This window comes from Bufo gargarizans, chromosome 9 (genome assembly GCF_014858855.1).
Source record: "Bufo gargarizans isolate SCDJY-AF-19 chromosome 9, ASM1485885v1, whole genome shotgun sequence".
Classification (NCBI taxonomy): Eukaryota; Metazoa; Chordata; class Amphibia; order Anura; family Bufonidae; genus Bufo; species Bufo gargarizans.
This window is the reverse complement of record NC_058088.1, coordinates 40,098,565-40,242,743: the sequence shown is the minus strand read 5'-3', so window position 1 is coordinate 40,242,743 and position 144,179 is coordinate 40,098,565. Positions and strand designations below refer to the sequence as shown.

The window sequence follows — 144,179 nt, the reverse complement described above, 5'->3', positions numbered from 1 at the left end:
ACCATTATTTTCCTGACAAGGTTGCAGCGTCTTACTTACGTGGTTTCTTCTAAGTAAATATAATTATGCTGCAAAAAATGCTGCCACACCTGCTGGGTATAATGCAGTGAGCCGGACAGCAAGGGGAAACACATGAGGCTCACAGTGGGCCAATGGGGGTAGTAGTTTATGTACTTACGGATAGCAGAGTCTCCCTGGGCCGGCAGTGCAGTGGATGGGAAGACAGCACTAAATCCTCCATGGCACTCTCTATTGCAGGGAACACCAGCCAGATGGAAGTTGAGGTGCCCTTGATGGTAATGGGTGTTTAAGGTGCTTTGGTGGCTGGGCCCCTGTGATCGTGACGCCAGCACCGTAAGGTGCAAATGTTAAGTGCAGTAGTAGAAATTATGAAGCGGCAGTTGTAATCAAACAGTCGAACATTTACTGAATCAATTGTCTTCCGGTAGTCAGTACAGATACAGTTTATTTGTATGGCATGAGTGATGACTCTATGAAATAGGTTCAATAGTAATGCTTTTATCAGGTTTAGGCAATTGTCAGTTGAGGAGTTCTCTTTAAGGCTGACACTTTACAGGTAAGACTTCTGTAATTATTCTAAGTCCAAACTATAGCACACTGGTCCTAAATATGCTGTTTGCTACTTATCTTGAGCTATCCAATAAAGGGGTTCTCCCTTGTGGCAGGCAAACTCTCTGCATCATTATTTTCAGGATGCTCACCTGAAGGATTCAGGTTTTTAGGTTTCCACTATATCCCAGAAGGCTTCTAGTGAAAAAGGACAATTCTGCGCACTAATTATCCATTCGTGTACTGGCACTCCTAAAGTTGCTCTAAGGCCCTTGTGCTTGTGAAGTCCATAGGCTGGATTTAGCTGTAACCCTCACTAGGCTTGCTTCATATTTAGAAATAGACTTACTGTTTTGTGCTTGGCTGCTGTAGATAAATGTTCGCTGTACTCCCTTAGCCTGGCCAGAACCAAGGGGTAGAAATAGCAGACTACATGGTGGACGATGCCTGTTTCTCTCCTCCATACACTTGTTTTCCTCCTACAACACTTCAATACACTCTACTCTACATTCTGTTCTCTCTCTGCTCTAAGCTAGACACACCCCAAACTATATAAATTAGTGGCGCCAGCACCACCTAGTGGCGAATGGGTGCAATGACAATGCCAGCCTGATAAATAGGAAATACCATACAATGCAAATACATTAGATACATAGGCAGATGTTTAAAGTGTCCCTTTTACACACATATGTGGGAGGCTGCAATAACAATAAGCAGTGTAAACAGATCAAGGGCCTGATCTGAGGTCTTAATAAGGGGGTCTTATTTATATTTGGGCTCTTTTCTGAAGTCTGATTGGGAGTCATGCACATTGGGGTTTGAGCTGAGTTCTGACTATGGGTCTGATCTGAGGTCTGAATGAGGGTCTTATTAACATTGGGGGTCTGATTGGGGCTGTGAGCTGAGGTCTGATTAACATTAAGGGTCTGATTGCTGATGTGATCTGAGGTCTAAAGAAAAAAAATGTTTTCCTTTTTTCCTCTTCTAAAACCTAGGTGCGTCTTATGGACCGGTGCGTCTTATAGGGTGAGCAATACGGCGTGTGTGTGTAAAGATATAGATATACACAGACACATACTTAGTATGGCCAAATATATCTATATTTTTTAAGCACAGGTCCTTAAAGGGAGAGACGTGAAACCAGCCTTAGGTTACTTTCACACTGGCGTTTCTGGGTCCACTTGTGAGATCCATTTCAGGGCTCTCACAAGTGTCCCTAAACGGATAAGTTCATCCCCAGGATCCGTTCAGAATGCATCAATTTGGCTGCGTTTGGTCTCCGTTGCGCTTTTGAGGCGGACACTAAAACGCAGCTTGCAACGTTTTTGTGTCCGCCTGATGATGCAGAACCAAACGGATCCGTCCTGACTTACAATGTAAGTCAATTGGGACGGATCCGTTTTCACTGACACAATATGGTGCAATTGAAAACGGATCCGTCCCCCATTGACTTTCAATGTAAGTCAAGATGGAACCGTTTTGACCTAGACTTTTTTTTTTATGAATAATGCAAACGGTTCTGTTATGAACAGATACAAGCATTTGCACTATCGGTGCGGATCTGTCTGTGCAGATACAAGACGGATCCGCACCAAACGCGATTGTGAAAGTAGCCTTAAAAGGGTTTGTTTCACTTCAGCAGTAAGAATTTATTATGTAGAGAACGTTAGTACAAGCCACATACTAATGTATTGTTCCAATCCGTATTGCTTCCTTTGCTGGCTGGATTCATTTTTACACACTATAGGAAAAAGCTCTGGCCTATGTGCGCTCCTAAGGTCCAGGCCACCAGAGGGGTCGGCGCTTTTTCCTCTAGTGTCCAAGCACAGCCACCGCTGCTGGATTGCAGGATAGTCATAGCCATGGAAACGAGCATGTGTATAATGCAATGGAAAAATGAATCCAGCCAGCAAAGGAAGCAATATGGACAGTTACAATACATTAGTAAGTGCCTTGTATTAACTTTCTCTACATGCAAAATGCTACTTGCTGAAGTGACACAGCCCCTTTAAGCATGTGCGTGTCTGATTATTATTCTGAAACTAGTACTGCTATAGTGTACCGAAGCGCTGAAGTTGTGGCCTTTGAGGCCATAGACTTTGGATACTGAAGTAGCTGGCCACTGGAACCAAGACTCATCCCTAACAAGCTACAAACAGAGGAATTTGTGAAGCTGTTTTTGAAATATTACATATGTCAAGAGGTTGACCGTTTTTTTCACCCTAAATTACAGTTTCCATCCCATATGAAGGTGGAGCTCTACTAAAACAAATGGCATTTTTAAGTCTTGGAGCTTGAAAAACATTCTTTGTACAGTTATTGCTTGAGCATTAGAGAAGCTGTTTAGAGAATGCTATGCATGAACGCCTCTGCTGATCAATCAATCCCAGGCAGGAGAAGACTTCTGGCTGCAGCAATAACAAACCTTCTGCTGGAATTCAAGACCTTAATTGTATGTCCTGTACAGCAAACTGTGTGTGCATAACATTTCATTGACTTGCAAGCAGATTCCACGCCCAAAATGATCCTGAACAGTCTGAAGGATAATATGGAACATTATTTGGATAAGAAATACTGACTTTAGAGAAATGGGAGTTTTGCAGGATAAATATTTATACCGCTAAAAAATCAACTCAAGAGATTTATCTCGTCAGCATAGTCACAGAGCTATGGTAGGCAGACACTACAGGAATAGGCCCCAATGCAAAATCTGTATCAGCCCCCCCAGCCCAACCATTAAGTGGCACTAATAGTACTGCTGTCACCTTAAATGGAAGAGGGACCTTTAGGCCCTATTCTGAATGAGAGGAGAGGGTTAACTGCATACCTACTTCATCAGTATACACCCTAAGGCCACCTGCCCACATTGTGGATTACACACTGTGTAGTGGAGCGCTAGTGCGACATAGACTTTCTCCGCCGGTATTCCAAGGGTTACTTTAGGATCAGGTTATTAGCACAGGAAGCACAGCATCAGTAGTAAATAAAACCATCCACGAATATCCCATCACTCTTCCCAATAACTGGATGACACACAGTATCAGGAGCAGGACCCTGTTTAATGCCACATACCCTACTTTTATGCCACTCTCCCATGCATGGGAGACACCTACAGAAAATTATCCATTCTTTAATCACAGACTGGTTACAGCCCACATATCCCCTCCCCTCAGCCTGAGAAGTAATTCAATCAACAGTCCAGTTGAGAAATACATTGTTGCCATTGTGTTTCTACCGCACAACCAGACGAATGCTCAGCAGGTTACTGATTACTTTTTGTCTTAGGGCTCTTTCACACCTGCGTTCTTTTGTTCCGGCATAGAGTTCCGTCGTCGGGGCTCTATGCCGGAAGAATCCTGATCAGTTTTATCCTAATGCATTCTGAATGGAGAGAAATCTGTTCAGGATGCATCAGGATGTCTTCAGTTCAGGACCGGAACGTTTTTTGGCCGGAGAAAATACCGCAGCATGCTGCGCTTTTTGTTCCGGCCAAAAATCCCGAACACTTGCCGCAAGGCCGGATCCGGAATTAATGCCCATTGAAAGGCATTGATCCGGATACGGCCTTAAGCTAAACGTCGTTTCGGCGCATTGCCGGATCCGACGTTTAGCTCTTTCTGAATGGTTACCATGGCTGCCGGGACGCTAAAGTCCTGGCAGCCATGGTAAAGTGTAGTGGAGAGCGGGGGAGCAGTATACTTACCGTCTGTGCGGCTCCCGGGGAGCTTCAGAGTGATGTCAGGGCGCCCCAAGCGCATGGATCACGTGATCGCATGGGGCGCTCTGACGTCATTCTGGAGCGCCCCGGGAGTCGCACGGACGGTAAGTATACTGCTCCCCCGCTCCCCACTACTACTATGGCAACCAGGACTTTAATAGCGTCCTGGCTGCCATAGTAACACTGAAAGCATTTTGAAGACGGATCCGTCTTCAAATGCTTTCAGTTCACTTGCGTTCTTCCGGATCCGGTGTGTAATTCCGGCAAATGGAGTACACGCCGGATCCGGACAACGCAAGTGTGAAAGAGCCCTAACAAGTAATGAACCATAGGGAATTAAACATAACATTGCAAATCCAATCAACAATCTAGCAATCCGCTACACATGGATTTTCTGTATGGATTCTCGTGCGGAAAAACCACAGCATAAGGCCTCATGCGCACGAACGTATTTTATTTCCGTGTCCATTCAGTTTTTTTTGCGTACCGTATACAGAACCATTAATTTCAATGGGTCCGCAAAAAAAACGGAAGTTACTCCGTGTGCATTACATTTTTGGATGTCCGTATTTCCGTTCCGCAAAAAAGTAGAACATGTCCTCTTATTGTCCGTATTACGGACAAGGATAGTACTGTTCTATTTAGGGGGCCAGCTGTTACATTCTGCAAAAATATACGGAATACACACGGACGTCATCCGTATTTTTTGCAGAATCCGTTTTTTTGCAGGACCGCAAAATACATACGTTCATGTGTAATGAGGCCTAATACAGTACCAGCAAAGTGCATGAGATTAGAAAAATCTCATGTACACGTTGCCTTTTTATTCCATGCTGAACTTGACCTGCTGCGCAAATTTAGAAATTTGCAACACATCAATTCTTTATGCGATTTTTTGTGTGCCTGATTTCAATCTTTTCCATGTAAGTGTGAGATCTAAGGGCAAAAACCTAACAAATCTACACTAAAAACCGTAAGTAGCACATGCATTTTTGTGCAGATTTGGTGCGGAAATGCACAGAAATCCCCATGGAAATTCGTGCAGAATTTCTGCAAGACAGTCCCGCACCCATGTGCCACTTTCACACAGTCAGGGCCCTTGCATACGACTGTATGCCCTCTGAGACATATGGTCTGTGAGCTGGTCATATGTCCCAGGAGCGGCATTGATCGTGTACACGGGAGCACACAGCATCGTAGGATTACAATGATGCTGTGCACGTCGGGTCGCCCGCGGTGGTATCGTCCTGCACTCCTAAGATCATATGAGTGCGGGGCAATAGAACCTCAGGCGGCCCGACGTGCACAGCATCATTCTAATCTATGATGCTGCGTGTTCCCGTGCACACAATCAATGCCGCTCCGGGACATATTGCCCGCTCACGGACCGTATTTCACGGAGGGCATACGTTCGTGTGCAAGAGGTCTAACACAAACGAGAACTTATCCTTATATCTTATTTCTGCATAGGCTCTGTTTCTGGTTTTGGCTCACAATCACGGAAAGAAATCACTGATCAAACACTGACTGTGAAAGTGGGGTATGCAACATCCCGTCAATATGCTCAATACAGTATGCTTAACCCATAGCCATTTTATGCATACACTTTCACATGAGCGATACAGATTGTATCAGTATCTGCTAAGGGTAAAACTGATGGTTTTGCACGCAAGTTCTATCAGTTTTGTCTATGACTGCGTTCATTGTGTGCGTTTTTCAGTACGGATTGCATGCATTTTTTCTGTGCGTAAAAAAAAAATGAATACCCTAAAACAATCTACATCTCCTAGCAACCAACAGTAAAAACGTATTGCATTCAGATTTCTGATAACTGGCTTGTGCAAACGTGCCCAAACGTGCCATCGATCACATGACAAACGCTTGTTTCTTAGCTAATGGCACCTTTCATACGTTACCAAATATTACCATGTGTTAGTCGGGGATGTGCTGCTGACAATATGTCAACTGAAGGGTGGGACAACTATCTTAAAAAGCTTGACTTTGCATCGGGCACCGATTGTCTTGTACATCATCAATCAGCATGGCAATTTCCCCATCTAAAAGGACCTGGAGGCATATGGCAGAACAAATGTCTGAAAAAAACACTACCTGGTATTCTGGTTCTACGTATTAGCAAGTAGTACACAACATAATAAATAAAGTAAAAAAAAGTAAATAGACGAGGTATTCGCTCACCCTTGCAGCAGTACCGCACCTCTTGGCTCTCAACAGTGCTCTGGAGGAAACCAGCATTGGCTGTGTCAGTTCTGTCCACCCTTTATGCTGTGAATCCTGGACAATGACTTAATGGGATGGAAGAATCACCTTCCGGCTTCCCACTTAAACCTCCCAACTTCCCCTAAATAACACACCAGCCGTTATAGTGGTAAAATATGGCCGTAGCGGCCACCTTTATTAACTTATATAAAACATACCTTTTATTTAACATAATACACATTTTCAACCATAATAAATAACAGATCATCATTTAAACTTGTAAAACCGCTGTTAACCTATTCGAGAGATCCTGGGAGGCAACCCCAAACACGTTGTATTCCCTCATCCAATTCCTTATGACTTTCCTTGCCCTTGGCCGCATTTCACCGACCCAAGGACACCTGTTCCACAAACTTCCAAGTATTCAACTCCCTAGGCCTTCTTAGCCCACAAGAGCCGCACCCACCATATTTACCTCCAAGAGACGCGTATTACACTATATAACGCATCTCTTAGCCATGAATTGCCCCCCAGGATCCCAATATCCAACACTGCCACCGACGACCACCGGTGACACCTCACCTGCGGGCGTCCTGCCACACCTTGAGAGCCAATTCCAAACCCTCCTGAATCCCCAGGGCCCACATATCAATCCCCAGGTCATTCAGATGCACCCCGTCCGCCCTCAAAAACGGAGACGAAGCAGCCTCCAGCTCTTGATGACGCACCACCAATCCACCCTGACGACGGACAAAACGCCCCACCTCTTTATTGAGCTTCGCCCGCGCTTTGTTAATGCGATCGACGGACCGCGCAAACCGCCAACTCCTCCTAGCCACCACGTCCGACCAAACCACGATCAAATCCGGAAATTCCGCCAGCAAACGGAGAACATCCAACTTTATATCCCGAATAACGTCCCGGGACCTTCAAACACCTAAGTCGTTCCCATCCACATGGAACACGACAATGTCAGGCACCCGGTCCAACGCGACATTGGCGTGAAATTCAGGCAGCACCCGCCCCCACAGGAGGCCCCGCAAACCAATCCACCGGACCCTGAGCACAGCCGGGGAAAAACCCAGCTGCCTACCATTCCGCCGCACGTCAGCCCTCAGGGCACCCCAGTAGACGTACGAATGGCCAAATATCCACGCCAAGCAGGTCGCCGCACCTACAAAACAAAATAAGAACATTCGCTTAAAAACTACCCCCATGATGAATCAACAAACAAAAGACCCCAACAGAAACAGCCCATCTCACCACCCTCAAAGCAAATGGGGCCGCACATACGCTTTAAAACACGATGACTCCCATCGACCTATTCTCTTTATCACCTTCTCCTCCAACCCCCATTTTGCTGCCTCCGTCGTCGTGCCTATGCGAAAGGAATGCGACGCATATTCCAACGACGGCAAACCCGCCGCCCTCAAACATTTCCGAAACACCGCAACAAATTGGAAAACCGACAAACTGGAACCGTCCTGATGCACCAGCAACGGGATAGGCCCAGCCGGCCGCACCGCCAAAAACTCCTCCACACACCGCACCGGGCACAACGCCGAGCCCGCCAAAGACCGCAACCACAACACCGCGCCCTTACCCTCCTGGTCAGTTTTTTACCTCCGCAACCGACACCTCAAAACACCGCCCTGTATATCAACATCCTCCCGCAACAAACCCCCGGTACCCCTGCGAGTAGCCTAAACCAACTCGGATATCCGAAACGCCCCGAAAAAGGCCAAAGAAAAAGCAGCCCGGAACAAAAGAACCTCACCATACGACACACAGATAACCCCCAGCTGTCCCCACAATTGCAACAATACCTCAAAAGAAACCGGACGACGTGCATCCCGATGCACCCTCCCCCGCCGATAACCCTTCAAGGCCTGCTGCACCAAAAACCCTTTCGTCCCATCCACCAATCCCCGCAACCAGAAAGATACAGCCGCAACACGCTTAGAGGCCACCGAAAACTAAACTCCCTCGCCAAACATCGTCCCCAACCAGTATATCAACAGGGTCTGATGGTCCGCAACTGCACCACCCCCCCCCCGTCCGTTCCACCAACTCCTCCCACAAAGACCAAACCGCAGAATAAGCCGACCACGTCGCACTACTCACGGACCGCCGAATCAACTCCGCCGAGACCCCAAGGCCACGCTCCAGAGCCACTGGGGGCATGACAGCCCGTCCACCTCCGCCTCCGGCGCCAACTCCTGAAACCGTTGCCACTGAAAACGAGAAAGGGCGTCAGCATTTGAATTCTCCACCCTCGGAAGATGCACAGAAACAAAACAAGCATTCAATCTCAAACCATTCAACACCAGCAACGGAAGCAAACGCAGCGCCGGAGGAGAAGACGCAGATTGACTATTGATCGCCTGCACCACACCCAAATTATCGCAGTAGAAACGTACCCACTTATTCCGCAACCTGTCTCCCCACAGAACCGTAGCCAGTACGATCGGGAAAAGCTCCAACAAGACCAGATTCCCCAGAAAAGCTGCCTCCCTCCACTCAGCCGGCCAGGGCCCAGCACTCCACTGCCCCCGGCAATAAACGCCGTACCCACACGAACCTGAAGCATCCGAAAACAACTCCAAGTCCACGTTTGAAACGGGAGCCTCCATCCACAGCGCACGACCATTAAAATCCGCCAAAAACACCTGCCAAACCCGCAAATCCTCTCTTACCTCCCCTGACAACCGCAAATAATGAAAAGGGGCAGAAACCCCCGCAGTGGCCTGCGCCAGCCGACGACAGAACACGCGCCCCATGGGCAATATTCTACACGCAAAGTTCAACTTGCCCAAAACCGACTGCACCCTCCTCAATTGCACCCTCCTGGCTCGAACCATAAAAACCAACTCCGCAACCAAATCCTGCACCTTATCGCCCGGCAGGCGTCACTCCATAGCCCCGCTATCTATTTCAATCCCCAAAAAGCGCAGCACCGTGGAAGGACCCTCAGTCTTGTCCCGCGCCAACGGCACCCTGAAACATGCCGCCACCCGCTCCATCGTATGCAACAACACCGAACAAACCCGCGAGCCCGCAGGGCCGATAAACAGAAAATCATCCAGGTAGTGTAACACCGAGTTCCAACCCGACTCCTGCTTCACCACCCACTCCAAAAAAGTACTAAAACGCTCAAACAACGAACAAGAAATTGCGCAACCCATTGGCAAACAACAATCAACATAACCCCCCCCCCCCAATGAAAACCCAACAGGTGAAAAGTATCAGGGTGGATGGGCAGCAAACGAAAAGCCGCCTCTATGTCCGTCTTGGCCAATAGCGCCCCCTGCCCAAAACGCCGAACCCACCGCACCGCTGCGTCAAACGATGTGTAAGAGACAGAACACAAGTCATCCTCAATACCATCGTTCACCCCCCCACCAGGCGGAAAAGACATATGGTGAATCAACCTAAATTTGTTGGGCTCCTTCTTGGGGACCAACCCCAACGGCGAAACCCACAAATCCGACAACGGCGGCTGGCTGAACGGACCCACAACACAACCCGCCGCGACCTCCCTAGCAATCTTCTCCGACACCACCTCCGGATAACGCAACGCCGATGCCAAATTTCTCGGAACCGCACCACTACCCACACCCTGACACGGAATCCAGAAACCCCCCTGGAAACCAGCCAACAAAATCTCAGCACTCTCCCTATCTGGATACTTCTTTAAATAGGGTGCCATCTCTCCCACCTTCACCGGCGTCGCCCCTTTTTGCAGCAACCTCGGGTCCCTTCCCCTTTCCCCTTCGAAAACACCTGGACAGACTATGCGCTCCGCCACACCCGGAGCACTCATGTTTGAACCTACAATCGGCCATGAACCGGCAATGGCCCTCGTTAAATTGCCAACAACACCCCTTTCTCCCAGACCCCTGTGCGTCGCCGGCCGATGTACCCCCGGCCCCGCCCCTAAAGGGCGGCGCACTCCCTTTTGGCGCCGTCATCAACCTCATCCAAAGACTAATGTCCTTGTGATCCCACCGAATGCAAGGCCTAACCGCTTTCCTCTGCCGAAACTGCTCATCATATCGCAGCCAAGCAACACCCCCATACACTCGATGAGCCTCCCCAATAGCGTCCATATAGCAAAACAACGCAGAGCAATGCTCCGGCGCCTTCTCACCAATCACACTGGCAAAAATGGCAAACGCCTGAAGCCAATTCTGAAAACTCAGCGGAATAAGCCTATACCGCCTCTTTTCCTCATCCTCCCGTTTACTGTCATCCGGCCTACCCCTATCCAAATTGAACTTCTCCAACGGAAGCAGCGAAAAAATCTCAATGTACTCATCACGCCAAATCTTATCCTTCACTTCCAGCTTTAGATGGGCCCCAGTGGGCCCTCCAAACCGCCGCGGGAGACGGCGGCGCCCCCTGCCCCAACCGCGACAACAAGGCCAACATCCCGGACAATAACTCCTGCGCTACACCCGCCGACCCAAAACCCGCCCCCAGTCCTGGCACACCTGCTCCCGCCCGGCCGTCACATCACCACCCGAAAGGACACCCCCCGCTACAGCAGGTGAGTCCGCTACACGCCGCCGGCCGCGCGCCCCCGCCATCCGGCGCAGCACCCCCGCTCCAGCACCTCCTCCAGCCAGGGGTACCGGCCCAGGGGACGCCCGCTCCTCTCTCATCGCACTCCGCGCTCCCCGCCTGGAAACTGGTGCAGCCGCCGACCCGACCGGACGCCACTGCTGGGAACCGGAGGGACTCCGCATCCTCCTCCTCACACGTGGGGTCGCCTCAGGGCTGAGCCGCTCCGGCGGTACCGAACGGCGCGTCCTGGTCCTCACCTCTCTCGGCCCCCCAATGGTAGGAGCCACAGCCAGGGCCCCTCGCAGTCGATCCTGCAGCCAAGCCGTCCCATGCTGCTGCGCCGCATCCCGCACCGCCGCCATCAATGCCTCAAACTCCGCCATCCTAATTTTCACCTGCTCCCTCTACCCCTTCCTGCACTTCCTTCCCACTCTCTCTATATCCTGCCCGCGAACTGGTTCCCTGACTCCACCCCCCACTCTAACTTCTGTCTAACCCTTCTCCCATTTAACCCCTGCTCTGCCTACAGTCTTCCCCCCAAGTCAATAGCGCATTCCGCTATGCTGCGCACGCTCCATTGCTTTTCATCTTCTGGCACTTGTGGTTAAAAACTCCAAATCTTTATTTCAAGTGCATAAAAACATCATCATTAGGGATGAGCGGACCCATGGATGTTCGGGTTCGACCGAACTTCGGAGCAAAGTTTGGGTTCGGGACTTGAACTTGACCCTGAACCCTATTGAAGTCAATGGGGACCTGAAGTTGGGTGCACTAAAATGGCTGTAAAATAGTTGTAGTAAGAGCTAGAGGGCTGCAAAAGGAAGCAAAATGGGGGTAAGAGCAGGACAGTTGCCCTGCAAACAAATGTGTATAGGGAAATGACTAAAAATAACATAGAATATAAAAAAATAAAAAATAATAATCTTGAACTAGGAGGCGGAGGTCAAAGTACAGGTAAAATATATGGGGTTCGGACCGCGCTTCTGATCCAGGTCAGTATATAAGTTCTTAATCTTTCTTCCTTCTTCCTTTACCAAGAGAGCCGAGGGCTGCAAATATCCCTTAAGTAGATATCCTGCAACTAATAGGATTATAATAGTGTGAGTCCGTATGCAACAGTGACCTGCATTGCACAGATTATACTCACACAATGCTGTAAAGACAAGGCGTGAATACGATCCCTCCGTAGTAAGTTGTTCTTATTCTGTCGGAACAGCTACGTTCTTATGCAATCCGGCTGGATCCCCACACGGACTCAGGTAAGGTATACCTCAGACAAATCTGCATTCCTTTTCCTTGGATTCCTAAAAATTTCTGTGGACAAGAATGGCTTCTGCAATAGTGAAGCTCCGTAGATATTTGTTTAAAACTTTTTATTTGTCCATACTCACAAGACAACTTTTTTAAAACGCATTTAAAGTCCCAGCTGGACGGCCCGCACGGCCCGCACTTTCTGCAGCAGCTCTGACATATCGGGGTAATTTTTCAGGAACCTCTGCACCACCAAATTCAGCACATGCACCAGGCAAGGGATGTGTGTCAAACCAGCTATCCCTAGAGCTTCTACGAGACTTCGCCCGTTATCGCACACCACCAGGCCAGGCTTGAGGCTCAGCGGCACCAACCACTCATCGGTCTGTTGTTCCATGCCCGTCCACAGCTCCTGCGCGGTCTGGGGTTTCAGAACAGCCTGCTGTCGTTTCCCCCTGGCTGTGCTGAAGTTGCTGGTGAAGGTGTCACGCTGACCAGATGAGGAGGCGGTAGAGGAGGAAGCAGAGTAGGAGGAGGAGGCAACAGGAGGCAACGAGAAATGTCCTGCAATCCTCGGTGGCGGTAGGACATGCTCCAAACAGCTATCCTGCCTCAGACCCGGCCGCCACTGCATTTACCCAGTGTGCAGTTAGGGAGATATAACGTCCCTGCCCGTGCTTACTGGTCCACATATTAGTAGTTATGTGGACCTTGCCACAGATGGCGTTGCGCAGTGCACACCTGATTTTGTCCACCACTCGGTTGTGCAGGCCAGGGATGACTCGCCTGGAAAAGTAGTGGCAGCTAGGAACCACGTGCTGTGGGACATCCACCGCCATAAGGTTTTTAAAAGTCTTTGTCTCCACCAGACGGAATGACAGCATTTCAAAGGCCAGGAATTTAGAAATGGCGCACTGGCAGAGGCCAGGCGCACTGGCAGAGGCCAGGAAGACGGTGCATGCGCACTTCTATGCCTCTGCCAGTGCGCCTGTGCGATATTGCGGCGCTTCTCTTCAATTTCACAGAGGCAAGTGCAGTGAATAAATTAGCTAGGAGGCGGCGCTGGGCGGGTAGATTGCAGGCACAGGCAGCATCACTTTGCTACCTGTGCCGTTCGCAGCACGCCCTGCGCTGATAAAGTCTGGTCACTGCGCAGGCCGCATGACACGGCTTCACGGGCCGCATTTTGCCCGCGGGCCGTAGGTTGGGCATCACTGGTATAGTAATGTCAGGTATTACTCACGGTCTCCTGCAGCTCTTCAGCCGGCTTGTGTTCTGGTCTCTGAACGCTGTGCATCTCACAGCCTGCTACGGATTGCTCGCTGCAGTCGCTTTAATTACGCAGCACAGATCCCTGCTATCCCTTTCTCGGCTGTGTCTTTACCAGCGCATGCTTTCTGAGATTACTGGAACGCCGACTTCAATTGGTGATAATGTCCGTGTTCGCTTTGCTTGTAATATGTTCCCATACACACTGCACTTTCACCACCGCCACCAGATGCGTTTCGGTACACGTATGTACCTTCCTCAGTGGTGCAAAATTCCCATTTCCTATATGTTTTTTTTTTTTTTATCTTTTTATGCGCGAGCTCCGCATTGTAGAAGGACCAGTTTTATTAATTTATGAATTTATTGTGAATATAGTTTGGGGGATTCACAGTATGATATATTGTTCGAAATGGTTTTATATATATGTTTTGAGTAAAAATACTTGCATGTTGTGAGCCAGGCATTCTTTTATATATATTTGTGACGAATCATCATGCAATAAAACAAAACAAAACATAAAATAGCTATGCATTTTGGATGAAACACACCATCCTCCAGAACGCGTAGCTTTTTTATTTTTTATTGCATGATGATGTTTTTATGCATTTGAAATAAAGATTTGGAGTTTTTAACCACAAGTGCCAGAAGATTTGTCCAGGATTCACAACACAAGATAATAGAGCAGGGACTGTGGAAGGTGTTATTGGACTACGTCATGTTTTGTTTCTTCTAGTCTATGTGAATTTGAGCTACTAGTCCTTTGTTGTGCATTAAAGACATTGTGCTATGCCTTCAGTTTTACCTATTGGGATTGGGTAATGTATTGTCTCGGGCTGGGAAATGTGTAAAGCTGTGTGATGATCTACTGGGACTGTGGAATGTTTTGACTACTGGATTGTCCAATGTTTTGGCTACTGGGACTAAATTGACTCCTACGGTTGAGTGCAGATGTTAGTGCCAGCTTTGTGTAATGGGCAGATCAAGGGCAAAGAGTGAGGACCATGCATTACAAGGTGCACCTGGATCACCATGGATAAAGTTTTCTACATGTTCACAGATGTTTCGGTGGTTACATATTCTGTACAGTATATTGTATTTTTGTCCAGATAAGTGTTCTCCGAATACTCGATTCTCCTACCCAAACCATGATGCAGTATAAGCATAATTGCTAGAGTATCAAACGGACCAAAGCATTTGCATAGCGCCAACATAATCAGAAGCAAAAAACAAGCAAATTGACTAGTAAAATAAAAAAATGCAAGACAAAAAGTGGAGAGGCTTTTGCCAATAACAACTTACAATCTAAATGCAATCTTTGATGGTAGCAGTGGCGTCATTAGAAATGACTGGGCCCAACAGCAAATTTTTGAACGCCCTACCCCCCAACAACTTCTTAGCAAACCTTTCCTTTTGTGCAACCCCCACTCTTGTGGCTAGTCGAGATAGCTCTCTCAGACCAGGCCCAGCAGCCACTCCATCCATTACCTGCACATACATACTGTCACTGAATATAATGTCATTGTATAATACTGTTGAGGGGAAATGACAATAAAATCTTTTAGTCCTTCTTCTGGGTGGGCCCCTTCTGAGTTAGGGCCCCGTAGAAGCTGCTTCCACTATAGCTACACCCCTGGATGGAAGCTTGTATTAGACCTAAAGTCCCCCATACATGTTAGTGAATTGTCAGCCAAACCTGCCCAGGGACCTGTAGGGTTTGGCTGACAGTCTAATCTGTATGTGGAGCTCTCAACTATCTAGACAGATGATGATGGGGAGAGAAGGATCGGGCAAACTGCATTTTTTTTCCCCGACAGATCCTGTTGTCTTCCCAGGAAATAAGCCACCAGAAGGGTATTGGGGTGGCTTTTTCCTCTGTCCTCATTGACAGCACATACACGTCCGACAGCTATTGAATGTCTATGGCCAGCCTAACGTTACACATTAGTAAAGCAATCTCAGGTCTAAAGTTGCTGGTAAATGATCAATAATAAAATAAATGATCAATGACTCTGGAACATATGTATTCCTTTGGGACTAGGTACATTAGTGATTTACTACCGAGAGTAACTCAATGTCCCAAACTATTTACTTTGCTAACTGACACTTTTTGGTCTCTCTAATATGGAAAGCAATTGAGTGTTTAATTGATGTAGTGTATTTTTAACAAGAACTGCGGTTTCCAAATGAGTTCATGTGTCACCTTAACAAACGTACATGGATGTATTCCGGCTCTGTACGACTACTGAGTTGTACACTGCTGTAAGGGTACAGCCACACGGCCAGGTTTCCTAATGCAGTTTTGGAAGCCAAAATCAGGAGTGGATCATACAAGGAGAGAAGGCATAAAGGACAGATATGACTTGTCTTTTTCTAAATTCACTTCTGATTTTGTCTTCCAAAACTGCATCAGGAAACCTGGCCGTGTGGCTGTACCCTAAGAGGGCACCTAAGGGTACCTCCCTTTAAATTTCATAAAATGGCATACAAAACTTATTCTGTCAGATTCTATCCAGGGGTGCACCTCCAATGAGACCAGGTCAGGCAGCAAGACCTAGAGAAAAGTGGGGGCGGGGGCAGGGCTGTGAGAAATGAGCGCTTCCCTCGTTGAAGCGCTCATCTCTCTATATTCAACTGCTCCACAGTATGCATTCAACATTAAGGCTGGGAGGGGGGGGGGGGCGCCATTTCAATTTTCGCCTCATGCAGCAGAAAGGCTAGGTGCACCCCTGATTCTATCACATAATATATTACAGATGTCATTCTCATGAAAGGTATTGAAAGGGGCCCCTTCTCAAGTGTGACTCATTTTAAACTATTTCTTAAAAGTTGGAAATGTTATAGGTTTGCCTGCGGCTAATCTTTTATTTTGTTACAGGAAAGAACTTTACTGGGGCTGTTTGTTTCTCTTTGCTATACTTGATTTTTATTGCAGTGTGTTTAATGCTTCAGGACCTGTGGTCACATGTTCATTCTATGCAGGTCCTCAAGTCAGAGAGACACGCTGTTGTAGAGAAACTGTGATGCAGTATTGTGGAGACGCGTAGGGCAGCAGACTGGTGGGGGTCATGCTGAGCCCCAGGAAGCAGGAGCCATGAGAGCATGTCATGATAGGGTCAGAGATAACATGATGTGAATGGGGTCCAAGTGTCTGAGGTGGCGATAGACTTGCCATGTGACCTGAGAGAAAGATTGATTCAGGCTGTTTGTGGTGGGGTTGCAAAGAGTAGGCTCCAACTGATTAGCTGCAGAAGGCCACGGCATGTAGCAAGTGTGTGAGGCCTAAATTTGGGGTTAGATGCTAGATGTGCTTGCAAGAGGCTGTAGCTAAGAACTGTGCCTACTGTGAAACCAAGCATACGTATTGTGTCTTCGAACGGGGCTGTTCGCATAGTGGTTTTTGCCCCGGATTCCACACCAAAAAGCCACTGGCTAACTGCACAGTGACTACCTCTCAATGTTTTCAATGGGATACTGTGCGGCTGATCATGTGGCCGTGATTGATTGTCACAACCACACCAAGAAAGAACATGTTCTTTCTTGACATAGTCCTGACCATAAATAATGCCATCCACTGAATTTTTGGCACGGAATGCATGTAAAATTCTGCCTGCAAAGGACATTTACCTCTTTTTGGTGTAAAATTGTTGCATGACCCTCTTTTTTGTGACTTTTTAACGCAGTATTCAACAAATAGGAATGTTGAGGGAGTGCTAGGGGCATGGCCCTTACTCCAAACCCAGCAAATTGACAAATTTTAAAGCAGGAAAAAGGTGTTAAGGATGCCAAAAAAACTCTGCCAAAGATTATTATTGAAGGGGTTGTCTCATATTGCTGTTACTAAGGCGAGATGAGACACAGTCCTGACCATCTCCCGGCCGGGAAACACCAGAGCGCATGAGAGCTACAGAAAAAGTGTAGCACAACAAGCTATGGTGTTTCTGTGTTAGGGCTCATGGACACGAACGTATTTTCTTTCCGTGTCCATTTCGTTTTATTTGCGGACCGTATGTGGAACCATTCATTTCATTGGGTCTGCAAAAAAACGGAAGTTACCCCGTGTGCATTCCGTATGTCCCCATGTCCTTTCCGCAAAAAAATAGAACATGTCATATTATTGTCCGCATAACGGATAAGAATAGGACCAGCTGCAAAATACAGAATGCAAGCGGACGTCATCCGTATTTTTTGAGGATCCGTATTTTGCGGGACACAAAATACATACGGTCGTGTGCATGAGCCCTTAGAGAAACACCGTAGCTTTCTGTGCTACCCTGTTTCCGTATATGGGAGCTACTGAGACGGCGAACGCTGGAGCGCTCTGCTGTTTCTCGGCCTGGATGTAGCAGATTTTGTAGCTGAAAATTCCATGACTGAAAATCAGTTCCATTCATTTCCAGGATTTCTGCAAGCCCCATTGAGGTGAATGGAAATGATTTTCAGTAGCGGAATTTACTGCCACAAAATCTGTCGCGTGTGAAGGCCCCCTAAAAGATTTGCCTAATTTATGACAAGGCACAATTTCCATCATAAATTAGGTGCATCTTCTGGCAACAATACCAGCATCATAGATCCAAAAATGCTGCCAAAAATTACAGTGTTAATAAACGACCGCCACCATGTGAATACCCCCTTAGACAGACTTATAACTGCCAAGCCTAAGCTTTGTTATAATAACCTCCATGCCAGTTGCAAGAACTATGCTTCCGTCTTATCTCTTGTGCCATTTCAGGCCTCTTGCCTACGCCATACCCCAGTTCGGACACATTACAACTTAAAGCATTATTCCTATAGGACAAAATCTCGGACACACAGGGAGGCCTTATAATTAGCCTTATTTCTCTCATTTGAATAACAGGTTGTCGCGCTCACATAAAAATGTTGTCACTCTATCTAGTCGTTGGATAAAATGGCACATACTTTGGTCTGCCCGGTCCCATACAGAAAGCTGTGCCAGACTGAATAGGTCTTTAAATCAGCAAAGAGGACCCACGTCCCCCAAGCAGCTGCTTTGCGAGCAGCTCTGTGGTCCTGACTCCTGACAACATTTCCTACTTGCAATACTTTCCATCCCCTAAGCTCTGGCTCCATCCTCCTTTGGTCTAGCTGGAGGGGAGATAGGAGATTAGTGAGGAATGTGGAACAGATGCTGTGGCTAGAAAGGATAGGGGGCTGGGATCCAGAGGGGTGGCAAGAGAGGAAGGACTGGGTCAGGGATTTGTCAGCCGCCAACAAAGGTCAGCTCTGCCAATGGCAATTACATGGTCCTCCTCATTCAAGCCCTTTAAAGTCAGGCAGCAACCCCTGCCCTCGTAGGTCATTGTTGCCTTAGGAAACCACTACATGCATAAAATGAGGATCATCCCCCCCTTCCCCTTTACACATGCAAGACGGGGGTACTTATGAAAAGTACAGAGATCATTTAAGATTATGAGCCCAATCTCTTAGAAATGAGGCTCTGCTCGTGTACTATAGCTTATGCCTCTTACATCTGCAACTTTCTATTTTAATTATGTCACTTTAACCCCTTAAAGACTGGGCCTACTTTCATTTTTGATTTTTCCTCCTCACGTTCTAATAGCCCTAACTTTTTTATTTTTCTGTTCAGATTGCTATAGGAGGGCTTATTTTTTTGTGTGACAAGATGTATGAGGGCTTATTTTTTTTGCGTAATAAATTGTCGTTTTTATTGGTACCATTTCTGTGGTATGTATGTCTTTTTAATTACTGATATTCAATTTATTTGGGGGGGACAAGATGACTAAAAATGGTGAATCGTGTTTTTCATTTTCTTTTTTCCATTATGGTGTTCACTGCACAGGAAATTATTTTTATATTTTAATCGCTCAGACATTTTCGGATGCAGCAATACCTAATGTGTTTATTTTTCTATTGTTTATATATTTTTATATGTAAAATTGGGAAAGGGAGGTGATTTATACTTTAAATATGTTGGTGTTTTTTTTTTGCTTTGTTTTTTTTTACTTTTTATTTAATAACTATTAGCCCCCTTAGGGGGCTATAACCTGGGATCTTTTAGATCCCTTGTCCTATTCACCCTAATAGAGACCTATTAGGGTGAATAGCATTCTTAGGCTGAATTTACACTGTCCGTGGAAAACGATCCGTGAGATACCGGACTGGCATCCCGCTTAGTGAAACATCCAAAGTCGATTCACATAATACTTCATTTGAATACTGTACGGAGCAAGCGCTCCATACAGTATTAGAATGTATCGGATCCTATGAGCCAAAGTTATTATTTCATAAATCAATTTCTACTGTAAAAAAACATTTCCCGAACTTGGGTTCAAACAAAGTATTATGCGAATCGGCTTTGGATGTGTTACCTGAAGTCGATTCGCTCATTCCTAATCTTAGCCCCACAAGCACCAGACAGGGAAGGCACAAGCATTCAAGGAGCAGTGCATACACAGGCTACCAAAACTACACGTTGCCAACCAGCATACACGAACATTAACCGCAGCCAGTACGCCAGAGTGAGCAACATGGAAGCCATGTCACAGTAAACCACACAGAGACCGTGACACAAAACTAACTGGCTATGCAGGGGCTTAATTATGTTGAAGTCCTTTCCTGTAACATAGCAATAAAGAGCACAGGGGGCTTAGCTACATTAAAGTCCATTCCCTGGCATAACTGAGTGATCCAGCCAGGCAGATGTGAGTGATTGTTCTGAGGCAATATTATGGCGCTCGGCTAGAAATATTAGTGGACTCAATCAAATCTTGGGTAATCCATACTGAAGAAGGAGAAGTCAAAACTGGATTATATATTCATGCAACATCTGATGTACATATTTTTAGGTTGGGTTCAAGATGCTCTAAAATAGTTGCAAAGCGCTCAATAGATTTATCAGAGGGAGCTGTTGCTGAGATGTTTGGGGATTTGGATTGCAGCAAAGGTAGAAGTCTGAGAAGTAAATAATGCGTACAATGGGTCAGAACTACTGCATAGCTTGTGCTTGTTTTACGTTTGTTGTATCATACTGACACAAACGGCATATGTTAAACTGCATTTAGGTTCATGTTTTGTCCATTACTGTGTTTTGTATTTTTTGTTTTTGTGACACTCGAAATGTTACTTGATGTTTTAGGACCTTGCATATAGTGCACTAATAAAATGCTGAACAGAGCATGGCGAAATGAACATACTGTTTTCATATTAACTAAAAGCATCTCATGTGTCTCAACCCTTGAGGCTCGTATACACAAGTACATTCAGGTTCCATGAATTGTGTGCAGATACAGACCTAATGTTAGTCCGTGGTAGCTAGGAAAACTGACATACTTCTAGACACAGTCTATATCTAACAAATCAGACCATGCTCTATCACAGTGGTCAGCAACCTTTGGCACGCCAGCTGTTGTGAAACTACAATTCCCGGCATGCTCCATTCATTTCTGGGAGAGTTCTGAGAAGAGCAGAGGAAGTGGTGCATGCTGGGAGTTGTAGTTTCACAACAGCTGGAGTGCCGGAGGTTGCCTACCCCTGCTCTATCAGATACAAGTCAAGGGTTCACCATAAAAGTCAATGAAGGCCTAAAAATGTTTATATCCTATATATGGGCAGTGTCTCTATAAAGCAAATCTGAACACATGGCAGAGACCACTGGACTTAAGACGCTCGTACACCCATTACAAGCTCTGTGCTTGTCAAGCCAATAGTTGGGTAGAAAGGGCTCTACACTGTGACTCTCATGCCCAAAAACCCACATATAGGGCCTGTCCTGTAAACTGAACCATAGTAAAGATCTAAGCGCCTCCTGGGTAATTGCCATATTTTGTAAATTCTGATACTACAACATGCTAAACATGAATCAGAAAAGACCCCTTTTCATGGAGCTTGGCATTTACCTGTATCATCGATTGTCCTGTCTGAAAGCAATCTGCTACCCAGAAGCAATGGCTCACTATGAGGATGACAAATCGCAGAAAAGGAGATGATTGCAGCATTTAAATGCAACTCTCACCTCCTGTGACGAAAAGGCAATTTTTGAGAACAGCCAGTTTGTTCCCGATAATTGCCTGCTGTGCAAGCCTGAGGGCCTTAAAGGGGTTCCCTTGGAATGATTTAAAATGGGTCCAAGCCACCAGTCCTAGAATCTGAGCAGGCCTAGGAGCTCTTCAAGTGGAGGCAACCAACCCTGCTCACAATCTAGAACATGTTGCTGGTGGTCATTTTAAATAATTCCCAGGGAACCCCTTTACTAGATTGCTATTATTTTTAACAGATGTGCTCAAGTAGTTACTTACCTAATGCACATCTTCCCCATGCTTTTTATCACTTTGGACTCCCCTGCAAAACGGAACGGATCCGTTATGAAGCTCATAGACTTCTATTATGATGGAATGAATAACGGAATGTCTCTAAAGGCATTCCGTCATAGAATTGCGTTATGGTCCGTGGTAACGGAATCTAAAACGCAATTCTGCTTTTACCACCAAATGAAGCGCAAACGAATTTCAAAGTATGAAATTTGCTCATCTCTACTCCTGAATAATTTTTACCATGTAAACAAATTTCTCTGGTTTCACATCCATATGTAGCACTTCCTGTTACTGTGTCCAACCAAACCCATGATGCACTTCTCCTTCCTCTGCCACAGCTCCAGCACCGCCCCTAACAATGACCAGCTAGTTTATAGCTCCTCCCACCCAGCTAGTTACATAGACACTGCCCTATCACTGCCCCTAACAATGCCCAGATACTTTATAGCTCCTCCCACTCAGCTAGTAACATAGCCAGTCCCCTCTTACTGCCCATGGACATGACATCACAGGAAATAAGACAGAGCTGCATAGACATGGTCATGTGATTATAGCCCAGAATGGGAGATAGAAGCGAAAAATGTAAAAGAAATACAAAAAAATTACAGCTACCCTCATAAAGGATTATTTTAAAGGATGTTGATGCAAACCGTAAAACCCCTTTAACCACTTAGCGCTACGCTAACGCCGAAAGGCGTCATCTCTGCGGCGCTCCCAGGCTACGCTAACGCCAATAGGCGTCATCTCGCGTGAGCCGAGATTTCCTGTGAACGCGCGCACGCAGGCGCGCGCGCTCACAGGCACTGCAGGTAAGCGAGTGGATCTCCAGCCTGCCAGCGGCGATCGCTCGCTGGCAGGCTGGAGATGTGATTTTTTTAACCCCTAACAGGTATATTAGACGCTGTTTTGATAACAGCGTCTAATATACCTGCTACCTGGTCCTCTGGTGGTCCCTTTTGTTAGGATCGACCACCAGAGGACACAGGCAGCTCAGTAAAGTAGCACCAAACACCACTACACTACACTACACCCCCCCCCCTGTCACTTATTAACCCTTTATAAACCACTGATCAGCCCATATAGACTCCCTGATCACCCCCCTGTCATTGATCACCCCCCTGTCATTGATCACCCCCCTGTAAGGCTCCATTCAGAGGTCCGTATGATTTTTACGGATCCACGGATACATGGATCGGATCCGCAAAACGCATATGGACGTCTGAATGGAATTGGTTTCTGGGTTTCTTGTAGCCTCCCACCCTGCGGCTTCTCCTTCCCACTGGGAGGAGCTGGATGCCTAGCTCATATATATAGGAGGTCTGTGGCTTCAGTTCCTTGCTTGGTCCTCCTGTGTTCACATGTTTCTAAGACTGCTGCTGCTTCTGGTTCCTGATCCTGGCTTCGTCTGACTACCCTGCTGGTTCCTGATCCAGGCTTCGTCTGACTACCCTTCTGGTTCCTGACCTCTGGCTTCGCAAGACCCTGCTTCGGTTTAGCCATCCGTTTGGACTTTTGCCTTACAGCTTGGTTTTCAATAAAGCCTTCTTATTTCCACTTATCTCTTGTTGTACGTCTGGTTCATGGTTCCATGACAGCGGACGTCTGAATGAAGCCTTACAGGGGGGTGATCAATGACAGAGGAGTGATCACCCATATAGACTCCCTGATCACCTCCGTCATTGATCACCCCCCTGTAAGGCTCCATTCAGACGTCCGTATGATTTTTACGGATCCACGGATACATGGATCGGATCCGCAAAACACATACGGACGTCTGAATGGAGCCTTACAGGGGGGTGATCAGTGACAGGGGGGTGATCACCCCATATAGACTTCCTGATCACCCCCCTGTCATTGATCACCCCCCTGTAAGGCTCCATTCAGACGCCCGTATGTGTTTTACGGATCCACGCATCCATGGATCGGATCCGTAAAACGCATACGGACGTCTGAATGGAGCCTTACAGGGGGGTGATCAGGGAGTCTATATGGGATGATCACCCCCCTGTAAGGCTCCATTCAGACGTCTGCATGTGTTTTACGGATTCACGCATCCATGGATCGGATCCGCAAAACGCATACGGACGTCTGAATGGAGCCTTACAGGGGGGTGATCAGTGACAGGGGGGTGATCACCTCATATACACTCCCTGATCACCCCCTGTCATTGATCACCCCCCTGTCATTGATCACCCCCCTGTCATTGATCACCCCCCTGTAAGGCTCCATTCAGACGTCTGCATGTGTTTTACGGATCCACGCATCCATGGATCGGATCCGCAAAACGCATACGGACGTCTGAATGGAGCCTTACAGGGGGGTGATCAGTGACAGGGGGGTGATCACCTCATATACACTCCCTGATCACCCCCTGTCATTGATCACCCCCCTGTCATTGATCACCCCCCTGTAAGGCTCCATTCAGACGTCTGCATGTGTTTTACGGATCCACGCATCCATGGATCGGATCCGCAAAACGCATACGGACGTCTGAATGGAGCCTTACAGGGGGGTGATCAGTGACAGGGGGGTGATCACCTCATATACACTCCCTGATCACCCCCTGTCATTGATCACCCCTCTGTCATTGATCACCCCCCTGTAAGGCTCCATTCAGACGTCTGCATGTGTTTTACGGATCCACGCATCCATGGATCGGATCCGCAAAACGCATACGGACGTCTGAATGGAGCCTTACAGGGGGGTGATCAGTGACAGGGGGGTGATCACCTCATATACACTCCCTGATCACCCCCTGTCATTGATCACCCCCCTGTCATTGATCACCCCCCTGTCATTGATCACCCCCCTGTAAGGCTCCATTCAGACGTCTGCATGTGTTTTACGGATCCACGCATCCATGGATCGGATCCGCAAAACGCATACGGACGTCTGAATGGAGCCTTACAGGGGGGTGATCAGTGACAGGGGGGTGATCACCTCATATACACTCCCTGATCACCCCCTGTCATTGATCACCCCCCTGTCATTGATCACCCCCCTGTAAGGCTCCATTCAGACGTCTGCATGTGTTTTACGGATCCACGCATCCATGGATCGGATCCGCAAAACGCATACGGACGTCTGAATGGAGCCTTACAGGGGGGTGATCAGTGACAGGGGGGTGATCACCTCATATACACTCCCTGATCACCCCCTGTCATTGATCACCCCTCTGTCATTGATCACCCCCCTGTAAGGCTCCATTCAGACGTCTGCATGTGTTTTACGGATCCACGCATCCATGGATCGGATCCGCAAAACGCATACGGACGTCTGAATGGAGCCTTACAGGGGGGTGATCAATGACAGGGGGGTGATCACCCCATATACACTCCCTGATCATCCCCCTGTCATTGATTACCACCATGTAAGGCTCCATTCAGACGTCCGTATGTGTTTTGCGGTTCCGATCTATGTATCCGTGGATCCGTAAAAAACATATGGACGTCTGAATGGAGCCTTTCAGAGGGGTGATCAATGACAGAGGGGTGATCAGTGACAGGGGGGTGATCACCCCATATACACTCCCTGATCACCCCCCTGTCATTGATCGCCCCCCTGTAAGGCTCCATTCAGAATTTTTTTGGGCCCAAGTTAGCGGAAATATTTTATTTTATTTTTTTTCTAACAAAGTCTCATATTCCACTAACTTGTGTCAAAAAATAAAATCTCACATGAACTCACCATACCCCTCACTGGAATCCAAATGCGTAACATTTTTAGACATTTATATTCCAGACTTCTTCTCACGCTTTAGGGCCCCTAAAAAGCCAGGGCAGTATAAATACCCCACATGTGACCCCATTTCGGAAAGAAGACACCCCAAGGTATTCCGTGAGGGGCATATTGAGTCCATGAAAGATTGAAATTTTTGTCCTAAGTTAGCGGAAAGTGAGACTTTGTGAGAAAAAAACAAAAAAAATCAATTTCCGCTAACTTATGCAAAAAAAAAAAATATTCTATGAACTCGCCAGGCCCCTCATTGAATACCTTGGGGTGTCTTCTTTCCAAAATGGGGTCACATGTGGGGTATTTATACTGCCCTGGCATTTTAGGGGCCTGAAACCGTGAGAAGAAGTCTGGGATCCAAATGTCTAAAAATGCCCCCCTAAAAGGAATTTGGGCCCCTTTGCGCATCTAGGCTGCAAAAAAGTGTCACACATCTGGTATCGCCGTACTCAGAAGAAGTTGGGCAATGTGTTTTGGGGTGTCATTTTACATATACCCATGCTGGGTGAGATAAATATCTTGGTCAAATGCCAACTTTGTATAAAAAAATGGGAAAAGTTGTCTTTTGCAGAGATATTTCTCTCACCCAGCATGGGTATATGTAAAATGACACCCCAAAACACATTCCCCAACTTCTCCTGAGTACGGCGATACCAGATGTGTGTCACTTTTTTGCCGCCTAGGTGGGCAAAGGGGCACACATTCCAAAGAGCACCTTTCGGATTTCACAGGTAATTTTTTACACATTTTGATTTCAAACTACTTACCACACATTAGGGCCCCTAGAATGCCAGGGCAGTATAACTACCCCACAAGTGACCCCATTTTGGAAAGAAGACACCCCAAGGTATTCCGTGAGGGGCATGGCGAGTTCCTAGAATTTTTTATTTTTTGTCACAAGTTAGCGGAAAATCATGATTTTATTTTTATTTATTTTTTCTTACAAAGTCTCATATTCCACTAACTTGTGACAAAAAATAAAAAATTCCAGGAACTCGCCATGCCCCTCACGGAATACCTTGGGGTGTCTTCTTTCCAAAATGGGGTCACTTGTGGGGTAGTTATACTGCCCTGGCAATTTAGGGGCCCTAATGTGTGCAAAGTAGTTTGAAATCAAAATCTGTAAAAATGGCCGGTGAAATCCTAAAGGTGCTCTTTGGAATGTGGGCCCTTTGCCCACCTAGGCTGCAAAAAAGTGTCACACATCTAGGTATCGCCGTACTCAGGAGAAGTTGGGCAATGTGTTTTGGGGTGTCATTTTACATATACCCATGCTGGGTGAGATAAATATCTTGGTCAAATGCCAACTTTGTATAAAAAAAATGGGAAAAGTTGTCTTTGCCAAGATATTTCTCTCACCCAGCATGGGTATATGTAAAATGACACCCCAAAACACATTCCCCAACTTCTCCTGAGTACGGTGATACCAGATGTGTGTCACTTTTTTGCCGCCTAGGTGGGCAAAGGGGCACATATTCCAAAGAGCACCTTTCGGATTTCACAGGCCATTTTTTACACATTTTGATTTCAGACTACTAACCACACATTAGGGGCCCTAGAATGCCAGGGCAGTATAACTTCCCCACAAGTGACCCCATTTTGGAAAGAAGACACCCCAAGGTATTTCGTGATGGGCATAGTGAGTTCATGGAAGTTTTTATTTTTTGTCACAAGTTAGTGGAATATGAGACTTTGTAAGAAAAAAATAAAATAAAAAAAATCATCATTTTCCGCTAACTTGTGACAAAAAATAAAAAGTTCTATGAACTCACTATGCCCATCAGCGAATACCTTAGGGTGTCTACTTTCCGAAATGGGGTCATTTGTGGGGGGTTTCTACTGTCTGGGCATTGTAGAACCTCAGGAAATCATGACAGGTGCTCAGAAAGTCAGAGCTGCTTCAAAAAGCGGAAATTCACATTTTTGTACCATAGTTTGTAAACGCTATAACTTTTACCCAAACCATTTTTTTTTACCCAAACATTTTTTTTTATCAAAGACATGTAGAACAATAAATTTAGCGAAAAATTTATATATGGATGTCGTTTTTTTTGCAAAATTTTACAACTGAAAGTGAAAAATGTCATTTTTTTGCAAAAAAAATCGTTAAATTTCGATTAATAACAAAAAAAGTAAAAATGTCAGCAGCAATGAAATACCACCAAATGAAAGCTCTATTAGTGAGAAGAAAAGGAGGTAAAATTAATTTGGGTGGTAAGTTGCATGACCGAGCAATAAACCGCTAAAGTTGTGGAGTGCCGATTTGTAAAAAAGGGCCTGGTCACTAGGGAGGTATAAACCTGTGGTCCTTAAGTGGTTAAGAAATACAAAACTCAGTTGTTGCATTTTATGCTTGATTAGTACTGTATGTTTTTATAAAGTCATGTGTATGTGGTATAGAGTCGGGGTCATATACAACCCTTGCAGATGTGTTGCACATTTACATTCAATGTTTTTCCTAATTTAGGATTGAAATACAAATGATCACAGTTCGCCACACCAGACGCCACTACTGTGACTGCTCAAGCAAACACTATCCGCCCTCTCTATTACAAGTCCTATTTGGGCTCATACATGTTTTGTTATATACATGACAATCTAAAATACCAACCCCAGTTGCAGTCTCCCGCCATCTGACATTATACAAAGAAACACATATTTTTTTCTTATTCTTCATATGCAAAACGCAAAGCTGCAGAAGCTATTATCTTGCTCGGTATGGCAGTGTTGATTCACAGCACTGGCAATTAATGGGACAAATTGACATTGATTTTGAAAACAGATGAAACCCAGGCTAGAAATCAAGCACATCTGTTAACGAAATAAAGAAATAATCCATGCCGCCAGTCACCAGCATTGTTCTCTTTTACTGGAAGTTTTCAATGCTTCAGCAATTAAACTTGTGACAAAATACAATAGATTGAGCGCTGCGCTATCTGTACAGAATGCAATGAACTTATCAAGACAATACTCCTTTTCAGCACATTGATTACCAAGATTACCCGACTATCTGATTCCAAACAGGTGGAAAGGCACCCAGATCATTCAGCTCTTCTGATAATATGTTGTTAACTGTGGCTGCATCGTACACGTTTATTTTCAGTTATATCTTCCAAGTGTTTGCAACGTCATCTCCGATTTCACTCTTACACAGTGTTTCTTTTTATCTGACTCTATGGTTGGTCTTATTTTCATCCACTGATATGTCATTACTTAAAGAGAACCTGTCACCAGTGTTGGGTGAGGATGCTCGGCCATGTACTAGTTCGGCTCGAGCATCGCTATGCTCGGCCGAATATCGCGTGTGCTGTATAATTAAATCTAATTTAGCCTCTATTTCTAAAAGGTTTCTGCCAGAATTTGAACTCACAACCTTCTACATTACTCCCAAGAATGTTAACCACTACACTATAAAGCTGCATGGCCAGTTACTTAAAAGAAAAAAAAAAAAAGATGAGACTTCTGCTGTAAAGAAATACTAGTAGTAAGTATTCCTATACAGCAGAAGCCTCATATTTAATTTTTTTTCAGTAACTGGCCATGTAGCTCTATAGTGTATATATAAATAAATAAAAAGAAAGAAAGAAAAGGGATGGCAGCACCGTCACAACAGAAAGCAAGTGGGTGCAAAAAGCCCAAATGGGGATAAGCAAACCCCATATATAAAAAACAGAAAAACGGGCAGCACTCCAGAGAATAAAGTGAAAAGAAATGTATTCACCCATAAGGCATTGCCTTAGGGGTGAATACATTTCTTTTCACTTTATTCATTTTCTATATATTCAGTACAGACCAAAACTTTGGACACACCTTCTCATTCAAAGAGTTGTCTTTATTTTCATGACTATGAAAATTGTAGATTCACACTGAAGGCATCAAAACTATGAATTAACACATGTGGAATTATATACATAACAAAAAAGTGTGAAACAACCTAAAATATGTCATATTCTAGGTTCTTCAAAGTAGCCACCTTTTGCTTTGATTACTGCTTTGCACACTCTTGGCATTCTCTTGATGAGCTTCAAGAGGTAGTCACCTGAAATGGTTTTCACTTCACAGGTGTGCACTGTCAGGTTTTATAAGTGGGATTTCTTGCCTTATAAATGGGGTTGGGACCATCAGTTGCGTTGTGGAGAAGTCAGGTGGATACACAGCTGATAGTCCTACTGAATAGACTGTTAGAATTTGTAAAAAAAAGAAAAAAGCAGCTAAGTAAAGAAAAACAAGTGGCCATCATTACTTTAAGAAATGAAGGTCAGTCAGTCCGAAAAATTGGGAAAACTTTGAAAGTGTCCCCAAGTGCAGTCACAAAAACCATCAAGCGCTACAAAGAAACTGGCTCACATGCGGACCGCCCCAGGAAAGGAAGACCAAGAGTCACCTCTGCTGCGGAGGATAAGTTCATCCGAGTCACCAGCCTCAGAAATCGCAGGTTAGCAGCAGCTCAGATTAGAGACCAGGTCAATGCCACACAGAGTTCTAGCAGCAGACAAATCTCTAGAACAACTGTTAAGAGGAGACTGTGTGAATCAGGCCTTCATGGTAAAATATCTGCTAGGAAACCACTGCTAAGGACAGGCAACAAGCAGAGGAGACTTGTTTGGGCTAAAGAACACAAGGAATAGACATTAGACCAGTGGAAATCTGTGCTTTGGTCTGATGAGTCCAAATTTGAGATCTTTGGTTCCAACCACCGTGTCTTTGTGCGACACAGAAAAGGTGAACAGATGGACTCTACATGCCTGGTTCCTACAAGCATGGAGGAGGAGGTGTGATGGTGTGGGGGTGCTTTTCTGGTGACACTGTTGGGGATTTATTCAAAATTGACGGCATACTGAACCAGCATGGCTACCACAGCATCTTGCAGCGGCATGCTATTCCATCCGGTTTGCGTTTAGTTGGACCATCATTTATTTTTCAACAGGACAATGACCCCAAACACACCTCCAGGCTGTGTAAGGGCTATTTGACCATGAAGGAGAGTGATGGGGTGCTGCGCCAGATGACCTGGCCTCCACAGTCACCGGACCTGAACCCAATCGAGATGGTTTGGGTTGAGCTGGACCGCAGATTGAAGGCAAAAGGGCCAACAAGTGCTAAGCATCTCTGGGAACTCCTTCAAGACTGTTGGAAGACCATTTCAGGTGACTACCTCTTGAAGCTCATCAAGAGAATGCCAAGAGTGTGCAAAGCAGTAATCAAAGCAAAAGGTGGCTACTTTGAAGAACCTAGAATATGACATATTTTCAGTTGTTTCCCACTTTTTTGTTATGTATATAATTCCACATGTGTTAATTCATAGTTTTGATGCCTTTAGTGTGAATCTACAATTTTCATAGTCATGAAAATAAAGAAAACTTTTTGAATGAGAAGGTGTGTCCAAACTTTTGGTCTGTACTGTATATGAATGCATAATATGTGGGTAAACTACTACTGATGTGTTAGCCATAATATATTTACATATATTATAGTATGTTATATATTCTAAATATATAATAATATATGTAAATATATTAGGGATAAAAACTTATATATATATATATATATATATATATATATATATATATGTTTAAATTTAATTTAGCCTCTATTTCTGACGGGATATAAACTCACAACCTTCTACATTACAGCCAAGAATCTTAACCACTACACTATAGAGCTGCATGGCCAGCTAGTTAAAAAAAAGAAAAGAAAAAAAGAAATATGTGACTTCTACTGTATAGGAATACTTATTAGTAGTAAGTATTCCTATACAGCAGAAGCCTCATCTTTTATTTTATTTTAGTTACTGGCCATGCAGCTCTATAGTAGTGGATACGATTCTTGGCTGTAATGTAGAAGGTTGTGAGTCTGAATCCCACCAGAAACTTTTCAGAAATACTGGCTAAATTAGATTTAAATACACTGGGTCTCCCCAAGCACTGACTCCATATATGGAGTCAGAGCAGGGACTCCTTAGGGTACTTTCACACTAGCATTTTTCTTTTCCGGCACTGAGTTTCGTCATAGGGCCTCAACACCGGAAAACAACTTATCAGTTCTATCCCAATGCATTCTGAATGGAGAGCAATCTGTTCAGGATGCATCAGGATGTCATCGGTTCAGTCACTGAACGGTGTTTTGGACGGAGGAAATACCGCAGCATGCTGCAGTATTATCTCCGTCCAAAATTCCGGATCAGTTGCTGGAATGCCGGATCCGGCATTAACCTCCTCACGACCGCCGTACGCAGGATTGCGTCTTCTCGGCGGTCGTGCTGCTCTGGGTGGACGCGCCGGTGCGTCCTCTCGCGAGACGCGAGATTTCCGGGTATGCCGGCCCACGCATGCGCATCGCGGGCCGGCAAAATTCAAAGAAGAAGTTCGTCATCAACCTGCCGGCCACGATCATTGGCTGGCAGGTTGATGATTTTCTAAAAATACAATCAGCAGCCATTTAACCCCACATATTAGTAAATATGATGGGGTTATATGGCTGCTGTGCTCCTCTGCTCCTTCTTTTGGTCGGTTGGTTCCAGGAGAGGAGCAGAGGAGCACATCATCACTGTGAGTACCCACTACAGTACACTTAGCCCCCAGATCACCTCCCAGCACCCAATTAACCCTTTGATCACCCCTTCTTGCCCCTGTCAATCACTAGTGAAAAGGAAAAAAGTGATCAGTGCAAACTGTCACTTTTTTTTTTCCACTGGTATTGACCGTTAGGTTTTAGGTATAGTTTAGGTCCCTTGGTTAGGTAGTTAGCGATCAGTTAGCGCCCAGCCCACCGCACTGCAGTCCGTTATTCGCTGATTAGCGTATCGCTAATCAGCATTTGTACTTTTATAGTATCTGAAAGTGATCAAAACTGATCACGGTCAGATCTATAATAGTACTAGTGTCACTTTAGTTCGCCCTCCACCCAAAACGCAGTGTTTGCCCGATCAGGCCTGATCGGTCGCCCACACGTGCGTTCGCCCACGCCCGCCCCACCGCAGTGACAAAAAAAAATTTTTTTTTTGATCACTGCACATTCACTTTACACGCACTGCGGCGATAAAAAAATCAGTTTTGATATTTTTTATCAACCGCAGCGGCCTCCGGTACTTCGCTAGCCTCCCCTTTGTAAGACAGGCTTGTTTTTTTTTTTTCTTGGGTAGTCTCAGGGAATACCCCTAAATTTAGTTGCCCACATGTCTAACAGGGGGTATTCTTCTGAAGAGGCCTACAGGCTTCTGACTCAGTCGGATGAGGAGTGGGAACCCTCATCTGATGAATCCAGCGGGTCAGAATACGAACCTGTAGAAAGCAGTGGCTCTCTGACCCAAAGTTCGGACGAGGAGGTTGAGATCCCTGATAGCAGCAGGCGTACCCGGCCCCGTGTCGCTAGACCGCAGGTTGCGCAGGATCCGCTTCAAGAGCAGCAGAGTGGGGCTGGTGCTGTCGGATTACGTGGTGAGGCATACACCAGCAGCCCAGCCCTTCCTGGACCTAGTACCAGCACTGCCGTACAACCTGGTGAAGTAGCGAGCACCAGAAGGGCAGTTGAAGCTGGTATGGTGGCACGTGCAGTAGTGACCCCGTCGCAGCCACCGCAAAGACGTGCCCGTAGAGCCCCTAGAATCCCAGAGGTGCTGGCAAACCCTGATTGGCAGTCCCCAACTTCAGCCGCACCCGTAGTTTTCCCTTTCACTGCCCAGTCTGGAGTTCGGGTTGAGACAGCTCAGATCGGTTCGGCCCTGGGATTTTTTGAGCTGTTCTTGACTGCGGAGCTTTTAGACTTAGTTGTGGCCGAAACAAACAGATATGCCACACAATTTATAACCGCTAACCCGGGAAGCTCTTATGCCCAGTCTTTCCGGTGGAAACCAGTCCAAGTTTCCGAAATTAAAACTTTTCTGGGCCTGACAAAAAAGCATGAATTGCGGTCATATTGGTCCATGAACCCAATTCATCACATGCCCATGTTCTCTGCTGCTATGTCCAGGACACGATTTGAGACCATCCTGCGTTTCCTGCACTTTAGTGATAACAGCACCTCCCGTCCCAGAGGCCACCCTGCTTTTGACCGGCTCCACAAAATTCGGCCCCTCATAGACCATTTCAACCTGAAATTTGCAGATATTTATACCCCAGAGCAAAACATCTGCATAGACGAGTCCCTAATACATTTTACCGGGCGCCTTGGCTTCAAACAATACATCCCAAGCAAGCGCGCCCGGTATGGGGTCAAATTGTATAAGCTCTGTGAAAGGGCCACAGGCTATACCCACAAATTTCGGATCTATGAGGGAAAAGATCAGACCCTGGAGCCGGTCGGTTGCCCTGACTACCTGGGGAGCAGTGGGAAGACAGTTTGGGACTTGGTGTCACCCTTATTCGGCAAGGGGTACCATCTTTATGTGGACAATTTTTACACAAGTGTGGCCCTCTTTAGGCATTTGTTTCTAGAACGGATTGGCGCCTGTGGTACCGCGCGAACTAGTCGCGCGGGCTTCCCCCAACGGCTCGTTACCACCCGTCTTGCAAGGGGGCAGAGGGCCGCACTGTGTAACGAAGAACTGCTCGCGGTGAAATGGAGAGACAAGCGTGACGTTTACATGCTCTCCTCCATTTACGCAGACACGACAATACAAATTGAGCGAGCAACCCGTGTCATTGAAAAGCCCCTCTCAGTCCACGACTATAACCTCCACATGGGAGGGGTGGACTTCAATGACCAGATGTTGTCTCCGTATTTAGTTTCCCGACGCACCAGACGCTGGTATAAGAAAGGTGTCTGTATATTTAATTCAATTGGCTCTGTACAATAGTTTTGTTCTCTACAGTAAGGCTGGGAGAACTGGATCCTTCCTCAAATTTCAGGAAGAGATCATCGCGAACCTCCTGTACCCAGGAGGTTCCGTGGCCCCATCCACCAGTGTAGTTAGCCGTCTACACGAGCGACATTTCCCCAGTGTCGTTCCTGGTACCTCAAACCGACCGCCACCCCGAAAAAAATGTCGTGTCTGTAGCAGGAGTGGAATAAGGCGTGACACCCGCTATTTCTGTCCTGACTGTCCTGACCACCCTGCCCTATGCTTTGGAGAGTGTTTCCGGAAGTACCACTCACAGGTACACTATTAGCATAGGGATCATCTCACCAGGATAGGCACACAGGGCTATTAGGGCCCATTCACTCACAGCTGCTGCAAACGTCTCCTTTCACATGGGACAAAGTGCATAACACACTTCGCCACATCTTTGGGCGATTTGCGCTTTGCACATTGACCCATGGGGAAGGAGAGGTTTGTTCTATAAAGGTAAAAAAAAAAAAAAAAAAAAAAAAAAAAAAAACACCAGTAAGCAAACACGTTAATGTTTAGTTCAAAAAGTTAAAGTTACATGTTCTGTTCCAAAGTTAATAAAATTATTGCGTTGTGGTCTGGTTTTTTCATTTTTTATTTTTTTTTGTCTTTTTACCTTCCAGGTGGACCAACCGATCTACTAGCTGCAGCACCGATGTGCCTTCTGACAGAAGCATTGTGCTGCTGTCAGATTACACGCAAGTCGGTGTATGCGGCGCTGCAAGACGGGATTTTCTCCTCTGCAGTGACAGATACGTTTGCCGAGGCATACGAGCTGAGGAGGAGGCGGCGTTCCTATGCTTTGGCAAACACTTTGTATATATATAAAAAAATAAAATAAAAATCCCGGCAATGATTTATTCATCCACATCGATTGATGCGAATGGAGAAATCTGGTTTGCCAGGGCATACGAGCTAAGTGGGTATGGATGTAGGGCGGAGCTCCTATGTCCTGGCAGACGCCTTTCCCCTCCATTTTTTTTTTTGGGGCAGAGATTTTTTCATCCACATTGATCGATGCGAATGAAGAAATCTGTGCCGTTCATTTTTTTCTTTCAGCCCAGAGGCTGAACGGGAAAAAAAATCTCATTACCTGTATGCTCAATATAAGGAGAATAGCAGAAACTCCTAATTTTTTTTTTGATCACTGCACATTCACTTTACACGCACTGCGGCGATAAAAAAATCAGTTTTGATATTTTTTATCAACCGCAGCGGCCTCCGGTACTTCGCTAGCCTCCCCTTTGTAAGACAGGCTTGTTTTTTTTTTTTCTTGGGTAGTCTCAGGGAATACCCCTAAATTTAGTTGCCCACATGTCTAACAGGGGGTATTCTTCTGAAGAGGCCTACAGGCTTCTGACTCAGTCGGATGAGGAGTGGGAACCCTCATCTGATGAATCCAGCGGGTCAGAATACGAACCTGTAGAAAGCAGTGGCTCTCTGACCCAAAGTTCGGACGAGGAGGTTGAGGTCCCTGATAGCAGCAGGCGTACCCGGCCCCGTGTCGCTAGACCGCAGGTTGCGCAGGATCCGCTTCAAGAGCAGCAGAGTGGGGCTGGTGCTGTCGGATTACGTGGTGAGGCATACACCAGCAGCCCAGCCCTTCCTGGACCTAGTACCAGCACTGCCGTACAACCTGGTGAAGTAGCGAGCACCAGAAGGGCAGTTGAAGCTGGTATGGTGGCACGTGCAGTAGTGACCCCGTCGCAGCCACCGCAAAGACGTGCCCGTAGAGCCCCTAGAATCCCAGAGGTGCTGGCAAACCCTGATTGGCAGTCCCCAACTTCAGCCGCACCCGTAGTTTTCCCTTTCACTGCCCAGTCTGGAGTTCGGGTTGAGACAGCTCAGATCGGTTCGGCCCTGGGATTTTTTGAGCTGTTCTTGACTGCGGAGCTTTTAGACTTAGTTGTGGCCGAAACAAACAGATATGCCACACAATTTATAACCGCTAACCCGGGAAGCTCTTATGCCCAGTCTTTCCGGTGGAAACCAGTCCAAGTTTCCGAAATTAAAACTTTTCTGGGCCTCCTCCTCAACATGGGCCTGACAAAAAAGCATGAATTGCGGTCATATTGGTCCATGAACCCAATTCATCACATGCCCATGTTCTCTGCTGCTATGTCCAGGACACGATTTGAGACCATCCTGCGTTTCCTGCACTTTAGTGATAACCGCACCTCCCGTCCCAGAGGCCACCCTGCTTTTGACCGGCTCCACAAAATTCGGCCCCTCATAGACCATTTCAACCTGAAATTTGCAGATATTTATACCCCAGAGCAAAACATCTGCATAGACGAGTCCCTAATACATTTTACCGGGCGCCTTGGCTTCAAACAATACATCCCAAGCAAGCGCGCCCGGTATGGGGTCAAATTGTATAAGCTCTGTGAAAGGGCCACAGGCTATACCCACAAATTTCGGATCTATGAGGGAAAAGATCAGACCCTGGAGCCGGTCGGTTGCCCTGACTACCTGGGGAGCAGTGGGAAGACAGTTTGGGACTTGGTGTCACCCTTATTCGGCAAGGGGTACCATCTTTATGTGGACAATTTTTACACAAGTGTGGCCCTCTTTAGGCATTTGTTTCTAGAACGGATTGGCGCCTGTGGTACCGCGCGAACTAGTCGCGCGGGCTTCCCCCAACGGCTCGTTACCACCCGTCTTGCAAGGGGGCAGAGGGCCGCACTGTGTAACGAAGAACTGCTCGCGGTGAAATGGAGAGACAAGCGTGACGTTTACATGCTCTCCTCCATTTACGCAGACACGACAATACAAATTGAGCGAGCAACCCGTGTCATTGAAAAGCCCCTCTCAGTCCACGACTATAACCTCCACATGGGAGGGGTGGACTTCAATGACCAGATGTTGTCTCCGTATTTAGTTTCCCGACGCACCAGACGCTGGTATAAGAAAGGTGTCTGTATATTTAATTCAATTGGCTCTGTACAATAGTTTTGTTCTCTACAGTAAGGCTGGGAGAACTGGATCCTTCCTCAAATTTCAGGAAGAGATCATCGCGAACCTCCTGTACCCAGGAGGTTCCGTGGCCCCATCCACCAGTGTAGTTAGCCGTCTACACGAGCGACATTTCCCCAGTGTCGTTCCTGGTACCTCAAACCGACCGCCACCCCGAAAAAAATGTCGTGTCTGTAGCAGGAGTGGAATAAGGCGTGACACCCGCTATTTCTGTCCTGACTGTCCTGACCACCCTGCCCTATGCTTTGGAGAGTGTTTCCGGAAGTACCACTCACAGGTACACTATTAGCATAGGGATCATCTCACCAGGATAGGCACACAGGGCTATTAGGGCCCATTCACTCACAGCTGCTGCAAACGTCTCCTTTCACATGGGACAAAGTGCATAACACACTTCGCCACATCTTTGGGCGATTTGCGCTTTGCACATTGACCCATGGGGAAGGTGAGGTTTGTTCTATAAAGGTAAAAAAAAAAAAAAAAAAAAAAAAAAAAAACACCAGTAAGCAAACACGTTAATGTTTAGTTCAAAAAGTTAAAGTTACATGTTCTGTTCCAAAGTTAATAAAATTATTGCGTTGTGGTCTGGTTTTTTCATTTTTTATTTTTTTTTGTCTTTTTACCTTCCAGGTGGACCAACCGATCTACTAGCTGCAGCACCGATGTGCCTTCTGACAGAAGCATTGTGCTGCTGTCAGATTACACGCAAGTCGGTGTATGCGGCGCTGCAAGACGGGATTTTCTCCTCTGCAGTGACAGATACGTTTGCCGAGGCATACGAGCTGAGGAGGAGGCGGCGTTCCTATGCTTTGGCAAACACTTTGTATATATATAAAAAAATAAAATAAAAATCCCGGCAATGATTTATTCATCCACATCGATTGATGCGAATGGAGAAATCTGGTTTGCCAGGGCATACGAGCTAAGTGGGTATGGATGTAGGGCGGAGCTCCTATGTCCTGGCAGACGCCTTTCCCCTCCATTTTTTTTTTTGGGGCAGAGATTTTTTCATCCACATTGATCGATGCGAATGAAGAAATCTGTGCCGTTCATTTTTTTCTTTCAGCCCAGAGGCTGAACGGGAAAAAAAATCTCATTACCTGTATGCTCAATATAAGGAGAATAGCAGAAACTCCTAATGCTGGCCATACATGTAATGATTGCGGAGACCCCCAAATGCCAGGGCAGTACAAACACCCCACAACTGACCCCATTTTGGAAAGAAGACACCCCAAGGTATTCCGTGAGGGGCATATTGAGTCCATGAAAGATTAAAATTTTTGTCCTAAGTTAGCGGAAAGTGAGACTTTGTGAGAAAAAACTAAAAAAAATCAATTTCCGGTAACTTATGCGAAAAAAAAAAAATTTCTATGAACTTGCCAGGCCCCTCATTGGATACCTTGGGGTGTCTTCTTTCCAAAGTAGGGTCACATGTGGGGTATTTATACTGCCCTGGATTTTTAGGGGCCCTAAAGCGTGAGAAGAAGTCTGGGATCCAAATGTCTAAAAATGCCCTCCTAAAAGGAATGTGGGCACCTTTGCGCATCTAGGCTGCAAAAAAGTGTGACACATCTGGTATCGCCATACTCAGGAGAAGTTGGGGAATGTGTTTTGGGGTGTCATTTTACATATACCCATGCTGGGTGAGATAAATATCTTGGTCAAATGCCAACTTTGTGTAAAAAAAATGGGAAAAGTTGTCTTTTGCCAAGATATTTCTCTCACCCAGCATGGGTATATGTAAAATGACACCCCAAAACACATTCCCCAACTTCTCCTGTGTACGGCGATACCAGATGTGTGCCACTTTTTTGATGCCAAGGTGGGCAAAGGGGCACATATTCCAAAGTGCACCTTTCGGATTTCGCAGGCCATTTTTTACACATTTTCATTGCAAAGTACTTCTCACACATATGGGCCCCTAGAATGCCAGGGCAGTATAACTACGCCACAAGTGACCCCATTTTGGAAAGAAGACACCCCAAGGTATTCCGTGAGGGGCATGGCGAGTTCCTAGAATTTTTTATTTTTTGTCGCAAGTTAGTGGAATATGAGACTTTGTAAGAAAAAAATAAAATAAAAATCATCATCATTTTCCGCTAACTTGTGACAAAAAATAAAAAGTTCCATGAACTCCCTATGCCCATCAGCGAATACCTTAGGGTGTCTACTTTCCGAAATGGGGTCATTTGTGGGGTTTTTCTACTGTTTGGGCATTGTAGAACCTCAGGAATCATGACAGGTGCTCAGAAAATCAGAGCTGTTTCAAAAAGCGGAAATTCACATTTTTGTACCATAGTTTGTAAACGCTATAACTTTTACCCAAACCATTTTTTTTTTTTGCCCAAACATTTTTTTTTTATCAAAGACATGTAGAACAATAAATTTGGTGAAAAATTTATACATGGATGTCGTTTTTTTTGCTAAATTTTACAGCTGAAAGTGAAAAATGTCATTTTTTTGCAAAAAAATCGTTACATTTTGATTAATAACAAAAAAAGTAAAAATGTCAGCAGCAATAAAATACCACCAAATGAAAGCTACATTAGTGAGAAGAAAAGGAGGTAAAATTCATTTGGGTGGTAAGTTGCATGACCGAGCGATAAACGGTGAAAGGAGTGTAGTGCCGAAGTGTAAAAAGTGCTCTGGTCATGAAGGGGGTTTCACCTAGCGGGGCTGAAGTGGTTAATTTACATTTAAATGTATTAAAAATACCGCTATGCGCAATTTGAAAAAAATAAATAAAATAACGGATCTGTTTCTCCAGATGACATCCGGAGAGACAGATCCGCTCACGCAATGCATTTGTAAGACGGATCCGCATCCGGATCCGTCTACAAATGCTGCCCGTTTGCATGCAGATTGCCGGATCCGGCAGGCAGTACCGGTGACGGAACTGCTTGCTGGATCACTCTGCCGCAAGTGTGAAAGTAGCCTAAGCCGAACTAGAGTCCCGATACCCTCCCCTCTTCAGAGCAGGGGGTGCCTGGTTTAATGCTTGGGTTCTCCAATTGACTTCCATTGCTCTCTGTAGAGCACATGAGCACTTTGTTCTCGACCAACACTACCTGTCACCACGAAATGCAGTGCAATCTGCAGGATGCATGGTGTAGAGTAGTGATGAGTAGTGTTGGGAGCGAATATTCGAATCCCGAATTTTAATTGCGAATATCGCCACTTCGAGAATTTGATTTAGAATATAGTGCTACCGTGTTTCTCTGAAAATAAGACAGGGTCTTATATTATTTTTTTCTTAGAAAAAAGGGTTAGGGCTTATTATCGGGGTAGGGCTTATTTTGGCTCCACGAACAACAATCCCACATTTATTCCAGGGAGATCCGGCACGAGAGATGACAGGGTGCTGATTGGTGGAGGCGGGGGAGGGAGCAGGACGCGCTCACCACCAATCAGCACCTCCAGCTCCAGGCAGCAGAGAGGAGAAGGACGTCCTCCTGCTGCCTCATTGTTAGAACGTGCGGGCTGGCAGCAGTTCAGGATAGAGAAGCCGCCCAGTCCGCCCAGCGATGTACCCGTGCGGTAGAAGGAAGCACGGCTGCCGGCATAATTTTGCATTTAGTGAAGCCGCCAGACGCGATGTATGCGCAGGCTAGCGGCTTCACTGAAGGCTAAGTGCTGGCAGCCTGCCCTGCTGTAACTCCTGCCCGCCTCCGATCAGCTGGGAGAGTGGAGGTTTCCGGCGCCGAGGTCCTGCCCGCCCACCCTGGCAACTCAGGAGCCATTAGTGAGCGCTCCTGAGCTGCTGAATCACCCACACTTCCATAAATATAACATTTATCTAGGGCTTATTTTTGGAGAAGGGCTTATATTTATTCGTATTCTCGAATATTCTAGATTTTTTTTTTTTCATCAGTAACCTCTGAGCTTAGCAACATCCATAACAACTAATAGGAAAGTTGCCTACCCCTTACTATATAAGAACCTCCCCAGCAGCCATTTTCTGTAGTTTTATGGAGTTCTGAGAGAGACAGTCAGGGAAATGTCAGCTCCAGTAAGCAGGGAACCAGGAGAGCAGGGCAGGCCAGACAGGTGCTGGTAGTGGGAGACTCCATTATTAGATAGGGACAGGGACAGATAGGGAAATCTGTCACAAAGACCGTCATGGCCAAACAGTGTACTGTCTTCCTGGTGCTAGAGTTTGACACATCGCGGATCGGGTTGACAGATTACTGGGAGGGGCTGGAGAAGATCCAGCGGTCATGGTCCATATCGGAACCAATGACAAAGTTAGAGGTAGGAGGAGAGTCCTTAAAAATTATTTCAGGGATTTAGGTCAAAAGCTTAGGGCAAGGACCTCAAAGGTAGTATTTTCCGAAATACTGCCTGTACCACGAACCACACAAGAAAGGCAGCGGGAGATTAGGGAGATTAACAAGTGGCTCAAGAACTGGTGTAGGAAGGAGGGGTTTGGGTTCCTAGAGAACTGGGCCGACTTCTCTATCGGCTACATGCTCTATCGTAGGGATGGGCTGCACCTCAATGGGGAAGGGGCAGCTGTGCTGGGGAGAAAGATGGCTAGAAGGTTGGAGGAGTGTTTAAACTAGGGACTCGGGGGGAGGGAAATTACATTACAGGAGGGGAAGATAGGGCAGATAGAGACCGGGGGCAAGGTAGTGGGACTCGGGGAGGAATAGAAGGAGGGACTAGAACAGTTAAGAAGGAAAGGTGTAGGGTAAAAAATATACATAAACCTCTCAAATGTATGTATACTAATGCCAGAAGCCTGACTAATAAAACTGGGGAACTGGAATTAGTGATGTGTGAGGAGAACTATGACATAGTGGGAATAACTGAGACATGGCTGGATGATAGCTATGACAGTTGGAATAACTGAGACATGACTGGATGATATCTATGACAGTGGGAATAACTGAGACATGGCTGGATGATAGCTATGACTGGGCAGTTAATGCACAAGGTTACAGTCTGTTTAGAAAGGATCGTCAAAACCGGAGAGGGGGAGGGGTTTGCCTATATGTAAAGTCTTGTCTAAAGCCCACAGTTCGAGAAGATATAAGTGAGGGACATGAACATGTGGAGTCAGTGTGGGTAGAGATACATGGAGCTAAAAACAACAATACATTACTAATAGGAGTTTACTATAAACCACCTAATATACCAGAGTCCACAGAAAATCTACTACTAAACGAGATAGACGAGGTGGCAAATCATAATGAGGTGGTTATTATGGGGGACTTCAACTACCCAGATATAGACTGGGAAACTGAAACTTGTATATCTCATAAAGGAAACAAGTTCTTGGCAACAACCAAAGACAATTACCTCTCCCAACTGGTTCAGGGCCCGACTAGAGCGACGGCCATACTGGACTTAGTATTAACAAATAAGCCTGACAGAACAAAAGACGTGCAGGTTGGGGAACACCTGGGAAATAGTGACCATAAAGTAATAACCTTCCAATTATCATTCAAAAGAACGTTTCTACAGGGAGGAACAAAAATACTAAACTTCAAAAAAGCTAAATTTAGCCAACGAAGAGAGGCCATAGGCGTAACTAACTGTGACAAAGTCCTCAAAAATAAAAATACAGCCACAAAACGGGATATCTTTAAAAGCATCCTAAAATCTCATTGTGAGAGGTACATACCGTATGGGAATAAAAGGTTAAGGAACAAAAAGAAACCAATGTGGATAAATTGAACTGTAAAGAAAGCAATAAATGAAAAATAGAAAGCATATAAATCACTAAAACAGGAGGGTAGCACGGAAGCACTGAAAAACTATAAGGAAAAAAATAGAACATGTAAAAAACAAATAAAAATGGCTAAACTAGAGACCAAGAGATTAATTGCCAAAGAGAGTAAAACTAACCCTAAAATGTTATTTAATTATATAAATGTTAAAAAGTATAAATCTGAAGGTGTCGGCCCTTTAAAGAGTAATGAGGGGGGAGTTGCAGAGAGTAGAGTTGAGCGGACACCTGGATGTTCGGGTTCGAGAAGTTCGGCCGAACTTCCCGGAAATGTTCGGGTTCGGGATCCGAACCCGATCCGAACTTCGTCCCGAACTCGAACCCCATTGAAGTCAATGGGGACCCGAACTTTTCGGCACTAAAAAGGCTGTAAAACAGCCCAGGAAAGGGCTAGAGGGCTGCAAAAGGCAGCAACATGTAGGTAAATCCCGGGCAAACAAATGTGGATAGGGAAATGAATAAAAATAAAAATAAAATAAATAAAAATTAACCAATATCAATTGGAGAGAGGTCCCATAGCAGAGAATCTGGCTTCACGTCACCCACCACTGGAACAGTCCATTCTCAGATATTTAGGCCCCGGCACCCAGGCAGAGGAGAGAGGTCCCGTAACAGAGAATCTGTCTTCATGTCAGCAGAGAATCAGTCTGCATGTCATAGCAGAGAATCAGGCTTCACGTCAGCCACCACTGCAACAGTCCATTGGCATATATTTAGGCCCAGCACCCAGGCAGAGGAGAGAGGTCCCGTAACAGAGGATCTGGCTTGATGTCAGCAGAGAATCAGTCTGCATGTCATAGCAGAGAATCAGGCTTCACGTCAGCCACCACTGCAACAGTCCATTGTCATATATTTAGGCCCAGCACCCAGGCAGAGGAGAGAGGTCCCGTAACAGAGAATCTGTCTTCATGTCAGCAGAGAATCAGTCTGCATGTCATAGCAGAGAATCAGGCTTCACGTCAGCCACCACTGCAACAGTCCATTGGCATATATTTAGGCCCAGCACCCAGGCAGAGGAGAGAGGTCCCGTAACAGAGGATCTGGCTTCATGTCAGCAGAGAATCAGTCTGCATGTCATAGCAGAGAATCAGGCTTCACGTCACCCAACATTGGAACAGTCCATTGTCATATATTTAGGCCCAGCACCCAGGCAGAGGAGAGAGGTCCCGTAACAGAGGATCTGGCTTCATGTCAGCAGAGAATCAGTCTGCATGTCATAGCAGAGAATCAGGCTTCACGTCAGCCACCACTGCAACAGTCCATTGTCATATATTTAGGCCCAGCACCCAGGCAGAGGAGAGAGGTCCCGTAACAGAGAATCTGTCTTCATGTCAGCAGAGAATCAGTCTGCATGTCCTAGCAGAGAATCAGGCTTCACGTCAGCCACCACTGCAACAGTCCATTGGCATATATTTAGGCCCAGCACCCAGGCAGAGGAGAAAGGTCACGTAACAGAGGATCTGGCTTCATGTCAGCAGAGAATCAGTCTGCATGTCATAGCAGAGAATCAGGCTTCACGTCACCCAACATTGGAACAGTCCATTGGCATATATTTAGGCCCAGCACCCAGGCAGAGGAGAGAGGTCCCGTAACAGAGAATCTGTCTTCATGTCAGCAGAGAATTAGTCTGCATGTCATAGCAGAGAATCAGGCTTCACGTCAGCCACCAGTGCAACAGTCCATTGTCATATATTTAGGCCCAGCACCCAGGCAGAGGAGAGAGGTCCCGTAACAGAGAATCTGGCTTCATGTCAGCAGAGAATCAGTCTGCATGTCATAGCAGAGAATCAGGCTTCACGTCAGCCACCACTGCAACAGTCCATTGGCATATATTTAGGCCCAGCACCCAGGCAGAGGAGAGAGGTCCCGTAACAGAGAATCTGTCTTCATGTCAGCAGAGAATCAGTCTGCATGTCATAGCAGAGAATCAGGCTTCACGTCAGCCACCACTGCAACAGTCCATTGGCATATATTTAGGCCCAGCACCCAGGCAGAGGAGAGAGGTCCCGTAACAGAGGATCTGTCTTCATGTCAGCAGAGAATCAGTCTGCATGTCATAGCAGAGAATCAGGCTTCACGTCAGCCACCACTGCAACAGTCCATTGGCATATATTTAGGCCCAGCACCCAGGCAGAGGAGAGAGGTCCCGTAACAGAGAATCTTGCTTCATGTCAGCAGAGAATCAGTCTGCATGTCATAGCAGAGAATCAGGCTTCACGTCAGCCACCACTGCAACAGTCCATTGGCATATATTTAGGCCCAGCACCCAGGCAGAGGAGAGAGGTCCCGTAACAGAGAATCTGTCTTTATGTCAGCAGAGAATCAGTCTGCATGTCATAGCAGAGAATCAGGCTTCACGTCACCCAACATTGGAACAGTCCATTGGCATATATTTAAGCCCAGGCACCCAGACAGAGGAGAGGTTCATTCAACTTTGGATAGCCTCGCAATATAATGGTAAAATGAAAATAAAAATAGGATTGAATGAGGAAGTGCCCTGGAGTACAATAATATATGGTTAAGGGGAGGTAGTTAATGTCTAATCTGCACAAGGGATGGACAGGTCCTGTGGGATCCATGCCTGGTTCATTTTTATGAACGTCAGCTTGTCCACATTGGCTGTAGACAGGCGGCTGCGTTTGTCTGTAATGACGCCCCCTGCCGTGCTGAATACACGTTCAGACAAAACGCTGGCCGCCGGGCAGGCCAGCACCTCCAAGGCATAAAAGGCTAGCTCTGGCCACGTGGACAATTTAGAGACCCAGAAGTTGAAATGGGGCCGAACCATCAGTCAGTACGTGGAGGGGTGTGCACACGTACTGTTCCACCATGTTAGTGAAATGTTGCCTCCTGCTAACACGTTGCGTATCAGGTGGTGGTGCAGTTAGCTGTGGCGTGTTGACAAAACTTTTCCACATCTCTGCCATGCTAACCCTGCCCTCAGAGGAGCTGGCCGTGACACAGCTGCCTTGGCGACCTCTTGCTCCTCCTCTGCCTTGGCCTTGGGCTTCCACTTGTTCCCCTGTGACATTTGGGAATGCTCTCAGTAGCGCGTCTACCAACGTGCGCTTGTACTCGCGCATCTTCCTATCACGCTCCAGTGCAGGAAGTAAGGTGGGCACATTGTCTTTGTAGCGTGGATCCAGCAGGGTGGCAACCCAGTAGTCCGCACAGGTTAAAATGTGGGCAACTCTGCTGTCGTTGCGCAGGCACTGCAGCATGTAGTCCCTCATGTGTGCCAGGCTGTCCAGGGGTAAGGACAAGCTGTCCTCTGTGGGAGGCGTATCGTCATCGTCCTGCCTTTCCCCCCAGCCACGCACCAGTGATGGGCCCGAGCTGCGTTGGGTGCCACCCCGCTGTGACCATGGTTCATCCTCATCCTCCTCCACCTCCTCCTCATCCTCGTCCTCCAGTAGTGGGCCCTGGCTGGCCACATTTGTACCTGGCCTCTGCTGTTGCAAAAAACCTCCCTCTGAGTCACTTCGAAGAGACTGGCCTGAAAGTGCTAAAAATGACCCCTCTTCCTCCTCCTCCTCCTCCTGGGCCACCTCCTCTTCCATCATCGCCCTAAGTGTTTTCTCAAGGAGACATAGAAGTGGTATTGTAACGCTGATAACGGCGTCATCGCCACTGGCCATGTTGGTGGAGTACTCGAAACAGCGCAACAGGGCACACAGGTCTCGCATGGAGGCCCAGTCATTGGTGGTGAAGTGGTGCTGTTCCGTAGTGCGACTGACCCGTGCGTGCTGCAGCTGAAACTCCACTATGGCCTGCTGCTGCTCGCACAGTCTGTCCAGCATGTGCAAGGTGGAGTTCCACCTGGTGGGCACGTTGCATATGAGGCAGTGAGCAGGAAGGCCGAAGTTACGCTGTAGCGCAGACAGGCGAGCAGCGGCAGGATGTGAACGCCGGAAGCGCGAACAGACGGCCCGCACTTTATGCAGCAGCTCTGACATGTCGGGGTAGTTGTGAATGAACTTCTGCACCACCAAATTCAGCACATGCGCCAAGCAAGGGATGTGCGTCAAACCGGCTAGTCCCAGAGCTGCAACGAGATTTCGCCCATTATCGCACACCACCAGGCCGGGCTTGAGGCTCACCGACAGCAACCACTCGTCGGTCTGTTGTTCTATACCCCGCCACAACTCCTGTGCGGTGTGGGGCCTGTCCCCCAAACATATGAGTTTCAGAATGGCCTGCTGACGTTTACCCCGGGCTGTGCTGAAGTTGGTGGTGAAGGTGTGTGGCTGACTGGATGAGCAGGTGGAAGAAGAGGAGGAGGAAGCTGAGTAGGAGGAGGTGGCAACAGGAGGCAAAGAATGTTGCCCTGCGATCCTTGGCGGCGGAAGGACGTGCGCCAAAACAGCTCTCCGCCTGTGGCCCAGCTGCCACTATATTTACCCAGTGTGCAGTTAGGGAGATATAGCGTCCCTGGCCGTGCTTACTGGTCCACGTATCTGTGGATAGGTGGACCTTGCCACAGATGGCGTTGCGCAGTGCACACTTGATTTTATCGGATACTTGGTTGTGCAGGGAAGGCACGGCTCTCTTGGAGAAGTAGTGCCGGCTAGGAACAACATACTGTGGGACAGCAAGCGACATGAGCTGTTTGAAGCTGTCTGTGTCCACCAGCCTAAATGACAGCATTTCATAGGCCAGTAGTTTAGAAATGCTGGCATTCAGGGCCAGGGATCGAGGGTGGCTAGGTGGGAATTTACGCTTTCTCTCTAATGTTTGTGAGATGGAGAGCTGAACGCTGCCGTGTGACATGGTTGAGATGCTTGGTGACGGAGGTGGTGGTGGTACATCCCCTGTTTGCTGGGCGGCAGGTGCCAACGTTCCTCCAGAGGCGGAGGAAGAGGCCGAAGCGGCAGCAGCAGAAGAGGCCGAGGCGGCAGCAGCAGAAGAGGCCGAGGCGGCAGCAGCAGAAGAGGTAGCAGGGGGAGCCTGAGTGACTTCCTTGTTTTTAAGGTGTTTACTCCACTGCAGTTCATGCTTTGCATAAAGGGTGCCTGGTCATGCAGGTTGTGCTAAGGTTCAGAACGTTAATGCCTCGCTTCAGGCTCTGATGGCACAGCGTGCAAACCACTCGGATCTTGTCGTCAGCACATTGTTTGAAGAAGTGCCATGCCAGGGAACTCCTTGAAGCTGCCTTTGGGGTGCTCGGTCCCAGATGGCGGCGGTCAGTAGCAGGCGGAGTCTCTTGGTGGCGGGTGTTCTGCTTTTGCCCACTGCTCCCTCTTTTGCTACGCTGTTGGCTCGGTCTCACCACTGCCTCTTCCTCCGAACTGTGAAAGTCAGTGGCATGACCTTCATTCCATGTGGGGTCTAGGACCTCATCGTCCCCTGCATCGTCTTACACCCAGTCTTGATCCCTGACCTCCTGTTCAGTCTGCACACTGCAGAAAGACGCAGCAGTTGGCACCTGTGTTTCGTCATCATCAGAGACTTGCTGAGGTGGTATTCCCATGTCCTCATCATCAGGAAACATAAGTGGTTGTGCGTCAGTGCATTCTATGTCTTCCACCGCTGGGGAAGGGCTAGGTGGATGCCCTTGGGAAACCCTGCCAGCAGGAGTCTTCAAACAGCATAAGAGACTGCTGCATAACTTGAGGCTCGAGACAGTTTCCCTGATATGCATGGGGGTGATGTGACAGACTGATGGGGTTGGTTTTCAGGCGCCATCTGTGCGCTTTCTGCAGAAGACTGGGTGGGAGATAATGTGAACGTGCTGGATCCACTGTCGGCCACCCAATTGACTAATGCCTGTACCTGCTCAGGCCTTACCATCCTTAGAACGGCATTGGGCCCCACCATATATCGCTGTAAATTCTGGCGGCTACTGGGACCTGAGGTAGTTGGTACACTAGGACGTGTGGATGTGGCAGAACGGCCACGTCCTCTTCCCAGCACCAGAGGGTCCACTAACACCACCACGACCATGTCCACGTCCGCGTCCCTTACTAGATGTTTTCCTCATTGTTATCGTTCACCACAACAACAAAAATATTATTTGGCCCAATGTATTGAATTCAAATTCAGGCCTTTTTTTACAGACACCTAACACTATCTGGCTATCTATTTAGGTACCGTATTACACTAATACAGGCACAGCAGTAACCACAGATTTAGCTGACTATGAATTTGAGGCCTAGTATTTAGGCGCTGGGTGACAGGTATACGTTTTACAGACAGAATTAGACTGGGATATGCACAGTAGTGAAGTTATTAAGAATGACCCTATCAGCACCTTGATTCTGATATACCCTTTTAGGGATGTATTTAAAGTAGGCCTGATACAGCAGAAACCACTAAATTAGGAAATTGCTAAATTGGGAATTGTATTTCAACCCAGAACAAAAAATGTGCTTTGACGGACACTAAATAACTTGCCCAGCCACAACAGTACAGCAGTAACGACAGATTTAGCTGGATATAAATTTGAGGCCTAGTATTTAGGCGCTGGGTGACAGATATAGGTTTACTGACAGAATTAGACTTGGAAATGCACAGTAGCGTTTGTGTGAAGTTATTCAGAATGACCCTATGTGCACCTTGAATATTATATACCCTTTTAGGGATAGATTTCAAATAGCTCTGATACAGCAGAAACCACTAAATTAGGAAATTGCTAAATTGGGAATTGTATTTCAACCCAGAACAAAAAATGTGCTTTGACGGACACTAAATAACTTGCCCAGCCACAACAGTACAGCAGTAACAACAGATTTAGCTGGATATAAATTTGAGGCCTAGTATTTAGGCGCTGGGTGACAGGTATAGATTTACTGACAGAATTAGACTTGGAAATGCACAGTAGCGTGTGTGTGAAGTTATTCAGAATGACCCTATGTGCACCTTGAATCTGATATACCCTTTTAGGGATAAATTTAAAGTAGGCCTGATACAGCAGAAACCACTAAATTAGGAAATTGCTAAATTGGGAATTGTATTTCAACCCAGAACAAAAACTGTGCTTTGACGGACACTAAATAACTTGACCAGCCACACCAGTAACGACAGATTTAGCTGGATATAAACTTGAGGCCTAGTATTTAGGCGCTGGGTGACAGGTATACGTTTACTGACAGAATTAGACTGGGATATGGCCAAAAAATAACCACACTATTGATGGTTAAATGCACTTGGTGTGACAGCTTGACCAACCACACTACTGAGGGTTAAATGCACTTGGTGACAGGCGCAGCTTGCCCCTGATGTATTATATGGCCAAAAAATAAACAAACTATTGCTGGTTAAATGCACTTGGTGTGACAGCTTCACCCTGATGTAATATTTAGCCAAAAAACAACCACACCATTGAGGGTTAAATTCACTTGGTGACAGCTTGCCCCTGATGTAGTATATGGCCAAAAAATAAACAGACTATTGCTGGTTAAATGCACTTGGTGTGACAGCTTCACCCTGATGTAGGATTTAGCCAAAAAACAACCACACCATTGAGGGTTAAATGCACTTGGTGACAGCTTGCCCCTGATGTAGTATATGGCCAAAAAATAAACAGACTATTGCTGGTTAAATGCACTTGGTGTGACAGCTTCACCCTGATGTAGGATTTAGCCAAAAAACAACCACACCATTGAGGGTTAAATGCACTTGGTGGCAGCTTGTGCTGGCGCAACACAAGACACAAAATGGCCGCCGATCACCCCAGAAAAAAGTGACTGAAAAACGCTCTGGGCAGCCTAAAAACAGTGAGCAATTCAATAGCAGCAGTTCAATCATCCTCAGCTGCAGATCGATCACTGGATGGAGTCTTTTGGAGGAGTTAATCAGCCTAATCTCGCCCTACTGTCGCAGCTGCAACCTCTCCCTACGCTAATCAGAGCAGAGTGACGGGCGGCGCTTTGTGACTCCAGCTTAAATAGAGGCTGGGTCACATGGTGCTCTGGCCAATCACAGCCATGCCAATAGTAGGCATGGCTAGTGACGGCCTCTTGGGGCAAGTAGTATGACGCTTGTTGATTGGCTGCTTTGCAGCCTTTCAAAAAGCGCCAAGAAATCGACGAACACCGAACCCGAACTTTTACGAAAATGTCCGGGTTCGGGTCCGTGTGACGGACACCCCAAAATTCGGTACGAACCCGAACTATACAGTTCGGGTTCGCTCATCCCTAGCAGAGAGCGACGAGGAGAAAGCAAAGCTGTTAAATATTTGTCAGATGAAATGCTGAATGTAAAAATAAATTCCCCATTAAAAGTGTCCTGTCTGACCCAGGAAGAAGTACAACAGCGACTTAAAAAGATTAAAATAGACAAATCCCCAGGACCAGATGGCATACACCCGAGTATCCTAAGGGAATTAAGTAATGTCATAGTCAGACCCTTATTTCTGATATTTGCAGACTCTATACTGACAGGGAATGTCCCACAGGATTGGCGCATGGCAAATGTGGTGCCAATATTCAAAAAGGGTCCAAAAACAGAGCCTGGAAACTATAGGCCGGTAAGTTTAACATCTGTTGTGGGTGAACCGTTTGAAAGTTTTCTGAGAGATGCTATCTTAGAGCATCTCAACGGACAATATCAGCATGGCTTTGTGAGGGATCTGTAATGCCAAACTAATTTAATCAGCTTCTATGAGGAGGTAAGTTCTAGACTTGACAGCGGCGAATCAATGGATGTCGTGTATCTGGACTTCTCCAAAGCATTTGACACTGTACCACATAAAAGGTTAGTATATAAAATGAGAATGCTTGGACTGGGAGAAAATGTCTGTATGTGGGTAAGTAACTGGCTCAGTGATAGAAAACAGAGGGTGGTTATTAATGGTAGACACTCAGATTGGGTCACTGTCACTAGTGGGGTACCTCAGGGGTCAGTATTGGGCCCTATTCTCTTCAATATATTTATTAATGATCTTGTAGAAGGCTTGCACAGTCAAATATCAATTTTCACTGATGACACTAAACTGTGTAAAGTCATTTTACACTGATGAGGACAGTATACTGCTACAGAGGGATCTGGATAGATTGGAGGCTTGGGCAGAGAAGTGGCAGATGAGGTTTAAGGCTACTTTCATACTGGCGTTTCTGGGTCCGCTTGTAAGATCCGTTTCAGGGCTCTCACAAGTGGCCCAAAACTGATCAGTTCAGCCCCAATGCATTCTGAATGGATAAGGATCAGTTCAGAATGCATCAGTTTGCCTCCGTTCAGTCTCCATTCTGCTCTGGAGGCGGACACCAAAACAGTGCTTGCAGCGTTTTGATGTCTGTCTGACGAAACTGAGACAAACGGATCCGTCCTGACTTACAATGTAAGTCAATGGGGACGGATCCGTTTTTACTGACACAATGTGGTGCAATTGAAAACGGATCCGCCTCCTATTGACTTTCAATGTAAGTCAAAACTGATCCTGTTTGCATATTTATTTTTTTGTTCATGGTAATGCAAACGGATCTGTACATACTAAATGGTAAAACGCTGGGTAACACTGACATGGAAAAGGATCTAGGAATTTTAATAATAAGCAAACTAAGCTGCAAAAACCAGTGTCGGGCAGCTGCTGCCAAGGCCAACAAGATAATGGGTTGCATCAAAAGGAGCATAGATGCCCGTGATGAGAACATAGTCCTACCACTTTACAAATCGCTAGTCAGACCACACATGGAGTACTGTGTACAGTTCTGGGCTCCTGTGACCAAGGCAGACATAGCAGAGCTGGAGAGGGTCCAGAGGAGGGCAACTAAAGTAATAACTGGAATGGGGCAACTAGAGTACCCTGAAAGATTATCAAAATTAGGGTTATTCACTTTAGAAAAAAGACGACTAAGAGGAGATCTAATTACTATGTATAAATATATCAGGGGACAGTACAGAGATCTCTCCCATCAGCTATTTATCCCCAGGACTGTGACTGTGACGAGGGGACATCCTCTGCGTCTGGAGGAAAGAAGGTTTGTACACAAACATAGAAAAGGATTCTTTACGGTAAGAGCAGTGAGACTATGGAGCTCTCTGCCTGAGGAGGTGGTGATGGTGAGTACAAGAGGGGCCTGGATGTATTTCTGGAGCGTAATAATATTACAGGCCATAGCTACTAGAGAGGGGTCGTTGATCCAGGGAGTTATTCTGATTGCCTGAATGGAGTTGGGAAGGATTTTTTATTCCCCTAAAGTGAGGAAAATTGGCTTCTACCTCACAGTTTTTTTCTGCCTTCCTCTGGATCGACTTGCAGGATGACAGGCCGAACTGGATGGACAGATGTCTTTTTTCGGCCTTATGTACTATGTATGTATGTTACAGCAGTGTCATTGCTGTGCTCTGTGCTTTGCTGCTTAATTACATTAGATAGGTAGTTAGTTATATATAATAAAGATAGTTAGTGGGAGATAGTCAGTGTAGGTTAGATACTGATATAGTATAGCTGATAGATCCCAGTGCAGTGTGTTAGGCAGTGTGATAGGTTCTGCTGTCTATACATACAGTACATCTAAGGCTACTTACTTTCACACAGGGCGTTTTGGCTTTCCGTTTGTGAGATCCTGTTCAGGGCTCTCACAAGCGGTCCAAAACGGATCAGTTTTGCCCTATTGCATTCTGAATGGAAAAGGATCCGCTCAGAATGCATCAGTTTGCCTCCGATCAGTCTCCATTCCGCTCTGGAGGCGGACACCAAAATTGCTTGCAGCGTTTTGGTGTCCGTCTGACAAAACTGAGCCAAACGGATCCGTTCTGACACACAATGTAAGTCAATGGGGACGGATCCGTTTTCTATAACACAATAGAAAACAAATCCGTCCTCCATTGACTTTCAATGGTGTTCAAGACGGATCCGTCTTGGCTATGTTAAAGATAATACAAACTATTTTCTCCAGTCTCAGGAAACTTCTAGCAGCTTAAAAAATGGAGCAACAGTGACCCACGCATGTATTGCGCGCGCATTATGTGATCACTACATTGCCAATTTTCGCAATCAAGAAAATAATCGCGAATTTGACAAATATTTGCCCAAATAATCGCGAAATATCGCGAATTCGAATATTGCCCCTGCCGCTCATCACTAGTGATGAGCGATGTATTAAAAAAATTTGATTTTATCCAAAAATCTGCTTTGTGACAAATTACTTAGTCATGAAGCGCATTTCTTTGTAAGTAGTGGGGGCTGAAATTCGGATCGAAGTCCACTTTGTTTCACTCATCACTAGTATAGAGCAGGAGATTCATACATGGGTCTGTGGGAAAAGATTCTGTAAAACGTGTAATTTATACATTTACATCTCTGCTCTTCCAGGGGTTGTGCAGGGGTTTAAAACTGATGACCTATCCTCAGGATAGTGATTAATAATTTTGCGGCACACTTCTTAATGCACAATGAGTCACATTTTACGAGATAACAAAAGGGTTAATCTATATAACAAATAAAGTTCATTCCCAGCATGAAACAGGAAACCAGATTCTTCAAGGCAACGTTTCGGTCACATATAGACCTTTATCAAGCCGAATCTGGAGAAGCCAGGTTAGAAGGAGTGAGCTGAGAGTATGGAATCAACCCTTTTGTTATCTAATAAACATGACTCATTGTGCATTAAGAAGTGTGCCACAAAACTATTACTCATTATTATTAATTGGGCTGAAGAGCCATTATTACTTGGACTATCCTCAGGCTAGGTCTTCAATATCTTATCATCGATCAGCTGTTTAAAGAGGAGGTGGCGCTCCATGTGAGAGCTGCTTCTCAGAAGCACAGAGTAATTACAAGTACTCGCTTCCTTCACTTGAATGGAGCGAGTACTTGTAATTACACTACGCCAACAATACAGGGAGACGACATATAGGGCATATTATCATTACTGCACTGTGTTTTGCAGTGCGCAAATAGTGGATCTACAAAGCACGGATGCTACCCGCATGCGTTCTGCAATTTATGGAATAGAACAGGTGGCCCAGTATCGAAATTTCTATACTTGTCCGTGATTGCAGACAAGAATAGGACACGCTCTATATTTTTTGCAGGGACGTGGAACAGAACTACCGATCACCTAAACATATGCCGCCCCATTGAAATTAATGGGTCAGCACCCGTTAAGCAAAACTGGGGAACGGATGTGGACCCATTCATGCGGACGTGTGAATTAACCTGTAGTGTAATGAAGAGGCATCAGAACTTGCATGAAGTGCCGCCTCCTCTTCAAACAGCTGATTGGCGGGGGGTGATGGTTATCGGACCCCCACAAATCACATATTGATGACCTATCCTATAGGGTTGCGCAGGGTATCAAAGTATCGATACCCAATCGATACTTTTAGATTGGGATCGATACGATACTGGGTCTTACGAGTTAACGATACTTGGCTGCGCTGCTGCGCAGCCTAGTATCAGTTAGAGAACATGGCACGCACCGCTCTCAGCGCACGCCATGTTCTCTTCACTAGCACAGTGGAGAAGGAGGCAGTACCTCCCTTCCCACTGTGACACGGTTGCCACTGCCTCTAATGGGGAGATAGCAGGGAGGCGAAGGACTGTGGCCACTGCACCACTAATGAATGTAAAACACATTATATCAAGTATAGGCAGCGGGTGCCAGCGGCGGTATCACAGACCCAGCACCAGGCCTCAATAAATTAACCAAGGATCGCATGACCTGTTATTGAGGCCAGGTGTGATACCGCTGCTGGCATCCACTTCCCCCTATACTTGAATTAATGTATTAATTACATTCATTGGTTTCGCAGTGCACCCCCCAGTTTTATAAATTATAACCATTGGTGGTGCAGTGTGCCCTCCCCCTGCCCCAGTATTAGTATCATTGGTGGCACAGTGGTCACAGGCACACCCCCTTCCTCCATTGTTAAATTCATTGGTGGCAGTGGCCACAGGGTCCCGTCCCCTCCTTTTCATTGGTGGCAGTGGCAGCTTCTGATCAGAGCCCCAGCAGTGTAATCCTGAGGCTCTGATCGGTTACCATGGCAGCCAGGACGCTACTGAAGCCCTGGCTGCCATGGTAAGCTCCCTGCTGCCGTGTGCACAAAGCACAGAGAAGCAGGGAGAGTGTAAGATCCTATTCACCCTAATAGAGCTATTAGGGTGAATAGGACAAAGGTTCTAGCCCCTAAGGGCTAAAAGTAAAAAAAATAAAAAGGTGAAAAAAATACAGCAAAATACTAAAAGTTAAAATTTCCCCCTTTCCCAATTTTACATATAAAATTGACAAACAATAAAAAATAAACATATTACATATCGCCACGACCAAAAAAGTGTGTACTATTAAAATATTAAAAAATATTTCCTATGTGCTGACCGAATGCGGGATCTGAGGGGTTCAATGACGGGGGCTTGTGCAATCATCATTCCCTGTCATTGCACCTGCTACTTACAAAAAATGCGCTTTTTTTTATTCGGCGAAGCAGCTGAATCAAATTTTAAAGAACTTCGCTCATCTCTTCTGATCAGTGAAGGGGCCTGGCTGTGACTGACAGTAAGGCCCCTGCTGTATCCGCCGGCATCTCTGTAAAAGCCAATGATGGAGGATTAACCCCTTATATGCTGCGGTCAACGATGACCTCTGCATATAAGATCGCAGAGGGAGGGGGCTACCTCTCCATAGTCCCCAAAGCTGCGGTGACATACAAACATACATAGAAAAATTGAATGTGTCGGCAGATAAGAACCATTTGGCCCATCTAGTCTGCCCAATATACTGAATACTATGAATAGCCCCTGGCCCTATCTTATATGAAGGCTGGCCTTATGCCTGTCCCATGCATGCTTAAACTCCTTCACTGTATTTGCAGCTACCACTTCTGCAGGAAGGCTATTCCATGCATCCACTACTCTCTCAGTAAAGTAATACTTCCTGATATTACTTTTAAACCTTTGCCCCTCTAATTTAATACTATGTCCTCTTGTAGAAGTTTTTCTTCTTTTAAATATTCTCTCCTCTTTTACCTTGTTGATTCCCTTTATGTATTTAGCAGTTTCTATCATATCCCCTCTGTCTCGTCTTTCTTCCAAGCTATACATGTTATGGTCCTTTAATCTTTCCTGGTAAGTTTTATCCTGCAATCCATGTACCAGTTTAGTAGCTCTTCTCTGAACTCTCTCCAAAGTATCAATATCCTTCTGGAGATATGGTCTCCAGCGCTGAGCACAATACTCCAAATGAGGTCTCACTAGTGCTCTGTAGAGCAGCATGAGCACCTCCCTCCTTCTACTGTTAATGCCTCTCTCTATACACCCAAGCATTCGGCTAGCATTTCCTGCTGCTCTATGACATTGTCTGCCTACCTTTAAGTCTTCTGAAATAATAACCCCTAAATCTCTTTCCTCAGATACTGAGATTAGGACTGTATCACTGATTTTATATTCTGCTCTTGGGCAGTGTTCCCTCTAAGCTGCGTGGGTGGGCGGCCGCGCAGCAATTACTGTGGCCCCGCTCACAATTTTATAATGCCCGCTCACTCAGCCTACAGCGCGACGCTAAGTTCGCTAACGCTGCTGGCAAAATGCCAGCACTTGTCGTCAGACTCTTCTGCGTGACGGCGCTGACGTCCTCCTCGTAGTCTTGTACGGCTCAGCACAGCGGGGCGCCGCCTACCAGCTACCACGTATTGCCGTGCTACTTCTGCCTCCTCCTTCTTTTTGCAGGAAGAGGAGGACTGAGCAGCAGGCAGTAAGGTGCGGTAGAGACGGCGGCGCCGCCATCTCAGAGGCACACGCTAGAGTGAGACAGAGTTTCTCCTATGGGCTACCTACAATAAGTAAAATCCTAGAAACCGTCATTGATTGCTGAACTGGTCTCTCCTGGTATTTCTAGAGTGTTAACTCGTGACAAGAAGTGGAGAACAGCAGGGGACAATAGTGGCACTAGGCACGAGTTAACACTCTAGAAATACCAGGAGAGACCAGTTCAGCAATCAATGACGGTAGAATGTCAGTAGTAGGGGAGAACACTAAACAATCTTAGTTATTTTTAATCCTATAGGCTGGAGTGAGTGAAGTGAATGAGTCTCTCTGGCCGAGCCTGATAGTGATAAGTCCTTCATGTGGGCAGCAGGAGCTGTGTCTGTGCTACCTAAGAAAGCAATGAAAACCACATGTACTGTATGGGAGGTTTCATCACAGCAGACTAGCAAATGCAAAACAAGGCAATGCTGGTTGGCGCCGCCATCTTAGAGAGGCTAGAGTGAGTCTCTCTGGAACAGTATTGCATTCCATTCAGGTTTTGCATTGGCAATGTTGCTTGTCTCAGCCAAGGAAAATGGGGGAAAAAGTAACATATATAACTATATACAACAGAAGATGCCCAGGTTATACCAGCATGTTCCATATCACTGTATACAAGAAGATGTATAACTTATACCAGCTGTACATATATAATTATATACCGGAGATGCCCAGGTTATACCAACATGGTCCATATCACTATATACAAGAAGATGTATTACTTATACCAGCTGTACATATATAATTATATACCGGAGATGCCCAGGTTATACCAACATGCTCCATATCACTATATACAAGAAGATGTATTACTTATACCAGCTGTACATATATAATTATATACAGGAGATGCCCAGGTTATACCAGCATGCTCCATATCACTATATACAAGAAGATGTATTACTTATACCAGCTGTACATATATAATTATATACAGGAGATGCCCAGGTTATACCAACATGGTCCATATCACTGTATACAAGAAGATGTATTACTTATACCAGCTGTACATATATAATTATATACCGGAGATGCGCAGGTTATACCAGCATGCTCCATATCATTGTATACAAGAAGATGTATTACTTATACCATCTGTACATATATAATTATATACCGGAAATGCCTGGGTTATACCAGCATGCTCCATATCACTGTATACAAGAAGATGTATAACTTATACCAGCTGTACATATATAATTATATACAGGAGATACCCAGGTTATACCAGCATGCTCCATATCACTAGATACAAGAAGATGTATAACGTGTACTAGCTGTACATATATTATTATATACAGGAGATGCCCAGGTTATACCAGCATGCTCCATATCACTATATACAAGAAGATGTATTACTTATACCAGCTGTACATATATAATTATATGCAGGAGATACCCGAGTTATACCAGCGTGGTCTATATCACTATATACAAGAAGATGTATAAGTTATTAGACGTCCTAGCCAGTGTCAGGTTAGCACTTAGCAAGGTCTTTCTTCACTCCGCAGGAGACATTTTGTGTGCGGTTCTGTCACACTGTCCGTCCACTCCAGTAACTGTTTTATCTTCTCTTACTTAGTAGGCTAGATTTATTGTTTTGCCAATATGTCGGCGATGATCTCTTGTTTGATTGTCCTATCGCCCACCTTTGACTAAGCATTGCCCATCTCTAAGCCGACCCCGCTCAGCAACTGCCAAAGCTTAGAGGGAACACTGCTCTTGGGTTTTTACGCCCCAGGTGCATTATATTGCACTTATCAACATTAAATTTTAGTTGCCAGATATTTGACCATTCCTCTAGTTTTCCTAAGTCCTTTTCCATTTGGTGTATCCCTCCAGGAACATCAACCCTGTTACAAATCTTTGCGTCATCATCAAAAAGACACACCTTTACCATCGAGGCCTTTTGCAATTTCGCTGATAAAGATATTAAACAATATAGGTCCCAGAACAGATCCCTGAGGTACCCCACTGGTAACAAGACTATGGTCTGAATATACTCCATTGACTACAACCCTCTGTTGTCTGTCCCTCAGCCACTGCCTAATCCATTAAACAATATGGGAGTCCAAGCCCAAAGACTGAAATTTATTGATAAGCCTTCTATGTGCAACAGTATCAAAAGCCTTACTAAAGTCTAGATAAGCGATGTCTACTGCACCTCCGCCATCTATTAATTTAGTCACCCAATCAAAAAAATCAATAAAATTAGTTTGACATGATCTCCCTGAAGTAAACCCATGCTGTTTTTTATCTTTTACTTCATGGGATTTTAGATGTTCCACAATCCTCTCCTTAAGTATGGTTTCTATTAATTTCCCCACTATTGATGTCAGGCTTACTGGCCTATAGTTGCCCGATTCCTCCCTACTACATTTCATGTGAATGGGCACAACATTTGCTAATTTCCAATCTTCTGGGACCACTCCTGATGCCAGTGATTGGTTAAATAAATCTGTTAATGGGTTTTGCTAGTTCACCGCTGAGCTCTTTTAATAGCTTTGGGTGTATCCCATCAGGCCCCTGTGACTTATTTGTATTGATTTTAGACAGCTGACTTAGAACCTCTTCCTCTGTAAAGACACATGCATCAAAAGATTCATTAGTCTTTCTTCCTAACCAAGGTCCTTTTCCTTCATTTTACTTTGTAAAAACTGAACAGAAGTATTCATTGAGGCAGTCAGCTAGTTTTTTATCTTCTTCCATATACCTTCCTTCTTTTTTTTTTATTTGGTAATTCCTTGTTTTAGTTTCCTTTTTTCATTTCTGTATCTGAAGAATGTCGTATGCCTTTTTTCACTGACTGCGCTAATTTCTCTTGTGCCTGTGCTTTAGAAGCTCTTATAACTTGCTTGGCCTCTCTCTGCCTAATCTTATAAATTTGCCTGTCATACACGTTTTTTTTTTCTTTTTATAATTACTAAATGCTATCTTTTTGTTTTTAATGATTTTGGCCACTTCTGCGTAGTACCACAGTGGTCTCTTCCTTTTTTTGCTTTTACTGACAATCCTAATGCAATTATCTGTTGCCTTCAATAGTGCCACTTTTAAGTAGTCCCATTTATCCTGGACTCCATTGAAACTGTTCCAATCTGATAGGAACTCGTATACCACTAATCTAATTTTAAAAAAGTCAGTCACTGTACTTATAGTAAACCACACTGACTGGTGATCACTAGATCCCAAGCTTTCCCCTACAGTAATATCAGATACCAAATTCCCATTTGTGAATACTAAATATAAAATGGCCTCCTTTCGGGTTGGCTCCTTCACTACTTGCTGTAGAGATAATCCCAGTAGGGAATTTATAATATCTGTACTCCTGGCAGAACTAGCTATTTTGGTTTTCCAGTTTACATCAGGAAGATTAAAGTCTCCCATAATGATAACTTCCCCTTTCAATGTCATTTTAGCTATTTGCTCAACTAGTAGATAATCTAATAATTTGACTTGGCTAGGTGGTCTATTTATCACACCTACACAAGTTACCTTATGATTATCAAGCTGCAACGTAACCCAAACTGACTCTAAATTGGTCTCCCTAACTTGTATTAAATTAGATTTTATGCTATCTTTCACATACAGGGCCACCCCGCCCCCTTTCTTGCCTTCTCTGTCTTTCCTATATAGAGATAACCCTGGTATTGTTATATCCCAGTCATTACTCCCATTGAACCATGTCTCAGTAACAGCCATTAAATCTATATTCTTAGGTGCCATTATAGACTCAAGTTCATTGATCTTATTCCCTAAACTGCGAGCATTTGTAGACAAGACTCTGAACTTGTAATTTCTTAACCTATGTGCTACTGGCATCTTCTGGCATTGTTCCGGGGACTGCTGGATTATCACTCTTTTGCCCCCCTTTCCTAGTTTAAATGCTCCTTAGCAAATACTTTGAACTGTTAACTGAGGACATTTGTTTCCTTGAGAGAAAGATGCAAACCATCTTTCTTGTACAGTTATTTTCCATTCCAACGAGAGCTAACATGACACACAAAGCCAAACCCTTGGTTCAGACACCATTCACCAAGCCATACATTGAATTCCTTAATGCTTATCTTCCTGTCATACTGAAGGTTATGCACAGGCAAAACTGCAGAGAATGAAACAGTCGATGCAACCTCCCGCATATAATTACCAAGTGTGTGAAAAACTTCCTTCACCTTTGAAACCTCATTGCAAGCCAGATCATTTGTCCCAAGATGAACAATAACATCCACCTCCCTTTCCTGCTTTGCTTGCCTCACAATATTAAGGATACGTTGTCTATCCCTGCTAGCGGTAGCACCAGGGAGACATCTTACAAAACCATTTCCCTCAAACTTTACACCTCTTATGATAGAATCGCCCACCAACAGCTGCTTACAATCAGTCCTCACCTTATCCTTTTTGTCTTTGGCTGCAGTCTTGCAGGGGGCTGCAGGGGGCCGATGGCTTCCATGGCAACCACAAGCCTTGAAGTCTGCCATTTACGAAAGCCTGTAAGATCCAAAAATAGTACCAATAAAAATGTAAACTCTTCCCGTAAAATATGAGCCGCTACACAAGACGATTGTAAAAAAAATATGGCTTCAGGAGATGGAGACACAAAAACATGATTTTTTTTCAAAAATGCTTTATTATGTAAAACTGAAACAAAAAATAAAAATAGACATATTTGTTATTGTCGTGTCCATAACAACCTTTTCTTTTAAAAGATATGATCTGTCCTGTCAGGTGAATGTTGTAAATAAAAAAATAAAAATTAAATGGTGCCAGAACAGCAATTTGTTGGTTACCTTGCATCACAAAAGTGTCATATTGAGTGATCAAAAATCACATGTTTACCAAAATAGTACCACTAAAACTGTCACCTTATCCTGTAGTGTCTAAAATTGGGTCACTTTTTGGGAGTTTCTACTGTAGAGGTGCATCAGGGGGTCTTCAAATGTGACATGGCAACTTAAAATTATCCCAGAGAAACCAGCCCTCCAAAATCCATATGTTGCTCCTTCCAATCTGTGCTCTGCTGTGTGCCCATACAGCAGTTTATGACCACATATGGGGTGTTTCTGTAAACTTCAGGATTGGGGTAATTAATATAGAATTTTGTTTTGCTGTTAACCCTGCCTTACAGGAAAAATGGATTTCTCCTCTACTTTCCTTTAATTTTTGTTGAACACATAAAGAATAACATGAGGAGTATAGTTTCTAAAATGGGGTAGAAGACATATGGGAAATGTAAAGTAATAATTATTTTATGAGGTATCACTATCTGTCTTAAAAGCAGATAAATTGAAATTTAGAAAATTGCAAGTTTTTCCAAATTTTGGGTAAATTTGGGATTTCTTTTATAAATAAAGGTGATATATATAAACTCTTGGAATTGTGCAACAGGAGATCTCAGGATATTAAAGGGGTTTTCTGGGACTTCAATATTGATGGCGTATACACAAGATAGGTCATTACACGTTGATAAACTATTTGAGGAGGCTGCCTGTCACGGACGGTGTACAGGAAACAAGACAAAGCAACATGCATATATGACTCACTGGATCCAAAGCTAAGGAACCAAGGGGAGACCCCTGCACAAGACCTAGCACTTTCCCTGGCTGCTCACCCTATGCAAAGATCCCAGAGGTGGATGGTTGCATATCCACGTACCTCGACTATATAACCCCTGAACACCCTACAATAGTGAGGGGACACGACCACCGGCTCCCTACACCAGACACGGAGGGAGTCAGGGTCAACTGGGATCCAGCAAACAGAAAATAACAGATGAAAGTACAGCACTTAACTTTAGTAGCAGACTGGGAAATGGGATCAGCATGCACACACACTCCAGGAAGAAATATAAGCCGCCCAGTAATGCATCATGGGGAGGAATTTAAAGGGAAGCAATCAGTCCAACTACATGACAGCTGAGAGCGGCTAACGAGATGAGGAACTGAACAGCACAACAAAGAAACCTCAAGGAGGAGGTTCTGAAAGGCTTCTGTCAGAGCTTCTCAGCTGTCTGGTTGTGACACTGCCTTGCTCCAGTGCGCGCTACGGCCTCTTCCTAGGCCAATTCATCCTTAAGGTGAAAAGGGGCCTGAAGGGGTTAAGGTGGTCATATACATTACATTAATGTTGTCCAAACACATCTATTTCAGTGTGATCAGCCAACCATCTAATGTGTATTTGGTTGTCGCAACCCTCCCCCAGAGGCAGATGGGAGAAAAAATGGATGGGCATGTTGAGCATCAACATGGTGTCCTGTCCTTCTGTTCTCAAGGGAGATAAGCCACTGTTAAAGGTATCTGGCAGTGGCCTTGGGCCAGGCATACACATGAGATAACTGTTGGTTTAAAGCTATTTTCACATCTACGGTTTGAATACCGATAGCCTGCCGGAATCTCTGGATCCAGCACTGCCGGATGCAGACTGTATGTCTGCCGGCCCCAGTAAGTTGAAATCTATCTGATCTAATCCTTATCTCCTTTGACATCTGCTGCCAAAGGAGGGTTGGTAGGCAACATACACATTAGATGGTCAGCTCCATCGGTGGGCACAAGACTGCTAAGGCCAGTGAGTGGCTGCAGCAGTATACGTGATGTTACTGCTGCAGCCAAAATAATAGATCATGGTTGCAGCCCGTTTGAGAGGACACAGCCTCAGCGCTGAATCGGAGGGAGCCATTAATGTTGAGTTTAAGTTGTTTTATTATTTTATCAGCCTGTCTGCAGTTTGCACATAAAAACTTTCAACTCAGACAACCCCTTTACGAGAATCTGTTCTGGTAACACATTCCCCTTAGCCCATACCATACGGTGATGACATATTCTAGGTAAATGGTTATACAATGATTAACTCTCTATGGGCAAACAACAGTTTTTTACTTATTTTGTTTCTTTTCCAGAAGAATACTTGGAACTAAAATGTTATTTACTAGCTATGAGAAGAATGAAGGAAATGCCTCACATGATTAATGAACACAATACCTCTATCTATGAAGCAGACGAGTTATGTATGAATGCTCATGGATAAACTCTTGGAATTGTGCAACAGGAGATCTCAAGATATAAAGGGGTTTTCTGGGAGTTCAGTATTGATGGCTTATCCTCAGGATAGGTCATCAATATCTGATCAGTGGGGGTTTGACTTCGATCACTCATTGATCAACTATATGAAGAGGGCTGCCTCGCTCCAGCACGCTACAGCCTCTTCCTAGGCCAATAACGTCATATTCATTGGTCACATTGCCTATTTGCAGTTCTGTCCCATTCAAGTGAATGGGCCGGGGCTGCAAAACCAAGCGCAGCCACTATCCAATGTACAGCGCTGTACTTGGTATGCAGTGCTTACTGGAGGGTGGCAGCCTCTTCAAACAGCTAATCCATGGTGGTGCCTGAAGTCAAGGGCCCTTTACATGGGCTGTGAATACCGCAGATAATTGATAAAATGCGTTCATCAAAGGCTCGTTGCCGATTATCTGGTGCAGTAAACGTACTTCTGATTACACAATAAATGAGCAAAACGCTTGTTCACTGGGTAATAAATCATTTGGGCAGTCACGAAAATAATCGTTAGCCCGCAGCAGATCGTGATGTGTAAACAGCATCTGCTGCTGGCAAACAACTCCATACTGTGGAGGAGATCACTGCAAGTAAATACAGCGGTCTCCTCCACCATCGAGCAGGCGATTGTCGGGAATCTGCTGCCGTATCATCCAGTGTAAAGGGACCTTAAGACTCTTCACCAATCAGATAATGGTGACCTGCAAATTACATGTTAGAAATCCTGATGCCGCTCCTTCCCTTCTGAATGCTGCTGTGTTCCCAAACAGCGGTTTACGACTACATATATGGTGTTGCCGTATTCAGGAAAAAATGCATAACAAATTGTGGGGTGCTTTTTCTCCTGTTAGCTCTTGTGAAAATAAAAAATGTAGGGCTAAAGAAACATCATATTGGAAATAAAAATTCATTTTTCATTTTCACAGCCATGCGTTTCTAAATTCTATGAAATGCTTGTTGGGTCAAAGCATTCACCTCACCACTATATTTATTCCTTGAAGGGTGTAGTTTCCAAAATGGGGTCAATTTTTGGGGTTTTCTTTCTAGGGGTATCTCAGGGTCTCTTCAAATGTGACATGGCACTTGAAAACTATTCCAGCAAAATCTGCCCTCTATTAACAATATGGCGCTCCTTCCCTTCTGTGCCCTGCTGTGTGCCCATACAGCAGGTTACAACCACATATGGGGTGTTTCTGTAAACTGCAGAATCAGGGTAATAAATATTAAGGTTTGTTTGGCTGTTAACCCTTACTGTGTAACAGGAAAAAGTTATTAAAATGCAAAATCTGCACAAAAAATACGAAATTTTAAAATCTCCCTTCTATTTTCCTTTAATTCTTGTGGAACACCTAAAGGTTTAACAAAGTTTGTAAAATCAGTTTTGAATAACTTGAGGGGTGTAGTTTCTAAAATCGGGTCATTTATGGGTGGTTTCTACTAATTAAGTCCCACAAAGCAACTCAATAACTGAACTGAAAAAAGTGGGTTTTTTGCAATTTTCTTAAAAATTTTATTTCCTGAAAAAATTGAATTTACAAAATGATGCACACATAAAGTATACATATGGAGAATGTAAAGTAATAACTATTTTATGAAATATCACTATCTTAAAAGCGGAGAAATTCTAATTTTAAAAATAGCTAATTCTTCCAAATTTTCAGCAAATTATTATATTTTGTTTAATGCATAAAGGTAAAATTTATCAACACAATTACACCACTAACATAAAGTATGATGTGTCACGAGAAAACAATGTCAGAATGGCTTGGATAAGTAAAGCATTCCAAGCTTATTACCACATAAACTGATACCTGTCAGATTTGAAAAATGGGGCTCCGGCATTTGGTCCAAACTTGCTGTCGCTTGAAGGGGTTAATAAGGCTCCTATTAGTGGGCCCCAGTACCAATAATGCCCCATTAGTGGCACCCAGTATTAATAAGGCCCTCATTTGTGGCCCCCAAGTATTATTAAGGCCCCCAGTATTGATAATGCCCTATTAGTGGCCCCCCAGTATTAATAATGCCCTAGTAGTGGCCTCCAGTAAAATTAATGCCCCCACTAGTGCCCCCCTAGTATTATTTTTCCTCCATTAGTGGCCCCCAGTATTAATAAGGTCCCCATTAGAGGACACAGTATTATTCATGCCCTCTTCTCCACTCTTTTCGTGTGCAAAAAAAAAAAAAAAAAACTCACTTCATCCATTTGATCGCGCAGCGGTGAACACTCGCTGCTCACTGGATGAGCAGGATAGAATCTGCGCTCCAGTGTGATTACATTTCGCAAGTCCTGCTGCTTCCAGTCAATGCTGCGAAATGTCATCATGCTGGAGAGCAGGTCTTGTCCTACGCATCAAGTGAGTGGCGAGTGTATGATGCAGTGCCATCAAATGGAGGAGGTTTTATTTATTTATTTATTAACACAAGCAAAGGGGGGGGGCAAAGGCTGTACAAATGGGCGTTCCACGATGAAAGCGCTCATTAGTAATAGTGCACAGGTGGAAACCCTACGCACGGCCCACACAGAGCCACGTCCTCACAGAGAGGGCTCTGAGGGGGAGCTAAAGATGGTTACAGCTGAGGATGGTTGCAGCCGGGAACGATGCAAGTGTCTGGTTCGCTGGAGAAAAATGTAAGTGCACATGTAGCAGGATCGACATATGAATAGCCTCTAAATTCGTAGCTTTGTGTCGATACGGATTAGGTATGTCAATATAATAAATAAGTTGCAAACTAAAAAAAGGGGGGGCATAGACAGGTGCTCAATGTAGAGGCACCCTATTAGTGTTACGTTACCCGTTCTGCTGCTGTTATTCGCCGGCCTTGCTCTATTTTCCCATGACGTGCCGTCCCACGTGGGCGGGAGCGGTGGCTTGGAGTTTGAAAAAAAGCGCGGGTATCGTTGCAAGTCTTCCAATTGATGCGAATCTTCGAAATGATGCATTCTATGAAAAGATCGGTGAGTGTCTTTTTAATCCTATTTCCAAGTGCTGTGTTTGCGATCTGAAGGGTGGCGATGCTGCAGGGTACCAGACATGTTACAAACCGAATATGTCTACTGGAACAGCCATTCATGATCATGGCAGGTAATATGCTGTACATCAGTAGCTCCCAGAAGATGGATAGGCTTATTGATTTACGTTGCATCCGTGATAGGCGATGGTTCCTCCAGAATATAATCTGTGTAATATAAAAATAGTCTGCAGGAAAATCAAGCCCAGAATATGTGATAATAATGTGAATACCGCACAGATGAGCGCTATTAATTCTACATTACAAGTTTACACCCTGAGGTGTTTAAGTGGATGAGTGGCGATATGCCTTAAATGAATGTTTTTCTTTAAATGGAACCTGTCACCATGAAAATTCAATATAAGCTACAGGAGGCATGGTATAGAGCAGGAGGAGCTGAGCAGATTGATATGTAGGTTTGTGGGAAAAACTTATATTTCATTTATTTTTATCTCTGCTCATTCCGAGCTCTGAAGTCCAGGAGGCGGTCCTATCAGTGATTGACAGTTATCTCTGTATACACAGTCATAGAGGGAAGGTTGTCATCACTGATAGGACCACCTCCTGGACTTCAAATCTCAGAATGAGCAGAAATATAAATTTATAAATTGCAAGTTTTACTGAATATTTTCCCATGAACATATATACTAATCTGCTCTGCTCCGTCTGTTCTATAATCTGATGGCTGCACCTTATTTTGCATTTTCATGGGGACAGGTTCCCTTTAAGACATAATATTACGTGTGATCTGCCCTGATCACTACAGGTGGGTAAGTTACCCAGAAAATGGTTCATGGTTGGGATATTAATTTGTAATAATACACTATTGTATGATTATTGTCTAACATTATTGTACCGCTTAGATGAAAACTTATTTGAATGGTATCAGGTGAACACTTTGGGGGGAAAAAATCTTGAGAGGGAGTTGATTTTTCTTGAGTCTGCAAATTGTGGATCTGCAAAACACAGATACTGCTCATGTTGCGTCCACATTTTTTACTTAAATGGATCAGTGGCCTGCATTTTTCAGCCAATTATTGGACGTGTTCTGTCTTTTTGTGGAACGGACATGCGGATGCGGAAAGCACACGGATCAACCATGTGTTTTCCGCATCTGCAAAGTCCAGACCACTGACCCACTGAAGTAAATGCAGACACACTGACTGCATATGTATTTTGGGGATCTGCGTGCATTAGGCCTAAACGGCTCACATTTATAAATTTGATCTTTAAAGGGATTCTGTCACCTGGATTTTAGTGACAGAGCTTTTAACATCATCATATCAATCTGCTCATTTTGTATTTAAATATACTAGTATTACTACCCTAAAGCCCCTTTCACACGGGCGAGTATTCCGCGCGGGTGCAATGCGTGAGCATCACTTGTGCGTTGCGTGAAAATCGCAGCATGCTCCTCTTTGTGCGTTTTCACGTAACGCAGGCCCCATAGAAATGAATGGGGTTGCGTGAAAATCGCAAGCATCCGCAAGCAAGTGCGGATGCAGTGCGATTTTCACGCACGGTTGCTAGGTGATGATCGGGATGGGGACCAGATCATTATTATTTTCCCTTATAACATGCTTTTAAGGGAAAATAATAGCATTCTGAATACAGAATGCATAGTACAATAGGGCTGGAGGGGTTAAATTTAAAAAAATTATAATTTAACTCACCTTAATCCACTTGCTCACGCAGCCTGCATCTCTTCTGTCTTCTTCTTTGCTGTGTGCAGGAAAAGGACCTGTGGTGACGTCACTCACATGATCCATCACCATGGTAAAAGATCATGTGACGGACCATGTGATGACCAGAGTGACGTCACCACAGGTCCTTTTCCTGCACACAGCAAAAAAAAAGACAGAAGAGAAGCCGGGCTGCACGATCAAGTGGATTAAGGTGAGTTAAATTATTATTTTTAACCCCTCCAGCGCTATTGTACTATGCATTCTGTATTCAGAATGCTATTATTTTCCGTTATAACCATGTTATAAGGGAAAATAATACAATCTACAGAACACCGATCCCAAGCCCGAACTTCTGTGAAGAAGTTCGGGTACCAAACATGCCGATTTTTCTCACGCGCGTGCAAAACGCATTACAATGTTTTGCACTCGTGCTGAAAAATCGCGCATGTTCCCGCAACGCACCCGCACCTTTTCCCGCAACGCCCGAGTGAAAGAGGCCTAAGTGTTGTCATTTGTCTAGAAAATTGCTTTTATTAATTTGGTAATTACCTGAGTAAGGTGCCCAAGGGGCTATCCCTCCGGCCGTTGGTGCCCAGCCGCGCCCCTTCTCCTGGAGCCCAGCACCGCCCCACTGCTAATTCATTCACAACTCATTGTCGGCTGGCGCATGTGCAGTGCGTCCTGTGAGGCCGATTCCAGGTGCTGACATGTGTTTTCACAGCGCATGCGCGAGATTATGGCTCAGCGAACGCATTCAGTGGATACACATGTCAGCGCCTCGAACCGGCCTCACAGGACGCACTGCAAATGCGCCAGCCGGCAATGAGGAGTGAATAAATTAGCAGTGGGGTGGTGGTGGACTTCAGGAGAAGGGGCGCGGCTGGGCACCAACGGCCGGAGGGACAGCCCCTTGGGCACCTTACTCGAAGCCCCACGAACACAAGATATGCAAGCGATAAAGATCAACTACAAACAAAAACACTTGGTATAGTATCCTTAGTCTATCTATAAAATGTGCAATACATTTGTCAGTATTGTTTTAAGGGAAAATAAATACTCTTTTGGGCTTATATTCACTGGTCGGGCACCACTGTCTGTCTGTGGGCGGCAGCCAGACATGGACTGAGGTAAAGGTCCTGGCTCCTTCTTCTTCTCCCCTGCGTGGCGGCGCAGCGCTCTGGGGACGGGGCTGGCAACGTTCAGAAGACGTTAAAGAGGCAGAGAGGGACGCTCAGAGGGTCCCGCTGTGGCTCTTCCATTAATCCGCTTAGGCCACCAGCGGAAGCCAATAATTGTACTTGTGGCGGTGTCGGGTGGGAGCCAGAGCGAGGCCCAGTGGCGTTGCTAGGGCTGATGTCACCCGGTGCGGTAGAAAATGGTGTCACCCCCCGAAGCAATAATTTTTTAACCATATAACAAAATATGTTGAAAGAAATCAAAATTAAAGCAGTGCCAGATGCAGTAAATTCCGGCAGGCTATTCTCAACTGGAACAGCCTGCTGGAATCACTAACGCATATGTGAAGGCAGCCTAATACAGCGCCACATACCTCTTACATCCAGTGACGTCTCCTTTGACATAGATGTTTTCTTTCTTCCTCTTCTCCATTCAGACGAGACCGCAATGATAATTTCTTTCAGCCATCTCTCATCTCTGCAGACAGACATTTTAGTTTCCTACTTTTCCTCCCACCTTCTCAACATCCCATCATGTACCCCCAAAACTGAGACGCTGTTCCCCCCAAAACTATACTGTAGAAACAGATAAACCCCTGAAAATACTAGTTACACACAGATGGTGCCCCTTCAATAATTATTGGAACACAATGCTCTAAAAAATAACTGCACCCAGGAAATAGTGCCCCTGACACTAATAGTGTAACCATAATGTCCCCCAAAAATAACTGTGCTAAGCTGATACTGTGCCAGGGTGCCCCCATAGTAATAGTGCTCTCCAAAATCCCAGCAATAGTAGTAATTCTGTGCCAGAGTGCACTTAGTAGTAATAGTGCTCCTACAGTGCCCCCAACAGTAATTGTGCCCCAGAAGTAATAATGCTCCCATAGTCCTCTAGTTGTAATAAAGCCCCCTTATAATGTGCACCTGTACAAAAAAATACCCTGTTGTGTGGCAGTAAAAAAACAAACAAAAAAACTCCTCTTAGTGCCCCCAGTAGAGCCAATGTCCCCAGAGTGCCCTCATGTGATCAAATGACCCGTACTGTGTGCCACTACAAAAAACACTTAGTGCCCCCAGTTGAGCTAAGGTGCCCGTAGTGCCCCTATAATTTGTGCCAGTATAAAATACTCCTATATAGTGCCCCCAGAAGATGCCCCCCAAGTGCTCCTCCCCCGTTCCCATAGTGCCCTTCATAATGTGCCAGTATAAAATGTCCCTATAGACTGCCCCACATAGATGCCCCCATAATGCTTCTCTCCCCCCTTCCCCATAGTGGCACCAAAATGGGTGCCAGTATTAAATGCCCCTATATAATGCCCCCATAGTGCTCTTCTCCCCCACTTATCCATAGTGCCCCCTCATAATGCATACCAGTATATAGGGCCCCCAGTAGATGCCCCCATAGTGCTCCTTTCCCCCACATTTCTCCATAGTGCCCCCCATAATGTGTGCCAGTATAAAGGGCCCCCAGTAGAAGCCCCCATAGTGCCCCCCATAGTATTTGACAGTATTTAGGCCCCCCAGTAGATGCCCCCTTTGCGATCCTTCCCCCCTTCTCCATAGTGCCCCCCCATAATGTGCCAGTAAATAGTGCCCCCATAGTGCCCCCCAATAATGTGCCAATAAGAAGTACCCCCATATAATGTGCCCCCCAATCATGTGTCAGTAACAAGTGCCTCTCCCCCCCCAAATCATGTGTCAGTAACAAGTACCTCTCCCACCCCAAATCATGTGCAAGTAACAAGTGCCTCCCCTCTATACTTACCTCCCTATTGCAGCGATACAATGCAGGCCTCTTCCGGCCTGTGTCCCGCGCTGTACGGCTCAGGCTCTGTGACTTGTTAAAAAAGCTGCAATTCATAAATCTTCCAAGCAACTACTTAAAGGGGTTGTCCAAAAAAAAATATTCTGCAGTTTTTAATCCAGCCCCTGGATCAGAATATTTTTGTAATTGCACGTAATAAAAAAAAAAATGGTTATAACCACTAAGTTATTCAATAAAATGTATCTGTATAGCGCCCCCTACAGTTTCTTTTGTTTCTTATTTCTTTGACCTGCTCACTGAGATGGCCGAACATGCTCAGTTCTTTCCTTCAACTGCCTCCTGAGCTGCAGGGCCGGCGCTTCCATAGAGGCAAGCGGGGCAATTGCCCCCGGCCCCCCGAGTCCTTAGGGCCGGTGCAGGCCTGAGCCGTACAGCGCGGGACACAGGCCGGAAGAGGCCTGCATCGCATCACTGCCAAGGAGGTAAGTATAAGTGTTTTTTTTTTTTCTGTGTACAATACTGGTGGCTACTGGCACATGATCATGGGGGGCTCAGGCTACTGGCACATGATAGGGGGGCCTATGGCTACTGGGACATGATAGGGGCCCTATGGCTACTGGCACATGATAGGGGGGGCCCTATGGCTACTGGCACATGATAGGGGGGCTCTGGCTACTGGCACATGATAGGGGGGGCTCAGGCTACTGGCACATGATATAGGGGGGGCTCTGGCTACTGGCACATGATATAGGGGGGACTCTGGCTACTGGCACATGATATAGGGGGGGCTCTGGCTATTGGCACATGATATAGGGGGGCTCTGGCTACTGGCACATGATATAGGGGGGCTCTGGCTACTGGCACATGATATAGGGGGGGCTCTGGCTACTGGCACATGATATGGGGGGGCTCTGGCTACTGGCACATGATATAGGGGGGCTCTGGCTACTGGCACATGATATGGGGGGCTCTGGCTACTTGCACATGATATAGGGGGGCTCTGGCTACTGGCACATGATATAGGGGGGGGCCTGGCTTCTGGCACATGATATAGGGGGGTCCCTGGCTACTGGCACATGATATAGGTGGGTCCCTGGCTACTGGCACATGATATAGGGGGGGCTGTGGCTACTGGCACATGATATAGGGGGGTTCCTGGCTACTGGCACATGATATGGGGGGGGCTCTTGTTACTGACACATGATGGTGTGGGGGGGGGGCTCTTATTAATGGCACATGATTGGGAAGCATCTATGAGGGCACATTTTACTGGCACAATATTGGGGGACATCTATGGGGGCACTTATTACTGGCACATTATTGGTGGGCACTATAGGGGCATCTACTGAGGCCACAAAGAACGGTTATTTTATATGGGGGGCTCTGTACAGTAGCATTTTATACTGGGACACATTATGGTGGGTACTATGGGGAAGGGGGAAGAGGAGTACTATGGGGTCATCTACGGGGGCACTGAGAACGGGTATTTTATACTTACAAATTATGGGGGACACTGAGGGCATCTACTGGGGCACTATATATGGGGCATTTAATACTGGTACATTATGGGGGGCACTAAGAGGGAGGGGGGAGAGGAGCACTCATGGGGCATTTACTGGGGTCACTATATGGGGGTATTTTATACTGGCACATTATGGGGGCACTATGGGGACATTAGCTCAACTGGGGGCCTTACAAGGGGGTATTTTTTGCACTGTCACATTATAAGGAGAATTATTACTACTGGGGGGGGGGGGGCATTATGGTGGGCTTTATTACTCCCCCATGGTATGTGGGGGAGTATGGTAGCAGCACCAGCCTCTCCCTGCTCTGCTATCCCTCTGCCCCTTCTCCAAATCCTTATTATGAAATCTTTCTCATTAGGATAAAACACATCGGCTCCACCGAGCCCCCGGCCGAAGTGTGGAAGTGGCGTCCGAGATCCCAAGGGCCAAGCCAAGTAACTGTAAGTTTTCATGTTAAATATGTTTGTTATACACATATAGCATACACTGTGCCACACAATATACAGTTTCTTCTGTAAAAGTCATCAAGTGTCATGGGGGGGGGGGGCCTTATTGTTTTCTGCCCCATTTCACCTAGAACCGGCCCTGCTGAGCTGAGAGGAAGAGAACTGCAGCAGAAAAGACACTCCCCCTTGAGCTGCCAGAGAACAATACATAGGGGGATCTGTGGATCCATGTGAGGTGCAGGGCTGGTCTTAGCTTTATTAGGGCTCGTTCACACGACCGTCGGTGTCCCGTGTCCGTGCTGTGAACCGCAAAATGCGGTCTGCAATGCACGGGCACCTTCCGTGGGGCAGGCGCATGGGGATTGCAGACCCATTCAGACCTTGAATGGGTTCACGATCCCTCCGTTCCGCAAAAAGATAGAGCATGTTCTATCTTTTTGCCGTGCGGAGGCACGGAACGGGACCAAAGAAAGCACTCCATAGTGTTCCATTCCGTGCTTCCGTTTCGCATCTCCGGATTTGCGGACCCATTGAAATGAATGGGTCCGCATTCGTGATGCGGAATGACAACGGAACGGTGCCCGTGTATTGCAGATCCGCAAATGCGGTCCGCAAATGCGGTCCGCAATGCGGGAACGGGACACCAATGGTCGTGTGAACGAGCCCTTAGAAAGAGATTGTCATGTACTATATGATATCTGATGCTTCATGTTTTACATTTGTCATCCGATAACTTCTGTAACGTAGCTACTCATGCACACTTTCCCAACCACTTTTAAAAAGTGGTGATAGTGGTATAAAAAGACACAAAATGGTGTGCATCTGCATTTGAGACTTTTAATACCGAAATGATAAATTCCGCCCTTATATTTGCACTGGTGTTTTTTTTTGTTTTTTTTTAAAAGGCATGTGTAATTTTTTGCAGTTTATTTCCCCGCTAGCATTTTCTTCTTGGTATTTTGCCCTAAAGAGAAGGGGGTGTAAAAACACCTGAAAAACGCCATGAGCTACAGCATGCTGCACTTTTAAAAAGAAGCAAGAAAGACAAAAAACACCACCTAATTAACAAAACCGCCTGCAGCATAAAAACACTTGTGTGTCCTGGGTTTCATATTTCCTATAGCCCTACAGCTAACATCTGGAGCTGGCGTTTTACAAAGAGTTAAAAAATAAAAAAAACGCCAGCAAAAACCTGTGTGTGAACCCACCCCAAGGCCTCTTTCACACAATCGCGTTTTCCGTTCAATTCATGCCTTGCACCCTCACTGAATCCTGACCCATTCATTTCTATGGTTCTGTATCCGTGAGTGTTGTTTTTACGTGTCACCTCTGCGTTACGTGAAAATAGCAGCATGTTCTATATTCTGCCTTTTTCACGCAGCTCTGGCTCCCATAGAAGTAAATGGGGCTTCAGTGAAAAACGCATCGCATCCGGATGCAAAGTGTTTTTCACTGATGGTTGCTAGGAGATGTAATTTGTAATTTTTCATTCTTTTTTCCCAGGCGTGTGAAAAACCCATCAAAACTGATTGCACAGGCATGGAAAAAACTGAAAAACGGAATGCAATCGCAGACAGAACTGACTGAGCTTCTGTGCAAAAAAAAAACATTTTTTTTCTGAACAGATCCGAACACAATCCGTATCATTCGTGACGTCAGATTTCCATATCATGTAGTGTTTTTACCTCTCCTGACATGTCTTAATAACTACTTGCATTCCCTATGTAATAAAAATTGTGGAGCATCTGTTCGTATGACTCTTTGTTGTGCCATTCCTCTATTATTACTGCTAGAAGTTTACAAATAAATGGCCAGCATGTCAGGAGAGGCAACACGTCCTGTTTAAGGGGTGAAGTCAGAAAGATGTTACTCGATAACCAGGGATTTAGATTTTTTTTTAAAAACCCTTTCCTTTGCTCCTTGCTCAGGGCCGTGGTATTGTATTCCTGGCATTTTTTTTTTCAGTTCTCATGTGGATTAACTGTTACTGGCCCATCTCATTCCTAACCTTGCTCCCATCAGTGAGCTCTGTTCCAGCTGTCTCTACATTTCAGCTGGCACACCTCAATAGTCTGTGCGTAGAGCGTGCCAGCCTGCCATACCCTGGTCTAGCCATCTTGTTGATTCCTGGCATACTGACCAGCTCACTCAGCTCCTGGGGAGTCTATGGGGAAGATTTGTCAAAATGGGAATTTTTCAATTCAGATTTGTATTAGTTTGCATTGCTGTAAATTTAGATACATTTATGAAATGTTGCATGATATTTGATAAATTTGGTGCATTTTCAAAGCGTCACTAACCTTTCAACAAACTCTACATTAAACAATAGTACAATGTGTGTACATGAGGAATACCGTATTTTTCACCCCCCAAAAGTGAGGGGGAAAAGTCCCAGCGTCTTATGAATACTAATGAGCGTTTCCATTATGGAAGAGCTCATTAGTACTGGAGGACCGGGAAGTGATGAAGGCTCTGTACTCACCGCTTCCTGGTCCTCCGCTGTCAGCTTAAGGCCTCATGCACACGACCGTTGTTTGGATCCGCATCCGAGACGCCGTTTTGGGGTCGCAAAAGATGCGGACAGCACTCCATGTGCTGTCCGCATCCGTGGCTCCGTTCCGCGGCCCCGCTAAAAAAAATAACATGTCCTATTCTTATCCGCACTTTGCGGACAAGAATAGGCATTTATATTGCCGGCGCCCATTCCGTTCCGCAAATTGTGGAAGGCAACATTGGCGGCTTCCGTTTTTAGTGGATCCGCGGTTTGCGAACCGCAAAAAAAACGGCACAGCCGTGTGCATGAGGCCTTACTGTGGCTGCGCACAGCGTGAGGGGCGCTCTGTGATGTCAGATTACAGCACAGCCAATGGAGGAGGAGGAAGAGCGCTGGAACAGAGGAGCGGCGGCGTCCGAAGCAGGAGAGGGAAGTTTTTATTTTTATTTTATTAAACATGAGGCAATAGGAACTGCTGGGGGCTAATATGAGGCAATGGGGGCTGCTGAGAGGCATATGGAGGCTGATGAAAAGCTGCTAGGGGGCTCTTATCTGAGGTCTGATTGGGTGTCATTCACAGTTACAAAAATATTTTTTTCTTATTGTCCTCCTCTAAAATCTAGGTGCGTCTTTTAGGCTGGTGCGCCCTATATGGCAAAAATACGATAACTCTATTTCTGGTCATAATATCACTAGTATGTGGCAATTTATAGCAGTTCTGCATAGTGAATCTCTAGTCTGCAGTGCTCTCAGACATGGTGGGTTAAGACTAGCTGCCATCCACTGCACACAGAAAGAAGAAGAGAATCTGCTTCCTAAGCTTCTCTTATGCACTAAGAAACAGGATCATGGAGGACATGACAGAGAGGTACTCACCTGTATGGTTGTGAATAAAGCAATTTGGAGGTTTATCAACCTAAGCAGTATTCTTGTCTATATGTGCTCCTGCTCAGTCCTCCCCCTCTCCTCTCCATAAGCTTGCATTGACATGTGTATTATGATCCTCCTGTGCAGCTGGTCCTTCTTGGATGGGGTTTAGGCATTTTTAGAAAGTGAAAATCAATTAGCAAGTGGTCGAGGGGAACAGATGATAACATGAGAACGAGACATTTCTTACTGATAATACATATTACAAAGTTTATTGTGGTCGCTTGTACTATTGATTTATGCAAAGTTGTGTGAAAAGTTAGTGACCATTTAAGTCTTAGGCCAGTTTCAGATGAAAGTTTTCACTGAGTGAAACATGTTCCACATTGGAGCGTTAATTCCTGTAGTGAACGCTGCATCATAATGATTTATAATGTGTCTCCGCCCAACCTCAACTGTAATGATTTGTAATGAGAATGAAGTATTGAGGCACTCAGGTTCTTTTTGCAATTTAAATGAAATTTATTTCATGAATTAATCTCTGCATCATCCATTCGCCCGTGGTATATATAGGAGCATTAAACAACAGAATATTTCTGACCAAACGTTTCGGTCACGGTGGACCTTCGTCAGTGGTCATATTATCTGGAATAATATTGGATACATGTTCAGGGTTATTCGGATGGCAGAGATAACGTTACATCATCATAGTGAAACAAAAATCAATGTCGATATATACAAGTCAAATTGAACACGGTTGTAGCAGCAAGAGAAATGGTGTCCAATAACGTAATAAATATTCAAATACATAGATGCAAATACGATGGGTCCGTGGCGTATGGTTTATAAAGGTAAAAAATAGTAAAGTACCAGTGTAATAATAGTGGAAGTGACAGGGTTCAAATTGGTACATGGTATATTGTATACTGTGGTATCACACGTGTATCACCGAGTATTAATAATGTAATGATTTGTAGTGATGGCATTATGTCTGTACCAATCATTGCAATTACAATAGAGGTCAGGCAGAGACACACAGCATTACAAATCATTATAATGCCGTGATGTCCAGTCAAAAGAAGCAGAGTTCACTACAGAAATTCACGCTCCCAAATGGAACGTGTCACACAGTGAACACGCTCCTTTTTCATTTTCAAAAACGCATTTTATTTCCCTCAGTGCCCAGATATTATAAGTTGGGCGGCCGTCAAATATAAAAGCCCTTCAAACATTATTTTGTAGTTGCGTTTTCTGACCGTCCAGTGCTCTGGGTGTGATGTTTTTTAAGGCATTTTTCCATAGACTTCTTTATAGAAAAAGAAGTCACTAGAAAAATATTATGTGACTAAAAATGTCAACCAGGGGCGTAGCTAAAAGCTCATGGGCCCTGGTGCAAGAGTTCAGCTTGGGCCCCCGTCCCTCAGTGCTTGTTGGTAAGGGGCAGGGAATCACATATCCTTCCTGCTGCCTGAGGCAACCAAACATTGAAAGGGCACCCCCCACCATGCCAAATTCTTAACCTAAGGGCTCATGCACACGACAGTATGGCTTTTTCAGTGTTTTGCGGTCCGTTTTTTCCTGTTCCGTTTTTTGTTTCCGTTGTGTTTCCTTTCCTTTTTTCCGTTCCATTTTTTCAGTATGCCATATACAGTGTACAGTAATTACATAGAAAAAATTGGTCTGGGCATAACATTTTCAATAGATGGTTCAGAAAAAACAGAATGGATACATTTCCATATGTGTTCCTTTTTTTTTTTTACGGACCCATTGACTTGAATGAAGCCAAGCACCGTGATTTGCGAACAAAAATAGGACATGTTCTATCTTTTCACGGCACGGAAATACTGAAACGGAATGCACACAGAGACACTTCAGTTTTTTTTGCTGAACCATTGAAATGAATGGTTCAGTATATGTACCGCATACTGAACTAAAAAAACGTCCCGGATACTGAACGCAAAATACTGTTGTGTGCATGAGCCCTAACCCCTTCCCTGCAGCCAGAGGTGTAACTTCGCCAGTATGCACTTTCTGTAATACCAGTGTCTTATGCGGCACAAGGGTCTTTGGGCCCCTCAGGCTCCTGGTCCCGGTAGCGACTGCTACCTCTGCACCCCCTATAGCTACACCCCTGATGTCAACCCCAAAAAAGCTTCTAAAAGATGCAACAATTTCATGGTATTGTTTACAAGCCAAAAAAGCACAATAAAAATAAACATATTGTGGCAGGAACCTGAAGGTGGGTTCACACATAGGTTTTTAATGGCGTTTTTTGTGCTTTAGTGCATTTTTTGTGGTAAAAACACTATCTCTATGTTTTCTGAAGTTCTATGAGAAATATTAAATGTCGGACATGCAAGCGTTTTTTTTTATTTAGCCATTAAAAAAAAACACAGCATGTTTCCTTTTGGCATTTACTTTTCTATAGGAATAAAAGTCAGAAAGAAAACCATGGTTCACACAGTCATAAAAAAAAAAAAATGCTGCTAAAAAAACTATGTAAGGCCTCATGCAGACGACCGTATGTATTTTGCGGTCCGCAAAAAATACGGATGACGTCCGTGTGCATTCCGTATTTTGCGGAACAGAACAGCCGGCCCCTAATAGAACATTCCTATCCTTCTCTGTAATGCGGACAATAATAGGACATGTTCTATTTTCTTGCGGAACAGAAATACGGAAACGGAATGTATACGGAGCAATTTTGGTCTTACTGGCTCCACATACGGTCTGCATAAAAAAAAAAAAAACGGAAAGAAAATACGTTTGTGTGCATGAGCCTTTACGCTGCGGTTTTCCACATGAAAATCTGTACACACGTCATCAACATCGTGTGCACGTACCTTTCCGGGGAACCCTTTCGGGTCCAAGCAGATCTTTTTATGAAAAAAAAAGAAGTTTGCAAGTTTTTCTAAAAATCTGTCCAAATCCATATTTCACCCAGAACACCCCCCCCCCCCCCCCCTTAGTCAGTGAAGCCCCAGCTAAGTTATGTAAATGCACTCCGGCCCCGCAGGTGTTAAAATCTCCATGGCACCGAAAAGTGAATGGGTTAAGTGCACATTCCTGCTGAATGTGTTAAACACTACACGTATTGTGCCGCACACACGTAGGGCGCTTCCCTGCAGGGGTTAAACAGCTGAGCGCCCTCCCTCCAGCATTCCAGGCTTTCGCTCCCAGCTCTGCGCATGCGCCTTCCCTTGCGCCGAGTGCCAGATCCCTACGCAGTGCGCCCCGGACATAGGACTCGGAGGACGGGGACTAGCGAGCAGAGCGCAGTGCTGCGGCCAATCACTCAGGAGCGGGGGCAGAGCTTGGGGTGCACGGCACTTTTTTTTTCGGGTGCAAAACTTCTCTGTGCCAGGCAAAAAGTTTACCTGTGCCACCCGGTAGGAGAGAGGGAGCGGAGCAGATACGTGGTATCCAGCGGCCGTCATCACAGGACTCCCCTCTCCTAGCACTCTTTGTCCTCCGCCTGCATCATGCTCTGGATATCCTTCTCCCCTCTGCTCCTTTGCACTTTAGCCGCCTGCAGCCTGGCTGTCCGGGCTGACAAGACGAAAAGTTGTGCGGAGGTCCGGAAACTTTATGAGTCCAAAGGCTTCAACCTGAATGATGCTCCAGTCCATGAAATCAATGGTGAGTGGGGTGAGATCTTCTGTGAATTGGGCTGTATAGGGGGTGATTGGAGTGATCTCAAGGCTAGAGGCTAGAAGTTGGGGGCCTTATGGGAGAGGGGACATTATGGAAGAACCCCTTCTATCCTTTTCTGGCCTCTAGAGTATGGAGCCCCCCAGGGCAGAACTTTTAGCACTGGGACTAGTATCGGATCAGCCGTCCATATGCTAAGAAGATCATAGATGTAGTTTATTTTTTGCCTTAAAAAAATTCAAAAATTGAATTCTTTTGAATTGACCAATAGTCCTACTAATCCTGGTCAAGTTTGTTCAACTTCCTCAAAGTTCTCAACTGGTCAGATGTCCCATATGTCAATTCTCCCATGACCATATGTTTGTAGGAGCAAGGTTGATCCCCACGATGGGGGTCTCACTATTGGTTGTACTGTGTCGGTATGGGTCAGGGCCGGCTATGGTGATTCAGGCACAGGAAACGAGGTCTGGATTGGGTTCAGTCATCCAAGTATCCCATCAAGCATGTGTTATGCAGACGTGGTGTGCGCCTGCATTCACACTCTTTTAATTGCCCCTTGGGGCAGGATTTCCTCACTCTACCCTTTATTACCTTTATTGGATGCTCCTTCCCCTATTGTTTGGGCTGATGCATTGTGCCATGTGCAGCTTTTACTCTGTATTGTTTGCTGAGCCCCCTTGTATACTCTTGTTCAGGGGCTTTATACTCTTTTGTGAGTAGGTGGTATCTAGATGCTGATGAGGCCCTACAATCAGATGATTGAGTTGTCTCAATGTTTCCATCTCATGTATCTCAATAGGTTCAGATTGTACAAGTTATTATTTATTTACGGTATATAGATTTTGTCTTTTGCGTCTTACCCAGGGCCTTTGCCAGGTACTGTTCTCGAACTCTGAAGCAGGTTAATCATATACCCGGCTACAATAACCCTTTCAGTCCTACAGATGGTCTTTGAGAAGTTATGTCTGGCACCTTCTCGTTCCTTTTCAAAATGTTTGGTTTAGAAATATTCCACTAGAACAGTACTGTGGAATCTGGACCTCAAGCGATGTTCTGGAGTCCTAAGAATAATACGGCAGAGGGAATTTTTGGGTTCAGTTATTCAATAATAGGTACTCTCTGCCAAGGAGTGGGCACTTATCCTTTTAATGGGATCAAATTTAGAGGTTCTAGTGAAGGGGGGAATGAATTCACTTGTGGTTTCAAGGCAGATTATCAGGAGACATCTCATTGGGTTCTTAGTGTGATAAATCGATTGCCTTGTGGGTGTCTCTTAGGTACTGCTGCATTGGTTGTCTTGATTTTACCCTTTTAGTGTGAAGTTGTAGACCACATAACTGATGTTGGTGTAAATATGAGGTGTGATTCCTTATCTTTCCGTTTGAATGTGCTTAGTGTGTATGTATACCTTCATACTTTAACCCCCCCCCCCCACTTTGTCCTCTGTCAATTTGGCCTTTTAAGGTCTTTTTATGTTGTTATTGTGGTCTCCTCCACTAATAATGGTTGGTGGGTGGCAGCCACTGCAGCACCCTTTAAGGGGCCTTACTCAAATTTATTCTAAATTGCATATAAATGTGGATTATGTAATGTGATTCTGCATTACAGTAGTGATATCCATGCTATTCATGGATTGTAAAGGGTGCATTAGTCCATTAGGGTTACCTGTGTAGGAGACCTGACATTCAGTTGAGCCTATTCTGATAAGAAGACTTTCTGTTACTTATTTTTTTGTCTTTTTCACTGTTTGTAGATTTGGTTTAGACATTTTTATACTTTACTTGAGTTTATATACAATTAAAAGATCTGCCTTGCTCCTTCAGAATTTATTTCAGCAATATTACAAGACTGGAAAAGTTTGAGGATCCCCCCCCCCCCCCCCCCCCCCCCAAAAAAAAAAAAAAAAAAAAAGTTTTCATTTTTATTTTCACCTTTTGGAAAGTCTTTAAATGTCCCACTACAAAAAAAAAAGCCTTGTTGGCTTAGACTTTGTAATCTGCTCCTGATGTCTGGGGTGGTGTGTTCACCCAGGAGATCATTTTAGAACTGTATAATTGTCCAAGGGAATGGACCTGTCCAATTACCTCTGAAGACACGCTTGCCAGTTAATACGAGAAGAAATTAACATAATCATTCTCCATTAAAGCTTCCAATCAAGATGGAAACTCATAGGAGCACAGATCCTCCAGTGTTCTGCTCTGTAGGTGTGCTTTTCAGAGCAGCTGGTAGGCTCCTGTGTTTTTTTTCCAGGGACATCATTTGGGCCGGTGGAAAAATGGGAAGTGTCACTCAATCGGTCTGTTTATTTCTGCACTATGTCAGACATTTTTGTTCAAGAAAACGGTTATATTCCTCCATATGACACCGCCACCCCCCCACTACTATACACAGTAGCGTTACTGTACATTTTCACATCTTTTTGTAAGCTTTTAGAAATTTCATAATTTTTGGATTTTGTCACCAGTTGTTGCTGTTAATAAATAAGGATCCATTCAATTTTATGTCCTAGAAATTTGCAGCTTCCAATAAAGCATGTCTGGATTAATTTGACTTCCTTTGATTTCTGTGGGTGCTGATCAGATACATTTCTGTGATGGGTATTCTTTGACTTCCCACATTTGGAGGTTAAATAGCAGATGTTCTTGTGGTTTTATTGCTGTTCCTGTTGAATTAATTATAAGGCCCCAGGAATTTGCAGAAGGCACACTGTATGGTGGGGTGGACACATTACTGTAGACTTCAGGAGCCAGTATGGTTGATAAGTAGCGAGCCGGTAAGGTCTTAAAAGACATCTGTGGAAAAAAAATACCTTAAAATTCTAGGCAGTCTATCTGGAGCATTGACCATGCTGAACTGCTGACAGCACTTGGTAGGGGCTCGGGAGTGTATAATCAGGGGTAGTATGAATATGAAGTTTTACACTTACAAGAACAGACTCTGTCAGAATAAAACTCCACGTTCTCCCTACTCCAGATTATAAAAGCTCCACAGATGGTATGCTTGTACTGTCCTCCCCAGCCTCTACCTTGCTCTGTCATCATGGCTGAAAAAAATCAGATTTTTATTTCTAATCTATCCTCTGGATAGATCATCAGCATCTGATCGGCAGAGGTCCGACACCCGGGACCACCCTGCTACAGCTAAGCTCCTTTCAAGTGAACAGGGCTAAGCCGTGCCTAGCCATTTATACTAGTCGTGACATCACTGGGCCTGCGGTACATAGTGAGAAGACCGCGGCACTGGAGCGCCGCTGCCTTCGCAAACAGCTGATCGGCAGCGATCCCTGGTGTCCAGAGGATAGATCATCAGAAATAAAAACCCCTTTAAAACCCTACCCTGCTGGCCCTGTGAGGGTCAATGTATTTACCTGCTCCCCATCGCTCAATTATCGCTCCTCTCTTTACAGCACTTTATGTGCGAGCTGCTGCCATTGACTGGCCTCAGCGGTGACTAGTCACATGCCGCGTGTGGACACATCACTGCTGAAGGCAGTCATTGACTGCAGAGACTTACTCACTTGACCCCGTCTGTTCAAGAAGTTTAAATATGGAGACTGGAAGCGCTGTAATGCTTGGTGCCCACGGAGTCGGAAATGAGCGGTGGAGAGCAATGAAATCTCCCAGCATAATGTAATAGAGCGGAGGCAGCTGAGCAGATTGATGTAGCGTGTGTATGTATATATGTGTGTATATATGTGTGTATATATATATATATATATATATATATATATATATATATATATATATATATATATATATATATATATATACTCTTTCTGAGCTTTGAAGTCAAGCAGGCGATCCTATCAGTGATTGACAGCTCTCTCTGTACAGTGATTGACAGCTCTCTCTGTATACACAGTCATAGAGGGAAGGCCGTCAATCAATGTCAAACTAATTTAATCAGTTTCTATGAGGAGGAAAGTTCTAGACTTGACAGCGGCGAATCAATGGATGTCGTGTATCTGGTCTTCTCCAAAGCATTTGACACTGTGCCACATGAAAGGTTAGTATATAAAATGAGAATGCTCGGACTGGGAGAAAAGGTCTGTATGTGGGTAAGTAACTGGCTCAGTGATAGAAAACACAGGGTGGTTATTAACGGTACACACTCAGATTGGGTCACTGTCACTAGTGGGGTACCTCAGGGGTCAGTATTGGGCCCTATTCTCTTCAATATATTTATTAATGATCTTGTAGAAGCCTTGCACAGTCAAATATCTAAACTGTGTAAAGTAATTGACATGGAAGAGGACAGTATACTACTACAGAGGGATCTGGATAGATTGGAGGCTTGGGCAGATAAGTGGCAGATGAGGTTTAACGCTGACTAATGTAAGGTTATGCACATGGGAAGGAAAAATGCAAGTCACCCGTACATACTAAATGGTAAAACACTGGGTAACACTGACATGGAAAAGGCTTAAGAATTTTAGTGAACAGCAAACTAAGCTGCAAAAAACAGTGTCAGGCAGCTGCTGCCAAGGCCAATAAGATAATAGTTTGCATCAAAGGGGGCATAGATGCCCGCGATGAGAACATAGTCCTACCACTTTACAAATCACTCGTCAGACCACACAGCCTGTGAACAAGGCAGACATAGCAGAGCTGGAGAGGGTACACAGGAGGGCAACTAAAGTAATAACTGGAATGGGGGGACTACAGTACCCTGAAAGATTATCAAAATTAGGATTATTCACTTTAGAAAACAGACTGAGGGGAGATCTAATTACTATGTATAAATATATCAGGGGTCAGTACAGAGATCTATCCCATCAGCTATTTATCCCCAGGACTGTGACTGTGACGAGGGGACATCCTCTGCGTCTGGAGGAAAGAAGGTTTGTACACAAACATAGAAGAGGATTCTTTACGGTAAGAGCAGTGAGACTATGGAACTATCTGCCTGAGGAGGTGGTGATGGTGAGTACAATAAAAGAGTTCAAGAGGGGCCTGGATATATTTCTGGAGTGTAATAATATTACAGGTTATAGCTACTAGAGAGGGGTCCATGATCCAGGGAGTTATTCTGATTGGAGTCGGGAAGGAATATTTTTTTTCTCCTTAAGTGGGGAAAATTGGCTTCTACTTCACAGTTTTATTTTGCCTTCCTCTGGATCAACTTGCAGGATAACGGGCCGAACTGGATGGACAGTTGTCTTTTTTCGGCCCTATAAACTGTTACTATGTTATGTTACTGATAGGACCGTCTCCTGGACTTCAAAGCCCAGAATGAGCAGGAATTTTAATGAAATGCAAGATATTCTGAATCTTCCCATAAAACTAAATATCAATTAGCTCAGCTCCTCCTGCTCTATAAAATGCTGCCTGCAAAGCCTCTTTACTCTTTGGAACCTTGTACCGTCTTCTCAATTAGCTGATTCCTTTGCTTTAGGCCAGAAATCTGTTGGAGACAGTTCTGTGCATTGTGGCCCTCGTTGTGTACAGTCAGTGCTTTCATACCACCTCTTGATGCTCCGTAAAGGTTACAAACAGACCTCCCCCCCCCCCCCTTTTTTTTTTTCTTCGAGTTTCTTCTGTTTCTGTAAAGGAGGCCGGAAAGACTGAATTTCTCCAGCCGAAATTTGATCCGAGCCACCAGAAATATTTCTACCCTTCAGAATGAGAAAAATGCACTCAGAATCTGTACTTTGAGGAAAGGTGGTGGTGGGGGGATTTGACATTTCATTCAGTTATAGTTTTAGGTTTTTCCTAATAACTTTGGTTTTGTGTGTGTATTTTTTAATCTTAGGAGCTCTATTCTCCTTTGTGGGTAGTAATGCAATGGAATATAAGTTCCAGTAACCAGCTTAGACCTCCGTTATTTTTTTTAAAAAGATCTTTAGGTTGAAATTGGAAGTTTTCTTAGCACTTGTGCCTCCGGATTCGGGTAGCATGTGACTTTATTTCAAAGCATTTAGTAAATAAAAAATCCAAAACCAGATGTTACATGCTGGCCAATAGGAAATTTTAAAACACACTCTTCAAACGCATTTTTTTTTGTAGTTTTTTTTTTTTCTAGATAGTTTCCTTGCATTTTTTTTTAATAGTGTGTGTTTTTTTTTTATCGCAGCGTTTACTGGGTGTGCCTTTTTTCAGACATTTTCTTAGACTTCTCTAGGGGAGAGAAAGTATGAAGCGCAAGAACAATGTTTTACTAAAAATGTGGGATAAAACCTTTTAGAAAAGGGGCCGAATGAGTCAAAATAGAAGAAACATTACTCGCCTTCCCTCACCGATTCCACCACTACTACTATTGACTTACTGGGTCTCCACTTCCTGTCCCGTCTCGACATAGGAATGGCATGAAATGGAATCTCCAGCAATCACTGGTGACCCGTGGCTGAGAAAGCATTTCTTCTCATTTTCTGTGTCCAGACTGGACCAGGGAGCAGTAACAAGCTGGAATCAGTAAGCATCAAAATGGCAGCAGTGGGGGATCGGTGCAGTGATACTTTTTTCTACCCCTTGTCTAAAATTTTCTGCTGGATAAGTAATTTTTTTTTTTTGTGTGGACCGTATACGGAACCATTCATTTCAATGGGTCCGCAAAAAAAACGGAAGTTACTGTGTGCATTCCGTTTCCCTATGTCTGCATTTGCGTTCCGCAAAAAAATAGAACATGTCCTATTATTGTCCGCACTACAGACAAGGATAGTACAGGTCCATCAGGGGCCAGCTGTTCCGTTCCGCAAAATACAGAATGCACATGGACATCATCCGTATTTTTTGCGGACCGCAAAATACATAACGTCGTGTGCATGAGCCCTCACTTGCAAGGTATGTCCCAAGTGTCCGGTTATAGGTGTGAACAGATTTCCTTTTAAGGCTCTCCCCCCAAAGAGTGGATTGGCAGGCGAGTATATGCGCTACTTCTCAAATTATCACTATGGGATTACTGTAGAGGATCAAGCTCTACCACTCAAAGATAAATGGAGTGGTAGCCCATATGCTTGATTACCAACCCATTCATAAGCGAGACTCGGCACCCCCATTTTCACGATCATTGGGTGTCATGGTGCCCCTAAACCTGTGGATAAAGTATACATTAAAATCTTGGAACAACCCCTTTAAGGTCTCACTACAACCTTTACCTAAGTTAAGGCACCTGTATACCTTCAATATCTGATGGCTGAATAATCGTTATGCCGATGGCTATCTTTCTGATGCCCACATACGAGTTCTGACTGGCCTACCATGTACGTGTTTTCAATTCTGGCGGTTGCGTGTCCCTCAGGAGAACAAAAGGATTGGGTGAAAATGTTATATATCCATGATTCTTCTGTCTCCAGTTGAGTTGAAGCTTCCCTCATAAACATTAGATTGTTTTTGGGTCTTGCCAAAATTGGGAGGTTCGATTCATGATACACTAATGTGTATGTGGGCATTTAGAGGTAGTCACCTCTGCAAATGTGTCCAACAACGTGGCATGGCCAAATTACATTGCTGGAGATAGAATGTAAGCTTCACCCAACACCAGACATGATCAGAGCAGTATTAGACAACTAGGCCTCTCGACTGAATTAGCGGTTTCAATTAGTGCAGCATGGCCGCTATAAAGGGATATAAATGACAGTCACTTATCTTTCAATTTCCTCAAGACATTGCCAGACAATTGGACTATCCTTTTAGCCTGTTGGTGTATCCTACCAAAATTGATAATTTGATAACCGCCCTTAGATTTTCTTTGGGTTTATTTTCATTTTGGATTTATTTTTAAAAAAAAATTGGTACAAAATCTGTTTATCACCATGTTTTCCTAGGTGTCAGCAAGTTTACTGTTTTCTCAGGAAATCTTAATCTTCTTTGTCTGGAGATAGGAAAGGAAGGGAGGCTCCAGTGATGAGCTCAGCACTTCTTCCTCATTTAGTATGCTCATATGGATTTATTTAGTCATATGTCTTAATGTTTTTGTAACATTTTGTTCTCTTAGGAAGAACAGTGTTTACAGAAGTATATGGGGACATGTGGTGGTCATAAATGGTGTGCTCCCTGGAGCTAATACATTAGCATTGCAGGGTGGATTTCTAGGATGTTGGAAGTCCTAGATCACTAGGGAGGCAAGTCTGGACTTTAATTGTTTACCCTCCTCCCCCGCACCCTGTTGATTCTGCAGCTTCCTCCCCCATCCCTATGTAGCTTCCCACATCTACCATGTTTCAAAGGCACACAATGTGGATATTTTGCTAGATTTACATAATTTATTGCCATTGATATACTGCCAATTTGTACAACCCATGCTGACAGTTGGTGCTTGTGTAGAAACCATACTAACAATTGAAACCAAGTCTCATGGGACAGTTTATTGGATGCTAAGACCATCTTCAGAGAAGATCATGCTAAATTTGTTTAGCAGTCCAGTCGGATCATTTCTAAAGAGACAATGCAATTTTTTTCTTTCTTTATCTATAAAACACGAATGCATTTTTTGCTTCCTCATGTGGCTTTCAGTCTTTCTGACAACCATCTTGTATGCTGCAATATGGAAAAGTTAGGCCATGTTCATTCTGTGGTGTTAGGTGTGCCGGCTCATCTAAACTTTCCCGGCAGGCTGTCCTGACAAAGGAATAGCCTGCTGGATCCGTACTACCGTTTGCACGCTTGTGCTGCCGGAAGTGCGTCCAGACCCATGCCGATATGCGGCCGGACAAAAACCGCAACTTGCAGCCAAATTGTCTTCGTGCTCCTCGATTTTTATGGGGGAAAATTTTTGGGCTTAGTCCATTGTATGTCATCTTACAAAAGGTCTATAATGTGGCACATGGAGTGCAATTCATGGACCTTTAGGAGCTCAGCGTGCTGAAAAAAAAATAATTTGCTATATATGTAATAAAGAAAAAAAAAAAGCTATTTGCCTCTTAATCCCCCACCCATTCTACACAGATGCTCCAGTGTTCCTTGAGGACTTTGTTTACAAGCTGCAGGCATGCCACCGCTTCAGCCAAATCTGTGGCCATAGCGGTCACGTGCCATATTTTTGGCATCACTCCTTAGCCATTATGCCCGTAGATATGTCACGGGACCTCACTTTACCTATATTTTTAATTTTTTAATCGACTGCACATCCCATTTAAGTAAACTGGTGTTGTGTGTTTTTTTTTTTTTTTTTTTTTTTTACTTGGTTCAGATTTGTGCTGCTTGTAGATCATTTTGTTTTCTCCTGTGAAAGCATCGGGAGAAAAAAAATGAACAACTTCTTTGGAATTTTTCTGCATGGGTTTCAATGCCTTTGTTGGGGCTCTATGTATCACCAGGGCTTTAGGCTGGGTTCACACCTGAGCGTTTTACATCGCGTTCCTACGCGCTGTAAAACGCTCAACAAGGAGAAACCAATGATTCCCTATGGGAATGGTTCACACTTGGGCGTTTTACAGCGCGTACGATCGCGCTGTAAAACGCCCGACGCTCCAAAAAGTACATGAGCGACTTTTGGGGCGTTTGTGGCCATAGGACACTGTAGTGAATCACACAAACGCGCGTCTACTATTACAAAAACGCGCTTAAAAATGCGCGTCAAAAACGCGCGTAAAACGCGCGTTTGCGCAACGCTCAAGTGTGAACCCAGCCTGAGTGTGTTTAACCATGCTCTCGACGTAGCAGTCTACGTAGACCTTGTGTCTAGAGCTCCTTCTTGAAGCTCCTTGATTGGTAACCCTCAGCGGCAGCAATGTTTTTCTCTCTTGTTTGTGAATTGTAACTCGTGTTATCCCGATGTAACCTTTTCCGTTGCCGTTTTTTTAATGTGTAATGTGAACATATTTGACAACCTCGAAACTCTTCACACACACCTGGGAACCCCCCCCCCCACCGTTCCTGGAATGGCAGAGATCTAGAGATGTTTGCTGGCTCTGTCACATACACATCTTGTGTTAATTGAACCTTTTTTTCTTCTCCTCAGGAAATCCTGGTCTAAAAGAACCGTTTACATTTTCGGTAATATTTTTGAATTTTGGACGGCTCCCTTCATACCAGGGATGCGTAAGCAGTGGAAAGTCTGGTGCCGTCTTTCCTGCTTCATAATGCAGCGATTGATTCCTTTTGGGACACATTCAGTTATTTGCTTGTCTGGGTTCATGTCTTCGTACCTGCACAAGACGTTTATTAACATTACAGTTTGGCGCTTTGCACAGGGGAAAGAGTGAAGTTATTTACGTGGGGTCGTGGTCATTTAGTATTGTCTATACGTTGATTGAACAGATCAGGTCTTACATCTGACATATTCTTGAGCTGGCGAACTGGACAAATTACTTTCTAAAGGGAATGGTTACTGATGTGTTCACCCAACGTTCAAATTTTTTCTTGTCCCATCCTTCATCTCCCCTCCCAAGGCTGCCGCTGCCTTTATTTGGACTTTTGAATGACCTACTGGACGGCTTTATGTTACAGAACAAAAGAGATGCCTTTTTAGCCCAGAGATCTTGTGAGACCACCAAGGACTCTGAGCTTTTGCATTGAAACAATAAGAAAAATTCAACAATAAGAAAAATGCATGACTGAATGGCTCAAAAATGTGGAGTGGTGGAAGCATTGATTTAAGTCCAGAGCACTGTCACAACACAGACAGACCCAGGCAAATACCTCTAGGCTGCTAAAATAGAACGGAGTCTAAGTGTTTACGGTCGCTAGTATGACACACACATGACTCGCGTTCTCAGCCACATGCTCCAAAACAAATCTGATCCATTGGACCTTTACCAGAAATATCATTCATCCCTGCGTTCTTTTTGAGGAGGTTAACTTTTATAAAGTTTTATGCGGTTTTGTGAAACTTGTTAGTCTAGTTTTCTCTTACTGTGTGTGACAGACCAAAAAGTAGACCTTTTTGTACAGGCCTTTAGCAATTTGACACCCATCTATAGATGATTTCTGGCAGCGGACTACTAAAGTTTTTTTTATTTTTATTTTTTTCCTGTGACCTACGTATATACTATAGTATGTGAAGGTTGTTTTTATGGTTATTGTGCATGTATTTGATCATTGTATGTAAAAACTTGTGTATAAAATTTCCCATAAAAAGGTCTACAACCATATTTTTGGGATCCAGAAAACCAGACATCTCCCCCTTTTTTTTTTTTTCCCCCCCCCCCCTTCCATATTTGGAAAGAAAATCTATGGGTGTAATCCTGACTGCATAAAGGTTTGTGCATTCAGCGGTAATATGGCTTCATTTTGTTCAGAGCTGAGTAGAGATGCATGAGACCTCTACTGTGCCTCGGTATGCTTTCCACTTAATATGAAGGCATCCAGATTTTTTTTTCTGTTGGGTTCTGTACAAATCTGAAAGACAACTCTGTCGCACTCTTTGAGACTCTGTATGAGCAGAGGTTGTATGGCTTCATGCTAATGTAGTGGTGCATGCTTTCTACAGTCCAGTACAGTCCCATACTAGTATTTGAGCCCTAAATTTCATAAACTGTTGATGGATCACATCCTTTTTAAGTTGCCGGAGTGTTTGACTAGGAAGAATCTGTGTAGCTTAGGTCATCGAACAGCTTTCTTTCCCGACTACCTCCTTGCTTCCTCATACATGTACACGTTCAGCTCTGTGTTGTGGAGAGGGGAGAAAAGCTGCCACCACAGGTGTCTGGCAGTGGCTATCTCATGGGAGAACAAAAGGATTGGGTGAAAATATTCATTTTGTCTGGAATTTCTGTCCCATAAAAAAAAAAAATTAAAATCTGTCAGGCGCTCCCCATACACATTAGACGGATTCTGATGACAACATACCAATGTGTATGGGAACCTTTTTAAAGGCACGCTTCACTGGTTTCTTTGAGGCCTCATCCACACAAACGTATTTTCTTTCCGTGTCCGTTCCGTTTATTTTTGCGAACCGTATACGGAACCATTCATTTCAATGGGTGCGCCCAAAAAACGGAAGTTACTGTGTGCATTCCGTTTCCGTATGTCTGTATTTCCGTTCCGCCCAAAAATAGAACATGTCCTATTATTGTCTGCGTTGCGGATAAGGATAGGATCGTTCTATTAGGGGCCAGCTGTTCGTTTCCTCAAAATACGGCATGCACACGGACGTCATCCGTTTTTTTTTTTCAGACTGCAAAATACATACGGCTGTATGCATGAGCCCTGATTCTGAATCTACTTTTCCTCCCCCGCACTGCTATGTTCATGATACCATGTATCTGGAGAACAGCACCTCATAGTGACGTTTAATGCTATCAAAATAATTTTTAATTTTTAGTTACATGATAGACAGTTTGTTTTTTAAAAAATGTGTAAAATTTGTTTGCTCATATGTTCTAGTCTCTTCCCGTCTGCACATGTTCGTTGATTTAAAAAAAATATTCTTTCCCTCCCACTTCTTTGCAGGCTGCATATACATTACTGTAGGAGATACTTCCTTCTATTGAGGTGTGCTCCAGCCCAGCAATAATTTATGACGGCTCATGTCAGGAGCTGCCTGAGGCTGTTCGAAGCTTTGCTTGTTTTCCGTCTGCCCTGATTTTTATCAACCTACCCTGTCACCCACCTGTGAACTGGAAGAATATGACTGCTCCTCTTGTATCTCTATTGTATTGTACCTTTTTTGCTACCGTAATATGGTGGGACTTTTGTACTTTTATCACCTGTTTTCATCACTGCTTGGCCTTATCTTTTTTTTTATTCTAGGACTCCACATGGTCATGGGATTACAGGTCATGGCCAAGTGATGTCACTATTGACCATTTTTGAGATGTATTGCAACTTTTAGCCATCTACTATGGTACATAAAAATTTGTTGGGAATTTCACAAGTCCTCCAGTCAAGAATTTTGTCTACTTTGGCTTTATGGCTTCTTGGGCTTATTTGAAGATAGTTTTTCGCTATTTTTACTCCGGTCGCCCCACTTTTTAAAAAGTTGGTTGGAACATGGCCGTTTATCAACTGAGGCTTTTTAAAGACTTGCGAAAATTGTTGCATTCTTACCCCAGTAAAGAGGTGTCAAAGAAAGTGGAGTAACCTCTCAACACAGAAATGTTAGGCTACCTGCATACGTTGCGCATTGTAGTAACAGCAAAGTGTAGGAGATTAGTCTAATCTCATGTACATTTCAATTTTTCATTCTTTGTGGAAATTGACCTGTTGTGCTGATCTAGAAATCTGCAGCATACCAAATATGTTTGCTATATATATATATATATATATATATATATATAATTTTTTTTCTTTTGGTGCTGATTTCAGACTTTTCAATGGAAGGGGGAGATCTACTGCAAGAAACACATCTAACACCATCTAAACGTGCAGCCAATTGCCCGAAACTGCTGTTGGTGCAGTCAAGTAATTTTTTTTTCTTCTGAGAAGCAGAGCTTGCTGTCTAAATCGCACTCTGCTGTCCAGAAACAATGCAGCCATACTTGGATGCGCAATGGCAGTAGCCATCTTTTGTAAACTTTTTTGTGGAGGAGGGAAGGAACACTTTCTTCCCGATAATTGGTTGCTCCACTAACCATGTAAACCCACTATTAGACTTAAAGGGGTTATCCAAAATTTAAAACATGCCCCTCATATAAATTATACTTTCCCGGCACCCGCGTCACTCCTGATCTCCGCCTTGCCTCCGCTGCCTTCCTAGCATCGTGGGTGATGCTAGGGAGTCTTGTCCCCAGTGGGGCCTGCTCTTGGCTACTACCCGCCTCGCCAGATCCGTTTTGATCTGTGCGATGGGGAGATGAGGCGGCCATGCGGGGGTCAGGAGCGACACTGGTGCCAGGGAGAGGGGTAAGTATAATCTATATGAGGGGCCCGGCCATCGGGGGGCATGTTTTAGACTTTGGATAACCCCTTTTTAAAGATTAACCAAATCTATCAAACATGTAACATTTGATAAATTCTGCCCAAATAATGGCAACAGACTCCTGCAAAAATCACAGAAAATTCCCCTTCTGACAAATGTCCCCCAATGTTTTTTGACTGGAGGTGGCCTGTTCTGCTTGTAGACTATAATATCTATGGTTAGCTATTGATGATGTTCACTACAAGAGTCACCCAAACCATCGTTGGCCCGCAGCATTCAACCACTGCTATGGCGTAATTTATTGGGAGAATTTTTAGAGCTCTTGAAGGAACGTCCTCCTGAATCGTGCCTGTACATAACCTGTCCTGAAGTTGAATAATGGTTTTCAGAATCTGTAATTTAGGATAATTAAGGTATTACATAACGTGTGTTCTGCTGGGTGCATTATTATTACACCCAGCATATTCAGATTATTCAGCACTGTATGCAGCTTTTTTTTTTTTTTTTTGATAACTAGAGATGGTGCATCACAGTTGTTTCGACTAAGTAAAGTGAATTCACGTTTATCTATCCATGCCAAGATACACTGGGGAAAATGTCTTTCCAAATGAAGAGCAGCCTGGTGCCAAGTTCCTCAGATCTTTTTAGGTGTGGGGTTGTTTGTTCTCCCAGTACACGGTCGTCTTCTAAAGGTTTTGTAAATATTAATTTAGAAATGCTGAAGACTTTGCCGTGTCCTTAACTTTTTTGAAAGGAGCCCTGTTCATATTTCTGAATGTTCAACACTGCTGTATTATGCGCGCGTAGGTTGTGAGGCTTAATGGGAGATGTCCTGCATCGGTCACGTCGGCCATCTTTTCTCTGATTAAAACATCTATTGAACTACTGAGCGTAGGGAATGTGTTGTCATGTGGAACAGCTGTGAAATGTTCGTAGGGTGTTACAGCGCTTATAATAACAGTTTGATCATCTGTGAAGCCCTCTCCCTCTCCCACTGTGGGTTCTCTGTAACTGTGGCTGCACAGGGGATGTCTCTCATGAGCACTTTTGACTTTTTTTAATTTATTTTTTATGTGACATGCCTTATGCACTAAACATTTGAAATATTTAATCTCTGTTCCTCAATCTTTCACACTTTGTCCAGCTTCGATGACTCTCAACGGAATCAGAAATTGGGCATATTTGTGCTGTTGGATCATGATGAGTTCATGTGAACTGTCAAACACTTCTCCACCAGCTCTTCTTAATTTTATCTATGAAACTTTCCGTTGCCATAATACAGTCCAATGACCTCAACCAAACTTTGTCTTTGAGAGACGTCGGAGTTGAAAATATCTCCCCTCTGGCTTAAGAACTTACTGAGGCCAGATATTAAAACAAAAGAAAAAAATAAAAGACCATGCTATAGCCCAGTGAAAGTAATGCTTGGCATGAACCTTCTAGATAATACATGGCAGAGTTTACACCATCAAGTTACCGTATATCTAGGTTTAAAAATTCTGAATGTCCCAAGTGTTAAAGGGAACGTGTCATCAGAAAATGACCAATAGTTGAAATCAAATTTTTGTTAACCTCTGCAGATATTCTAAAAAACATGCTTATTTTAATTTTTCCATGTACCAGTTTTTATTCCATGTACCTGTCTATGTTAAAGAGGACCTTTTATCGGTCCAAACATTGTGAACTAAGTATCATGACATATACAGCGGCGCCCAGGGATCTCGCTGCACTTACTATTATCCTTGGGCGCCGCTCCGTTCTCCCGTTATGTCCTCCGGTATGTTCGGGGACTTGGTTATAGTAGGCGGAGTCTGCCCTTGTTCTGCTGGGCGTCTCCTTCTCCTAGGCTGTAGCGCTGGCCAATCGCAGTGCAGAGCTCACAGCCTGGGAGTTTTTTTTTTCTCCCAGGCTGTGAGCTCTGCGATGCGATTGGCCAGCGCTACAGCCTAGTAGGAGACACCCAGCAGAACAAGGGCAGACTCCGCCTACTATAACCAAGTCCCCGAACATACCGGAGGACATAACGGGGAACGGAGCGGCACTCAGGGATAATAGTAAGTGCAGTGAGATCCCTGGGCGCCGCTGTCTATGTCATGATACTTAGTTCACAATGTTTGGACCGATGAAAGGTCCTCTTTAAAAAATAAAAAATCAATATATAATCCTGCAGTTTTTACACTGGCCACTGGACCTAATAGTAGGTCACGATTTCCTATTCTGTTCAGGTAACTTTTCAGTAGGCATCATCATTATCATCAGAATTACAATGACAAGTAACACTTAGGTCCACCATTTACAATAGGTGATATTACAGCTTATGTACTCCATCCTGACCTCTTCACAGTTCGCAGAGCATGTCTCAAACTCTCCCATGGAAGTCAATTATGTCTTCTGTCTATTGTGTCTGTGGCCCAGGTAGATGCTCTCAAAAGACAAAGGGCCAGATTTATCATGACTCTGACAGCTCACTCCACTTTAACATATGGCTAAAGTCCGATTTTAGCGAAGTCAGATTTATGATCGGCCCTTTAAGACTGTAATAAATGTGGTCTGACGGTAGCAGTTTATCCGTCAGTAAGCAGCTTTACAAAAGTCGCACATCTTTGCGAAAAAGTCGCATGTTCTATTAAAAAGTCTCATAAGATAAGCATGGTCCTCACTGGAGTGAAATTGCGACTTTTTAAATAGTCCTAATAGTAAATCTGTCTAGAGATTCATTTACATAAGAAAACACGCCCACTTTCAGAAAACTGGCGAGCATAGTGCAGAGCAGAAAGAAATTATGTGCAGTTTTAGCGTTTGGGACTTTTTCACTCTATTATTCTGACCTGAGCTAATGATAAATCTGGCCCAAAGTCTCAATATTGAAAACATATAGTGACAATGAAAAGGATAACAACAACCAAAAAAAAAAAACTCCCCCAAAATTCAAAAATGTTTGAGTTATCGATGGCCTGTCCTAAGGATCTGTGGTCTGATTTTTGGCACCCCTGATTATGAGCTGTTTGAAGGGGCAATGGTGCCTGGGCGAGAGCGTCGGCCTCTTCATCGTTAACATTGGTTTAGAGGCTATTTCTTAGGGATGAGCGAATTGACTTCGGATGAAACATCCGAAGTCCATTCGCATAATGCTTCGTTTGAATGCTGTATGGAGCAAGTTCTCCGTACAGTATTAGAATGCATTGTCTCCCATGAGCCGAAGTCTCATGAGACTTCGCATAATAACTTCATAAATCAATCTCTACTGTAAAAAAAACATTTCCCGAACCAGAGTTCGTGAAATGTATATATATTTTTTTTTTTACAGTAGAAATTGATTTATTAAGTTATTATGCGCGAAGTAGTTTAGGCTCATGAGAGCCAATACATTCTAATACCGCATGGAGCGCTCGCTCCGTACAGTATTCAAACAAAGTACTATGCTAATCGCCTTCGGATGATTCATCCGACGTCTATTCGCTAATCCCTACTATTCATACTCGGAACACTGTACATTCATTAGCAGCTTTGTCCCATCAACTAGGTTTAAAATATCAACATATTCAATGGGTTTTTCCATCCCAGACATAAACATTAGCGACATATCCATAGTATGCCTGCTCAACTCCCAAGTGAATGGAAAGACATGCACGTGTGCCCACTTGTTCTGCTCCTGCATGCGGCAGCTGGTGGGCATCTCACCAGGTGGTTAGGAGGGGATTGAACATATTGATGGTGCGTGTCCCACTGGTTGCATATTGTTTGGAAAACCAGGGACGGTGCAGAGTGTTCCCCTGGTTGAATGTTGCAGCAGTCATGCATGGGCGCTGCCGCTCCATTCATCTGTATGAAGTACAATGTGTTCGTGACTGCTGCGGTCTTCAAAGGGGGTACATGGCCCACTGTACTCATGATCGGCAACAGCGATTATATACTGTGGACTGGGGAAGAGTCTTGGTTACGGGACCATCTCTGTAATAAAAGTTACTATGTTTGTGCTATTTTAAAGGGGTTGTCATTTTTATTTCCCCCCCCCCCCCCCCCCCCCGATTCTACTCAACAGACAGGAAATGCCCACTCTGCAATCGCTGGCTAAGATTGATTTCTGCGGCAACTCTGTGTCTAGATCAGGCCCTGAAACAGCCAGTGGGGACCCTGCGAGTTTGCTTTTCACTATTGATGACCTATCCTCAGGAGAGATCATCAATATCAGGTCAGCGGGGGGTCTCGCTCCCGGCACCCCCACCAATCGGCTGTTTGAAGAGAAAGCGGCACTCGTACGCGCACAACCTTCTCTTCAAACAGCTGATCGGCAGGGGTGCCTCTAGTTGGCCACCCATTGATCTGATATTGATGACCTATCCTGAGGATCTTTTTTATCTCCTTTTTAATTTCTAATACGTTCGTTCTTTAAATATTTATTCTTCACTTTTTTTTTTTCCTTTTTACCTTTTGTCTTGTTTTGGTTAAAGACTTTGTCACTTGTCTCCTATGGTCACATTGTATTGTTAACCCTGAAAGCAATTAAGGCCTCCTTATTGTCAGCGGAGATCCATTATCTGCTGATTAGCGTTTCCTCTTTGTTTTGTTGTGTGTTTTTTGGAGTTTCCTGATTTGTACATAATGACTTTTCTTGCGGTTGTATTTTCGGAGCTGCAGAGCGGCTGATTACGGGTGACGCTCACGCCCTCACACACTGCAGTGTTCATCATATGGGTAACAGTGGCGGCTTTCATTTGTCCGGTTAGTGGGAGTCTAGTTTTCGTTGGCAGACACTTCAGAAGAAGCGAAGGTCCTTTGGTCAGAATACACAGTTGTTTTATTCACTCCAATGTATTGTCAAATTATTGCCCCATTGTCATAATTGTCTTGATGAGAACTGAATGCTGCTTATCCTGGGGCCGAGAGCCACCTCGGATTCCTAGGTGCAAAGTGGATTACAAAGCCCCGGCTGCAGTGTCTTTGCTTTCAGGCATTGCTCTATGACAAATTATCCCTTGATTTGTGCGATTGTCTCCTCCAACCAGCAGTAGATTGGTTTTACTTAGACTTGTGGGGGAGAGACAATAAAAGAAGATTTATGGTGCGGTGATCAGTGCTTAAGCCTGTCCTGTGACCAGATTTGATCTTTGCATTTCTAGACATTTAGCTGTAATTGGCGTTGTAAGTGGGGAGACGCTAAAGAGGGAAAAAAAAGATCTTTTATTCTGGCGCTCCCTCCCATTCCTGTTTGTGAATCCACAGGGTTGTCTAAGTTTGAACTTTATTTTTCTCATCTGTGCTTAGTAAATCTGGTGAATCTCCAGTCTTTTGGAGTTGGTTTTAAAGAGTATTTTATGGCACTTCTTATATAGTAATTCCCGTATCATATTCCCGTAGTGGAGCATAACTGTAGGCTGCGTTCATACCTTGGTAATACGGGAGCGATCTCTGTGGAGCCAACCTAAAGGCGTTTTCTGGGAATTATGAAAATGCTTAAATAATTCTTTATTATAAATATATTCCCAAATACCATTCATAAGCTATAATGGTTCATTTTGTCTAGGGAGCAATGATTAGAAGAAATGAAATGGCTTGGTATGGCAGCCCAGCCCCATTCACTTGAATGACCCTGAGCTTTGCCTAGGCCATGTGACCGATGTACGGTGACATCAAGTGCCTAGGAAAAGGCCTAAGCGCTCAGTGCCGCAGCCTCTTCCCGGGTCCTGAGGATGGGCCATCAATATCAGACTCCCAGAGAACTCCTTTAAAGATTTGTTTCTGGCCCAGCATGGCAAAAACAGATCTAAAAGTAGAAGCAGTAGGTTCACTGGTAACCTGGTTCCTGTCGCTTTCAGCTCCTGTGGATCATCAGGAGCCTCTTATTATTATTTTTTTTCCCCTCTGCGTCCTTTGGAGTTGGCCTTGGATGGTGTTTTGTAACAAAATTAGTTACTTACATCTGTAGATAAGGGGCACCAGATGTAACATTTGCTCTGTTATAGTAAATATTTTGCTGCTGACCTTTAAATGATATTTAAATAGCTAAATAGTGTAAATGTTAAATTAAAGACCTCATGCGTTTGGAGTATTTGTTTAGTGTGCTCCTCTAAGATTGGACATTTCTAAAATATGCCTGCAAAATTAGGAGGGTTTAGTTATATTTTGGGAAATCGATTTATTTTAGTTACTTGTGATCATTGAGCCAGAAACAAAGTATCAGGTTTGTCATTGTGTTTTTTTGCTTTGCACTTTGAGGTGAAGCCGTGCTGACTGTGTGCTCGAAAGAATTAAAGGGGTTGTCTCACTTCAGCAAATGGAATTTATTATGTAGAGCATGTTAAAGGGGTTGTCCAGGTTCGGAGCTGAACCCGGACATACCCATGTTTTAACCCAGGCAGCCCCCCTGATGCTAGCATCGGAGCATCTCATACACCGATGCACTCCCTTGCCCTACGCTAGATCGCGCAGGGCACGGGCTGTTTTGTTTACGACACACTTCCGGGCGGAAACTTCAGCCCAGCAGTGTGTTCAGTGACGTCACGGGCTCTGATGGGCGTGCTTTAGTGCTGCTCTAGCCTTTTTATTTGGCTAGGGCAGCGCTAAGGCCCACCTATGAGTGCCGCTGATGTCACCGGGCTTCCTGGCAGCTCCATGGAGAGCCCCGGTACGTCACCGGATCTCTTGAAAATGCCTTTGCCCTGCATGCACTGCTCCGATGCTCAAGTCAGGGGGGCTGCTTGGGTGAAAATGGAGGTATGTCTGGGTTCAGCTCTGAACCCGGACAACCCCTTTAATACAAGGCACTTACTAATGTACTGTGGTTGTCCATATTGCCTCTTTTGCTGGCTGGATTCTTTTTTCATCACATTATACACTGCTCGTTTACCTGGTTATGACCACCCAGCAATCTAGCAACGGTGGACGTGTTTGCAGACTTTAGGAAAAAGCATCGGCCTATGTGCACTCCCACAGTCACCAGAGAGCCCACCACTGATGGATTGCAGGTGGTCATAACCATGGAAACAAGCAGTGTATAATGTGATGGAAAAATGAATCCAGCCAGCAAAAGAGGCAATGTGAACAATCACAATCAATCAGTAGGTGCCTTGTATTAACTTACATAATAAATGCCTGAAGTGAGACAACCCCTTTTATCCTTTCGGGCGCACAGCCAGCACTGCATCACCTCAAAGTGCAAAGGAAAAAACAAACCTGACTGTTTCTGGCTTACCATCAGTAACAGCAATGATCACAAGTAACTAAAATAATCAATTTCCCAAAATACAGCTAAACCATAAACAAGACCTTAGTCTTCCTATGGCACACACGTGGTGGACCTTTTGTCAGTTCAGAACGGAAATGCAAATTGGCCATTTATTGCCTTGTCTTGCACAGGATTGTCATTGGTGTGAAGTCTTTTTGATTTCAAGAAGATCTTCTGTGATGAGGTAGGGTTGTCTTTTGGGAAGCCAAGACCAGAAATACAAGTGTCGTTTTTATAGCACAGCCCGCCCCTCCGGTGTTGAAAGTGAATGCCTGGGAGAAATGATTACTTTCCTGCTTCCATTCCCTAAAGCAATAGTCATTTTACTCTTCTGGCCAAAGACACTTCAGCGGTTCCGACGATAACAAGATGGCTGACAGCTTGGCATTCCACTTTTATCAGGAGCAAAACCTGGCAGTGATCTATAGCTTTATTTCCGTTCTAAACAGACGTTTAGAAGCACAGCTGAACTTCATGGATCGTACCTCTGCTGCAGTAAATGGCTTTGTCCGATTCGCAGCCAGACCTCAACATGAAGTGTGATCGTTTTTCTTACTTTTTGCAAACACTTTAAATACAGGATTTTGTAATGTATGTGGGAATCTGATCTTAAAAAAAACCCTCAAAAGGTCTGGATCAGACTGGACGGTAACTTTTGTGACACTGTGTTCTGACCCCTAAGAATTGATTACCTACTAAAATCTATACAGGATATCTTTTATTTTTTCTGCCTTTGGTCGTCGGTGTCCCTCACCTGTTATACCCGAGCGGGGACTTGTTCTCCTTCACCATGTGAATTGAGAACCCAACTAGTGCCCACTGTGGTGACATCACTTTATTTGTCTTTGGTCTTTTGTGGCTGCTATTGGACCTATGAAGTGGTAACCCTACTGTGGGATGGCCTCTTCCTCCTGGATAATAAAAAATGGTATGCCAACACTTACCAAGAGAACAGGTCTGAAGGACATAATTTCTTTTACAATGGCCAACATTTTTTTGAAGTATGGATTATTTGGGCTAATTGTCAGTTCTGCTGCCTGAGAACTTCCTTTAACTTTTTGAATGTAGGGACACCCAGTGGTTCATGATATTATTTAAATTCCAAATGTCCTATGTGACTGCCTTATTTGACTTTAGTGTGACTGGTGAAACTGGATGGTTATCATGTTAAATGGTTTAAGGTGCTATTTTACGCAACTTCCTGATAGTGTATATGACACTCTCAAATTCTATATCCGTCAGAGATGTTAATGTAAAGATAATGGAAGAATGTTTGATTAGGCTGCCAGGAAATATGAGCTTAATCTACCTGGGCTTTACTATAGCTTCAGAGAAGAATTTGGAAATAAAAGCTGTTGTCCAGGGGCTCGGAGGTGGAGCAGTCTGTTTTAGTTTTTGGTCAGCCAGTCACTTTATCTTTCAGGTTGTGGAATGTGAGGAGAAGTCCTGGCTTTCTTGGAATGTATTAATGGGTCTTGGTTGCAAGTCTGATGTTGGTCTTGTGGGTCAAGCTTTGGACATGCCTGGCTGCTCATCTAAAACGCAAATGCATTCTCTGCTCAAAGAGAATTGTCTCGTGGTTTTTATGTTTATGGCAAGCAATTGTAAGGCAGAGCTCTTTGTACTTGTATTTTGTAGCTCGTGTTTGTTTTAGTTGGTATTGGTAAGTAATGCAAAGTCAAACCCTAAGCCTTTAGTAAATAGTTCGATATAGCCAAGTATAGATGTGTAATAAATTTAAAAAATATAGCCTTTTTTTGTATTTTTAGAATTTTATATATTTTTTTTACCAGCATCTGTCATTCATGTGATATGTATATATTTTTATAATTTTAATTTAGATTCATTTTTAAAAATCTTTTTACCTTTTTACTTCTGTTGGATGGAAAATTATAAATGATTACGGCACATGTTAGGCCAGTTTACGTCTGCGCTGTGAATTCCTTTTTTCTGTTACGTCTTAGGATCTGTGAGGGATCTCTCAAATGACACCACCAATGGTGCTTGATGGACTCCCACTGACTTATAGTAACATAGTACATAAGGCCGAAAAAAGACATTTGTCCATCCAGTTCGGCCTGTTATCCCGCAAGTTGATCCAGAGGAAGGCAAAAAAAAAAAAAAAAACCCTGTGAGGTAGAAGCCAATTTTCTCCACTTTAGGGGACTATAAACTTCCTTCCCGACTCCAATCAGGCAATCAGAATAACTCCCTGGATCAACGACCCCTTCTCTGGTAGCTATAGCCTGTAATATTATTAAGCTCCAAAAATACGTCCAGGGCCCTCTTGAATTCCTTTATTGTACTCACCATCACCACCTCCTCAGGCAGAGAGTTCCATAGTCTCACTGCTCTTACCATAAAGAATCCTTTTCTATGTTTGTGTACAAACCTTCTTTCCTCCAGACGCAGAGGATGTCCCCTCGTCACAGTCACAGTCCTGGGGATAAATAGCTGATGGGATAGATCTCTGTACTTATAATGGGGTATATTAGGTTTTGTCATGGTGTCCGTCACTTTATTGGAAAAAGAGGTGTGTTGTGTTTGTGCTATATATATAATATATATATTATTATTATTTTTTTTAATACAGAAAAGTGAAGGAATCTGGGATAGAGGCCCCAAACAGATTTTCTGATGCAAATGTGGAATCGGGCTAAAGCAGGATTTAAATGGTCCGACTGAGCAGGCATCCTTCCTGATAACTGCCTGCTTGTCTGTGAAGGTGAACAGCTACTGCCTGGGGACAAGCGTTGGCTGCCGCTATCCCTCGTCCTCATACGGTTTCATTGTTTCTGGGCAGCAGTATGCTGTTCATACAGTGCAATCTGCTGCCCAGAAATGACGATTGAGTCCACACCAAAGATCATTTCACCCAATGAACGAGCGCTTTGCTAATTCATTGGGCGATCCGCAGCACCTGAGGCTGATTATTGGTAACAACCGCTTGTTCCTGATAATCGGCCCGAAATCGGGCGTTGCAAATCCAGCAGAACTTTCAAGTGAACCTGCTCCATAGTTTGCTCCCTTTGTGCATGTTTTGTATATGTATGCATGTGTATGCCTAACACTCTTCCAATATTCTTAATTGCAATCTCCATTAAAAACCCGCATTATGAAACACACTAACTGCAAACTAGTTTAAGTGAGCACTTCTCTAAAAGAATTCACGGGCAGGCTTTTTATACTGTATTCTAACTGTCCTTGGCAGATGATGACCTCTGCCATTTCGTTACTGTCTGCATGTTTGGTCTATGCCCTGGACCTAGTGAAGTGTTGACAATTAGATTCTTTCAAAGAGTCCACATATCTAACTTAACATGAAATGTTGTTGCAGAAAACTTTAGTTCTAGCTAAAGTTCAAAAGATCTGTCCCCTTTCCTGACCTCTGTTTTCATAATGACTTGCATTTCCCAAGTAGTAACAATTCTGGCGTATGTTTACATGTAACTCTATGTTGTGCCTTTCCTCTTTTACTCCTTCTAGAAGTTCATGAATAAATTGCCATCAATAAAGATCCTGATGGGTGTTACCAGTTGCGGGTGTGTCCCTGCCCAGTCTAACACTGGCAGAACTAATTGGATAGTGTCGGACTGTACAGGGACACCTCCCCCAACTAATAAAACTTTACTGGACCTTTATTGTTGATTGCTGACAAATCATTTGTAAAGTTCTAATAGGAATAATAGAAGAATGGCACGACATAATTATGAGAATAAACTATTACACTGGAAATGCAAGTAATTACTAAAGCAGATTTGTCAGAAGGTCGTCTTTAAGCTCGTCATTGTTTTTCATTTTCTGTACTTTCACCACACCGTATCCTGCAGATGTTGCAGCTCGGCGAGCTCCCGAGTGTTGGCGTGTTTGGACAGGCACTCTTGCCTTAGTGCTGCCTGTGTGCTTTGTGTTGGCTGTGAATTTCTGACATTATCAGCTTTAGCAGTTAATTCGTTCTTTTGTGTATTCAGCTCAAGAAAAGAAATCAATTCAGATCAATGACACTAAAACTTTTTAGCATCCCAATTATGTAGGTGCGGCGCGCTCTGTCCTGACAAGCTTAATGCACAGTAAACAAACATCAACATCTCATTTGTCACCTCTCAAAGTATAGCTCCGGTGTGGATAATGTGCACATCACAATTCCTGCTAATTGGAGTAAAATGAATGCACTGCATTAACCTCGATATAGTTTTCTGCCTCAGAAGAATTCCTTAGCTAATTTGTCAATGGTTATGAATGTAATCGAAGAATGCGTCCTCTTTGAACGCATGCAGGACATTTATTTCCGACTAAATTAACGGATCTCAGATGGAAATGGCTAAAACGGATTCCGTATGTGCGTAGCTAACTCACAGGACCCGTTTTTCTTTATCAGAACAACTGAAAAATAAATGGCGATGTGACACCAACCCTACTTACCAAGGCAAACTATCAGTACAGAAATGTGAGGTATACATAGCATTGCTTGTCTTTGTCTGATCCGGAGTTACAGCCTGTAATATAGCCCTAAGCTGCATTCAGTGTACAGGTCGTGATTGGAAACGTCAGACAAACATTTCTTCAGACGCATAAGCCTACCTGCGATCTCATAATACAGTGAGTCATTTTTTCCTTTTGTCAAACTATTGTACACTGCTTGGCATAAAGAGGGCATTTCCCCAAAGTGCAATTAAAGCGAACGTCTAGTCAGAAGCTAAAGCACGATATGTAAGTCAGTACGTATGGGATAGGATTACCTGGTATTTATTTATTCTCCGATTTTGCTCCTTGGCTCCTTTTTAGCGTTGCTCCATTAGGGCAAGACTAGGATCTGTGACTACAGCTTAGCTACAACACCTACAGGGAGCCTAGGGGTAGTCTGAGACACGCCCCTGCCTCTTCTGATTGGCTGATGTGTATAAACACAAGTCTATCACATGTCACCAGGCAGTCAGTGCATGGAAAACTGGTTTCCAACACATGAAGAGCAGAGTAATTATAATGTACAGATTTACACTACTACCAGTGAGCAAAAGAATATTGTAAGGTAGTCACTGCAGATTATTAAAGGGCTACTCTTTGGTCAGTCTCCCTAATTGGTAGAAAGTTTTCTTGACAATGCGAAGATTATAAAGTCTCTGCCTGCTGGGACACCAAGCAATCAACTTTAATCTGTGGGGTAACCTGGCAGTATAGACGGCCATACGTATTTGATGGAAGTTGGTTGATGGCTGAACAGCAGTTGAACTAACAAGCATCTGGTCAACGATTTGGCTATTGCGATCGCTCATCCTCATACAGGATCATTTGTTTTTGGCTACCAGATCACTGTTTAGACAGCACAATCTTCTGCCCTGGAACCATGATTGATGTGCCTGCACGAACAACAGGAACGCTCATTTATCGGTTGATCGGCAGATTGTTGGGAATGGGCATTCGCAGGAACTTTTGTTCCCAATATTCTGCCTGATATTCGGGCAGTATAAAATGTAGTGTGTGAAATATTTAGACCTGTCCTAGGCTGTTAATCTAGTCCTGTTATATTTCCATACCTTTGCTACCAAGGTAAACTGTATAAATAGAATTTGCCTTTCTTTGAGGCTCGTAACAATTCTTCTCTCGTGGCATTTTGAAAGATTGACCAGTGTCGATATGGATTTGCATTTCTTCTTCAACTTGCACCAATTTAAAAAAGTGGTGAAAAAGAAACAATTCCTCCTAGTAGTTGGATATTCTTGGGTTTGGCTTTCCAGGTGGATTTATTTTTTTCTTCTGCCAATTAGTCCTGTGTTGAAATTCTGGTCTCCACATATGTTCAGTAAATCCCACCAAAGACGCTGCTGACCTTTTTATGAATGGCATAATGAAGAGTTGTTGAGACATTTTGGACAGCAGGATTATGTATTTGGAAAGTATGTCTGAATTTCTAAAACGCAAGATAAAGAACACTGAAAATGTCTGCTTATAGCTGTTATCTGCCGAAGGATGATTTAATCAAGGCAGTCATGTGTTACACGTCTTGTTCTTAAGCAGCAAAAGTCCTCAATGGACCTTCCTTTATTAGTATCTAAAGCTCTTTAGTTGAACGTACCAGCATGGAACTTTAGTAAGACCCTTCCTGCTTCATTGATTGCCATTGGTTTGTCTTGGAATGTTTTTGGTGGCTACCTTTTTTTTGGGTTACACATTTTTGCTTCTAACCTGGGTCCTGAATACTTCTACAAATACTAAAATACTAATTGACTTAATAATAACTGAATATGGAACCATACTTTTGTTGGGTTTCTGCATCATGTGCCAGATTAATGCAATTTTGCTGTATATGGTTGATTTGTTGTAGAAGACATTGTTGATAAAAGTCCATATAGCCTTTTCTCAGGAAGTCCATTTGAATGTGGTCCAGTGATTCCTCAGCTCCTACCTCTTGTATGATTTCCAAAAATAAATACCACTAGCATTGTAAGTTACTGCATATGATGCACGACCATCTGACACTCTTGTCCTCTTACAGATCTGTTTTCATGTACTTATTGTTCGACAGCTATCTGTTTTAATTAAAGGTCCAGTATGCCTGGTGTTCTGAAGTAGAGGCCGCTTTGAGGGAATTGTCAGTCTCAGCTTTCCCTTTCAATGATCATTTGATTGCTGCAGGGGCTTTAGCAGCTGGACTGATGACGACTTACCTTTTTGAAGAAGTGGTAGTCCAGTTGGGACAACATCTTTCAAGAGATGAATTGCTGGGATTTTCTGCATTTCGTGTTAAACGGCAACCTTTAAACTGTCTCGAACCTAACACCCAAAGTAGAAATTTTTCTGACGTTCGTATGTAAAAACTGACCAACAAGCTTGAAGTGCTTACTTTGACATATTCAACCATCTGTCCCAGCAGAGACTAGAGATTAACTTTCACTTGACAATTATTTATGGATGCCAATGCAAGTCTGGTATGTGCTGGCCCTTCTACTTGTATCTCTGTAGGCTCCTAATGTCTGTGTTTTATTCTCTCTGCTGGATGTTGTCATCACCCTCCAGAGACTCCTGAATTGTGCCTGTGCTTATTTGACCCAAAAAGTTACAGGCCAGGGCTGTACCGGAATGAAACTTCTTCTGATTGTGCTAAGTAGATGCGCAGCTTCAAAACACAGATGGTCCTATCTTCATGAATTGTTCTTTTGAAGTCCACCTTTCCCAAGAATTTATATTTGTTCCTCTCTTTGGATGGGACTCATATGTTTAACATGTGTGCACCTTCTTGCTGTTTTTAGTTTTATGACTATAAAGCTGCTAACATTTTACTTTTCAATTTGTATTGGTCTTAATAAGTTCAAGATTTGGTAAGTACAGAGTTTGATTTTAGGGTTATATATCGTCATTTGGAGCCATCTCCCCGGAGATAAAAGGATCCAATGACGTGACTGCTATAATCTGATGTAAGGTTGGAAATTGGACATTTCCACTCTTCTACTAACTTGGAAGGAGTATTTGTGATGCCTGTATGTTTTAGATTAGTATCAGAATTGTACACTATTGTAAAAGGGGTATTCCCATCTAGACATTGATGGCATATCGCTAGGATATGCCATCAATGTCAGAAAGGTGTAGGTCCCACATCTGGGACCTCTAAAGTGAAGAGAGAGCAGCTTCTCATGTGTGGTCACCCTTCTTTTACCGCTATGGGAGTTGCGTAAATACCCTAGCACTGGCTTGGCTGTTTCCAGTAGTCCCATAGAGGTGAATGAAGAGGTGACTGCACTTGCACGGTTAACTCTCCATTCACCACTATATGACTTCTGAAAATAGCTGAGCTCACTTGCTCGACTATTTTTCTAACTCCGGAACGATGAATGAAGAGCATGTGCCATGTGTTCTCCTCTACTCCATTGCCGCCGTTATCTAGATGGGTGCAGGTCCCACCTCTGGGACCAGCTCCTATCTGACATTTATGGCATATGCTAGCGATATGCAATCAGTGTCCCAGATTGATCAGCCCCTTTTAAGTATATAATTCCTACAGACTGTCTCTTTTCTTTGGAGGGAGCTTGGTTTATAATCTTAGACATTCATGTGTGCCTTCTTCTGAAGAGCAAGGGTAATAAAACTATGGTTCCTATTTCTGAGCAGCACTGCTATGTTGTGCTACTAACTAAATCTTCTCAGATGTGTAAATTGTTTCCCAGAAAGGAGAAACTTGAGATGTCCTATCGATAGGATGAATACCTGTGAGAACTTGACTCAATAGCTTAGCCACTGGGATCAATGGCATTATATATGCTTTGTTCGTGGTCCGTGAAACCAATATAGCCACATGACACAAAAGTGTGTAACAGGGTAGAAATGTTTGGAGGGATTATTAACTTGGAAAAAGATTTAAGTTCTTTGGATAAATGGTCCAAACAATGGAAACTGCAGTTCAGTGTGTTCAAAGTGTTCAAAAGTAATGCACTTTGAGAGAAGGAAGCCTAGATCTGGCAGTTCTGTGTTAGCTAAGACTTCAGAAGAGCAGGATCTAGGGGTACTGATATCAGACAGCTTCATGATAAGTGGACAGTGTGGGCAGGCAGTTGTGAAAGCAGGTCAAATGCTTGGCTGTATAGCTAGAGGTATAACCAGTAGATAGAAAAATAATTGTGATACCATGGTGTAGTATAGAAGTTCCAGTATAACCCCTTTAATCTGTAAAGCCTTGAGGAAAGAAGGGAAAGGGGCAACACGATTGAAACCTTTATCATGTTAAAGGCATACAAAAGGTTAGGGAGGAAAGTGTTGTTGTTTTTTTTTTGTTTTTTGTTTTTTTTTAAATGGATCAACATAAGAACAAGGGACACAATCTAAAATTAGTTTGGGGTAAGATCAGAACCATTGTCAGGAAATATTTTTACACCGAAATAGTTCAGTTCGAGAACAAACAACCATGGGATGTGGTTGGGAAATCAACAGTAAGTGAACACGTCTTTATCCTTTATATAAGTAATAGTGTAAGAGCAGAAAAGATGAACCATGTGGTCTTTTTCAGCTTTTTCTCTTGGTCTTCTATGTTTTTAAAAGTGCAATTGAGTTTGAGCAGTGCCTCCTAAAAAGTGCACGATGGTGATACTCATGCAAGCAAGTTTTGACTTGAGTTTGAGTTCATATTAAAATACAGTAACTTTGACATCAAGAGTCTGACATCAGTTTTGACTATGCAAAAGTACTGAAAGCGTTTAATATATATGCTTATTAGTGTGAATAATTGTTTTTATCTTTCCAGTTTCTGCTCCTGCAAGTGCCAAAGAGGTTGTTGCACTGTGAAGTGCTCTCAGCTTAGCGCTTCCCCTCTCCTCTGAGTGACATCTGTAGAATCCTACCAGGAGACCACTACATCTTGCACTCAGCGCAGAGGGGAGGGGTTGTTAAGCAACTCAATGGAGAGAGCACTTCCCAGTGACACACCTCATCTTAGGCACTTGCATGAGCAGAACCTAGCAGAATAAAAGTTCATTTTCACCCTACTCCTGATAAACACTATGTAAAAGGAATGTCTTCCATGCTCTCATTGGCACCCACCTAGTGCTGTCTACAGTTCTTGCTTGGTCAGAACTGCTGACAGACTACTTTTAAAGACATTATATACTTTTTTGAAGTGCATTATGCATAGCTTCAAATGTGGGATTGCATGCTTAACTTTGCAGGCTTTTCATGTGGAGGGTTGTGTTTTATGTTGTACGTCATTTGACGTGTGTACCTTTTTATCAGTTTCTTTTTTGCTTTTATGTGAAACAGACATGTAACTTTCCAGCTGTAGCGGAACGTGTTTATGTATTTCCTTTAGTAGTGTCTCGCTCAACACATGCATTACGTTGGAACATGTGTGCTTGGTCTTATGTGCCTGTTCTTATATCTGGCTTTGGTTGTGTATTTGTTCAGCTGTGGCTGAAAGCCAAAAGCCCATATAGAAAAATATCCTTTTATATTCAGTTTACAGTGAGCGAGTCTTACCCACAAGAGGGAGCTATTGCATTTTTCTAAACCAGTCAAGACATGCACATTAGATTGTCAGTCAGCTCAGTGTCAATAATTAGGTTGTGGGCCTATAACTTTAAGCAATCATCCACGAATCAAAGTAGGGATTATTATTATTTTTATTCTATATTTTTATGTATAAGAGCATATTATGGTTTAGACTCTACTGCCCATTAAAAAAATGTAATGCATGTATTGTATTTCTAGATGCCATGGTCTGCTGTCAGGTGGGCATGCCATTCTTAGTATAGAAATGTATTTTCCTTGGGTACATATCCAAGAGTCTAATTTATTTCTAGGAAGTCTTGGTGACCAAGTGACTGGAAGACTCGGATCGATTACTTAAAATCAATACATTAAGAACTTGATGGCACAAGGACCACTAGCAGACATGTTTGACTCTTGAGGAAAAATTTATTCTTGAGGAGCAACTGTTGAGGAAGGTTTTGTAGTGAATGTAAATGCCATTTTACAAGGCCCGTGGTCATAAAAAAAGTTAAGTCCCAACCATTGACACTTGTAAACATCCAGCTGACAAATGAGCATTCTTTTGTTTGTTGTCCATCACATATTTTATGCAACAGTAAAAATATGTAATCCAGCTGACACCCACCTGGACAGACCAGGATCGGCCATAATTCTCACCCTGGTCAGTAAACCCCACAGATAAATAGCAACCACTGCATCTGAGTGTTTAAACTGAGGGAGGGTGCTCCTTCTGTTCTCCACTCACCCATTCCTTCGTGTGCCAAGCCGTGGTCATGGCTGCTGGGAACTAGCTGAAGGCTCCCAAAGTCTGTCAGAGGCATTGTGTAAAAAAAAAAAGATTGGTAACATTACTATAGACAGCAATACAGAAGTATTGCAGTGTATAGTACAAGTGATCAAACAATTGCATGTTCAAGTCCCCCAAGGTTATATGCACTCGGTGTGTTTTATGCAAGGACTTTGGTGCTGAAAATCTGCAGCATAATACAGGACCAGCTAAGCAGAGGAGATTTTCAAAACCTACACACTAATGACATTTTTGAAATCCACAGCATGTCAATTGTGTGGATTTTCAGTGCAAATTTCACACTTTGCAGTGCAAAGAGTGAGATATCTGGCCAATTTTATCAAAATCTGCAACAAAATAAAGGCTGCGAAGATCCACGTAAACTACACTGCCATGTGCGTGGAACCTAAGGGGACCAAGACACATGTTTTTTACAGCAATTACATTTTTTAAAGGTGAAACATGTTAAATAATTGTGTTTCAAGTGTAAACACTGCATATAGAGATCAGCAAAGTATTCCAAAATTAGATTCAGCTACGTTGCCGAATTAAAAAAAAATTTGCTTCATGGCGAATTACTTCGTCACGGAGCGCATTTCTTTAAAGGAGTGGGTGCAAAGACAGCAAGCGACGAGCACAAAGAAATTTGGCTTCGCAGGGAGTCTAATTTTATCCCGAAATTCGTTTTAAAGTCCACTTTATGGACTTCAATTTGCTGAACACTAACCTCATAGTCAAATACCATTTTTTTTTTTTATAAAACCTACCTAAGAGGACCTTAAACAAGCATCCAGTGATCCGTTTATTGGATTTGATCGGCACTCGATACAAGTAGAAATCTGAGTTCAAGAACCCACATATTTTTCCCCCATTCTTGTAATTTTTAATAAATAAATTGAAGTCTGTAGGAAACGTCATCTCATCTTGTCCTCAAATGACTTGCCCACTTGTAAACCCTGTCTAGTTTAATATTTCTTGTCTGCGGGTTTTGGACTGCTCAAGGGAGAGCATGAATTGATTCCATCTTGAAGTTTAAATGTGTCAAAGGAAGCATTCCTTAAATGTATGGAATTCATAGCGCATTCGATTTTAATGGAAGAAAGATGAGGTGCCAGTCTTCAGGGGGAGGGTGGGAACGTGAGAAATAGTCTGGAGGTTATCTAGCCTCTTCAACATTGTGGGAAGGGGACCAGTAATCCTTGATTTCCGCCATATGCATATTTTAATGTCCCGTTGTGTGGTTTGTTTCCACAATCTTGAGTCCCTTGTACTGTGGGAAATGTCAGCGGATGTTAGAGGGTGTTTTTTTACTTGTGACCCCAGCCTCTAGAAATGAAATCCTTGCTGATTTGTTCCTAGTAATGAGCCACTGTCTCAAGGTTCAGAATCTGTCTCTGTGCCGTGTTTCTCCACTGTTCTCATAAATCTGTTTGATCAGTCTCCTGCTAAAGGCGTTTTTATTTATTTTCGTGCTTTTCTTGTGGAGACCATTTGGGCATCGCCTGTTCTACATGAAAGCCGAGGTATAGTGTGTCGGTAAACGTTCATTGTTTGAGTATATGATGGAATTTATACGTTTGGTATATAGAAGATGCTGCCAGAATTGGAAAATGTGTGTCTAGATGACTTGCCAAAGGCCTTTGTACAAAGGACAAGTATTGGTCCAGTGTGAATGATAATGAACATTATCATAGTTATAAAAATGTTTTAGCACCTTTTGGGATATTTTTTTTCTGGAAAATTGATCATGTATGAAGGATATTAATACTGTAGCAATAAGGCCAGTTATGTGAAACTGCTGTAGCTTAGGACATTTAGGCCATGCTTAGATGTGTGGATTTCATGAGATTATAGATCGTATAACCTTCCAATTAAATAACTTAAACCAATAACTATAAACTAGAATAAGACACGTGGACACACAAATGCATGGATAAAATTAGGCCACGGCCAACTTTATTAAAGAATAGCTTACACAATAGATAATAACCAAATAACTTTAAAACCACAGATTAGACCAGCCATAAGCTCGGCCTAAATACAATTATCAAATAATCCACTCTCCACTTGACGGCGAGCGACTTTACCCCTAACTGTTGCTGGGGCTCCCAATCTTCCTAGCCCAGCAACAATCCCACGATAGGACATATAACTGGCCAATCCCTACCCTAGATACAAGGCTATTTTTAGCCACCTTCACCATCCATGTCGGCGGGAAAAATTCCTGCCAAAATGAATAGCCAGCTAACATGGGAGGATCCCTCCATATTGTCATATACAGGATCCTGACATTCAAAGTACAGTACATTAGAAGTGGGTTTAAATGTAGTGGAAAAGACCCTTGCAGATTTTAAAGAGTACCTTTTTACCAGTCCTGTACTATTTCTACTAGAAGTTATAAATGAATTACTAGCAGTCTGCAGTAAGGGTACAGAGGGATAGTAACCAGTTTGGGGGGGTGTACCTGCACAGTCTGACAATGGCAACACTGATTGGATAGAGTGAGTCTGTGCAGGTACACACCCCCAACTGGTTACCGCCCCTCTGTACCATTACTGCGGACTGCTAGCAATTAATTCAGAACTTCTAGTAGAAATAATAAAGGAATGGCACAACGTAGAGCCGTAAGAATAGATGTTCCAGAGCTGTTATTACATGGGGAATGCAAGTAGCTATTAAAACAGGCATGTCAGGAGTGGTGAAAAGTCCTCTTTAAGGCAGGCTGTGGATTTCCAAACACTTGAGGCATGCAAATTTTGCATCAATTTACAATAGATGTTGAATGTGACTCGCTACAGATTTGGAATTCATCAGCTGTCAAAAATAGACACGTTTTGATTTTAAACAGTCAGGTGTAATGTTTAACTTGGACCTGCTGGACCCCAGTGTAGGATTAGTACAGATAATGGGATATTTTGGGCACAAGGAGCACCAAAATACAGTGTAAATGCAGTCTGTATCTCTTTATTGAAAAACTTGTGCTGATCCTACATTTTGGTCCTGCAGTTCCAAGTGGTTCTCTTCCACCTGTGTCCCTGGCAGTGTGTATCAGAAGGGTTCTGGACATTGCTGTGGCTTCATATACCACTTGCGATCCACTAGTTTTTGCTAGTCCAAGTATTACCCTACGAACGCCTGTTTTTTGTTCTTTTTGCCTTGTCTGCCATGTTCCCCTTGGGAAGGAATGTTGCCCCTTCTAAATGCTTGGTACATTTTGGGAAGGGGATATATTGTCACTGAAAACATGGATGACTGTTCATTGACAGCCAAATAGCGATGTCCCTACAGTAGACTATTCCATCTTGAAGCTTATAACCTTTCATGGGGCTTTTGTTGCTTCAGAATGCCTTGAAGATGTAGGAGCTCCTTCAGAACATTCCATTCGTGCTAAGCTAAATCTAAATATTTAATGTGTCCTCTTCCTTGTCAGGAAAACAAAAACATTTTTCAGTAAATGGTATTTGGAGGCACTGACCACACAGTGATTGGGCTTATGACCTGACCTTCTAGCAAAGTTTTCTGTATGTGCAGGACTACAAAAGGAATAAAAGAAATTTCTGTGTCCTAGCAAATTAAGTATGCTTGGATCTCCTATCATTTTTCTGCTCTGCTTCACAAAGTAATTAGACTTCCCTTCTGCTGCGAGCTCACTTTTCAAACACTGTGATCTAGAAAGAATATCTCTCCTGGTCATTGCTCCAGTGGAATTCCATTCTCAATGTAAAACGAGATCCAGAATAGTTTTTCCTATTACAGAGAGTTTAATTGTGTCATGGGGCTTTTTGTGAGTTTCCCAAATTAAAATAGAATGGTGGATTCTCGAGGAGAAGACAAGGCCATTCATGTTCTCTGCACGAGTAAATTCGGAAGCTTGTTTTAAAGTAAAGATCGATAGATTAATTCTTAGTGTACTTTTTCTGGTAAATCATTTTATATTATAACCTGCTTTCTCAAAGATTTCCTACTTGTAAAAGTTGCAGTTCATACTTGTCATTCTTGGCCAGATTTACTTGCTTTATTTCTGGCTAGTTTAGAGGTGGATTCAATTTTCAAACTTTTTGTGTGGCTCCAACTTGATCATTATCATTATATGTTCCTATTAGGGCTGCACGATATGGGAATTTTGTGCGATTGCGATTAGGGCCCTAAAAATTGCGATAACGATATGCGATGAAATATTTTAAGGGATTTGTGCTAGAGGTCTATTTGCTTCGATTTTCCCGTATGAGCCGCTGACGCCGCCACAGGAGCTCCTGCCGTTACCTGTCACCCAGGTACCGTTTTTTCTGCTTCATAAGATGCACCTAGGTTTTTGAGGAGGAAAATGAGAAAAAAAAAATATTTTGAACCAGAACGTGTGCTTTTGGTGGATTTTGAACTAATGGTGGTCTGTGGATGGCACTGTTATGGGGGATTCTGTGGATGGCACTGTTATGGGGGATTCTGTGGATGGCACTGTTATGGGGGATTCTGTGGATGGCACTGTTATGGGGGATTCTGTGGATGGCACTGTTATGGGGGATTCTGTGGATGGCACACATATAGCATATTATGCTGGTCCCCCTCATGGCCCTATGTGTCACAGCATTACTTTATTAATGTCCCCTCATGTGTCCTAAACCGCGCACATAACTGTCTTTGTATGCAAAGTCTTTCTTTACTGCTGAAACAATCGCTCTCCTATTGATAAAATCACCAGCCTCTGTACTAACTATGAATGCACTGCAGCGAGCGGGCCGGCGCATGACTGACGTCACTCAGTCAGTCACGCTCCTCCCACTTCATTAATGAAGCACGAGCGCAATTGACTGAAGTCATGCGCCGGCCGTCCCGCTCGCTGCAGTGCATTCATAGTGAGTACAGAGGCTGGGGATTTTATCAACAGGAGAGAGATTGTTTCAGCAGTAAAGGAAGACTTGACACACAAAGACAGTTATGTGCGCGGGGCCCGCCGCGACTTGTCTCCAGCCGCTCCCCCCTCCCCGCACTGTAACTGATGCATCGTTGGCCACGCTGTGCAGCATAGCGGCCGGCGATACATCGGTGTCAGCCGCGTAAAAAGCATTTATGGGAGTGTGTCTTATAAAGCGAAAAAATAATCGCAGCATTTTTGGGTCAGCCATATCGCAATCGGCGATTATCGCGATTCGATTGCTTTGGCGATATATCGTGCAGGCCTAGTTCCTATTAATGAACACTTCCTTTTGTATACCAAAGTGGCAATATAGGTTTTGGTATTTTATGATTTAACTGATACTGATTAGTCATCAGCATTTGACCGGTGTGGGTCCGACATCTGGGACCCCTACCGATAAGCTGTTTGAGAAGGCAGCGGAGCTCCTGTGAGCACCACGGCCTCCTTGCTGTTTACCAAGCACAGCACCGTACATTGTATAGTTGCTGAGCTGGCCTAGGAAAAGCTGCTTGAAGGTCATGGAGCGATCGGACACCCACTGATCAGATACCCATGACCGATCTAGAGGATAGGTCATCAGTAGTGTTGAGCGAACTTGTGTTTTAAGTTTGGCGTCTAAAGTTCGGGTTATCGAAGTATCCCGTTATGGATTCCGCTACCACGGACCATAACGGAATTTAGAATCCATAACGGGATACTTCGATACCCCGAACTTTAGACGCCGAACTTAAAACACAAGTTCGCTCAACACTAGTAACCATTAGGCTTGAGCAAATTAAGCTTTGCATCATAGATCCAAATTCGATTCACTCAATCACTTTGTTGCTGTATGGAGACCTTTCTCGCACAGCATTAAAACATATTGCCTCCATGGAGGCTAAATTAGTTTCAGCCGAAGTTGCGTGAGACTTTGAATGAATTCGTTATTCATTTCTGCATCTTTAAAAACATTTTAAAATGGCAATCCGAAGTTGGGTTTGGTACCGGTTGGTACCTCAGTGCCAAACCCAACTTCAAATTGCTATTTTAAAATGTTTTTAAAGACTCAGAAGTAATTACCAAATTCATTCACCAAAGTCTTGCGCGACTTTGGCTGAAACTAATTTTGCCTTCACGGAGGCAATACATTTTAATGCTTTACTGAGACAGCATTTAAAATGTAAGTGTCTGACTGAATTGACTTCGGATCTATGATCCGAAGCTCGTTTCGCTACACGCTATTAATCAGTATAGGTAATAGGTTTATTTCCACACTCCAAAGACCTACTGATAGAGAATTTAGATTCTGAGCTCCACTGTGGACAGTGATGCTTGTAAAGCACTGTGGAATATGTCAGCGCTATATACAAACGACAGGGTCACCCTAGCGTGTTGCTCGTTCATCGGTGGTCAGCGGCACATTTAGATGAATAGATTAATTCCCAGGTTCGTCCCTGATAATCTGCCTGATTTTTGGACAGTGTAAATCTACTTTGAATGTGTTTGATACAGTTCATACATTCTTCTACCTTCCCCACTGTTTAATAAGTTCTGATGCTAACCGAAGAGGCAGACATGGCGGCTAACAAGACTTATAGAAGCATTACTAATTATTTGTGAGAAGCAGGCAGCACTCAATGCTTTTAATAAGGTGTCGGTAAAAATATCTCAGGTGTGCAATTGATGAGTTTTTCCCAGATGTGATCAGCAAAGCACTCTACAATGAAGTTGACTTTGAGGTGACTTGATCCATGAGATGTGAAATTAATGTAAACCAGAGCAGAAATTCAAATATTTACAGCAATTTAATTTTTTTCTCCCACCAACATATTTACCTGCTTTTAGCGGAATAAACTAGGTTTCTGATCGAAACTGCAGCCTTTTAAGGCTTTGCAGATAAGAATATTTCAGCTGCTAAGGTCAGGTTGACATAACTTTAGGGATTATTTCACCATACGATGAACATAATTGCCTCACATCTAATTGTGTTAGGTTAAAGTTTTTATTTCTAGTTGCTTAAATTGCACAAAAATAGTCACACTGATGCCAATTTCATACTAATGCATTTAAAGGTGTTGTCTGAGATTTTGATGGCCTATCCTCAGGAGAAGGTCATCAATATCAGATCGGCGGCCATCTGACCTCCAGCACCCTGCCAACCAGCAGTTTGAAGAGAGCACCGTAGCCTTTCCCTAGGCCAATGATGTCATGTTCATCCGTCACATGGCCTTGGTGCAGCTCAGTCCCATTTAAGTAAATGAGGCTGGGATCCAGTAGCAAACAAAGCTGTTATCCATTGGTGTGCTTGGTAAGCTGCCCACCAGAGTGGCCTCCTCTAGCAGCTGATCGGCAGAGGTGCCGTGTGTCATCTACCTTAACATAATGGTATGTTTTTGAAATATGGGAGGGAAGTGGAGAACCGATGTGAAACTCACACCTACATGGGAATGGGAGAGCATACAAACTTCCTGGAGATGTTGTTCTTGGTTCCCCCAGTACTGCAATACAACAGTGATACTCAGTGAGCCGCTATGTGGCCAATGGTTAACATTTTGCAGCCAGGGGTGGGGTATCGAGGACGGAAAATTTAAAATGACAGAAACATTTGTATAACAAAAAAGGAAGAAAAAAATGACTCGCAGGGTATGTCCACATGGAGTAGATAAACTTCAGATTTTTGTGTGGCACATTTGCAGCGGACCTTCTGTCCTGTGTGGTCATATCCTACAAGTAGCTGTTGTGAGCACCATGTAAATCCAGGCTGCTCCATTCACGCGTCCGTGTGTGTTTTGCGGATCCGCAAAACACGGACTTCGCCGGCACTTAATAGAAAGTGCCTAAACTTGTCCGCAATGGCGGACAAGAATAGGACATATTCAATTTTTTTCAGGGAACGGAATTGTGGACCCGGGCAGCACATCGTGTGGCCCCATAGAAATGAATGCGTCCGCAATTCCGTTCCGCAAAATGCGGAACAGAATTGCGGAAGTGTGAATGGACCCTTAGCATGTGGAGGGGAATACGGTACCCACGGCTAGTCTGCCATTATAAGTAAATGTGCCCGCTGTCCCGATTGCCTCGTGTTGCAGTTGATGGTTTAAAAAAAGCAAGATTAAAGCTTAGCCGAGCATTCTGCTCTCATGCCTTATAAACCTGATGCAATAACTTTCATAATGTCAGCACTGGGGTTCTGCCAATGCACCAAATGCTCTGAACTTCTGACCATGTACCGTACATATTTTTTTTTCTTTTTATATTAAAAAATAACATTGCTCCAGATGTAATCATGCTGAGTGTGGTGGAATTTATAGTCCAAAAAGTTTGAAAAATGTGATGGATGGACATGCATTGTAAAACTCCCCCAAACACGCGATGTATTTCTGTCCTGGTTCTACAGGAGATCATGGGCAAGTAACAGATGGAATTCAATGTGATGTATGTATATGTATATATATGTGTGTGTGTGTATGTATATATATATATATATATATATATATATATATGTGTGTATGTATGTATATATATATATATATATATATATATATATATATTTATTTAATGCACTTATATAGCGCTACTATATTCTGCAGCGCTTTACAGACATTAGCCTCCAACTGTCCCCAATGGGGCTCACATTCTAAGTTCCCTATTAGTATGTCTTTGGCGTGTGGGAGGAAACCGGAGTATCTGGAGGAAACCCACGCAAACACGGGGAGAACATACAAAATATATATATATATATATATATAATTTTTTTTTTTTTACTGGACGTCTGTCTGTTCTTTATGCGCGACCAAACGAATGGACCGATCTTCACCAAATTTGGCAAACTAGAACATCAGGTGTCTGGGAAGATTTTAGACCGGCTCAGCTCTCTAGGACGCATCGTTCCTGAGCTATTCCCCAAAAATGTCTTCCGTTAGTCAATACAAGCCTGCAAGTCTTTCTCTTCAAATCCCAACTGCCATACACACAGTTTTACTCTAGGTTTCCATAACAACCCAGCCATTTTTCTTCACTGCTGTAGGTTAGCTTTAGGCTAGGGCTACAGGACGACTAAGTCGCACGACACATAGGGCACAACTACGCTGCTACATGCATCCATCTTGGATGGATTTTTTGCGACTGTCGTGTCGCAGTCTCAGCATGTCGCAGTGCAACACTATAGCCTATCATTCTAAAAGTTGAGACAAAATGTCGTGCGACACATGTTGTCGTGTAGCCCTAGCATTAAATAGGCAGGGCGCTGTGGCGGTCACTGTTAAATGGGCGTGCACTGTGGCGGTCACTGTTAAAGGGGTGGGGGGGTGCTGTAGAGGTCACTGTTATGGGGGATACTGTCTATCTTTTAACAACACACAGAAACATTAGAAACTTCAGATCAGGCAGTCTGACCAAGGACCTGTTAGTCATACTGCAGGCAAAGCAGTCTGTATGGGAGAAGAGACTTGCCTGAGATGGTGACCTGCTGAAGATGGCACAAATGAAATATAGTATGAGACATGTTGACAGGACCTGTCTAAGCTTCGGCATTTCTGACCTCCTATGGAACTCGCCACGTATATGTTACAGCCTACTGAACTGATAGTTAGGTTTCAGATATCTCTTGTTCTTTGGACCTTCCTAAACCTAAATAAAAAAAAATAAAAAAAAATAAAAAAATCTTCCTTTCTGTTGATGGCTGAAGTATTCCTACTTTCAGGGTTGGAGTGGTCGATAGTAATTGACTGACTTCTACAAAAATCTACAGTAAGTGCCTATTTACACAGGCCAGGGATCAGTCGACTTACTAAGAAAACTTTCATACAAATGCCAATTCCTCATAATTGCCCTGTATCTTCCGCTAATGCACCACTTGCATGCAGCAATGATCACTAGCGCTTGGGAATGTACGATTGTTACTACGATCGTTTAGCAGGGACACAGCGTGTGCTCCTTTGCTGAGTGATGTGGCACATTGACACTGGTTAGTTATCTGGAACATAATCTCATACAAATGTCTAATTGGCTCCTTGGTCCATGTAAAAGGGTCCTCATTCCTAATTACTGACCTGTCTGCAGGGTCCCTTATTCCCCGATCATTGGCCACTATATTGACTTGTGTTGAAGGACCCTAATTTGTCCACCTGTTAAGATGCTTATGTTTGTCAAGTGGTCTCTTTGCTCAGTGTCCCTAAAATTGGGCTCACTTAGGGTAGGTGACAGTTCTCGGCAGGGTGTTCCAGCAGAGCAGTTCACCGGATCTTTCATTGCCTGATTCAACATATCACCGCCGGATCCCTATTGACTATAATGGGAACTGGTGGTAATCTAGTCGCTTTCCAGCATAAATGCTGGGTTTCCGATGGACATATCAACAGCTATGTGAACGCAGTCTTAAGCCTCATGCAGACGTCTGTGGAACGCGGTCCGTGAGATACCGGACTGGCATTGCAGGAGTGGACGGCGTCATAGCAACCAATGACGCCGTGCGCTCCTGCCATGCCAGTCCAGTATCTCACGGACGTCTGCATGAGGCTTTAGTCTTTGATGTTTTATGGTGCTGTTTTTGTCCCTTGAATGCAAAGGATCAGATTTTTTTTTTAAATCATTGGGAGACGATTCAGAAACTTGTGCTGTCTGCTTGCATTCAATCCATAGATTAAAAATGTCTGAGATGTATGATCAGTCTGATATAATTTAAATAGTTATATTTCTGCGTATTCTGTTTGCCCTTGTTTTTATGGCGTGGCAATACGGCTTCTATTCTATAAGCTATTGAACAGATAAACGCTATTCGGGCCGCTTTATGACTCCATGCTATCTCCTGATTGTACGAAGACGTAATATGGCGCCCATAGACTTGTGTTGGCTCGTACTGAACAGCATTAATGTATTGTACATTTTTTAAGTTGAAACCGATGAATTGTATACTTTACGAAACCAAATATTTTCTCACATCCCTTTTCAGTTAGAAACAAATTCACTGAAAGCTTTTCTTGTGTGTTGGAGGGAAACGGTGCTTGCGGTAATCGTGCAAATCACTTCTAATGGTCTTTCTTAATGCTGCCTTGGACCAGTGCTTTTTCTAAAGTGTTTGTATTGGCACCCTATTAACGAAATATGGATGATACAGCATCAGGCAAAGGGTGTTACTGGTAACGTCCAGCTGACATATCAATTTATTAAATTCCAATGTGGCCAAAATATACATCCCATTGAGTGCTTTTATTATTGTATTCCTCTGAAAATAATCTGTCTGGCGGTTTTTAATGTATTCTTCTTTGGCTTTCGCTTGGAAAATGAGAATTTCTAAATCCTTCAGAACACATTGCGGCTCAAGTTACTGGCCCACGACAAAACATTTTCCCAAAGAGTCGGATTTCTTTGAACAGTGTCATTTTGTACCAGACAATTAATGCTGTAATTGCTTGGAGAGCTGATTGGACATATGAAGCCATTGCCTTAATAGAACATGGGGAAGAAGCTTCGCACCATACACTTGTGGTTGTTCTACACAGTCGCACAGCTGCGAGATCAGGTTTATAGTAATTCACTTGCTCAAGAGTCGGGTGTCTAGAGAACAAAGCTGAAGAGCTTTCCCCTATTCGCAAGGACAAATTGCTCTTGTGGATGATGCAATTAAACAAAAAAGTGCAATTTTTTGTTGATAATCGGTCAGCAACATGACTGACGCGTGACACTCTAAGGAGGCATTCACATGACCATATGTATTTTGCGGTCCAAATATACCATAAGACTTTTTATTTTACTTTGCAACCCAAAACATGGCAAACAGTAATGCATGTCTTATTTTATTTTTTAGTTAGTATGTTTTATTGATTATTTTGATAAGGTACCGCTATGGGGTCTTATACGCCTCCTACACGTTTTAATAGGCAGATATTCTTCATGAATAATTTTGAAGGATTGAAAAATAGTTTTGTGCCTATTGGTGGTGACCTATTATTGCATTTAAAGAGGACCTTTCACTAGAATAAAACATCTAAACTAACTCTACAGACATGGGCGCCGCTCCGTTCTCCCGGTATAGCCTCCGGTATCTTTACAGTTAGGCTCCACCCAGGGGAACCTGCCGGCGTCTCATTCTCCCATGCTGTAGCGCTGGCCAATCACCGCGCTCAGCTCATAGCCCGAGAGGCTTTTTTTTCTCTCAGGCTATGAGCTGAGCGCTGCTATTGGCCAGCGCTACAGCATGGGAGAATGAGACGCCGGCAGGTTCCCCTGGGTGGAGCCTAACTGTAAAGATACCGGAGCCTATACCGGGAGCGGCGCCCAGGTATAACAGTAAGTGCAGGGGGATCCCTGGGCGCTGCTCTACACGTCTGTATAGTTAGTTTTAGATGTTTTATTCTGGTGAAAGGTCCTCTTTAACGTGTTGCTCATGAAGTCATGTTGGCCCAGGCAGCTGCACGTCATACTCAAGAATTATGAATGAGTTTCTAGCTATTAATTACTGTAATCTAATAATTACTCGGCATATCGTTGTTTCATGGTTTTCAGCCGTATGCTAGGAAGGATGTTAGTATCTTCCTAGTAATTCAATTTAAGTCATTACAGATTATATAAGCAAAAAAATTATCCTTTTACACTGAAACCTTAGGAGACCTTTGTCTTTGTACATTGTTTAAACTGTATAAACCCTTAGGCCCATTTCACACGGGCATTGCGGAAGAGGTCCGGATGCGTTGCGGGAAACCCGCACGAGTGCGCACACAATCTGTTTTGTCTGCGATTGCGGCCTTAAGTTAAATTTTTTTTCCGCGCAAGTGCAAAGCGTTTTAATGCATTTTACACGCGTGTGATAAAAAGCTGAATGTTGGTACCCAGACCCGAACCCGGACTTCTTCACTGACGTTTGGGTTTGGTGTTCTGTAGATTTTATTATTTTACATTATAACATGGTTATAATGGAAAGTAATAGCATTCTTTAATACAGAATCCTAAGTATAATGTCCATTGAGTGTTAAAAATTATAAAATAATTACTCACCTCATCCACTTGATCGCACAGCAGTTATCGTCGTCTTTCTTCTTCTTGCAGGACCGGCGCTGACGTCGTCGTGCTCACCATGTGGTGAGCGCGGTGATGTCCGCGCAGGTCCTGCTGCATGAATATAGAAGAACCTTCTATCTTCATAGTAAAATGAACATTTTTGCCAGAAATTACCTTGCATCATTCAGTGTAGAGATTATGGCTGTGTTCCAGATAAATGGATCAAAGTGATGTTGATACAAGAAGCATAGGAACAACTTTTGTATTTACCTAGAAAAACATGCGCAGCATTGCCACAATTTAGAGTGAGGGTAGAGTAAGCATTGTCTCTGTAGTCCTGATGGTTTTCCAGACTGGCAACCAACCAGGGTGTAAAGTTTTTAATAAGGGGTTGCTCCAAAGTGAACAACCTGCTTAAAGATTGAAATGCCTATTTTCAGTAGCAGTTAAAAAGGACACTCTCATTTGACCGTGTCTGTACAGTGAATCTGCCAATTACCAACACAAATGATCCTTTGAGACCCCCGAACAGCTGAGGATTTCTGAATTTGCCCCCTAACCAAAAGACGTGACTTTAAAAATGTGCTTGCTGTCTTTTCGTTATTGAATGAACCTTTGCCCTGACCCACCAAATCATGATCAGACCGAGTCACCTCGGCAGTTAACTCCTAGACTGCCATAAAAGAGCCTCCCCCCCCCCCCCCCCTCTCTAAAGCAGCTCTGGTTATTCTTTGTAAGTTACATAGTCATCCCTTGATCTTGCTAAAGGTGTCTACTATATACATAAAGTTGGCTAAACCCATGTATTTTCTATTGCTGCAGACTATCTTAGGGTGCTGCCACACTTTCAGTTTTTTTTTTTTATATGCAGTTTTTAAGCAAAAACCACGAGGAGAGCTCTACCGCCCTCCCTTCACTGCTATGAGAGTCCTAAAAATAGGCAACCCCCATAGGGTTGAATGGAGAGGTGGCTGTGCGTGAGTAGTGCACTCCATTTACCGCTAAGGGACTTTCAAAAATGTCTGAGCGTTGGCTGAGCACGGTTATTTTCGGAACGCCCATAAAAGTGAGCAGAGAGCACCCTGCACATGCGTGGCGCACTCTCCTTGAGGGAACCCTATTCTGCAGATGGGAGCTGGTCCCAGCTTTTTCTTTTTTTTTTATGGTCGAAAATTGGTGGAAATTAAATGATAAAATGCCCCCCAAATGTTTTATTAAACATGAACCTCTGTGTTATATCCAAATAGGATTCTCATCCGTTTTACTATTTTTATTTTCAGGTGACCATCTGAAGGTCTGTTCACAAGGACATACATGTTGCTCTCAAGCGATGGAGGAGAAATACAGCCAGCAAAGTAAACATGATTTCAAGGCTGCGGTCACAGAGCCATGTAGTACGCTGCAGAATATATTTTCTTCCAGATACAATAAATTTGATGGTAAGTGAATAGTACTGTTAGTGAAAAGGTGCCGTGGAAGAACAGCTCCTTTTGTGAAGAGTTCTCTCTCTCTCTCTCGATAAAATCCGATCTCTTACCGTTTGTATTAGAGAAGGTCCTGTAGGGTCTTTATTTTCCTGACGGCATGATGTGACGTGTTTATGATCTACATATGCATGGTGCCCGCTTGATACTTGTGCCTGTATTACACCAACAGATTATCTGACCAATTTCGTTCTCATTAGACCAATAGTTGGTGTGTGTAACAAAAGATCCACGAGTGTAAACTGCCATCTGACCAATGATTGGTCAGATAATCTGTTGATGTAATACATGCCTTAATCGGTTTCCATTCTTAAAGGGGTTGTGCCACAAAAATATTCAATATTTTTTAAACCAGCACATTGATCTGAATAAATTTGCATGTAATTACAATTTTGTATAGCCACTGAGCTATTCATTATTATTTTTTTTATCTGTATAGCGCCACCTGCTGTTTGCTCTTTTCCTTATTTCTTGCCCACCTCATTGTCTTGGTCACATGTGCTTGGTTTAAATTTTCAATTGTCACCAGCCATTATGCGGAAAGGCCACACAACATGAGCAGCCAGCCTGAAATGCATGTAGCAGAGCAATTAATGGGGAGATCTCTGGATCCATGTCAGGTACAGGACAGGTTCTAGCATTATTAGAAAGAGATTGTCATGTACTATATGATGCCTGGTTTTTATTTTCTTACATCAATTATGGCATAACCCTTTTAAGGGGCAATTAGGAGGAGCATGACATGGACACAATTACCTTTTGCAACCGCACTCTTAAGAGATGGATGGTTGACCATCTGTAGCTGGCACAAATTACTGAGTGGCTTGCTCTGTAGTCAATGGTGTCTATAATGAAGTCCTGTAGACCATATTGATTGCCCTGCTTGGCATTTTTTTTTTAGTAGATTGCTTCTCCCTTTTTCTTTAACCAAAAAAAAAAGGCTCACTAGGAAAATCCTGCCCTTGTCTGTATTTCATTTGGTGGCTGTTAGGACACCACTCCACAATTCAAATTGGGCTACTTTCACACTAGCGTTTTTCTTTTCCGGCCTAGAGTTGCGTCCTAGGGGCTCTATATAGGAAAAGAACTGATCCGTTGTATCCCCATGCATTCTGAATGGAGAGAAATCCATTCAGGATGCATCAAGATGTCTTCAGTTCAGTCTTTTTGACTGATCAGGACAGAGATAAAACCGCAGCATGCTACGGTTTTATCTCTGGCCCAAAAAACTGAACACTTGCCTGAATGCCAGATCTGGCATTTCTTTCCTCATAGGAATATATTAGTGCCGGATCCGTTCCGCCCCCCAAAAAGGTGGAAAATAAATAAATGCTGCATCCGTTTTTTCAGATGAAACCGGAAAGACAGATTCGGCATTTCAATGCATTTCTAAGACGGATCAGAGACGGATCTGGATCCTGATCAGTCTTAGAAATGCCATCAGTTGGCATACGTTTTGACTGATCCGGCAGGCAGTTCCGGCGACGGAACTGCCTGCCAGATCACTCTGCCGCAAGTGTGAAAGTACCCTAAGGTGATGGTGTTTGCATGCTAGGTAGCCTAAAATGCTTGTAAACATTTTCAAACCAGCACATGGATCTGAATATTTTTTTGATTGCATGTATTTAAATATTTAGTAAAGGAAGTGAGTTATTCAATAAAATCTGTATAGAGTCACCTGCTGTTTATTCTATTCCCGTTTCTCCATCCACCTCAGTGGATGCAAATGCTCAGTTCCATCCTTTTAACTGCCACCATGCACAACTTCTTTAAAGGGAACCTGTCATCAACTTTATGCTTATCTCACTGAGGGCAGCATAAAATAGTGACCGATGCTCTGATGTCAGCGGTCTGTCCCTCATGAGCTAAAAGTAAGTGGTTGCTGAGAACCAGCATCATAATCATTGCAGCCCAGACCTTGAAAAGAGTCAAATCTACCCGAGAAGAGTCCTGGTTATTCCTAATCTCCTGCTCTCCTCGCCCATCTGCTGATGATTGGCAGTTCTCTCCTAGAGAGAAAGGGAGATAACTAGGTAGAAGACGGTCAGTCATCAGCAGGTGGGCAGGAAGTCATGAATAGCCAGGACTCTTCTCAGGTGGCCAGGACTCTTTTCCAAGCCCAGTCTGCAAAGATTGTGATGGTTCTCGGCAACCACTTTTAACTTTTAAATGAAAGACCGCTGAAATCATCTCGCCTGTCTCTACTTTATGCTGCCTTTAAGTAGTTGTATCCTGTGGAAACAAACCACAAAGACTCCAAGTACAATATGGCTAATAATCTTTATTCAATAAGACCAGGCATCACACTTGTACTCCCCCAATAAAGATCAATACATGTTACCTGTATTCATGACAGGGAGCAGTGAGTCGGTGGCCACGCCATCCAGAGCATGCAAGGTAATTTTTTTTTATTTGAGGGCTCATGGGAGATAGGACTTTGTTCTGAGGGCTTGTGGGGGGTGGGAGTCTGATCTGAGGGCTTGTGGGGGGTGGGAGTCTGATCTGAGGGCTTGTGGGGGGTGGGAGTCTGATCTGAGGGCTTGTGGGGGGTGGGGGTCTGATCTGAGGGCTCGTGGGGGGTGGGGGTCTGATCTGAGGGCTCGTGGGGGGTGGGGGTCTGATCGGAGGGCTCGTGGGGGGTGGGGTTCTAAACGGAGGGCTCATGGTGATTTGGGGGTCTGATCGAAGGGCTCATGGTGATTTGGGGGTCTGATCGGAGGGCTCATGGTGATTTGGGGGTCTGATCGGAGGGCTCATGGTGATTTGGGGGTCTGATTGGAGATCTGATTTCATTTATTTTTATTTTTTTCTCATTTTCCTCCTCCAAATCCTATATATATATATATATATATATATATATATATATATATATATATATATATATATATATATATATATATATATATATATATATATATATATATATATATATAATCTCTATCTGTTATATTTTATATTTAACAGATTTCTGTTCCCTGCTTTTTCAAATGTCCTGTTCCACTAGAGATCTGAGGTTTTTTAGCCCCAAGCATTCTTTATAAGAAGGACATTTTTTTTTTTTTTCTAGACGTCTGGCGTAGCAATTGAGCTTTCATGTGAGGCCTGCTGACCTTTCCCCTGACTGCCACCAAACCTTAAGTGCTCTTAATTGCTATTTAACCAAATCAAATTCAGCTCCCAACCAAAGAATGAATTCCTTTTAAAATGGGATTGTCCTAATCATAAACCTCCAAATGAGAACGTGTCAGGAGACTATAATGGGCGTCTGTATAGATGTTGCTCATTACAGCAGGGAGTGGATGTGACCTTGGCAGCTGGCGGCAGTTACTTATAGAGGTATTGTTGAAGTGAAAGCTGAGGGGTTGTATGTACATATTTAGAGTACATTAGGATTCCAGCCGGGTAAATTGGGTTACCTCTCCCCTCTGTGGCAATATTTAGACAGCTATATACGGTTGTACTGTTGAATTCAATTTCGAGTTTCGATTAATGTAGATGGGCCTTCACTCTTGCCTTCATACCTTTTTTATGCCTGATTCCCATAAAATTTGGAACGCTTTGTAATTTGCTTATGTTGCATTGTGCATCCAGCAAGCCTTTTCTGCTCCGCTGTGGTTTGCAGTAGGGATCTAACTCCACCTAGAGAAAAAAATGAAACCTATTGCGCGTGCACACACATATAATTCTCCCTTCCAGTTACCAGCGTATACTTATGTTGCCGGATATATAGCTGCAATATGAGACTGAACGCCCCCCCCCCCCCCCCCCCACGCTGGTGTCTTGTTACTGTCGTCCCTTCATGTTTCCCTTTAATCTGCCCAGTTCAAGCTGCTAGTTGATGTTTTATTGTGTATCGCCAGCTGTGGGGTTGGGTGAAGTTCTCATACACCTTGTCTCGGGAAAGCAGGCGTAGCACATGCACACACAATCTGAGGAATTTAAATATGGATGTATTACAGTTTGCATGACTGCTTCTGCTGCTCTGGCCTGAAATATCAGGCCACACCTTGCAGGTATTCATTTTGGGATCGAGTACCTGTATGTGCCTTAAAGGAGATCAAGTCCCCATCACTAAATGGAGTATTCTCAATTTTTTTTTTTCATTTTTTACTGTCGTATGTTTAAGTGAAAAAAAATGAAAATGTAATACTTCCTATATATTAGCATTTATACATCTGTGATGTAGTCTCTGGAACCACTGAGAATTATTTTCTGCAGCTCAGATTAGAATTTAGCTTGCATGGACATAGGTCATGTATAATTTAAATGGTTATGCCACCTTTGGAGCGGGGGCAGACCTGCAAAGGGAAGCATACTTGCCTTCTTCTCGGCCTTAGTTGCCTCACTCACTCGGGATCTCTGCTGTCAACATCTACTTTGACGCTGCTGCTGCCAATTGCTGGCCTTAGAGGTGACCTCATCCCCTTTCATCATGTGACCAATTAATATGATGCAAGGAGAGTAGGGCAGCAATCGGCTGTAATGGTGTCAAAGCAGATGTTGACAGCGGGGGGGGACCAGAGCCGGCAGCCAAGGCCGGAGAGTGAAGGAGCCCTGGGCCCAGTGCCAGAGAGCAGTTAAGTATGCTTCTCTTTGCAGGTCTGCCCAGAAGAAAGGGGGGTTACTAACCGCCAACATCCGAAAGGTGGCCAACCGTTTTAAGGTGGCCATACATATTAGAATAAAGTTGATGAAAATGGGTACTTTTAACCATAATTTGTCAAGTGACATTTGTGGACAAACTAAATCATTTTAGAACCAAGGAGACAGTCATCGTCTAAATTGAAGTAGACCATGTTTGAACTTTTGTCTAATAGACCACAAATAATCATTCATGGTTTGCCTGGTGTTATTGAACATGTATAGCCAGTTAGAAAGACAGTGGTGGCCAGTTGTGGACTAAAAGGTATATGACTGAAAGATAGATCTGGTGAACAATGATTCTTTGCAAAGATTGTTTAGCGCTCACCCAACTTTTGTCTGTGTATGGCCACGTTTATACTGAATGGGTTACAGGCTATACTTTTGACCTAATCCTAACTATCATAGGTAAAGGACTTACAGATGTCTTTCTCTTGTGAAGGCCCACAGGGGAATATAATTATAACCCATCACATTCCTTTGGTTCTGGATGTGCTTCTTGGAGACCACCATGTCTGATTTTATAGTTTTACTACATATACGGTTCTGGTAAAACGGTTAGGAAGGGATCTTGCTCTTTTCCAATCTGCAATGGACTAATGTCTACCTATTGTTTATGCCTTATGCTTTTTCAAGGGCCTTTTCCTCCGAACTTTACAGTGGTAGAGAAGCAAGTTGTCCCGTTTTTGGTAAATTTTTGGTTCACAGCATGCAAACCAGATGTAGACTTACATTTTGCTGACCGTGTGGACATCAGTTTATTGGTAGAATAGTTCTGTTGTTTCCAAAGACCTAGTTTCTGAAGTTATTTTACATAATTTTCAATTTTGACCACATAGAGAAGGAATAATGTCAGCAAGTCTGGAGGTAAATTGTTGGCATTGAAGTTCTCCCATCGCAATATTTATGGCATGTTGACAGGATATGCCACAAATATCTATAGGTTTGGGTTCCACCTCCGGGACCTGCTCCTGTCTCCAGAACGGGGCCTATGAGGTGAAGAGAGTGAGCAGCCGCGCATGCGAGACACCCTCCATTCACCACTGTGGGAGTTCCAAAAATACCTGAGCGCTGGCTCAGCTATTTTTAGCAGTCCAGTTGCGGTGGCCACACTTGCTCAGCTTGCCTTCCATCAATTTCTATAGGACTTCCGAAAATAGCCACACATGCTTGCTGGGCTATTTTCAGATGTCCCATAGCACAGAATGGAGAGTACACCACACATGCAGACATGGGTCCCTTCAAAGGAACCATTGGTCACACCTCTGGGACCTTTTTCCTATCTGACTGGCATATCGTAGTGATATACCATAAATGTTGAGATGGGACAACCCCTTTAATTTTCTTTGCATCAGGTTATTGATTAGAACACACAAACCATAGTAAACTATCACGTGAAAACACCAAGTTGGAGCTCACCATACACCACAGAGGAGCACGGGCACAGGACCGGAACCAAGGCTGGGAAGTAGCAAAAAAAAGTTGATTGTCCAGCTTCACCACGTAGTGCGTATTTTATTAGGAAAAGTGCCTAAAACCATCTATCAATTGGAGTCATTAAAAAATTATCCGGTTTCTCACATACATACTTGTTATGGTGCCCCCTTGTGTTCTTTTTATTCCCTCCCAGAACATCCACCCAGTATGTCCAGTGCCGGTGATCAGACAAGCTTAGTAGGTTAATCAGATAGTCTGGATCCTCTTGTACATGGGTGGCAGAATGATTGCTTTTATTGTACAGGCCAGACTAAGATTTAGTGCAGTAGAAAAGGCATTTTCTCGCTAGCACCTTATACATAGACTTTGTTCACATCTCTGGCAGCAGATCTGGCAAGACTGTTTCAGCATTAGCAACCTTCCATATTTCGATGGATCCGGCATTGCTATAGAATCTATAGTTCACCATTGTAATAAGGTCCAGCGTTAAACCGGACGCTTTTCACCATAAATGCCGGGTTGCAGTCAACAGTTTTTGGTCCAGCCAAAAGCCGGCATTTCTGTGGGTGCCATAACAAAAATATAACACATTAAAACTCGTGGAACTTAGAAAAAATTATATATTCATCACACAAAACAAGTTTTTGAAATTAGGAACATTAATCAATCAATGGGTTTGACTGGCATTTTTAAAAGTAGAACCTAAAGAGCTCCTAACCTTTCCTACCTTGTCTGTTTAATGTTTGTAGAAAAATTGGGACAAATGGGAGTCATCTCAGAAAGTTGCAGTAGTGACATGTATGCTATATCTGGCGCCAAAAAGTAGGAAACATCTGACAGGAACCAGCACCCTTAGAAATGTACTAGGTGAGCCGATGTTTAGAGAGGACCTGTCACCTCTTCTGACATCTGTTTTAGAAGCTACTTGCGTTCCCCAAGTAATTAAAGTTCTGGAGCATCTATTCTTCTGACTGATCTGCTATTCCTTTGTTATTCCTTCCAGAATGTATGAATGAATCGCTAGCATATTGCAGTGAAGGTCCACCTGGGTGCTACCAGTTGGATCTGTCTCTGCACGGTCTGACATTATCCAATCAGTGCTGCCAGTTGCTCAACTAACACATTTTCTAGAGGTGCTTGTTCCTCGCAGATCTTTCTTACTTTTTGGCTCCAGATATAGTGTATATGCTGCTACTGCAACTTTTTGAGATGACTCCTATTTGCCCCAATTTTTCTACAAACCATCTAACCGAGAGAAACCTTTGGTTTTATTGTATGGAATAGAAGAGTAGAGACATATATCTCGCTTTATTTTATTTTCAAACAATAATGTATTGTAGCATTGTGAGCCAGCAGAAGTTTTCTTGGTGTCCCGAGAGGGAGGCAAGGTATGATTTGTCGTTCTTGAGTTCTTTGTGTGACCGTCATACACTGGACTTGTGTTGATGTAGTGATTTAATGAGTGTAGTGTATTTGTCGCGCTGCCATAAAACATGTTTTTACAGCACGGCTAAAACGGGAAAGTAATCCTCTGTGTGTGTGTGTTTGTGTGTAGGACTTTGTTCGAATGACTTGCAACAGAGGTGTTAATTTATGGAACTGAAAAGTCCAGACGGCGCAAGCCAACATCAATTTCTCTTTTCAGGCAAAGAGAGAACTTCTTCTTGTCTTTGTGTTTTTCTTTATGACACCGACTTCGCTTCTTAATTCATATTTGCAGATTATACTTAATGATGCGGCAGCTATACAGTGTATAACCTTAAAGAGGTTGTGCAAGAATCGGGGAGGGTGGTTTGCAAACACTGCAGGTAACCCCCCCCCCCCCCAACTAGTTAACACCCCCTGTACCCTTACTGCAGACTGCTAGCAAATCATTCATAACTTTTTAGCAGGGATAATAAAGGAATGGCACAACATAAAGCCATAAGACTATGTGCTCCAGAATTGTTATTGCATGAGGAATGTATGTAGATATTAAACCGGGCATGTCAGGAGAGGTTAAAGGCCCTCTTTAAGACTTCTAGAACACCACAATTTTTTTTTTTTTTTTAAATATGTTTTATTTTCTAAAAAATAGGGATCACCACAATTTTTTAGATTACTGTTTGTATGGTGTTTTCTTTTGACTTTATATATTTTAATTTTATTGATTAATTTTTTCTTTTGTGGCTTTGTTCCACTACCTGCACACATTAGAACTAGCCTATTTTAGGACTTCAGTTTTTTTCCCCATTAATTTAGCATTTCCTGTTTATAACCCCTATGTGAATAATCTAGAACGTGGTCGAAAGTATCGCCCACTGTTCGTATTTCGAATATATATTTCTCATAGATCTTAATTTAGGAGTTTAATTTTCAAAACCACAGTGGACTTTTAGCGATGGAAAATGCAATCTGTCTTCCCGAGATGCACCCTCCGCCCCTTTACATTTGACAGTGCAGGGGTGGTATTACACAAACATATATGTATGCTAGAAATATATATATTTTATTTTGTCAAACCACACAGCCCTGACTTTAATGGTTAGCCAGGAAGGATGTGGCCGCCTTTTTCGTGTATAGCAATTTCCAGATTGTGTCGCTGCACAAATTCCGAACATTCTCTAAGAAACCCCACTTTTCTCATTCAGACAGCAAATACCGCTTGTTATGGGGTTTTATTTTTAGTAACTTTATGTTTTAGATTGTATTGATTTCATATGCACAGGAAGGAACTTTCTTGGAGCTGTAGTTCATATTCATGCAGCAAATATGTGAGAATTGCTGATTATTTGTATTGGCTAGCATTTTTTAATTTTAAAGAGGTTAACTGGTTTCCAAAAATAAAAAAAAATGATTTGCTGTGTCTTGAAAAGTTATACCGTGTTTGAAAATAATTTCCAACCAGGTCTCATCAGTTTCAGTATCTCTGCTTGCTGTCAGTGAATGGAACCCTTCTTTGTTCGCTTCCAGAGGAAGACTATCTGACCTGGTTCACAGAGCTCTGATACATGTAGCAAGCAGTGCGATCCATTGTTCTTTCACGTACGGTTTGCGTTATTGTTGGCAGCACACCCCATGTTTAGAAAGATGCGATCATTAATAAATGAGTGTTTGATCGCATGTTTACATGTGGCAGGAACGAACACGCACGTTTGTCAGCTTTTTAGGTATTTTTGGTAACGCAGGCTAGCCTTCTGGGCAAAGATGCTGGATTTCTGACAGACACCTGCAAGGCTTCATTTTAATTTCCTGAGATCTGTCAGGGTTGGTATATATTTGAAAACGGATCTAGCATAGCTGTCCTGAATAAAGGGAAGCCAGGATGTTAAAGAGGGCCTCTAACGTCTCCTGACATGGGTTTTAGCAACTACTTGCATTCTCCATGTAATAAAGATTCTGGAGCATCTATTCTTGTGACTATAATGAGCCATTCCTTTATTATTCCGTCTCGAAGTTATGAATGAATTACTTTCTAGCAGTTTGCACTGAAGGTCCAGGTGGGTGTTAGCAGTTGGCGGTGAGTCCCTGCAATACTCCCAACTAGTGACACTTATCTGGACCTTCATTGTAAACTGCTAGTAATTGATGTATAGCTTCTAGAAGGAATAGCACATTATAGGGTCATAATAATAGATGTTCCAGAATTATTGCATGGTGAATGCAAGGAGTTACTAAAACAGACATGTCAGTAGAGGTTACTGGAAATGCATCTGTCAGCAGTTTTCTACCTATGACACTGTCTGACCTGTTACATGTGCACTTGGCAGTTGAAGGCATCTGTGTTGGTCCCATGTTCATATGTGTCCGCATTGCTGATAAAAATGATGTTTTAATATATGCAAATAAGTCTCTAGGATCAAAGGGGGCGTTATCATTACACCTAGAGGCTCCGCTTTAGCTGCAATTGCTCTTTGACGGGCCCAGGCAGTGACAACATCCTAATGCCAGCCTGGTCCTGTCAATCAAAGTGCAGAGGGTATGGCAGCTGCAGAGAGAGCAGAGCTTTTAGGTGTAACGACAACGCCCCCGTTGCTCCTAGAGCCTCATTTCCATATATTAACATCATTTTTCTCAGCAATGCGGGCACATATGAACATGGGACCAACACAGATGTCTTCAGCTGCCAAGTGCATATGTAATGGGTCAAACAGTGTACAAATATGCTGACAGTGCATTAGCGGCTTACATTTTGGTCTGGTTAAGTACCTGTCAACCAAACGCCACCATAGATACATGTCTTCAGTGTTGGCAGAGGGGTAATGAGCCACTGCCATACACATCTGGAGGAGAGTGAGGAGGCCCTTCAAACACATTAGATGTTCAGCCGATGTACTTCTAATGTGTGTGGCCAGCTTCATGGTGTCCATTCTGTACACTGACTGGGGGTACATTGCTGTTAACCCTTCTTTAATTGCTTTCCTTAGACATATGGTAGTTGGTAAGTCAAACTAATATTCTGGTCCTTTTCTAAAATAAATGTTTTTTTTCTTCCATCATAGAATTTTTTAAAGAACTTCTTAAGAATGCGGAATCATCACTGAATGACATGTTTGTGAGGACTTATGGGCGATTGTACATGCAGAACTCAGAACTTTTTAAGGACTTCTTTGTGGAGCTGAGGAAGTACTACGTCGGAGGGAACGTAAACTTGGAGGAAATGATCAATGACTTCTGGTCTCGGCTGCTGGAGCGCATGTTCCCACTATTAAACCCACAGTATCACTTCACCGATGAGTATCTGGAGTGTGTCAGCAAGTACATTGACCAGCTTAAACCATTTGGAGATGTACCACGTAAGCTTAAGCTCCACGTGACCCGTTCCTTTGTGGCAGCCCGCACCTTTGCACAAGGTCTAGCCATGGCCAGGGATGTGATCAACAAGGTGTCCATGGTAAGAGCTTTTACTTTTCTACCTTGGCAGTCTTCAGATATTATTGGCATTGGTTCCTGTATATGTCAGCGGATTGCTTCTTCTCGTGACTCATTCCATCGAATGACTGCTGCTCTGTGCACAGATTGTTAGGTTAATGGAATTGGCCTGGCACAGATATACAGAGACCACACACGCTCGCCAGCTATACGTATGGCAGTGTTAGAAAAGGAGAACTTTGTGCTGTAGGCAGGTTCTGTTCCGTAAAATTCTGAGTTATTAGACATGGCAGCAAAAAACGTTAGCATTTTTTTTTGCTGACAACTTATGGGTGAAACTTTTTGATTTAAATAGTTTATAGCATGGAACATACGAGCGTCCTTCTTTTTCCCTATAACGGTGCAAAGATAATCAGTCTTAAATTAAAGGGGTTTTCCGGGAGTTCAAAATTGATGACCTATTCTCAGGCTAGGTCACCAGTATGAGAACGGTGGGGTCTGACACTTGGCACCCCTGCCGATCAGCGGTTTGAAGAGCCTGCGCCACGGCCTCCTCGCAGCTTACCAAACACATATATATTTTTTTCTTTGCCTTCCTCTGGATCAACTTGCAGAATGACAGGCCGAACTGGATGGACAAATGTCTTTTTTCGGCCTTATGTACTATGTACTATGTTACTATGTTACAGCACCGTCCATTGGATAGTGGCTGTGCATGGTATTGCAGCTCAGCCCAATTCATTTGAATGGGACTGAGCTGCGCGTAGGCTGTGACCGATGAACGTGACCTCACCCTCTTAGAAAGAGGACGCTGTGCTCACCGGAGCACCACAGACTAATCAGACAGCTGATCGGCATGGGTGCCGGGAGTTGGACACCCATCGTTCAGATATTCATGGCCTATCCTGAGGATAGGCCATCAATAGGAGGATTTTGGACAACCCTTTAAATGCCTTTTGTAGGTGCAGCTTTATAACTAACGGTCTGCTCCATGTTGATATTACACGCGCTTCAGATTACGACTCGAAAATAGTGCCTGCATATTCTGCAGAGCAGTACGGAAATTACTGTTCACAACGGTGCGTCTCCCTCTGGCGGCTCCCAGTCTAAGGGCCCTATTACACTGCCGATAAGCACGTCTATAGGCGCTTGTTTGCATTGACCTATCATACAGACCAATGCTAAATAAATGTGCGAGGAACGATTGCAAATCGGCTGATAAATAATGATGGGCTGATGTGAATGTAGCCCTACCTGTGCATAGGTGATGGATGTACTCCTCTAGACGACAAGTATTGAACTTGTGACGTTGCCTATAGTTTCTAAATTCTTATGTATGGCCACACGTAAGGCTACTTTCACACTTGCGTTCGGGGCTCCGCTTGTGAGTTCCGTTTGAAGGCTCTCACAAGCGGCCCCGAACGGATCCGTACTGCCCCAATGCATTCTGAGTGGATGCGGATCCGCTCAGAATGCATCAGTCTGGCACCGTTTGGCCTCCGTTCCGCTCAGCAGGCGGACACCTGAACGCAGCTTGCAGCGTTTTGGTGTCCGCCTAGCCGTGCGGAGCCAGACGGATCCGTCCAGACTTACAATGCAAGTCAATGGGGACGGATCCGTTTGACGTTGACACAATATGGTGCAATTGCAAACGGATCCGTCCCCCATTGACTTTCAATGTAAAGTCCTATAATATACCATCAGATCGGAGTTTTCTCCAATCCGATGGTATATTTTAACTTGAAGTGTCCCCATCACCATGGGAACGCCTCTGTTAGAATATACCATCGGATTTGAGTTAGATTGTGAAACTCAGGAGGGGGGGGGCTGCCTGCACTGGCCACCAATGAGTTAAAAACAGGGGGAGGGGGGTGGTCTGCCCCCTGCTGCCTGGCAGCACCTCCCAGGCAGCAGGGGGCAGTCATGTACACAGTTCTTTTAGTATATTCTAACTTGAAGCGTCCCCATCACCATGGGAACGCTTCTGTGTTAGAATATACTGTTGGATCTAAGTTTTTACGAAGTGAAAAATCAGATCTGAAAAAAAAAAACGTTATGCAAACGGATCCGTTCTGAACGGATGCAAGCGTTTGCATTATAGGAGCGGCTCCGTCTGTACAGACACCAGATGGATCCGCTCCGAACGCAAGTGTGAAAGTAGCCTAACATAAATGCTGCACATTTTTCGCAGTGGAATTGCATACAGTAAATTCACAGTAGCCGCAGTGGGAAAGATTTCCCCAAATCTCATTCACAACCAGCAGAGAGTGTCCACCCAACACTGGGTCTCAGCTCCACAGATGCCTCACTCGGGTCCTTCACCGTCAGCATCCACTTGTGGCCTGTGACCTGCTCTCCTTGTCATGTCAATTGGTCACTTGACGCATGGGTGGCAGGTAACCACCGCGGCCGGTCTTTAGCAGGAGTAGCGTGAAAGCGGATACTGAAGGGAGGCTTGCCAGAAAAAAACTAAATCCACAGCTTGTCAATTTAAGTTGCGGATACCCGCCGCAGATTTTATCCTTTGCAATACAGAAGGTGAAATCTGCGACATATCCACAGTGTTTCTTCACCAAAATCTTCAGAGGACTCGTTACATGTGGTCATCTCCTTACCCGGCATGACGGTGTGCAGGATTGGCACTTTCATAGAAATTTATGTAAAGCTCGTAGGACAGCTCCAGTCATGCATACTTCTGTTGGAATATGCAGCCATCTTCTTCCAGGCATTGTATGTCAGAAATCACAACCTACCTATGTCCTAAGGTCCGCATCGGGACAGGACCTGCTGCTCGCATTAGCAATGGACTACAATGGGGCACATTTGCACTGTGAAAAATCATATGATGCTGCTTGTATAATGTCCATAGACACACCTATGCCATTACAGATCTGAGGATCTGAGCCAGGATCTTGCTAATTAAACATTGCTAAAGTCTTGACGAGTCTCCAAGCCTGCGAGCTGCTTGAGGGCACATGTGCAGGATGTATCTGGCTACAAAAATGTTCTGTATTTCAGGCGTGTGCAGATTTATTTTTATAGAACTGCAATCATTATAAGATGCTGAATCCTTTCCCCTGGATAGTATAGTGATTTTTTTTTTTTAGAGAGTTATGTTAAGAATGGTTGTTGCATTCACATTGCCTATTGAAAGGTGGCCTATCTTTAGGGTATGTGTGATCGTGGGGGATCCAACCACTAGGAAGCCCCTTTACAGGGGATTTGTCACCTCTGCTGACATACTTTAATTCCTCATGTAATATCAATTCTGGAGCATCTATTCCTATGACTCTATCTTGTGCCATTCCTGTGTTATTTATACTAGAAGTTTATGGATGGTCAGCATCTTGCAGTACAGGTTATCCTATCTTAGACAATGGGGGCATATCGCCAGGATATGCCCCCATTTTCTGATAGGTACGGGTCCCACCTACAAGGAGAGCTGTGGCTGGAGGACCCCCGGGGTCCGTCCACCACCAGGCGCAGCTACCGCGTCTCCCATTAAAGTGAATGGGAGCCCACCGCGCATGCGCAGCCACAGCTCCCATTCATTTCTGTGCGCCCTTCTCAACTTTCTCCGCTCCCTTCTCTTTGTAGGTGCGGATCCCAGAGGTGGGACCCGCACCTATCAGACAATGGGGGGCATATCCTAGCAATATGCCCCCATAGTCTAAGATGGGATAACCACTTTAATGGTAATACCCAGCAGTACCATTAATGTAAACTTATAGCAGGAATGGCACAACAGAGAGTCATAAGAATAGATGCTCCATAATTGTCAGGATAGGTGACAGGTCCTCTTTAAAGGGAACCTTTCTGCTCCCTCACAGTGGGTAGCGTAGTGTAGTGATAGACCTGCTGATATCAGCGGTCTCTTATGGGTGTATGAAGAGGGTTGGCCCATGATGGCATCTTGCTAGGATATGCTATCTAGAGGACGGTTCCCTCGAAGAGAAGAACACACTGCACACGTTCGGCGTTCTCTCCATTCTTTGCTATGGGAGTTCTAAAAACAGCTGAGGGAGTGCGCTCAGCTATTTTCGGGAGTCCCATAGTAGTGGATAGAGGGCACATCACTCAAGCTTGGACGGAGGTTGGCAGCACATGCGTGGCTGCTCTGTTTACTTTGGGGTCCAGTTCTGGAGATAGCTGTAGGTCCTACATCTGGGACCCACTCTAATCTGAAATTTTTGGCATATCCTAGTGATTTGCTATCAATTTCCCAGTTTTATAGAACTGAGCTCTGAAGCTGCATAGAATGCACTAGCGCTGCAAGAGACGAGTCCGATGAAATGTGTACTGTAGAAGCTGGCCTGCCCTCCAGACAATGATTGACAACAGAATTACAACAACTGTCAGTCGTCATCTGGACATCGGCGCATAGGTCTCGTCATCAAACTCGTCTCCTGCGGCTGTAGCGCGTTGGACTCGTCTCCTGCGGCTGTAGCGCGTTGGACTCGTCTCCTGCAGCTCCCTATGATAGGGCAGCACCGTAGACCTGGAAGATCAGAAATGAAGCAGTGTTATTACTGTATGAATAATCATCATTTTGTAAATGGGGTCAGTATTTGTTTGCATGTTACTGCAGCCATAACACATTGCTTACATATTTCAGGGATACCACGTATTCATCCCAAATTTGGACGAATATTTAAGAGCAGTATTTGTACTGCCGAACATCTGCCAAATAAATTGATTCCAGGACATCCGTCCTGTTTGTCATTCCGGCCTAATTTTAGATAAAACGATATAAACATGTTTTGGGTGTAGGAATTTACGCATATAATGAAAAATGGGTCTGCTGATCCTTGGACGTCTAACGTTGCCTTTGGGGGCACTTTTTTTAAGATTAGGTCTGTCTAATACCTCATTTGCTGTGCCATATTTTGGGAGATGTCATTTTGGCCTCTTTCACACAAGCGTATTTGCAATCCATAGATATGGTGCATATTTTATGTACCAGAATCACTGCTAATGTAAATAAATATGGGCATCTAATTTCTGTTAGTATTTAAAATCTGCAGCATGTCTGAGTTTTGTACGTATTTGCCTCCAAATACGCCCATCATAGTCTTATGGAAGCGGGTCAAAAAGGAAAAAAATTGTCATCAGTAATTCATCTGGATTTACTGCAATCTTGATGGTATATCATCCGGAATCTGTGCTTATTCCAGAGTCTGAATATGGACGGATTTCTATACACCTACCTTTTCCGCACTTTTTTTAGTTCATGTTGATTTAAAGGGGCGGTCATGCTTTAGACCTGCCCTATTAGATGCATACTGCACTAACTGTGGTCATGCCACATTTGTGCCCAGTGCAGCCTTTGGCGGAGGATGAAGAACTACTGATCACAGTGGAAGATCATTGACTTCCGGGTGTCTTGTAAGGCCTTATTCATATGTCAGTGAATCGGTCATGTGCACACGTATACATTGATTTTAACGTTTCTATTCAGATACTGTGGGTCGGTGGAACAATGATGGAGACATGCCTTACTTTGGTCTGTGGTGTGGACCAAACAAGCCGCATAGGTCGGTCACAGAAATTGTTGGAAATAGAGAAAAAAGGACTTTTCCGTTTTTTAGCAGAGAAAAAAAAATAATGGAACGGACCCATTACCGTTTGTGTCAGTTATATGCTGAATGTGGCACTTCCGTT

At 44.0% G+C, this 144,179-nt stretch overlaps 1 protein-coding gene across 1 annotated transcript; it reads left to right on the top strand.

Moving 5' to 3' along the window:
• The first annotated feature begins 81,066 nt into the window (after positions 1-81,066).
• On the top strand, positions 81,067-138,672 carry LOC122919764 (glypican-4-like). The gene is made up of 3 exons (XM_044268949.1): positions 81,067-81,486; positions 127,386-127,544; positions 138,149-138,672. Exons 1-3 carry the CDS (start codon positions 81,330-81,332, stop codon positions 138,670-138,672), a joined length of 840 nt encoding a protein of 279 aa, XP_044124884.1. The 5' UTR covers positions 81,067-81,329.
• Positions 138,673-144,179: the final 5,507 nt, after the last annotated feature.

Excerpts from the sequence above, each read along its gene's own strand:
- LOC122919764 (XM_044268949.1), top strand. The coding sequence starts at position 81,330 with ATGCTCTGGATATCCTTCTCCCCTCTGCTCCTTTGCACTTTAGCCGCC. Across the intron at positions 81,487-127,385 it reads TCCAGTCCATGAAATCAATG|GTGACCATCTGAAGGTCTGT; the intron begins GTGAGTGGGGTG and ends TTTTATTTTCAG. Across the intron at positions 127,545-138,148 it reads CAGATACAATAAATTTGATG|AATTTTTTAAAGAACTTCTT; the intron begins GTAAGTGAATAG and ends CTTCCATCATAG.